This window comes from Heterodontus francisci, chromosome 5 (assembly GCF_036365525.1).
Source record: "Heterodontus francisci isolate sHetFra1 chromosome 5, sHetFra1.hap1, whole genome shotgun sequence".
NCBI lineage: Eukaryota > Metazoa > Chordata > Chondrichthyes > Heterodontiformes > Heterodontidae > Heterodontus > Heterodontus francisci.
Genome location: NC_090375.1, coordinates 114,604,366 through 114,738,385, shown reverse-complemented (window position 1 = coordinate 114,738,385; position 134,020 = coordinate 114,604,366). Strand labels below are relative to the sequence as shown.

General features: G+C 42.8%; 1 protein-coding gene across 6 annotated transcripts; it reads left to right on the top strand.

Annotated features, from left to right (window-relative positions):
* Positions 1–17,269: 17,269 nt before the first annotated feature.
* mybl1 (v-myb avian myeloblastosis viral oncogene homolog-like 1) lies at positions 17,270–130,638 on the top strand. Of its 6 annotated transcripts, XM_068031932.1 has the most exons (17): positions 17,270–17,647; positions 48,883–48,955; positions 52,347–52,408; positions 52,804–52,875; positions 54,759–54,851; positions 68,473–68,693; positions 73,590–73,776; positions 73,923–73,991; positions 75,039–75,143; positions 82,700–82,945; positions 86,055–86,429; positions 87,159–87,301; positions 107,030–107,144; positions 109,628–109,744; positions 110,698–110,805; positions 116,758–116,904; positions 127,593–130,638. In XM_068031932.1, exons 3-17 carry the CDS (start codon positions 52,352–52,354, stop codon positions 127,716–127,718), a joined length of 2,181 nt encoding a protein of 726 aa, XP_067888033.1. In that variant the 5' UTR covers positions 17,270–17,647; positions 48,883–48,955; positions 52,347–52,351; the 3' UTR covers positions 127,719–130,638. The 6 variants fall into 6 exon arrangements, with proteins under 6 accessions (XP_067888033.1, XP_067888031.1, XP_067888030.1 ...); XM_068031930.1 differs by lacking the exon at positions 48,883–48,955; XM_068031929.1 differs by lacking the exon at positions 48,883–48,955 and having other exon boundaries at positions 52,347–52,452; positions 110,701–110,805.
* The last annotated feature ends 3,382 nt before the right edge of the window (positions 130,639–134,020 follow it).

Here is a 134,020-nt window from a genome sequence, read left to right as displayed (position 1 = left end):
TCTTCTGGGAAAGGAAGAATTGTCTAACATCCAACTGGTTCTGCCCTTACGTAACTTGTAGATGTAACCCCTGGTCCCCCCATCCTATTCAACAACAACGACTTTTTTATATATATATATATATATATAGTTGAAATAATTGGTCCACGTAAACAAATTCTAGTCCCTTTATTATTTTATTAATCTTGATCATATCCCAGGAGTCCATGCTTTTTTATCGGATACAGACCCAGTACTTTGAGCTTCTCCGAGCAACTGCAGTGTTTTAAACTAGATATTAATCTTGTGAGCTTCATTTTTACTCTATCCCTTACCGTGTGAGGGTACCAAACTGAACACTCTTCTAACTAAGGCTTAACCAAGTTAAGCTGGGATACGGGGATGGTGCCAAAGAACTGGAGAATTGAAAAAGTTATACCCTTGTTCAAAAAAGGTATAAGGATAAGCCCAGCAATTACAGGTCAGTTAGTTTAACCAGTGGTGGGAAAGCTTTCAGAAACCATAATACAGGACAAAATTAAGTGGACAAGTGTAGATTAATTAAGGAAAGTCAGCATGGAGTTATTAAAAGAAAATCATGTTTAACCAACTTGATTGAGCTTTTTAATGAGGTAACAGATGTTGATGAGGGTAATGTGGGTGAACAGTTTTTCGGACTGGGAGAAAGTATGCAGTGGGGTTCTCCAGAGGTCAGTACTAGGACCACAGATTTTCATGATACTTCTTGAGACTTTGGTGTAGAGGGCACAATTTTAAAATCTGCAGATGGCACAAAACGTGGAAGTATTGTGAACTGTGAGGAGGATAGAGATAGACTTCAAGAGCACATAGACAAGCTGGTGGAATGGGCGGACATGTGGAAAATAAAATTTAATGCAGAGAAGTGTGAAGTGATGCATGTTGCTAGGAAGAATGAGGAAAGGCAATACAAATTAAAAGGGTACAATTCTAAAGGGGCTGCAGGGACAGAGACCTGGGGGTGTATATGCACAAATTGTTGAAGGTGACAGGACAGGTTGAGAAAGTGGTTAAAAAGGCATTTGGAACCTGGGCTTTATAAACAGAGGCATCAAGTACAAAAGCAAGGAAGTTATAATGAAGCTTTATAACACAGGTTTGGCCTCAACTAGAATATTGTGTTCAATTCTGGGCACTGCACTTTGGTAAGGATATGAGGGCTTTAGATTGGGTGCAGAAAAAAATTGAGTGGTTCCAGGGTTGAGGGACTTCAGTTACATGGATAGTTTGGAGAAGCTGCGTTATTCTTTTTAGGAAAGAGAAGGGAGGAGATTTGATAGAGGTGTACAAAATCATGAAGGTTCTAGACAAAGTAGGTTGTGAGAAATTGTTCCTATTGGTGGAAGGGTCGAGAACCAGAGGACACCGATTTTAAGGCGATTAGTAAAAGAACCTTTTTTACGGAAAAACTACCGGAGAGGGTGATGGAGGCAGATTCAATTGTAGCTTTCAAAGGGGAATTGGATAAGCACCAATAGGGAAAAAATTTGCAGGGCTACAAGGAAAGGACGGGGAGTGGGACTAGCATAATTGCTGTTGCAGAGAGCCAGCATGGACTCGACAGGTTGAATGGCCTCCTTCTGTGCTGTACCTATTCTATGATTCTATAAGTTCTTGTACAAGGACAAATTGATATGCTTTGTTTTGTAGTGAGTTGTCCTGTGAATACCACCTAGACTCCTATTTGCTTTAAGCTCTGTTTTAAGGCATTGATCATGAACCTATAGATAGTGATGATGCACTAAAATACCCAGATCTCTTTCACTACTGGCTTTTATTCCTTTTCTGATAGGGTGTAAGTATATTCAATATTTAATCTAGCCCTGTGCATAACTTTAAGTCAAACATAATTTTCCAAACACAGGGCCCATTCTTCCATTTTGTCAATTTGTGCTTGCTGTAGTTAAGCATCTTCTGCAATCCTAACACATACATATATCTTGGTATTGTTCACAATCCTGCAAATCATTTCCCAATACCAAGCAGATCTAATTCCACTGTCAACAACCTTATGTCTACAAACATTCAGCTAATTCTCAATCAACCTCACAACAACTTGTATTTATACAGCACCTTTAACATAGTAAAATGTCCCAAGGTGATTCACAGGAGCATTATAAATTTGGCACTGAGCAACATAAGGAGATATTCCAAACATAGAAAATAGGAGCAGGAGTAGGCCATTTGGCCCTTCGGGCCTGCTCTGCCACTCAAAAAGGATCGTGGCATTCGTCTAATTCAGTATCCTGATCCCGCTTTCTCCCCATATCCCTTGATCCCTTTGGCATTAAGAAATGTATCTATCTCCTTTTTGAATATATTTGATGATTTGGCATCCACTGCCTTCTGCGGTAGAGAATTCCACAGCTTCACCACCCTCTGAGTGAAGAAATTTCTCCTCATCTCGGTTATAAATGGCATACCCTATATCCTGAGTGTGACCACTGGTTCTGGACTCCCCAGCCATCGGGAACATCCTCCCTGCACCTAGCCTGTCTAGTCCTGTTAGAATTTTATAGGTTTCTATGAGATCCTCTCCCATTCTTCTAAACTCTAGTGAATATAGGCCTTGTCGACCCAATCTCTCCTCATACGCCAATCCTGCCATCCCAGGAATCAGTGTAGTAAATCATCCCTCCAAGGCAAGAACATCCTTCCTCAGATAAGGGGACCAAAACTGCACACAATACTCCAGATGTGGTCTCACCAAGGTCCTGTATAACTGCAGTAAGACATCCTTGCTCCTGTACTCAAATCTTCTTGTAATGAAGGCCAACATACCATCCGCCTTCTTAACTGCTTACTGCACCTGAATGCTTGCTTTCAGTGACTCGTGTATTCGGACTCCCAGGCCTTGTTGCACCTCTCCCTTTCCCAATCTATCACCATTCAGATAATCTGCCTTTCTGTTTTTACAACCAAAGTGGATAAACTCACACTTATCCACGTTATACTGCATCTGCCATGCATTTGCCCACTCACCCAACTTGTCCAAATCACATTGGAGCCTCTTTGCATCCTCCTCACATTTCACCCCCACCCCCCCAGCTTTGTGTCGTCTGCAAACTTGGAAATGTTATATTTAGTTCCCTAGTTCCCTCACCCAAGTCATTAATGTATATTGTGAATAGCTGTGGCCCAAGCATTGATCCCTGTGGTACCCCACTAGTCACTGCCTGCCACCAGGAAAGAGACCCGTTTATTCCTACTCTCTGTTTCCTGTCTGTCAACCAATTCTCAATCCATGCCAGTCTTTTAAACCCCATCCCACGTGCTTTAATTTGCACACTAACCTCTTATGTGGGACCTTATCAAAAGTCTTCTGAAAATCCCAATACACCACATCCACTGGTTCACCCTTATCTATTCTACCAGTTACATCCTCAAAAAAACTCCAGTAGGTTTGTTAAGCATAACTTCCCTTTCGTAAACCCATGCTGACTTTGTCTAATCCGGTTTATGCTTTCTAGGTGTTCTGCTATCACATCCTTTATAATAGACTCTCGCATTTTCCCCACTACTGATGTAAGGCTAACTGGTCTGTAGTTCCCTGTTTTTTTTCCTCTCTCCTTTTTTAAATTATGGGGTTACATTTGCCACCCTCCAATCTGTAGGAACTGTGCCAGAGTCTATAGAATTTTGGAAGATGACCGCCAATGCATTCACTATTTCCAGGGCCACTTCCTTTAGTACTCTGGGATGTAGATTATCAGGCCCTGGGGATTTGTCAGCCTTTAGCCCCATTAATTTCCCTAGCACTTTTTTTTTTACTAATACTGATTTCCTTCTGTTCCTCCCCCTCATTGGACCTTTGGTTTCCTAACATTTCTGGGAGGTTATTTGTGTCCCTCCTTGTGAAGATAGAACCAAAGTATGTGTTTAATTGTTCTGCCATTTCTTTGTTCCTCATTATAATTTCCCCGTTTCTGACTGTAAGGGACCTACATTTGTCTTCACTAATCTTTTTCTCTTCACATATTTATAGAAGCTTTTACAGTCAGTTTTTATATTCCCTGCAAGTTTACTCTCCTACTCTATTTTCCCCTGCTTAATCAACCTCTTTGTCCTCCTTTGCTGAATTCTAGACTGCTCCCAATCCTCAGACTTGCTGCTTTTCCTGGCAATTTTATATGCCTCCTCTATGGATCTAATACTATCCCTAATTTCTTTTGTAAGCCACGGTTGAGCCACCTTTCTGGTTTTATTTTTGCGCCAGACAGGAATGAATAATTCTTGTAATTCATGCACACGTTCTTTAAATATTATCCATTGCCTATCCACGGTCAACCCTTTTAGTAAAGTTCCCCAATCTACCATAGCCAACTCGCACCTCATACTTTTGTAGTTTCCTTTTTTTAGATTCAGGACCCTAGTTTCGGATTCAACTACTTCACTCTCCATCTTAATGTAGAATTCTATCATGTTATAGTCACTCCTCCCCAAGGGACCCCGCACAACAAGATTGTTAATTAATCCTTTCTCATTGCACAATACCCACTCTCTAGTTGGTTCTGTAGTTGGTTCCTCAACGTATTGGTCTAAAAAAACCGTCATGTACACATTCCAGAAAATCCTCCACAGTATTATTACTAATTTGGTTTGACCAATCTATATGTAGATTAAAATCACCCATGATTACAGTTGTACCCTTATTGCATGCATCTCTAATTTCCTGTTTAATGCCATCCCTTACATCTCCACTACTGTTTGGGGGCCCATAGACAACCCTCACCAATATTTTCTGTCCCTTGGTGTTTCTTAGCTCCACCCATACAGATTCCACATCATGATTTTCCGAGCCAATATCATTCCTCACTCTTGCATTGGTTTCCTCTTTTACTAACAACGCTACCCCTCCTCCGTTCCCTTTTTGCCTGTCCTTCCTGTTGAATACCCCTGGATGTTCAGTTCCCATCCTTGGTCACCTTGCAGCCATGTCTCCGTAATCGCTACTATATCTATTTGTGCTGTTAATTCATCTAGATGAGGACAGATAACCAAAAGCTTGGTCAAAGATGTAGGTTTTAAGGAGTGTCTTAAAGGAGGAAAGATAGTTAGAGAGGAGGAAGAGGTTTAGGGTAGGAAAATCATTAATTCCACAAGATTCTATCTTGTCAGAAATTTCTACCAGATTATTCTCATCCACTAACCTGATTTTTTGAAATGCATGTAAATAATAGCAAAAAAGAGAGAGGGGAGATGAGAATTTTTTTTTAAGTATTGAGATGATCTGGAATGCACTGCTTGAAAAGTGGTGGAAGAGATTCAGTAGTAATTTTCAAAAGGGAATTAGCCCTGTCCTTTTCAAGTATATATCTAACAGGAAAGCGCAGGAAGTGGCAGTATTTGGACAACTTTCTCAAAGAGCTGCATGGGCATGATTGGCTGAATGGCCTCCTGTGCTGTACGATTCTATGATTGTGGGGCAGGGCTTGAGGTACAAGAAGATTCCCTGCTCTCTTGAAAAGTGTTATGGTCCCTCTTATGTTTACCTGAACTACCGGAAACAAACAAAAGTGTTTTAATTTAACATCTCATCCGAAAGATGACATTTCCTCAATACTGCACTTGCTTAGCAATAACCTGCTCAGTGACGCTCAGTTTGGGTTCAGTCAGGGCCACTCAGCTCCTGACCTCATTACAGACTTGGTTCAAACATGGACAAAAGAGCTGAACTTCAACGGTGTGGTGAGAGTGACTGCCCTGGACGTCAAGGCAGCATTTGACCGAGTATGGCATCAAGGAGCCCTAGCAAAACTGGAGTCAATGGGAATCAGGGGGAGAACTCACCGCTGGTTGGAGTCATACCTAGCACAAAGGAAGATGGTTGTGGTTGTTGGAGGTCAAACATCTGAGCTCCAGGACATCACTGCAGGAGTTCCTCAGGGTCGTGTCCTAGGCCCAACCATCTTCAACTGCTTCATCAATGACCTTCCTTCAGTCATAAGGTCAGAAGTGGGAATGTTCGCTGATGATTGCACAATGTTCAGTACCATTCGTGACTCCTCAGATACTGAAGCCATCAATGTTGAAATGCAGCAAGACCTGGACAACATCCAGTCTTGGGCTGATAAGTGGCAAGTAACATCCGTGCCACACAAGTGCCAGGCAATGACTATCTCAAATGAGACGTAATCTAACCATTTCCCCTTGACATTCAATGGCATTACAATTGCTGAATCCCCCTCTATCAACATCCTGGGTGTTACCATTGACCAGAAACTGAACTGGGGTAACCATGTAAATACCATGGCTACAAGAGCAGGTCAGAGGCTGCGAATCCTGCAGTGAGTAACTTACCTCCTGACTCCCCAAAGCCTGTCCACCATCTTCAAGGCACAAGTCAGGAGTGTGATGGCATACTGTCCACTTGCCTGGATGGGTGCAGCTCCAACAACACTCAAGAAGCTCGACACCATCCAGCACAAAGCAGTCTGCTTGATTGGCACCCCATCCACAAACATTCACTCCCTCCACCACCGATGCATGGTGGCAGCAGTGTGTACCATCTACAAGATGCACTGCAGCAATGCACCAAGGCTCCTTAGACAGCATCTTCCAAACCCGCCACCTCTACCACCTAGAAAGACAAGGGCAGCGGATGCCTAGGAACACCACCACCTTCAAGTTCCCTTCCAAGCCACACACTATCCTGACTTGGAATTATATCGCCATTCCCTCACTGTCGCTGGGTCAAAATCTTGGAACTCCCTAACAGCAGTGTGGACTGCAGCGGTTCAAGAAGACGGCTCATCACCAGCTTCTCAAGGGCAATTAGGGATGGGCAATAAATGCTGGCCTAGCCAGCGACGCCCACATCCCATGAACGAATAAAAAAACGTAGATTATTTGCTCCAGTGCTGGATGACTTGGAGTCATGCCAACTGAGCCAAGCTTACACTTGTATGCCTGAAAAATATGTCCCTTTCTCCCACATTCACTTGTTTCTCTCTCCTCCATTTTTGTATTTCTTTTTCCTGTACTTCCATCACTAACTTTCACTGCTTTTTGTTTCTCTTTCCTATGTTACTTACATCACTTTTTCTTTCACTTCTATCTTGCTTTGTTCTCTGCTTTTTACTTGCATTCTTCTCCTTTTCTTCTCAGTCTCTTTAATCGCTTAATTTACCTTTGCTGGAACTGATAGGACCTGTTGCATGTCCCCAGACAATATGCTACAATGCCATTAGCAGCCCTCAGGTTAGTCCCAGGAGGGGTTTGGAGCAGGGTACAGGTGGGGAATGGGGGAAAAGGCTGCCCTTTTGTGATATCTGTAGAGTTGAGGGAAGAGTTTTTAAAAGTATTTAACTCAGCCGCAGGGACAATTTTGAAAAGAGATCCTTTCACAGGCATTAGCCCCTCATTTACATATTTGGAGGACAAACACCTGTTTTAATTACCATTGTTGCCGAACATGTCCATCCTCATGGCACACCACCTTCCACAATAATTGGAAACCAAATAGACACTTTGTTACCCAATTGAGTGATTCTTGCCCAAAAAGATGAAAAACAAACTCAATTTTTTGATGATTGCTCTCCCTGGTTGCTTGCAGCAATGTCCTGGAGATTAAACTTCAATTCCTGGAGACTCCAGGTCAATCTTGGAGGGTTGGCAGCCCTAGGCATAGCACATCCCAATTACTATTCATTTGTCCTCCTCTATCATATGTAATTCTCAGGTAGCCTCTCTACGACGCTTAAGACAGTTGCTATGACAAATGAAAGAGCCATCTGGAGTGACATACTCTGCTGTTTTTAAATTTTGCAGGTTGAAAGCAAAATTGGGAAACATTGGACTTGTCCCAGTATGACCATTTCACAAATTGCATACATGAACCATGATCCTGCTACTCTGACAGATTGCATAATCTGCCCACTGATGTATGAACTTCTAGATTAACATTTTATAATATTAAATCTATTGTAATTCTCAAGTGTTTCCAATGAAAATATATAATCCCCTTACAGAGCTGGAGTCTTCTTAAAATTGAGTAATTGGCCAGATCAGTAGGGCAATATGGAAATGCAAGGAGCCTTCTACTATAGAAATCATAGTTGTAGGAAAGCATATGCAATGCATGCAATCACATACAAAGTAATTACACTGTCATCTGAGAAATGGCAATGGAGTCAATCAGAAGGAATCAGAATCCTGCTTGTTCTGCTGGTGATGATGTTTTGCACTTTATGACCATTCAGAAGATAGAAGTGCATGAGTAGTGATGTCTGCAAGGTTGGTATCTGTGTATCACTGCCCCTTCCAGTTCAGAAGGCCAATGGATCGGTTAACAGGTGTACAAGTTTGACATTGCTCACTACATCTTGACAGGAAGGCACCTAGTATAGTATAAATTGAATAAGATTAGTAAGAAGAGGGTGTTACACTCCTCCAGAGAAGATGTGACATAAGCAACAGAAGTGTGATCACTGATATACTTGCCAATATTAAGTATCTGGTTCCAGGAATGTCTTTTGCTAAAAGAAAATGGATTGCTGCATTTTGACCAATCTGCAAATATGGCAGTAATTCTCCCTTTATAATTTTGTATAAAAATTGAAAAAATAGAGAACAATGGAAAGGTGCTTATGTATATCTATAATATATTATAAATGTGTCTCACAAACTGTCCAGTTCATCACATTGTTATATCTCAATTTTGTCATGTCAACTTCTCTCAAACCTGGATATCTCAGCTTTTTGTCACACTTTAAATTTTTATCAGCACTTTTGTAACTTTTATAACTTATTCTATAAGCATATAAATATTAAACAGGTAGTAAAAGGAGGGGTGTGGTCAATTAGGGACCAAAAAAGGGATTTATGCATGGAGGCAGAGAGCATGGTCGAGGTACTAAATGAGTACTGTGCATCTATCTTTACCAAGGAAGAAGATGCTGCCAAAGTCATAGTGAAAGAGAAGGTATTAGAAAGGCTGGCTGTACATAAAGTTGAAAAGACACCAGGACTAGATGAGATGCATCTGAGGCAACTGAGGGAAGTAAGGGTGGAAATTGCAGAGACACTGGCCATAATTTTCCAATCTTCCTTAGATACAGGGGTGGTGCGAGAGAATTGAAGAATTGCAAATGTTCTCTCCTTAGAGAAGCGAAGGTTGAGAGGAGATTTGATAGACGTGTTCAATATTATGAGGGGTCTAGACAGAGTACATAGATAGAAATTATTCCCATTGGTGGAAGGGTCAAGAACCAGAGGACACTGATTTAATGTGAATGGCAAAAGAACCAAAGGCGACATGAGGAAAAACGTTTTTACGCAGCAAGTGGTTAGGATCTGGAATACACTGCCCAAGAGTGTGGTGGAGGCAGATTCAATTGTGGCTTTTAAAAGGGAATTGGATAATTATCTGAAGAGAAAGGATTTGCAGGATTATGGGAAAAGGGTGGGGGAGTGGGACTAGCTGAGTTCTTGCAGAGAGGCCACACAGACATGAAGGGCCAAATGTCCTCCTTCTGTACTATAACCATTCTATGATTTTATAGCTTTTTGCCACTTCTAATTTGTCTATCTATGGTATGTGACCAAATCCCTTCTTGGGTATCATAACTCCTTGCTGACACCACTATTTTAAACACTTTAGACATTTTCTATACCATTTTTTTCTTTCAATTTAATCAAAACTTTGCTTATGTCTCATTTTTTTTACCCATTTCCAAATTCAACCTGCAAAATCTATCCATTTGACATTTCCAGCAAGCTACACCATTGCTGAATGTAAAGTCTTTTTACATAATCTTTTCATATTTTAATATAAATTTAGTGCAACTTTTTCTTACTTTTTTCAATGTTTCTTTGTAGTTACAGAGCATCCCATGCCATTGTCACTTTAATTAATTTATTTGATGCCTCTTCTCCCCAGTCTGTGTAAGGGTGCTTTGAATTCATGAAACCCACATATCTGTTTAATTAATTTTGCTAAATTTCAGCCCCATTGCCAACTTTAATTAATTTACTAGGTGCCATTTATCTTATTAAAACCTGCTTTACTTGTACAAAGCCTGCATATTAATTTAGTTAATTTGGTCATTATCATGCCCCACTTTATTTAATTAAGTTTTCCCAATTCTGTATAAGAGCAATATTTTTGAGCCATTGTCAATATATCTTCACTCATTTATTTACTGTGGTTTCATGAGCTTCACATTGTGGCTGCTTTCAATTCAATGAAGCCACCTGTTAATTAATCACATTTCAATTTTTTAAAATTAATTTCATCTGATTGTAAGATAGTACATACGAATTAGGAGGAGGAGTAGGAAGCTTGGCCCTTCGAGCCTGCTCCCCCATTCAATAAGTTCATGGCTGAACTGATTACTCCACATTTCCACCTACCCTCGATAACCTTCCACCCCCTTGCTTATCAAGAATCTGTCTACCTCTGTCTTAAAAATATTCAAAGACTCTGCTTCCACCGCCTTTTGAGGAAGAGAATTCCAAAGACTCATGACACTCTGAGAGAAGATTTTTTCCTCATCTTTGTCTTAAATGGGTGACCCCTTATTTTTAAACAGTGACCCCTAGTTTGAGATTCTCCCACAAGGGGAAACATCCTTTCCATATCCACCCTGTCAAGACCCCTCAGGATCTTATATGTTTCAATCAAGTCACCTCTTACTCTTCTAAATTCCAGCGGACACAAGCCTAACCTGTCCAATCTTTCCTTGTAAGACAGCCCGCCCATTCCAGGCATTAGTCTCGTAAACCTTCTCTGTACTGCCTCCAAAGCATTTACGTCCTTCCTTAAATAAGGAGACCAGTACTATACACAGTACTCCAGATGTGGTCTCACCAATGCCTTGTACAACTGAAGCATAACCTCCATACTATTGTGTTCAATTCCCCTCACAATAAATGATAACATTCTATTAGCTTCTATTTTATTACCTGCATGCTAACCTTTTGCGATTCATGCACTAGGACACCCAGATCCCTCTTCATCTCAGAGCTCTGCAATCTCTCACCATTTAGATAATATGCTTCTTTTTTATTCTTCTTGCCAAAGTGGACAATTTCACACTTTTTCACATTATACTCTATTTGCCAGATTTTTGCCCACTCACTTAACCTATCTATATCCCTTTGGAGCCCCCTTATGTCCTCTTCACAAGTTACTTTCCTACCAATCTTTGTGTCATCAGCAAAGTTAGCAACCATACCTTCGGTCCCTTCATTCAAGTCATTTATATAAATTGTAAAAAGTTGAGGCCCCAGCACAGATCCCTGTGGCACACCACTCGTTCCATCTTGCCAACCAGAAAATAATCCATTTATGCCTACTCCCTGTTTCCTGTTAGCTAACCAATCTTTGATCCATGCCAATATGTTACCCTCGACATGAGCTTTTATTTTCTGCAATAACCTTTGATGTGGCACCTTATCAAATGCCTTCTGGAAATCTAAGTACAATATATCCACCGGTTCCCCTTTATCCACAGCAAATGTAACTCCCTCAAATAATTCCAATAAATTGGTTAAACATGATCTCCCTTTCACAAAACCATGTTGACTCTGCCTGATTACCTTGAATTTTTCTAAATGCCCTGCTATGAGGTCTTTAATAACTTCTAACATTTTCCCTAAGACAGATGTTAAGCTAAGTGGTCTGTAGTTTCCTGCTTTCTGTCTCCCTCCCTTTTTGAATAAAGGAGTTACGTTTGCTATTTTCCAATCTAACAGAACCTTCCCCAAATCTAGGGAATTTTGGAAAATTAAAACTAACGCATCAACTATCTCACTTCTTTTAACACCCTAGGATGTAGTCCTTCAGGACCTGGGGACCTGTCGGCCCGCAGCTCCAACAATTTGTTCAGGGCCACTTCCCTGGTGAGTGTAATTTTCTTGAGTTCTCCCTCCCTTCGATTTCCTGACTTATAGCTAATACTGGGATGTTACTTGTATCCTCAATAGTGAAGACCGATGCTAACTATCTGTTCAATTCATTTGCCATCTCCTTATTATCCATTATTAATTCCCCAGACTCACTTTCTATAGGACCAATGCTCACTTTGTTAACTCTTCTTTTTAAAATATCTATAGAAACTCTTACTATCTGTCTTTATATTTCCAGCTAACTTTCTCTTGTACTCTAATTCTACCTTTCTTATCAATCTTTTAGTAATTCTTTGCTGTTTTTTATATTCTGTCCAATCTTCTGACTTGCCTCCCATCTTTGCGCAATTATAGGCTTTTTCTTTAAGTTTGATACTATCTTTAATTGTTTTAGTTAACCACGGATGGTGGGTCCCACCCTTGGAATTTTTCTTTCTCATCGGAATGTATCTATTCTGTGTATTCTGAAATATCCCCTTAAATGTCTGCCACTGCATCTCCACTGACCTATCCCATAACCTGATTTGCCAGTTCACTTTAGCTAGCTCTGCTTTCATGCCCTCATAATTGCCCTTATGTAAGTTCAAAATACTAGTGTCCCTCAAACTGAATGTAAAATTCAATCATATTATGATCATTCCTACCTAAGGGTGCCTTAACTGTGAGGTCGTTACTTAATCCTATCTCGTTGCACAATACCAGGGCTAGTATAGCCTGCTCTCTGGTTGGCTCCAGAATGTATTGTTCCAAGAAATTATCCCAAAAACATTCTATGTACTCCTCATCTAGCCTACCTCTGCCATCTGATTTTTCCAGTCTATATGTAGGTTAAAACCCCCTATAATTATCGCTGTACCTTTCTGATAAGCTGCCATTATTTCTTCCTTTATACCTCTTCCTACGGTGTGGTTAATGTTAGGTGGCCTGTACACCACTCCCACAAGTGGCCTGTTGCCTTTATGATTTATTATAGTAAAGGCACCTTTGGTCCCTGAAGGAGCATTTTTTAAGATCATTCAACATAATTAAAAATTGTATATATGATACATACTTCCAGTCTACAAATCTTCATTCCTGTGTCACAATTTTGAGTCACTCTTTTCATGTCAAAACTTATAGTGTAAAATTTCTATTTCAACATTAATAATGGTAAATCAACATGTCAACCTTTCACCATCATATGTTAATGAAATAATTGTATCATTCAAAATGAGTTTTAAAAAAATAAATCATTCACCATTTTTTCTCAGTAGCTGACATTTTTAATGCCTAAAATAAGGCATGAAACAAAATTTTACTTTTTTACATTAAAATTACAAAGTTTACCCATTAAATCTTCCTTTGTGACTTCACTGAAGTTTTTACGATGTCAAAACATTGGGTTTCAATTGGATTATTTCTACCTTACAACAATTGGAGAGAGCATTTAACCTCACCTATGCATTCTGAATTAGTGCAGTATACAGAATTGTAGCCCCCCCCCCACCCCCACCCTGTGGTGTACGTTCCTATTTCCACCAGCTTGTACACCCCAAGCTTACAACTCCTCTCCCCAGTCATGTTGCACCCGAGAACCACCTAAGCCAGAACTTAGCCCTCACTCCCAGAATCCAGGACCAATTCTCAGTGCTTGTGAAGCCTTAGACTTAATTCCAGTGCTTCCTGATCCCAGGACCACCCCATGTTCCCAGACCTGGGCCCTCCCTCACTGATATACCCAGAATCACTCGCATAGCAATCCCAAATCCTGTAACACTGGAATCCCCTTCTGCAGTGTTGATGGAACTTTGCCCCTTCCCCATGCTCCCAGAACCCAGGACCCACCTTCTTGTACTCCTATACTCTGAGATCCCACAATAGTACTGCCAGACTCTGGGCTCCCTTCTCAGTGCTCTCAGATTCAAGGACTACCCAGAATGCTGCTAATTTAGGTATCTTTTGGATGAGACATCAAACTGAGGTCCAGTCTGTCTTAGGTGGATGTAAAGGATCCCATGGCATTATTTTGAAGAGCAGTGGAGTTCTCTTCGATGTCCTGGCCAATATTTATCCCACAACCAACATAATTAGAATATTGACTACACTTCAAAAGATACTTGACTGTAAATTGCTGAGCTGTGAAAGGCATTATATAAATGCAAGTATTTCTTTCTTCTTTCAGATGAAATGTTAAGCCAAAGCCCTGCCTGCTTGTTCAGGTGGACATAAAAGATTCTAAGGCACTATTTGAAGGAGAGGAAATCTGGCCAACATTTATCATTCAATGAACATCACCAAACACAGATTAACTGGTCATTTGCTGTTTGTGGGACCCTGCTGAGCTCAAAGTCTGTTCTCCTATATAACAACAGTGACTACACATCAAACATATTTGATCGGCTGAAAACATTTTGGTACATTGTGAGAATATGAAAGGCACCATGTAAATACAAGTTCTTATATCCTGTGAACAGGAAGTGCATGCTAATTGCAAGACTTTATATATATTACTAGCAGATCTCCTGTGATTTTTCTTCCAGTCACTCAGATGTTTTTCTTTTTGAAAATGGGGGTGTTAGTCTAAGTAGTATTATAAAATATACTCATTCAAAGAAATAACTTGCATTTATATAGCATCTTTTGGAATAGGACTTAGAGTCATAGAGTTATACAGCACAGAAACAGGCCCTTCAGCCCAACGCGTCTGCGTCGACCATCAAGCACCCGTCCAATCTAATCCCATTTTCCCACACTTGGCCAGTAGCTTTGTATGCTATGGTGTTTCAAGTGCTGATCTAAATACTTCTTAAATGTTGTGAGGGTTCCTGCCTCTACCACCCCTTCAGTCAGTGTGTTCCAGATTCCAACAATCCTCTGGGTGAAAAATGTTTTCCTCAACTCCCTTCTAAACCTCCTGTCCCTTACCTTAAATCTATGCTCCCATGGGTAGGGTCTGGGAGCAGGGTTCCATTAACCCTACAGAGGAGGATTCCAGTGTTGCAGGACTTGGGATCACTAGGCAAGGAATCTTGGGTTTTTCATTTAGGCCTGAGAACATTGGGGTGAGATCAGGGAGCACTGGAATTAAGTCTAAGAGGAATGTCATGCCTCAGGTGGTCCTGGGATACAGCTAGACTGAGAAGAAGTGTTAGCTTTGGGGGTCGTATCATCTGGTGGATTTAGGACCTTATTGCATCTAGGTGGGGCGGGGGGGGTGGGATGTGGTAGTGGGGTGCATGCAATTCTGTATAGTGTAGTAGTTCAGACTGCATAGATATGGTTGAATTCTCTCTCCAATTGTTGTAAGGTAAAATAATTCAGCTGAAGCACATGGTTTTGATACAATGAAGACTTTGGTGAATTCACAAACGACAATTTAACGGTGAGTTTTATAATGTTATTGTAAAATACGTTCTTTTCAATTTTGTTTCATACCTTACTTTAGACATTAAAAATGTCAGTTACTGAGATAAAATGGTGAATGATTTTTTTCTTTGGAAAAGCATTTTGAATGATTCAGTTATTTCATTAACAACCTATGATGGTGAAAAGTTAATGTGTTGAGAATAATAGAAGATTGGGGTTTGAACCCACAGCCTTCTAATATGCAAGCAAGTGTGCTACCATCGAGCCACAGCTAGCTAATGCTGTTTAGCCTTTGGCCCTCTAATTGCCATGATATTTCTGCAGCTGTCAATTTGCTCAACCATTCCCTCTCCTCCACCTTTGATGCCCTTGTTCCCAGAAAACCTTTACTCACTCCCATCCCAGTATTGCTCCTGGTATGGCCTCAAACATAGCTCATGCAAGTCAGGAAAAAACCGTGCATTTATATAACACCTTTCACAAGCACAGAAAATCCCAATGTGCATTACAGCCAATGAAGTACTTCTGAAGTGCAGCCACTGTTATAATGTAGGAAATATGGCAGCCAATTTTCAGAAAGCAAGTTCCCACAAACAGTATTGTGATAATGACTAGATAATCTGTTTTTGTGATTTTGATTGAGGGATAAATATTGGCCAAGATAGCATGGATAACTCGCCAGATCTTCTTTAAAATAGTGCCATGGGATCTTTTATGTCCACCTGAGAGAGCAGAAAGGGCCTTGGTTTAATGTCTTATCCAAAAGATGGCACCTCCGACAGTTCAGCACTGTGCCAGAGTGTCAGCTTTGATTTTTGTGCTCAATTCCTGGATTGGGACTTAAACCCACAACATTCTCCTTCAGAAGCAAGAGTGGAAAGAACACATTTGGACTGTTTCCATTCCTTTCAAATGACCATTATCAACCGTCTCCTCAAAACACCTCCTTGCAGCTTTGCCATCAGATCTCAGGGGAAGTGGATGGAGCTGAAAAAGGGAGAAAGCAGGTGTTGAGCAGATAGTTAAAAAGCAGTAGTGATGGGGAATTTAATCTTCACATAGACTGAGACAATGAAATTGACAAGTATGGTCCAGAAGACGAGTTTGTAGAGTGTTTTGGGGACTGTTTCTTGGAGCAATACGTTGTGGAACTGGCTAGGGATAAAGCTATCTTAAATCTAGTATTGTGTGCTGAAACAGAATTAATTAGTAATGTCAAAGTAAACGTTCCACTGGGAAATAGTGACATGCTCCAATCACAAACAAGAATCTTAAACAAAGCCAATTACATAGGTATGAGGGGAGAACTGGCTAGGGTAAATTGGATAAATAGACTAAAATGTATGGTGGTAAATGAACAGATAGAAACAATTCAAGAAACAATTCAAAATGTTCAACAAAAATACATTCCATTGATAAGCAAGAAAGACCCATCCATGGCTCACTCAATGAATGATTCTATGATTCGTTCAGATAGCAGAAGCACAGCGATCATTAAGAGAGGGGCCATATATGGGTTACTGTGTGCAACGTCAGAGGAGATTGTCTAGAGCAAGCACACACTTCACTCAGTTCAAAGCTAATCATGGCACCATAAGAAATAAAAGCAAAAAGTGCTGGAAATACTCAGCCGGTCTGGCAGCATATGTGGAGAGAGCAGCAGAGTTAACGTTTCAGATAAAAGGTCACAGACCTGAAAAGTTAACTCTGCTTCTCTCTCCCCAGATGCTGCCAGACCTGCTGAGTATTTCCAGCACTTTTTGCTTTCATTTCAAATTTCCAGCATCTGCTGTATTTTGATTTAATTTATGGGACTGTAACGACCAGTTTCTAACTTCATGCATTATACAAGCAGCACACAGGATGGCGCTCTCGCTATTCATTTCAAAGCACTCAGAGCCAATGAACTACACGAACTCCAACACCCACAGTGCGCCCCGGCCCCGCCCAGCCCCGCCCCGGCTCCGCCCTCTCCCCGCGCGGCGTGACGTGCGCGCCCGCCTGCGCAGCCGCGCGTGCCTCAGCTTCGTGTCCGCCCACTCAGCGGATGCTCGGCCTATGAACGGTCAGGACGCGTGCGCACATTCAAATGTTGTCCGGGAATGTTTGAGAGGGAGGCTGGGCGCGAGATTTGGCGGGATATAGAAACGGAGCCGGAGAGCAGCTGAAGGACCGGCGGAGAGCAGCCCAGCCGAGCTGACACACGCATACACGGGGGTGGCTGCTGGGGATATGGTGACTCCACTGCTGGCACGGAGTCAGCGAACAGCGACCCTCAGCCGGCCGGATCCCCCCCGATGTATTAATTATCGGAGACTGACGATCCCGGAGCCCCCGAGCGAGTGAGTGAGAGAGGGAGAGAGAGCAAGGGAGCGAGTGTTTGTATTGGAAGATACAAACCGTCCTTGTCAGTGATGGCCAAGCGAGCTCGGAGGTGAGTGCGCAGCTGGCGGCTTCTCACTTAAAGCTGTGATGGTGATCAGAGCTGCTGGACCGCAGAATTGAACTGTCTTCTCGTTAGTTTATCACCGATCAAAGCTGCTCTTGCTGCCAGCTGTCTGCATCAGGTTACACTGGGGCTGCGAAGTCGGCAACTGTTCCCATATCTTTTTGTATAAAGTCCAGATCTTTAGACCGTCCTTTTTGAAGTAACGTGCTTAAGAATAATTACCATGTTGTGATTCGTTGTTTTGCAAAATTGAGTTTTACACATGTTCACGTCCAGCAAGCAAAGTTGCGTGGAAACTGCTAAACTTCGCAGTGAAATTTGCAGAGTGCACCGGGTTTGAAGTACGAATTAGGTTATAATGATTGTATAAACTTTGATCTGTTCGTTGTCATTCATTTGTTCTTGTGGATGTAACTTGCCACATCATAACTGGGCGTGCTGCATAACATCGTTGTAAAACTGATCAGAGAAGCGGGCCAAAAAAATAAAATTGCAATAGTGAGCCAACAGCTCCAATTACTAGGACTCAACCGAAATCGTTGCAGTTTTTAGTTGTCTGGTTTATTGCAGAGTTAGATTAGCCATGATCTGACGTTAACGATAAAAATACATTTGATCGAATAAAATTATCCAGTTTTTTTTTGCTGGATTAGAGTATGAGGGGAGAGGAACAAGATCAAGGTTTTGTGCCCTTAATCTCATGACGATTACGCTGTATGTTATATTGAACGCTTGTCAAATATGCTCCTCAGAATAGTTTAACAAATAGCAATTAAGTAGGATGTAGATTTTCTTATCTATTCTGTAAAAATAAATTACAGAAGTCAAATCTGTTTAATATACATCAGAGATGTTAGTTCTCCCTCCATTGAGTGATTTACTGTTGCCACCCAAAACTATTTACCTGACTGCTATTTTTCTGAAGTGACCAGTTAACCAAATTGATTCATAACATCATGGAATGGTTACAGTACAGAAGGAAACCATTCAACGTGTTGTGACAGTGTTGGCTCTCTGCCAGAGAAACTCTGCCCCCCCCCCCCCCCCCCCCCAAACCTCCCCTCCCCACTCTTCCCCCTCCTACCTCGCTCTTCCCCCGCCCCTCCTCACTCTTCCCCCGCCCCTCCTCGCTCTTATCCCCCGCCCCTCCTCGCTCTTATCCCCCGCCCCTCCTCGCTCTTATCCCCCGCCCCTCCTCGCTCTTATCCCCCGCCCCTCCTCGCTCTTATCCCCCGCCCCTCCTCGCTCTTATCCCCCGCCCCTCCTCGCTCTTATCCCCCGCCCCTCCTCGCTCTTATCCCCCGCCCCTCCTCGCTCTTATCCCCCGCCCCTCCTCGCTCTTATCCCCCGCCCCTCCTCGCTCTTATCCCCCGCCCCTCCTCGCTCTTATCCCCCGCCCCTCCTCGCTCTTATCCCCCGCCCCTCCTCGCTCTTATCCCCCGCCCCTCCTCGCTCTTATCCCCCGCCCCTCCTCGCTCTTATCCCCCGCCCCTCCTCGCTCTTATCCCCCGCCCCTCCTCGCTCTTATCCCCCGCCCCTCCTCGCTCTTATCCCCCGCCCCTCCTCGCTCTTATCCCCCGCCCCTCCTCGCTCTTATCCCCCGCCCCTCCTCGCTCTTATCCCCCGCCCCTCCTCGCTCTTATCCCCCGCCCCTCCTCGCTCTTATCCCCCGCCCCTCCTCGCTCTTATCCCCCGCCCCTCCTCGCTCTTATCCCCCGCCCCTCCTCGCTCTTATCCCCACCCCCCACATCTCCCCTCCCCCCACTCGTCCCCTTGTCTCCCCTCCCCTCCCTTTTACATTCACTGTAAAAGTACCCTTATAAAGCATAATTGACCTATTATGGATTTTCAATCTGTAAATGTGAGTAAATGTAATTACGCTTAGTATTCGCCAGACTTCTATGCTTTGTATTATTTAATTGAAAATAAATATAGTAGTGGACCTGAAATTCCAAGAGGCTCAATCTAACAGCAAAATTGCTGTGGGGTGGAACTTCTGCCTGGTATGTTTCAAGGCTGACTTTGTTCCAAATCGGAAGGATGGTGTGATTTATTTAAATGGCATGGATGTCCACTGCTTCACGATTCTCCCTCGATGTTTTCCCCACAGGGATTTTGGAGTGGCCTGATGCCCCTCTTTGGTGGGGGGCGGGGGTGCAGGGGATGTGGAAGAGAGAGAAGGGTAGGCTGTTCCAGCTGAAGATTTAAAAAATTTTTTATAAGCAGCATTTTCTACTTTCCTCTTCAATTGATGCCAGTTTCCTAATTTGCAATTATATGTGTCAGTGATGCCAGTGTGTCACTTTGGCACATAAGTACACCTTAATCATGCAGACCCATGGGATGCACGTGAGATGGGTCTTGTGATAGTTGATGCCTGCTCAGCCTCTTGTGATGTCAATTTGAGAGGGACCGCAATGGATAAAAGAAACGCCAACTTCTATCTGCGACTTTCCCGTCAGCCAAAAAATGAGATGGAGACTGAGTGCAACTATGTCCTGCCCCAAATTCTGCCCGCATTCTACCCAGTTTACGCAATAGGAAGTATCATCTCAGGCTCATTATGTCTGCATAATATTTGTTACTTTGACGATTTTTTTTAAACCAACCTCTTTGAACCAGCTTTTGTCACCCTTCCTATTATCTAATGGATCAACATCCAATTTTGTCTGATTAGGAATAGCAGTAGGTCATTCATCTCGTTGAGCTTTTTCCATAATTCAGTTAGATCATGGCTGATTTGCACCTTAACACCATTTACTTGCCTTGGTTCCATATTCCTTAATACCCATGTTTAACAAAAATCTATCATTCTCAATTATGAAATTTTCAATTGATCTAGCCTCAACAACTTTTTGGGGGAGAATTCCAGATTTCTTCTTTGTGCGAAGGATTACTTCCTGACTTCATCCCTGAACAGCCCAGCTTTAATTTTAAGGTTATCCAGATGCAGTCTAACCAGAGCTTTATCTAACTGTAATGTAGTTTCTTTTGTATTTCAGCCTTCTTGAGATAAAGGCTAGCATACTATTTGCATTTTTGATTACTTTTTGTACCTATTCACTAGTTTTTAGTGATTTCTTTACATGGATCCCTGAATCTCTGCTCCTCTGCAGTTCCTAGCTTCACACCATTTAGAAAATGCTCTGATCTATCTTTCCTAGGCCTAAAATGGTTAACTTCACACGTTCAGCACACTGAGCAACTTCTGCCACAGTTTTCCCCACTCACTTAATCTATCAATGTCCTTTTGCAACTTTGTGCTCCTATCTACGTTATTTACTGTGCCACCCAAATTGACGTCATTAAATTGTTCCTTCACCTAAGTTGTTGATAAATAAAGTGGAAAGCTGAGGTTGCACTACAGAACTCTAGGGCACACCACTGGTCAAATCCTGCCAATTTGAGTATATACCCATTATTCCTACTTTCTGTCTCCTACCTCCTAACCAATTCCCTACCCATGTCAATAGGTTATCTCCAATTCCACATGCTTTCATTTTTGCCTTCTGCAAGTCCATATAAATAACATCCTTATCTGCCACATTATTGGCCACAAAAATGCAGTTAGGTTAGTTAGACATAACTTGCCATTTACAAATCCATGCTGGCTTTCTGATCAGTTCATATTTATTCAAGTGCTCAGTAATGCTGTCCTTAATGGGAGATTCTACTATCTTCCCAACAACAGATGTTAGACTAATAGATCTATAACTCCCTGATCCTCTGTCTCTAAAAATGGTGTTGGTGGTGGGGGGCTGGTGTGAAATGCAAAGGAGACCAAAATCAAAAGTCTGGAGAGAATGAGTGAGCCATGGAGTGCTCCCCCAATCCCAAGGGCACTTGGGGATGGGCAAGAAATACAGGCTTTACCAGCAACACCCACATCTTGTGAATGAATTAAAAAAAAAGTAGTGTGCAGTGCGTATTGGTTTAAGGTTTAGCAAAAAACATCAGTGTAGTTTAGCCTTTTGTGTCATCTTTCCCTGATCTAGTGTCTGTTCTTTTCCTTTCTCCATTTTCTTTTTTTTCTGTTGTCCTTGTCCCATTTCTTTGTTTACCTTGAAAATAACATATAATCAGTAAATATTTCCTAAAAATCATCTTGTACAGAATTACTGTTTGAACTAATGCAATGCCTGTGTTCTTGCCCAAGTCTTTATAATCTAAAATTTCTCACAAAATTTTCTGTGTTGTGTAAACTCTAAACTTTGTGAAAACACCAGATGGTGCTGTGCTGCATAAGATAACTGCAGTGGCCATTAATATAGCAGTTTAGTGGTTTGCAGGTTGCAAGTATTGCTAAAATTTGACGTATTGACCAGATATGTTCTGTAACGTGGCTGGCTTGGTTTGTTAAACTTTCTTATTGAATAAATGTTATTTGTGCATTTATTTGTTTGGTAAAGAAAATTGCATTGTACTTCTAGCAATGACTTTGTATTTTTATTACTGGCGTTGAATGTCATTGCTTGAATCTGCAGCTAGTTATGCTGTTATGTCTCTCAATATTACTAAGAAAATGCTCATAACCACTTTTTCCTTTGTAAAGTGCATCATGAAATTCTAATTTTAACCACTTTTTATTGCAATATTTGGGATTATATTTATCTCATTAAAACATATTCTGAGAAGGCTTGACAGAGTAGATGCTGAGAGGATGTTTACTTGGCTGGAGTGTCCAGGACTAGGAGGTATAGTCTCAGGATAAGGCGCAGCCATTTAGGATTGAGATGCAGAGAAATCTCTTCAATTGGAGGGTTGCAAATCTGAGGTTGATAGATTTTGGACCCCAAGGAAATTGAGAAATATGGGAATCGGGCAGCAAAGTGAGTTGAAGTCTAAGATCAACCATGACCTCATTGAATGACCGAGTAGGGTCGAGGGCTGGATGGCCTACTGCTGCACTTTATGTTCTTGGGTTAATTGCAATTGAAAACTATAAATCTTGTGGAAACCCTATGCTTTTTTAAAAATCGCTACAATTGTGCAACTGTGATATTAATGGTAGATGTTCTGAGTGGTTCACAGTCCATTAAGTACTTTTGAAGTGTAGTCACTTTGGTTGCATTTCCCTCCATTCCAATATGTGACCTTGCCATGAGCAAAAACTGCAATGGGATACATAACCAGATAGTGTTTTGGTGGGAACAGTGAGGGATGAATGCTCTCCAGAACACCAGGAGAACTACCTGCTTCATTATTACCATGGGATATCATATGCTCACCTGAGAGGGCAAACGGAGGCTCAATTTAACATCTTATGTGAAAGATGGCACTTCTGACAGTGCAGCGCTCACTCAGGACTAACAGGAGCATAGTTTCTGTGTTTACGTCTCTGCAGCGGAACTTGATCCTACAACCTTATGACTCCAGGCGTGAGCACTACCAGTGAACCAAGGCTCCTTAATGTTTTAAAAAAAACTTTGTAAGATATTGCACAAATGGGCATAATTATAATGGGTTCAAGCCAAGAAAGTAAGAGATTAGAGGAATGACAAGTGATGTGGTTTGAGATAGTTTTTAAAAGTGGAAATAGTAATATGGATGTTTAAGAAGGCAGAGTGGAACTCTGGCAAGGGGAGATGATGCACAGAAGGTCCGTCAGAGGGTCAGGGTATTCAGGAGGGGATATAGTGCTGAGAAAGATTGCAGAAATAGGATGGGATTTGAAAATGAAGATAAGGATTTTGAATTTATTGCATTTGAGGATTCAGCACCATTGCAGAATAGAAAGAATTAGGGTGATGGCAAGCAGGACGTGGTTGTGACAGGGTAGCTTGGCAGTGTTATGAACAAATTGGAATTCATTTGGGAGTAAGTGATGGCAGTCTAAAAAGGGGAATGTTGAGAGTAGTTGTGTCAAAGTGATAAAGACATATATAAAGATTTCAACAACAGGCCAAGTTTGAGTCAAAAGTGGACAATATTTTGGAAGTTAGCAGTCTTGGTGATGGATAGGATGTGAGTTTAACACTCAGTTTTAAAGGATGCCAAAAATTTTGATTTGGTTTGTTTGAACTGATAAAGTGACTTATGAGGGGGATGGAGTCAAGGATAAGAGAGTTGATTATTTTGTTTGCTATGGGTTGAAGACCGTGGTTTGGAGTTGAAGGAGGTTGTGACTCATTTTGGGATATTTGACGAGGAAAGCAGTTCACGGTTCGAGATAGCTGATACGAGAGGTACAACTCGATATTATTAGCATACTTATAAAAGTTTGAGGTTTTGTGGTGGAAAGAAATTGACTCGTAGACAATGTGGAACATCAAGAAACTAGAGTTCAGGTTTGGAGCTAGTTGTAGGGAAGGAGTTGATCCAGGAGTTCTTCAAGGCGCAGCGTATCAGTGGATTTGCTGCAGCAGAAATAGCAGGGGAGTAGTGGACAGTCAACCACGAGCCAGCGGAAGCTGATCTGGGAGTGCAATGGAGGTGTGTTGTAGCCTCAGATGTTGGTGCCCACCATTGGATCTGGTGTATCAGCAGACTAATAAGGGGAAATGGATTGAAAGCTAAGGAAGGTGAGTAATGAAGTCCAGAGAGCTATAGCGGGATGAAGAGCAATGCCACAGGATCAGTGCAGATGAGGGTGCTCCTCTGTGGAACAGTTGTAGGGAGACAAGGACCGAACAAGATCGGGAGCAACAATAAAATAAAATATATTAGAACATTTCCATTTGAGAATTTCAAATTCTGGCATAGATTATCAAGTTTTTTTTCCTCTAACCTATTTCAAATGGTTGCATGGGATTTAGATTATGCAACACAGAATGAAACTGCGTAAGATTTAATGGTTGGTTATATATTTCCAGTAACAACTCCACATTTCTGGAAAAATTTGCTCCATTTTAGGATGTAAAAATGTCTTATTGTTTTCAGGAATTTAACAAAGCTATGAATTTTTGTTTCTGAAAAACTAAAGAGTATGTATTGGAGACGTGTGTGCGTGCGCGCGTGTGTGTGTGTGCGTGCCATAAAACATTGTTTCCAGCAGATCCCCAATATATCGTTCATATCCTGTGTCTAAACAAAAAATAATCTAAGCTTTATTTGAAGTTAGATCAATAGAATAACAGTGAGGTAGACCTAACATGACATGGCATCTTCTGAAAAGAACAAAGAAATTGGTTGTGTTCTTCATAGCTATGATTGTCAGAACTATTCTATAAAGTCTGGTCATTGGTGGTTGTAGTTGACTTCTTTCAATGTGAGTGCAAGGAATACATTGTGTGTTTGTTTATATTGACATTAAAGAATGGGTTAGGCTGAGGGGTTTACTTTGGTTGGAGGCGGGTGATGGATTGGTTGGCGTCCTTCCATCTATGAAAGATGATGGATACGCAGCAAACAATCCATTTAAGCAGGGGTGTCTTCTCTTGGTGCACCTTTGCTCACAGCTGTGAAGGCCAATCCTTGAGAGGCAGGTTCTGCCACAAGTGCTACACGTGAAGCTGCCTAGTGACACTGAGTTGTTTTTGACGTTGGCGCCTGTTGCCAAGCTGCTGTAGCAACTGGTCGTCATGGTAGTGCACACCAGTCCATAGGATGTGTCACCATTTCCCTCTTTCACCAGCTAGTGCGATAGTTGACATTTAGGGCCTTCATGTCACGCTTGCAAGCATCTTTGAAGTAGTGCTTTGGGCATCTCACTGGTTGTCTGGTCCCGACCACCTCACCATACAGAAGGTCCTCGGGTATGCGACCTGTCTTCCATCCTACAGATGTGTCCGATCCACCGAAGCCACCTGTTTGATTAGTGTCAACATACTTGGGAGCTCTGCCTTTGAGAGGACTGCCACATTTATTATTTTGTCCTGCCAGGATATAACCATAATGCGCCACAGACAGCGAAGATGGAAATTGAGCTGCTTTTCTTGGTAGCTGTAGTTGCCCATGTTTCACAGCCATACAGCAAGGTGCTGAGAACACAGGCCTTATAAACTATTACTGTATGCCAGTTTAGATCTTGCAGTCCAGTTTCACAATTGACTTGCTGTTCACTGTTCGAAAGATAGTTATGAAAAAGTAGCTTTTTTGATTGAGAAACCTAGGTTAAAGCACCCATAGTACCATGTTTGAAGGGAGTAAAGTAGTGACCTCGAAGCTAGGGTTTAGATGAATGACTTGTAGAGTGTGCGTGCGCATTCATCTGACCCCTGGGAACATTATTTGCTGTGTTTTATTAAAACTATGGTCCTGATATTAACTGCAAGCAGTGTTGGTCGTGGCTCAGATATCGATGGGAAACATGGAAGTAAGTAGTGTGTGTGGTGCGAAGATGCGCAATGTGGTCTCTACTCCAGTATTTAAAGGGCCAATCCAAAGACATAATTTGGAGAAGCAATGTCCAAATAGATTCAGGGCAGTCAAGTGCCTCACTTTAATAATTCCTCCCTTGATGCATTCCTGGGAGCAGTGAGGAGCCGGATAGAGATGCTCTTTCCCTAGCAATGGAAGGAAGAAACCTGCTGCTACAAAGAAGGTGTGGCTGGAGGTGACTCAGAACGACAGCAGCAGGGGCATTGTGCTATACTATTGCCTTCAGTGCCGGAAGCACTTTACTGACCTAATCAGTCAGAAAAGGTGAGTACAGTTGCACATTCACTGACATCATGCTCTGTAAATCGACCCCTGCTTTTCCCCCTGCACCAACTCTACCTTTTCAAGTGCATGTGAGGAGTCATCACATCCACTGACTGTGCAGCTGCACCCATCTTTCTCTGTCTGTGCCCTTCCTGATCTCCCTATCTTTTCATCCATCACCACTCACCCTCATCCTTATGCAATTTCTTGCCTCTTCCTGATAGTCCACCTTACCAAATGCACTCCATCCATCATTCATCTCTGTTCTTTTCCCCATTGCAGGATACAAAAGGTGCAAAACACAAGAGAGAAGGAGGGAATCAGAGGTGGTCCTGCACAGATTTCATAACTGACAACGAATGAGGAGGAAGTGCTGGAGATCGGTGGTGTCTTGGTGTCCTTGGCCTTTAAAGATGTGGACCTCTCAGCCACCTGGTGACTGAATCAGATATGATCTATGTACATGTCAAACCTACTTGACCTTGTCCTCACCAGTCTACCTGTCGCAAATTCATCTGTCCATGACCATATTGGTGGGAGTGACCACTGCACAGTCCTTGTTGAGATGTAATCCTGTCTTCACATTGAGGATACTCGCTATCGTGTTGTGTGGCATTGCCACTGTGCTAAATGGAATAGATTTCGAACAGATCTAGCAACTCAAAACTAGGCATCCATGAGGCACTGTGGGCCATCAGCAGCAGCAGAATTGTATTCAACCACAACCTGTAACCTCATTGCTCGGCATATCCCCCACTCTACCATTACCATCAATCCTGGGGACCAGCACTGGTTCAATAAAGAGTGCAGGAGGGCATACCAGGAGCAGCACCAGGCATACATAAAAATGAGGAGTCTGCCTGGTGAAGCCACAACACAGGACTACTTGCATGCCAAACAGTGGAAGCAGCATATGATAGAGCTAAGTGATCCCACAACCAACGGATCAGATCTAAGCTCTGCAGTCCAGTCGTGAATGGTTGGTTGTGGACAATTAAACAACTCCACAAATAGCCCCATCCTCAACGATGGGGGAGCCCATCACATCAGTGCAAAAGAAAAGGCTGAAGCATTTGCATCTATCTTCAGCCAGAAGTGCCGAGTGGATGATCCATCTTAGTCTCCTCCCGACGTCCCCAGCATCACAGATGCCAGTCTTCAGCCAATCCGATTCACTCCATGTGATATCAAGAAACGGCTGATGCACTGGATACTGCAAAGTTTATGGGCCCTGACAACATTCTGGCAACAGTACTGAAGACATGTGCTCCAGAGCTAGCCGCACCCCTAGCCAAGTTGTTCCAGTACAGCTACAACACTGGCATCTACCCTGCATTGTGGAAAATTGCCCAAGTATATTCTGTACACAAAAAGCAGGACAAATCCAACCCAGCCAATTACCGCCTGATCAATCTACTCTCGATCATCAGCAAAGTGATGGAAGGGGTCATCGACAGTGCTATCAAGCAGCACTTGCTTAGCAATAACCTGCTCACTGACACTCGGTTTGGGTTCTGCCAAGGCCTTTCAGCTCCTGACCTCATTGCAGCCTTGGTCCAAACATGGACAAAAGAGGTGAGGTGAAAGTGACTGCCTTTGACATCAAGGCAGCATTTGACTGAGTATGGCATCAAAGAGCCCTACCAAAACTGGAGTCGATAGGAATCAGGGAAAACTATATGCTGGATGGAGTCATATCTAGCACAAAGGAAGATGTTGTTGATAGTCAATCATCTCGGACCCAGGACATCACTGCATGGGTTCCTCAGGGTAGTGTCCTAGGCCCAACCATCTTCAGCTGCTTCATCAATGACCTTCCCTCCATCATAAGATCAGAAGTGGGGATGTTTGCTGATGATTGCACCATGTTCACCATTTGAGACTCCTCAGATACTGAAGCAGTCTGTGTCCACATGCATCAAGACATGGACAACATCCAGGCTTGGGCTGATAAGTGGCAAGTAACATTCGCATCACACAAGTGCCAGGCAATGACCATTTCAAACGAGAGAATCTAACCATCTTCCCTTGATGTTCAATGGTATTACCATCGCTGAGTCCCCCACTATCAACATCCTGGGGGTTACCATTGACCGGAAACTGAACTGGACCAGCCGTATAAATACTGTGGCTGCAAGAGCAGGTCAGAGGTTGGGAATTCTGTGGCATGTGACTCCCCTCCTGTCCACCATCTACAAGGCACAAGTCAGGAGTGTGATTGAATACTCTCCACTTGCTTGGATGGGTGTAGTTCCAACAACACTCTAGAAGCTTGACACCATCCAAGACAAGGCAGCCCACTTGATTGGCACCCCATCCACCACCTTCAACATTCACTCCCTTGACCACCAATGTACAGTGACAGCAGTGTGTACCATCTGCAAGATACATTGCAGCAACCTGCCAAGGCCCCTTCAACACCCCTTCCAAACCAATGACCTCTGCTACCTAGAAGAACAAGGGCAGCAGATGCATGGGAACACCACCATCTGCAAGATCCCCTCCAAGTCATACACCATCCTGACTTGGAACTATATAGCCATTCCTTCACTGTTGCTGGGTTAAAGTCCTGGAACTTCCTAACAGCACTGTTGGTGTACCTACACCCCAAGGACTGCTATGGTTCAAGAAGGCAGCTCACCACCACCTTCTCAAGGGCAATTAAGGCTGAACAATAAATGCTGGCCTAGCCAGCGACGCCCTCTCATCCCATGAATTAATTAAAAATAAAATACAACATTCAGCCATGTTGACCTGATTTCAGCAGCAGGTGAAATATGGTCATCTTCATAATTTACTTGCCAGTATAAAATTCATATTTTTTTTCTGTTCGCCAGAAACTTCATGCTTGCAACAGCAGTTGGTAGACCTCCCAGACAACAAATCCTCAGAGGAGCTGATTCCTTCTGAGGTTGCATTGTCATATGCTTACTATGCACCAGCTCAGGTACTTGCATTTTGGGTCTGGTTAGACAAATGGTTGCTGACACTCACTTCACAAATGATCAAGTGTAGACAGTGGTGGCACAGATAGAGGTGGAGAATCTGCATTGGAGGGTGAAGCTATTTCCAAGTTCTGATCAGTTGGGTTATAGATGCTGTCCCCTGGGGGTTGTTGATGAACAGGATAATCATTGAGGGGCAGCAGAAAATCTAAGGTGTATTGGCAGGCCTTCCACGAACACTGTCCATGATTGAAGAGAAAATGGAGGAGTACACCTCAAGCATGAGCAAGCTGATGTCTCAGCTCATTGCGTTGATGTCATCTTGCATGGATTGAGTGACCAACTCAGTTGAACATCAATTGCAGCAAGCTAATGAGCTCATGCACGTCTTGATCATGGCCACGCAAACTCTGGATGCCAATATGTCTGGTGCCTTAAATAGGATGGCCAATGCCTTTAGATTTGGCCATGGTTTGTCACTGATCTGCACCAAGCTGCTCTCAAACTGAGTGGTAGCTGGCCCGTGAGAGGGATGCTGGCCAAAGGGATATGGAAAGTGAGGTCGCACTCAAAGCATTCCCACTTCTCACCCATTGCCCTTCCTTCAGGCAGTACCTCACATGCTGTTTCCTGTCCCAGTGACTGAGTCTGCAGTCTTTGGCAGAGCCCTCATGGGCTTCAAACCTAGAGGTTGTCAACCAAAAGCATTTCAGCAATCAGAGCAGGGATCTGAACATCCTGCCTCTACCTCTGCTGAAGGTACAAGAGTTATACTACTTAGGAGTGGTAGGAAAAGGAAGTGTAGAACTTTGTAGTTCACCAAGGATATATAAGAAAGTGTTACATCGTGAGGTTTCTGTTTAGTCGAATCGTATTAAAATAAACTTTACATCACTTACCTGTGTTGCCCATTCTTGGTTGCAGAGTAGCAACTCGCCTTTCCAGTTGCTTGTTGATGAATGGCAGGGCATGAATTGATGGGGACCCATGGAACGATGTGCAATGGGTGCTTGGTTGTTTGGAGGACTGCTTTGTGTCAGTGGCCTTGGGCGGGGGCGGTTGTGGGTGGGGCACAGGCAGGGAGGTTTGGCTGTCGGCTGGGGTTGTTCCGTCAGTTCAGTAATGGGGATTAAGTTAACCTTGCAGTAATGAGGGAATTCCTGGCACCTGGGTAGCAATGCGAGAAGTTGATGTTGCATTAGTGCTGTCCTTTTCGTCCTCTGATTTGTCTGCAGTTGATGTATGCTCTGTGCCTTGTTCTTCCTACAGCTCCAGTCCTCAGTGCTGTGCAATGTTGTGCAGAGCACAGCATGCCACTATTCTGGTGACCCGGGCTGATGAGTACCGAAGGATGCCTCCAGATCAGTCTGGGCACCTAAAGCACGTCTTGAGAACACCAATTGCTTAGTCAATGACACATTGGGTGGTTATGGCCTTTGTTCTATTCGTGTGCTTCATTAGTTGGGTTTCTTACAGGTATCTATAGCCAAATTTGAAGGGTTATCCTTTATTTCCTAGCAAACACCCGTCAAGTTTGCTTGCAGATCCAAAGCTGTCAGGAGTTGTAAGATTTGGAAAAATTTCAGGCATATCATAAGTGGATAATTATTTGCTAAATACCTCATTTATATTTGGAAGGTTTGACAATGACAGGAACCTAGAGTTCTTTTCCATCGCAGCATAAGACCAAATTCTGCTGGGGCGGTGGGGAGAGGGGGCCCTCCAAAATAGTTTAATAATCTAATGTGCTTATTTCAAATTTTTAACTCAACATATGTTGAATGTGTAAGGTTTTTTGGGGGAATTCCCAATCCACAATAAACAACTGTATATTTGTATATTTAATGAGTATCCTGTTGGTGAATTTTAGCAATTTTTAACTTCTTCCACAAAGACCTCCTTCAGCCTTTCTCTGTCTGTGTGTGTCTCTCTCTATGGTACTATGTGTGTCACCACTGCACACAATTTGATCTTAAAGTTGGGACTTTCAGTGTACTATAACTATAACATATGAAAATTTCTCCTAAAGCACAGGATACAATTTACAAACGGCAAATGGCTGACCTGATACGTGCATGTAAATATGGGAAACAAGTATGTTACTGTATTTAAACTTACACACTCTAAAAGTACTTTGGATATGACTGCTGAGGCTTCCCTGATAATGAGTAGTTGAGCCATACAGACCAAGAGGATCTGAGGTTTGAATCCTGGCTTGTGCTGAGCTTATCACAGCTAGACTGCTAGTAGGGGCACCACAGTGAAGTTAAATAGCCTGGTGGCACACTCGATTGATATTTGCACATGTTTAATAGCCACTGTGGGGGAGTAATGGATGTCACCCATAGAAGTATATCCCTGACAGGAATCACATTTTTCATCGAACAGGATACTAATTCATTCCCACATGATGTTCTTAGACTAAAAAGAGCATGTTTAAAATTGGAGAAGGAAAGATACGAGTTGAACATCAAGTGGTGATGGTATTAGCTTGAATGCATTACTGTGTATAGTGGGAATGAGCTAATTAACATGAGGAGAGTAGAAGAACCCTGGGGTCAATACCCTGACTAGAACTTTCACCAAGGACACCAGATAAATCCTCAGCCCATTACCGTAACTTCTTGTCAAGGTACTGTTTGCCACCCACTTTATGGCGAGGAGTTAATAATGCCTAAACTTAGCTTTCTGAACAATCTTGCATTAACTAGTTCAGATTATATTAGCATTTCTGTTACCAAGCCACTAAGTAAACGAATGAATTAACCCTTGTGAATTATAAAAGAAATTCTGCAATGAAGTCATGAGCTAGCAATTGTTTATTATCTTCTAATCATAGTACAAAAACATTGTATATTTAAATATCTACTCAACAGGGTTAGTTGTCAAATAAATAAGAGGTCACAAAGGCAGTTCAGTTATGTCATAATAATGCAGTATGAACTGCTTGCTGTTTATAGAATCTTATAGCACAGAAGGAGACATTCAGCCAATCACACCTCCACCGGCTCTTTGAAGGAGCTGTCCAAGTTAGTCCCGCACCCCAGCTTTTTCCCCATAAACCTGCATAATAGTTTTGTTCAAGTCCAATTGCCTTTTAGAAGTTCCTATGCAATCCGATTCCTCCACACTTTCAGGAAGTACGTTGCAGATCTTAATCCTCTGAGGAAATTACTTCTAATTTCCCCTCTAATTTTTTTTGCCAATTATTTTAAATGTATGATCTCTGGTACTGACCCACTTGCCAGAGGAAATAGTTTCTGCCTATTTGCTCTATCAAAACTATTCATAATTTTGAATACCTCTTGGGCTTCCCCTTAACCTTTCTCCCCGAAGAAAAACATTCCCCGTTCAACAATTTCTCCACGTAACTGAACTCCTTCATTCCAGGTATCGACCTGGTAAACCACCTCTGTATCCTCTCCAGGTCCTTCCTAAAGTGTAGTACCCAAAATTGTACACAATACGCTAGCTGAGGCCCAACCAGAAATTTGTGAAAATATATTGTGCTTTTGTGTTCAATGCTCCTATTTACAAAACCAAGTATCCCGCTTCCTTTAACTGCCATATCAACTTGCCCTACCACCTTTAAAATTTGTGAATTACACTTCTAGATTCCTCTCTTTTGCCCCCCAGTATAGTACAGTTTTGATTATTCTGTCTCCATGTTTCTCCAAAGTGCATTATCTCACACTTGCATGCATTAAATTGAATCTGCCAGGTGTCTGCCCATTTCACCAGTCTGTTTATGCCCTCCCTGAAGTCTGCTTCTTTCATGCTCGTTATTTACAACATTGTTCAGTTTTTTTATTGTTCACAAACTTAGAAACTGTACCCCTGTACCAATGTGCAGGTCGTTATATACAAGAAAAGCAATGGTCTAAATAACGATCCACGGGGGATCCCATTGCGTACATCTCCAATCAGAAAAACATTCATTCACCACTACTGTCTCCTAAACCTTAGCTAATTTTTACCCAGGTTACCACCGTTACTTCACAAAAATAAGTGGGAGACAGTGGCGTAGTGGTACTGTCACTAGACTAGTAATCCAGAGGCCCAGGCTAATGCTCTGGGGACACTGGTTCAAATCCCACCACAGCAGCTGGTGGAATTTAAATTCAATTAGTTAATAAAAATCTGGAAGCTACTTTCAGTAATGGTGCCACGCAACTATCATCGATTGTCATAACAAAAAACATTTGGTTCACTTTAGGGAAGGAAATCTGTCCTTACCTGGTCTGGCCTACATGTGACTCCAGACCCACAGCAATGTGGTTGATTCTTAACTGCCTCTGAAATGGCATAGCTAGCCACCCAGTTGTCAAGGGCAATTGGGGATGGGCAACAAATGCTGACTGTACTAGTGATGCCCACATCCCATGAAAGAATACAAAAAAGTCCATTAGATTTTATCAAATGCCTTTTGAAGGTACATATACACAACATCTGCAGTACCATCTTCAACCATCTGTTAGTTGTTAATTATGGGGGTTTTTAACCTACATATAGACTCGAAAAATCAGATGGGCAGAGGTAGCCTAGATGAGGAGTATACAGAACGTTTTCGGGATAATTTCTTGGAACAATACGTTCTGGAGCTAACCAGAGAGCAAGCTATACTATACCTGGTATTGTGCACCGAGATAGGATTAATTAATGACCTCATAGTTAAGGTGCCCCTAGGTAGCAGCGATCATAATATAATTGAATTTTACATTCAGTTTGGGGGAGAGAACAGTGGGCCCAAGACCAGTATTTTAAACTTAAAAAGGGCAATTATGAGGGCATGAAAGCAGAGCTAGCTAAAGTGAACTGGCAAATTAGGTTAAGGGATAAAATAGAGATGCAGTGGCAGACATTTAAGGAGATATTTCAGAATACACAGAATAGATACATTCCAATGAGAAAGAAAAATTCCAAGGGTGGGACCCGCCATCTGTGGTTAACTAAAACAGTTAAAGATAGTATCAAACTTAAAGAAAAAGTCTAAAATTGCGCAAAGATGGGAAGCAGGTCAGTAGATTGGACAGAATATAAAAAACAGCAAAGAATTACTAAAAGATTGATAAGGAAGGTAGAATTAGAGTACAAGAGAAAGCTAGCTAGAAATAAAAAGACAGATAGTAAGAGCTTCCATAGATATTTAAAAAAGAGCTAACAAAGTGAACGTTGGTCCTATAGAAAGTGAGTCTGGGGAATCAATAATGGATAATAAGGAGATGGAAAATAAATTGAACAGATATTTTGCATCGGTCTTCAATATTGAGGATACAAGAAACATCCCAGTATTAGCTGTAAATCAGGAAATGGAAGGAAGGGAGGAGCTCAAGAAAATTACAATTACCCGTGAAGTGTTTAGTTTAGTTTAGTTTAGAGATACAGCACTGAAACAGGCCCTTCGGCCCACCGAGTCTGTGCCGACCATCAACCACCCATTTATACTAATCCTACACTAATTCCATATTCCTACCACATCCCCACCTGTCCCTATATTTCCCTACCACCTAACTATACTAGGGGCAATTTATAATGGCCAATTAACTTATCAACCTACAAGTCTTTGGCATGTGGGAGGAAACCCACACAGACACAGGGAGAACTTGCAAACTCCACACAGGCAGTACCCAGAATTGAACCCGGGTCGCTGGAACTGTGAGGCTGCAGTGCTAACCACTGCGCCACTGTGCCGCCCTGTGGTCTTGAACAAATTGTTGGAGCTGCGGGCCGACAAGTCCCCGGGTCCTGATGGACTTCATCCGAGGGTGTTAAAAGAAGTGGCTAGTGAGATAGTTGATGCGTTAGTTTTAATTTTCCAAAATTCCCTAGACTCGGGGAAGGTTCCATTAGATTGGAAAATAGTGAATGTAACTCCTTTATTCAAAAAGGGAGGGAGACAGAAAGCAGGAAGCTACAGTCTACTTAGCTGAACATCTGTCTTAGGTAAAATGTTAGAAGCTATTATTAAAGATGTTATAGCAGGGCATTTCGAAAAATTCAAGGTAATCGGGCAGAGTCAATGTGGTTTTGTGAAAGGGAGATCATGTTTAACCAATTTATTGGAGTTCTTTGAGGGAGTTACATGTGCTGTGGCTGAAGGGGAACCGGTGGATGTATTGTACTTAGATTTCCAGAATGCATTTGATAAGGTGATACCTCAAAGGTTATTGCAGAAAATAAAAGCTCATGGTGTAGGGGTAACATATTGGCATGAATAGAAGATTGGCTAGCTAACAGGAAACAGAGTAGGCATAAATGGATCATTTTCTGGTTGGCAAGATGTAACGAGTGGTGTGCCACAGGGATCAGTGCTGGGGCCTCCACTTTTTACAATTTATATAAATGACTTGGATGAAGGGATTGAAGGTATGGTTGCTAACTTTGCTGATGCCATAAAGATAGGTAGGAATGTAATTTGTGAAGAGGACACAAGGGGGCTACAAAGGGATATAGATAGGTTAAGTGAAGACCTGGCAAATGGAGTATAATGTGGGAAAGTGGGAAATTGTCCACTTTGGCAGGAAGAATAAAAAAGAAGCATAATATCTAAATGGTGAGAGATTGCAGAGCTCTGAGATGCAGAGGGACCTGGGTGTTCTGGTGCATGACTCCTAAAAGGTTAGTATGCAGGTACAGCATGTAATTAGGAAAGCTAATAGAATGTTATCGTTTATCGCGAGGGGAATTGAATACAAAAGTAGGGAGGATATGCTTCAGTTATACAGGGAATTGGTGAGACCACATCTGCAATACTGTGTACAGTACTGGTCTCTTTATTTAAGGAAGGATGTAAATGCATTGGAGGTAGTACAGAGAAGGTTTACTAGACTAACGCCTGGAATGGGTGGCCTGTCTAGGACAGGCTAGGTTTATATCCGCTGGAATTTAGAGTAAGAGGCGACTTGATTGAAACGTATAATATCCTGAGGGGCCTTGACAGGGTGGATGTGGAAAGGATGTTTCCCCTTGTGGGAGAATCTAGAATTAGGGGTCACTGTTTAAAAATAAGGGATCGCCCATTTAAGACCAATGAGGAGAAATGTTTTCTCTGAGGGTTGTGAGTCTTTGGAATTCTCTTCCTCAAAAGGCGGTAGAAGCAGAGTCTTTGAATATTTTTAAGGCAGAGGTAGATAGATTCTTGATAAGCAAGGGGGTGGAAGGTTATCGGGGGTAGGTGGAAATGTGGAGTAATCAGTTCAGCCATGAACTTATTGAATGGTGGAGCAGGTTTGGAAGGCCAAGTGGGCTACTCTAGCTCCTAATTCGTATGTTCGCGTTCGGTACCTGATATTTGTTGTATACATTTTTGTTTAAATTTAGCCTCTATTTCCTTTGTCATCCAAGGACCTCTAGCTTTGAACGCCCCATCTTTCTTCCTTATGAGAATATGCTTGGTTTATACCCAAACTATCTTTACCATGAAGGCCTGCCATTGCTCTTTACTGTTTTCCTGGCCAATCTTTGTTTACGGTCCACCTGTGCTGAATCCCTTTTCAAATCACTGAAATTGACTGTCATCTGGTAGGGTATTTTTACTGTTGATTCTTCTTTGTCCCATTCAATAGCTCCTTTAAAACCTAATTTTATTATTATTGTCATGCTAGGTCCCCAGCTGCCACGAATGAGGCACATTAATTTTGTCATGAACATTGATTTTAAACTGTTACTGGAGTGAAGAATGGACTTGTTAAACAGATCAGCTGTGGCTGGAAAAGACATTTGCATATTAACAGACGGTGTTTGGAAGGACAAAGGATCATTCTCTGACACATTCAACCCACTATGAACCTTGATCACCAGGTATTGTGTGCAAGAGGAGCATTCCAGAGACTGCTACGATGATATAATCCAAGATGTGGTCAGACCAGCTAGTCATATGACTAACCTGCTTAGCAGCCTGGGCTTTTCTGAATTATACAAACAGTTTGAACTCAGACAGTGTCTATTTGCTCCTGGACTGAGAAGAGCTCGCCTGTCTGCTCCCATCTCTTTCTCATAAGCCTCTGAATCCACTGAAGACACATGAACCCCAAGAGAGAAAAGTCTCCTACAGCAAACAAGGTTTAAGAAGAATACTGGGCCCCAACAAAAAGCAAGATCTACCTACAATCAAGGACTCTATATAGTGAGCTCGAAGAACTGTTACGAAAACTCTTCGGATATTGCCTCAAACTTTTCCACTTGATTTTTCTTCTCTTTTCTGTCTCTGTTTGCATGTGTTTATCGCCTATGCATGCTAACGTGGGCATGTCGTGTATCTGTAGGCGTTAACTGAATTAGAGTTTAAATTTAATACATTTCAACTTTTCTTCTTTAAACCTAAGAAAACCTGTTTGTGCTTGTTTCTTTGCCTTATAATTGGAAAGTGGTGAACAAGGATTCACCAAGGGGAAGCTAAAAACACAGTGTGTTTAAAAAATAAAACCTTGTTACAGTAAGACCAGGTGAAAGCTGAAAGGGAACCCTAGACCTTTTTCTGACCTGGTCGTAACAGAAATTAGGGTGCTAGCATTTGGAATTAACCCACAGACAAATGAGAGAAATTGGAAGTGGGAAGCCAAATTGTTACCAATCAAAAAAGAGCAAGATTTCAATACAGGTTTTCTTTTGGTTGTGTGTACTTGAATACTAACATGTCTGCAACTGAAGCTAGTAGCACTCCAAGCCAGGATGATGTAACTTGGGATAAGTTAAAAACACTGTCTATGGAGGAGTTGAGGAAAATGGCTAAGCAGTGTGGGATCACTGTATGTGGCAAGGCTAGGAAGTCTGAACTCCTAAGGCTAGTTAGTGGCCAACCATTTTTCCCTTGAATCTGAAGAAGCAGAAACAGGGTGAAAAGCAGATCCCGACAGGGTATTGCTATTAAAGCTACAATTGGAACAAAGAAAACCTGAATTAGAGGAGAGGGAAAAAGAGAGAGCCTTCCAGAAGGAATGTGAAGAGAAAGAAAGAGAGGAGAGAGAGAGAGAGAGAGAGAGAAAGACAGGAGAAGGAACGAGAGAGAGAAAGAAAGAATATTCCAGAAGGAAGGCGAAGAAAGAGAGCAGAAGTGGCTTGAGTTAACTAGGGGGTGACAGAGTAACCACAGTGAAAGCATGGCCAATATGAAGGAGCATAATTCAGGGCTGGCTACAGAATTGTTAAAACTAGCTCAACTAATTCCAAAGTTTATTGAGGAAGATGTAGAAGAATTTTTTATGTCCTTTAAGAAACTGACAAGGCAACTAAAATGGCCAGCTGAGACCTGGCCTCTTTTACTACAAAGCAAGCTAACCGGAAAAGCCCATGAGGTTTATTCCCTGTTGCCAGATGAGAGTTCATCAAATTATGAACTGACCAAAAGTGCTATCTTTGGGGCATATAAATTAGTACCTGCAGCCTATCGCCAAATGTTTAGAACCCTCAAGAAACAAGCTAATCAAATTTATCTGCAGTTTGAAAGAAGTAAGCAGCTGGCTTTTGACCAGTGGCTGAGGGCTCTTCAAGTACAGCTCGGCTATGAGAATCTCAGAGAAGTAATTCTGAGAGAGGAATTTAAACATTCTCTCCCACTGTCCATAAAGACAAATGTAGAGGAGCAGCGGGTTCAGAGAGTCCGGCAAGCAGCCATTCTAGCTGATGAGTTTACTTGGATTTATAAGTCGGTTTGTCAGGGGAGAACCTTTCCTAATCACCCCCACAAATCCGAAAAGGATAAAGGGTGGGAAGGTGATAAGAGCCCAAGCAGTCCTGGGAGAGAAGGGAAAGCAGCCAAAAAGGAAGGTGCTGTGAGCAAAAGTGAGACTCGAAGGCACGTGTGCTTACATTGTAATAAAGCAGGGCATTTGAGAGCTGACTGCTGGAAATTAAAGGGACAACCCGTAGGGTTAATCGGGGCATACCCGCTCAGTGAAGAAGAGACCCTGATGGAAAGCACAGCAGAACAAGATATGGCTTTTACTGCAGTAAGAGTGAGGCCCAGGAATCTTACGGCTGCAAGTGCAGGAAAATTTAATAGGATTCTGAGGGCTATCAGGATTTTGTGTCTGAAGGGAAAGTAACCCCATACCCCTCGAGTGCAGCAAGCAAGCCCATAGTAATTCTCAGTGACACAGGGGCCACCAGATCCCTTTTACTGGGAAAAGACCTGACCTTTCACCCAGAGTGTGCAGTGAACACCTGAATTGTATTGGAGGGCAGTGTATGCCTGTACCTGTACACCGGGTGCACCTGGAGTGTGACCTAGTTTCGGGACCAGTGACCGTTGGGATTGACCCTAGTTTGCTTGTGGACAGGGTTGACCTGCTCCTAGGTAATGATCTGGCGGGGTGAAGGTGGTAGCCCCCCCTCAGTAGTGAAAGAAAGACTGCAGGAGGTCAGAGAGACAGGGCCGTGGCAGGAGACAGATCCCTGCAGTTTCCCTGAATGAGTAGCGGATCAGGCCATCATCAAACCAGCTCCCCCAGAGAATTAGCACTGCAAGCAGATGAGCAGGTCTGTCTCTCTGAGACTTTTTGGAAAGTTCAGAAACCCAGGGAATGAATTAAATGGATTTTCCCTAGGTGTGGCTCAGCGAGCCAGCCCAGTATTGCGAGAGTTAGTACAGGCTGCCCAGTCTGAAAGTGAAGCAGAAGGAGCCCCTGATTGATACTATTTAAAGAGCGAGGTACTGATGAGGAAATAGAGTTCTCCTCCCAGTCCTGAGAGCAAGGAGTGGACAGTAGTTCACCAATTAGTGGTGCTGCAGAGGTAACAGGGAGAAATATTAAGGGCCCATGAGACTACAGTGGCTGTACATGACGATATACGAAAGACCAAAGCCCACATAAGACAACAGTTTGACTGGCCAAAACTGCACAAAGGAGTTGCCACATGTGCCAGCTTGAAGGGAAACCCCAAACTACAGTGAAACCTGCACCCCTAAGTCCTGTACTGGTGTTAGGAGGACCCTCCAGCAGAGGGCTGGTGAACAGTAAGGGACCTGCACCGATGACAAAAGGGGACAGGCAGACACAAGGCTGGCAAAAAGTTAGACAGGGAAGGGAAGAAAGTGACCAAGAGGGCAGGTTAAAGGAAGTCCGGGAGGAATTCTGGATGAAAACCCCCTACTGTCCGGTCAGCCAACCCCGAGAAATTTGAAAAGTTAGACTAGACGTCCTCCTACATCAATGCCGACACTAGAAGCACCCCACCAGAGTTGCTAACAGCCTTTACAATCTGCAGAGACCAAGAAAGACCTCTAGGGGGGCAGAGAAACCGTGAGGGTGATGCCTCACCTAGTCAAAGTGCCACAGGGGAGTGCAGTAGAGTCTGCACAAATACCTGCAGGCAGGAGTGTCCCAGAGGACACAGGGGAGAATAGCAAAGAATCCTTCCCTGCACAGAAAAAAGAAGACCACCCATCCCCCTAAAGTCATAAGCCTTTGCATGACTCAACAAAGCACTAACGGAGAGTTCAGGATAGACCCACCCACTACTGACTCTCCTGGGAAAAGAATTAACTCAGCAGGAACCAAGACCCTAGGCAGCCATGGAAATGGCAAATGGAAGAGAAACTTCCCCAAAAAGAACCACATGTTTATTGGGTTGCCAAAAAGGAGTGGTTGTAACACGTTTTAGGATTTGTGAATGAGTGAGAGATATGCATGGTTTTTTTTCTGTATCTTATATTTTCTCTCAACTCTTAGAATGAAGTGCAATTTGAGAGAGGTGCATTTCATTAAGCTGGGTATGCAGATGTCATGCTAGGCCCCTACCTGCCAAGAATGAGACACATTAATTTTGTCATGAACATTGATTTTAAACTGTTACTGGAGTGAAGAAAGGACTTGTTAAACAGATCAGCCGTGGCTGGAAAAGACTGAGGGCACATGAACCCCAAGAGAGAAAAGTCTGCTACAATGAGCAAGGTTTGAGAATAATACGTGGCCCCAATGAAAAGCAAGATCTACTTACAATCAAGGACTCTACAGTGAACTCGAAGAACCGTAACAAAAACTCTTCAGATATTGCCTCAAACTTTGCCACTTTATTTTTCATCTCTTTTCTGTCTCTATTTGCATGAAGATCTCTCCTGTCTGCTCCCATCTCGTTCTCACCAGCTTTGGAATCCATTGAAGACACAGGAACCCTAAGAGAGAAAAGTCTCCTACAGTGAACAAGGTTTATGAAGAATACGGGCCCCAACGAAAAGCAAGAATTAACTCCAAGCAAAAACTACCTACAAAAGGACTGCAGTGAGCTCGAGGCACTGTAACAAGAAACTCTTCAGATATTGTCTCAAACCTCTCCACTTTATTTTTTTCTTCTCTTTTCTGTCCCTATCTGCATGTGTGTATCGCATATGCATGCTGCTGTGGGCGCGTTGTGTATCAGTAGGCGTCAACTGAATTAGAGTTTATTTTCAAATTTAATAAATTTCAACTTTTCTTCTTTAAACCTAAGAAAGCCTGTTTGTGCTGGTTTCTTTGCCTTATAATTGGAAGGCGCCAAGGGGGAGCTGAAAACGGTGTGTTGAAAAAATAAAACCCTGTTTCGGCAAGACAAGGTGAAGGCTGAAAGGAACCCTACACCTCTTCCTCACCTGGTCCTAACATTATCCAGATGTTCTCCCACTACAACACACTCCACTTGCCCTATTTTATTCTCCTAAACTAGATCCAGCACTGCTTCATTCCTCATTGGGCTAGAAAAATATTAGTTAGTAAAGTTTTCCTGAAGATGTTTCAGGAATTCTTCACTCTTTTTTCCTTTTCCTTTCTCTTTTTTTCTTTAGCCTGTATTAGGGTAATTGAAGTCCCCTGTTATTACTGCTCTATTATTTTTACATTTCTCTGAAATTTGCCTATGCCATTTGTTCCTTAATCTCAAGTTATGATCAGTGTCTGAGATTGGTATCAACTGAGATCAGTTTATGATTAGACTCCATGGGTAGCTGACAATGAAGCAGCATTAGGTAATGACATTGAACAGAATAAACCCTACATGTTTGTAGTTAAAAATGTTGTTAGACCTTGTCCTACATGCTGATGTGAATGGACTGGTTGCCTAGACTTCCCGTAGGAGAATGGTGTTAGCCTTCTGTAATGTCAGAGTGAAGAATCTCTGTTCCTAAAGGTGTTTTCTGTCCTCTGCTGTTTTGTAAGTTCACCTTCTGTGCTAGCTGGCTTAGATCTCATCTCTCTTGATCTCAGGGAAACGTACATCTAATTACTACACTTGCATCTGCCAGTATCTAACTGGTAGGTTACACAAGATTGTATGGCTCTTTCTCTCTGTTGGGCAAGAACTTTCTGATTTTTACAGACACCTTTCTATATCTGCTGGATAAAGTACTGCTACAACTTCTAACACAAAGACTTCCGAGGACTGAATACTGAGTTATATTGTCAAAATTGTTTTCTCAGAAAATCTTTAATGGAAATTTCAATTCTATTGACCAATCGGAGAGGCACTTTTTCTGTTTAGAAGTGTTCAGCCCTTGTGGTGGTAATCACCTCAAATAGCCCTATTAGAACACTTGATTAATTCCATTAATGTTTTTGTGTCATTTCATTTGTTAAACTTGCTTAATTTGAATAACTTCAAGTTAACAGGAATAGATTTTCACTTAATTGGGAGTCTCTGGAGTATTGAGGCATTTGATCGCTGTCACTAACAATTAAGAGATCAAATTGCACCTGTGGGTCAGTTGTAAATCCTTGACAAGGAGGGAATTTTCACTCTTTCCTGTCCAGTGGAAACCAGGCAGGAGGCATTTAAAATAGTGTGGGTGAATTACTCTCTGTCCCCTGATCCACTGTGATTTAAAAATGCCTGATTATTTTTCCCTCATTGCTGTATGAGGCACCTCCCCTGAGTCATGCATGAGCCTCATACACTGCAAATTGGGATCCTATTACAGCTGTAGGTCCCTGACTGCATCTTGACCAGGAAAGCAGCAGTGCACCTACCATGATTGCCCGATGCAAAAACCTAGACAGACCACTGAAGAAAGAAGTTTATAACTTTTCCTTTGTGGGGCCAAGAAGAGCAGGAGTGCTTCTATGGGCTCAGCAAGGTAAGTGTAAACCTCCCCTACCTGGACTACTCCCACCTCCACACTGTCACCTTGGGACCCAGTGGGAAACCTGTGGGCCACCCGACTTTCCTCTGTTGCTTGCAGACTTACTGGCTGATTTTAGTCAGAAAGTCAACCAGTGGTATTTTAATGAGCCTTACCATTCGAAATTGGTTAGGCCTGCTACTCCATGATGGGCTGGCTACTTGCTATGCTGCTTGGGAGTTTGCTACTGCTAGTGGGAATAAGAGTGTTGATACTACAAATATAGATTGAAACCTATAAACATAGTTTACAATGTATTGTATTAAGTAGAATGGCTGGCAATCATTCTTGCAAAATTTTCAGTTTTGAGAAAAATATTTTGAAACATTAGCTAATGTGGATTGATCATTGAGAGCAAGTAGGTAATAGGTGAAAAATAGTACAAAATGTATTTCCTTCCCCCTTTTTAGGAAGCAAAAGTGCCAATGCCATGCTGTTCACTTTACTGTTGCCAGGGCTATGGCAGACAGCGCACATCCTGTTTAGTTGAAGTATGAGGTGAACCGGCTATGTTTAGAGAATGTATTTTGTAACTCAGATAGTTATGTGATGACATTCTGGAAGATAGCCACATAAGATGGGTGAAGAAATGTGTTCTTACAACTAGCCTACATTTTAATAGAAGCAATCATTTTGAACTTTAGATACTTTTAAACAGTATTAAAAAACTTAGATCATATCCTACAATGAGGATTATAGAAAAATACATTAGGTGTAAAAGTAATATATGCAGTACCCTGTTCCTCAGGGTAGTGTCATAGGCCCGACCATCTTCAGCTACTTCACCAATGACCTTCCTTCAATTATAAGGTCAGAAGTGGGGATGTTCACTGATGATTGCACAATATTCAGCACGATTCAGATACTAAAGCAGCCCATATCCAGATGCAGCAAGACCTGGACAACATCCAGGCTTGGGCTGATAAGTGGCAAGTTACATTCGCGCCGTACAAGAGCCAGACAATGACCCTCTCAAACAAGAGAGAATCTAACCATCTCCCCTTGACATTCAGTGGCATTACCATCGCTGAATCCCCCACTATCAAAATCCTCGGGGTTGCCATTGACCAGAAACTGAACTGGAGTAGCCACATAAATCCTGTGGCTACAAGAGCAGGTCAGTGGCGGGGAATTCTGCGGTGAGTAACTCACCTCCTGTCTCACCAATGCCTGTCCACCATCTACAAGGCACAAATCAGGAGTGTGATGGAATACTGTCCACTTGCCTGGATGGGTGCAACTCCAACAACATGCAGGAAGCTTGACACCATCAAGGACAAAGCAGCCCGCTTGATTGGCACCCCATCCACAAACATTCACTCCCTCCACCACCGACGCACAGTGGCAGAAATGTGTACCCATCTACAAGATGCACTGCAGCAATGCACCAAGGCTCCTTAGACAGGACTTTCCAAACCCGCGACTTCTACCACCTAGAAGGACAAGGGCAGCAGATGCATGGGAACACCACCAACCTGTACATTCCCCTCCAAGCTTCACACCATCCCAACTTGGAACTATATCGCTGGTCCTTCACTGTCGCTGAGTCAAAACCCTGAAAATGAATTTTAAAAAAAAAATCTGCTTGGAGTGTTGCAGTCTCCTGCAGCACTGGGTCTTGGTCATCTGCAGGCAACACCGTCTTCACAGGTAGATTCTGTGTTAAGCGTATGGCCTCCATTGCCTTCCTGCCCTCTTTCCTTTCCTGTGCCCTCCTGATGCCCAGAGTTCCACCTTTCCTGTGGAGGGTGTTGCCCCTCATCACCGTTGGGGCCCAAAATCTGACAGTCATGCCACCAGTGCCAGCTGCAGCCTTTTATTTTGGAGAGGTGGCTATTTTATTGTGATTTCATCCTGCTCTTTGGTGCCAGCAGGATGACAACCCTGTTCGATGCCCGAGTGCTGAGTGCCCACTCTCCCTGCCACCAGTGCAGTGCCAAGGGCATCTCCTTACCCAGTGCCAAGTCTCCCTTTGCCCCGCTGACCCTGTTATGCGGACGAGTGCCTTATGCCCTGGCAGCTATGACTAGCTCCCCACTCAGTAACCACCTCCCTTCAGCTGATCTGTGACAGAAGGCCTCAATATGGAGGAAAGTGGGATCCCATTCCCGCCCTGGACCACACCGATACACCGGGGGCGGCCAACAATTCAGGTGTGCGCACGCCCTCCGTATCTGGTTAACTGAATTCTTAGCAACTTGGTTTGGAAGCGTAAACAGGATTTAGATTTCTGCATCTGCAAGACACTATACTGATTTGAAAATACTATACCCAAAATGCTAGCCCATATTTTTTCTTTACAGATGCTGATTGACCTGTTGTGTATTGTTTTTATTCATTCAGGGGATGCGGGCATTGCTGGCTGTGCCAGCATTTATTGCCCCGTCCCTAATTACCGTTGAGAAGGTGGGGTGAGCTGCCTCCTTGAACCGCTGCAGTCCTTGGGGTGTAGGTACACCAACAGTGCTATTAGGAAGGGAGTTCCAGGATTTTGACCCAGCTACAGTGAAGAAACTGCAGATCTCTACAGTACAGAGAATCTGGGTGTCCTGGTACATGAATCACAAAAAGTTAGTATGCAGGTACAGCAAGTGATTAGGAAGGCGAATGGAATTTTGGCGTTTATTACAAGGATAATAGAGTATAAAGGTAGATAAGTGTTGCGACAACTGTACAGGGCCTTAGTTAGCCTGCATAGAACATAGAACAGTACAGCACAGTACAGGCCCTTCGGCCCACGATGTTGTGCCAAACCTTTAACCTACTCTAAGATCAAAATCTGCATCTGGAATACTGTGTACAGTTTTGGTCTGCTTACTTAAAAAGGATATAATTGCATTGGAAGCAGTTCAGAGAAGGTTCATTAGGCTGATTCCTGGGATGAAGGGGTGTCTTATGAGGAAAGGTTGAGCAGGTTGGGCCTATGTTCATTGGAGTTTAGAAGAATGAGGGGTGATCTTATTAAAACATGTATGATTCTGAGGGGACTTGAGAGGGTGGATGCTGAGAAGATGTTTTCCCCTTGAGGGAGAGTGTAGAACTTGGGGATACAGTTTAAAAATTAGGGGTCTCCCATTTAAGACTGAGATGAGGAGAAATTTTTTCTCTGAGCAGCGTTAGTCTGGAATTCTCTTCTCCAGAGAGCAGTGGGGGCTGGGTCATTGAAAATATTGATCAACAAAGGAGTCAAGGGTTGTGAGGGGCAGACAGGAAAGTGGATTTAGGGCCAAAATCAGATCAGCCATGATCTTATCGAATGGTGGACTAGGCCAGATGGGCCGAATGGCCTGCTCCTAATTCTTGTGGGTGGGGTCATGGAGATCTGTGCACTCATTGCCGAAGACTTTGCACTGCGCAGCAGTGGTCACCATGCCCTGCCAGTAGCCATCCAAGTCACTGTGGTCTTGAACTACTTCGCTTCAAGCTCCTTCCAAGGATCAGCTGTCAACCTGAGTGATGTCTCACAAACAGCTGCATATTCCTGCATCTCACTGGTCACTCATGCCCTCTTTGCCAGAGCTGGACAGCAGATTCATTTCATGACAGATGCAGCCTCGCAGGGACAGAGGGCATTGGGTTTTGCTGCCATTGCTGGAATTCCTAGGTGTAGGGCATCATCAGTTGTGCCCATGTGGCCAACAAGGCATCGAATGACCAGCCAGGGAGATCCAGCAACAGGAAAGACTTCCAGTTCCTCAAGGTCCAACTGGTCTGCGACCATAACAAGAGGCTCCTCCGTGTGTGCGCTTGCTTTCCTGGCAGCTGCCATGACTCCTTCATCCTCTGCCAGTCCATGCCAGCTCAGATCTTCAACCCCAATGTTTATGGATGGATGCTAGGGGACAAGGAAGATCCCTTGAAAACATGGCTACTTTTCTCTCTACAGGAGTCCCAGACAGAGGCACAGAGGCAATACAGCCAATGCCACCTGCTCAGTGGGACAACTATTGAGCATGTCATTGGGCCTCTGAAGATACGATTCTGCTGCCTGGACCAGTCGGGTGGCGTCCTCCATTACCCTCCTGCAAGGGTCTCGGTCATTGTGGTGGTCTGTTGCACACTCCGTAACATCACCCTCCAGAGAATTGTGGACCTTGAGGACGGTGAGGCCCTGGAAGGAGACAATCAGGAGAGGAGCAGGAGGGGGGAGGCAGATGGAGCTGAACAGAGAGGTGCCCCTGCTGCACAATGAGGTAGCCCCCTCCTGCCAACCTCCAGGAAGAGGATCTCCCTCGTGGCTTCCAACATTAGATCCAGGTTGGCGTTGATGAAGCGAGAGACAGCCCTGCCCCGGGTGCCATGCCTCCGGCTCTTCTGTGACATCTTGCTTCCCTATGGTGCTGTGGAAGGCTTTGACACAATCAGCAGATGTCTCCTTTCAGACAACCAGCAACCTCAGTGATGTCTGCTGTGGGGAGTCTAAATCAGTCCCACACTTCACCTGACCTGTCTCAGTCCACGCCCCCACTAAGTGGACAGGAAACCAATTAAGGGCTCATCCCCGTGAAGATCTTAACTTTAATCAGTTTCCCACTGGAGGCGGGTTTCTGAACCTTAAACAAACCCGACTCCTGTTTCCTGCCTCCATGATGAAAATTCACCTCAATGTCTCCATCAGGACAAACCTTACTTAACTAAATCCAGAGAGAAAGCTGGAAGAGCTGAGGCTCAGGGACTTCCGGTTGTGTATGGGGTGCAGCTGGATATATCACAGGCTAAAACCACACAGTTTGCCAAACAGTGGTTTTGGCTGGACAAATAGTGGGAAGTGAATCACAGCTTGTCCAGCCATGACTAACCTTACGTTGGGTCTTTGGTTGGTAGACTTATCTGGAGTGGGGTGGCAAGTTTTATTTTGCTGTTGTGTGGGTCTTGGATAAAAATCCACTTTTTCTTTTGGATCATTTCTCCACTACCTTTGGATCTTATAGTGACTTCCACTGTCGTCACCACTTTCTACAGAGACTAATTTTGCTGCTGAGCTATCTCAGTTCTAGGATCTGGTCTTCTGCTGCGTCTTCAGTTTTCTGCTCCTTTTAGGAATTTTTCATTCTATGCTGAACTAGCTCTGACAATGTTCCTCTCCTGCTCTGGATTCTGCTCCAATGCTGCAAATGACCTTTTGCTCTGCTGTATTTCTGCCTGCTTCCCATTGTTGCTGATTTCATTCATCTCTCCACTGCTATACTTGGTCTGTTGGTGTGCACTCGTTATCGCTGGATGCAGAGGAAATTCATCTTGCGTAGGCATGGCAATGATTAGGATAGAATAGAAAGGGACTTTTTTATTTAATACAAAAGGAAATAGACTAATGTAGCAGGTTACTTAGCTATTGAAGCAAACAAAATGTGGGTTCAAGATTTGTTTCCTGGAGGGAAGGCATTGAGAGATATGGTAAGAAGACTTGTCGATAGAATTGAAATCAAGTCAAAAACAGACTGGCTACGTGGGCTTATGGTTTTTTTTCCCTTTTTCTATTTTTTGAAAACTAGTCAAGGGAAAATAATAAATGGGCCCTTTGTAAGGGAAAAGTGACAGAAATATTGGGGAATCAGGACCTTTCTGAGGTGTTAAATTGGGAGTGTTCAAACTTTTTGTTTTTACAGGCTGCTTGGATGCTTGCTATGGAGCCTTACTGGATAAATATATCTCAAACTGTGGATACTAACAGATCTTGATGTAAGTTAGGATTTATCCACAAATGAGATAACAGCACTGATAATGGGCGTGCCATGTCCCTCAGGCCACAAAATTGGAACAGAACAAACTAGCGAATAAATATATGTACAAACAAAACTTGAGTTGCCTGGATTTTGTCAGTTACATTCATAGGCTTTGCAAACTACATATAAAAGGAAATTACTTGGCATTTATATTGCAGCTTTCACACAATGTCCCAAAGTTTTACAATCCATTGCATCCTTTTTTTTTAAGTAGTCACTTTTGTAAGATGGGAAAACACAAGATAGGATACATGGCCAGATTACTATTTTTCAAGTGCCGTTGATTGAATGATAAACGTTGACCAAGAGGCTAGGAGAGCTTCCTAGCTGTGCTTTGATTAGTCATAACGAATCTTTTCCACCAACCTGCAGGGAGTCCACACAGGATCTTGGTTGAACATCTTGTCGGAAAGACAATGTCTCCCAACAGCAATGCTGGCCTGAAATAAGTGCTCAAATCTCTGAAATGGGGCTTGAACCCATGACCTTCTGTTTCAGAGGTGAGAGTGCAATCACTGAGCCAATGGGCTGTACTTTGTTTTCATACTAAAGGTTAAGGACAAAATACCAGCAGCACAAGGGAACCTAAAAATAATTAATGGGGAGGAGCTTAGTGGATTTAATCTAAGTAAGAAAATGGTAATGGAGGAACTAATGGGATTTAAGATAGATAAATCTCCTGCACCTGATGGTTTCCACCCTGGGATATTAAAAGAAACAGGTGGGGAAGTTATAATGGTTAACCATAATTTTTGAATGTTCTCTCGATTTGGGAATTCTGCCTTTTGGATTGGAAAATTGCAAATGTCACATTCGTTAGGTCTGTAGTTTCTACTTTCTCCCTCCTTTCCTATCAGTTTAGCATCAGCTGTGGAATTTCTAGAATCCATCAGAGACAGAGGACTGATTTTAACTCTGTGATTAGGTTTTCAGTGAGTTAAAATTAGGCCCAGAGTGACTAAGCACTTGAACAAGTCTGAGCTGATCAATTTTTTTTAAAGAGCTCGCTAAACTGGTAGATAGGGGAGTATCTGCAGATATTGTCCATATGGATCAGGTTCTACACAGAAGAATATTAACAAAAATAAAGGTGCACAGAAAATTGGAGTTAATGTTATAACATGGGTTGGTAATTGGTTGAGTTAGGAGGTAGGGAGTAAGGCTAAAGGAAATATTTCAGGTTGGCAGGATGTAGCCAGTGGTATTCCCCAGGGATCTGCACTAGAGCCTTAGTTTTTCACCAATGACTTGGAAGAAGGAATATAGAGTTGTATGTCCAATTTTGCAGATGACACTAAACTGGGAGGCACAATAAGTTGTGTAGATGGGAGCAGGAAATTGCAAAGGCTCGTATACAAATTCAAAAGTTAAAATTATGGCAGATGTGGGGAAGTATGAGGCCATCCACTTGGGATCCAAGAAACAGAAATCCGCAATATGATCTTAATGTGAAGAGTATAGGAACTATGGAGGAGCAAAGGATTTTGGTTGTCCAGATATACACATCCGTAAAAGCTAATGATGAATACGAAAAGTGCTCATAGAATGTTGGTCTTCGTCTCAAGGGGGCTGGAATACAAAAGAGAGGAAGTTATGCTTCAGTTGTACAGTCTTGTTCAGGCCCTATCTAGAGTAGAGCTTTCAGTTTTGGGTATAGAACCTCCGGAAAAATGTATATTAAGGGGGACAGTGTAGATTCATCGGATACCAGATTTAAATTATAAGGACAGGTTGTGTTCCTGTGAGTGATTTAATTGAGGTTAAAATGATAGGCTTAGATAGGGTAGATGCAGAAGAACTATTTCCTCTAGTGTCAACCATAGCTCAGTTGGTAGCACTCTTGCCTTTGAGTTAGAAGGTTTTGGGTTCAAGTCCTACTCCAGGACTTAAGCACAAAATTATGGCCGATGATCCAGTGCAATGATGAGGGAATGCTACACTTTTGGAAGTGCTCTCTTTTGGATGAGACGTTAAACCAAGGCACCCTCTGCCCTCTCAGGTGGATGTAAAAGATCCCAAAGCACTATTTCAAAGAAGAGCAGGAGAGTTATCTCTGGTATCCAGGCCAATATTTATCCCTCAATCAACATCACAAACAGATCATCTGGCCATTATCGCATTGCAGTTTGTGGGACCTTGCTGTGCACAACTTGGCCGCCGTGTATCCAACATTACAACAGTTGACCACGCTTCAAAAGTACTTCTTTAGCTTAAAATGCTTTAGGATGTACGATGTTTGTGAAAGACACTATATAAATAGAAGCTTTTCTTTTATCTGTGGGGGAAGGTGGTTGGAATCTGGAAGTAGGGATCGTTATCTTTAAAATCAGAGGTGGGTAAATGGAGCTGTACAGTTTGACCGTGATCTGATTGAGTGGCAAAGCAGGCTTGAGGGGCTGAATGATCTGCTCCTGTTCCTATGATCCTTCCTACTTTTTGTCTAGGCTTATGAGTGAAGAGTGGGCATTTGGGTCAGGTACCCATGGAGCCATGTCCCAGGAAAGTCAACACCTTTGGGGAGCTACGTCTGGACTTAACACCTGCCTATCTGCCCCATAAAAATTAAGGAGCTATGTCTTTACAATCTGCAACTGATAATTCAGTCACTTTTTGCCATAAAAGAAAAAGTGAATTATCCCATAATCTGAATTAAGCAATGTAATTAACTTTAAGGTAAGAATTTAGCGCTTAATGTAATTGGTAGATAACCAATTGGCAGAAACCCTCAGTTCTTTTAAAAGGTACCTGGACATGCACCCGAAGTGGTGTAACTTGCAAGGCTATGGGACTAGGCGCTGGAAGGTGGGATTAGATTGGGCGGCTAGTTTTTTCGGCCGACACAGACACAACGGGCTGAATGGCCTCCTCCTGTGCCGTAATTTTTCTATGGTTCTATAATTTGAATTAAGTGTAGGTTATATGCATTTCTTATTTTCCAGTTTGTCCTGTTTGAATTTTGTGCACATGAAGGTTTGGAAAGACCTGGCCTTGGCATTGTTGGTGGATAAACTCTAAATTAAAGCACCTAGTATCAGTTACTTGAGATATATGCAAATGAATAGAAACATGTGGATATAAACATTTATTCTTGGCTTCACTTATGTGGCTTAGACAAAAGTCTTGAACAACTTTGTTCGAAACCTGTTTCATATAATATAGAAACTTTTCTGTTCACTTTTTTGTTCCTTATGAATTTTTAGTATCATTGTTTTGGGGAGAGAGGGTGTAACCTAGTGCATTTAATTTTATTTTCATTATTACCAATACAGACTTAAATTGTCTTGAAGGTTCTAATGACGAATTTCAATGTGTAAAATAATGTATGAATGTCTATCTTTTGGAAACAGTGAAGATGATGATGATGAACATCTGTTCCAAGATCGTGACTATGACATGCCTCAACAGAAAGGTACAAAGAAGCTCTGTAACAAAGTTAAATGGATACCTGATGAGGTAAATCTGAATGGTCCTAGTAGAAAATGTGCGTGTTTTTTTTTGTTGATTTTTATAATCTTCCATTTAGCTATTTCCAGTACTAAATATGAAGATCATGTGATTTAATTATGGAACCAAACTTTCACAAGAAACCATTTTATAGTTCAAATTTAATTTGGCTACAATGATAAATTACTGAAGTACTAAAGACCTTAACTTGGTTTCTGTTTGAATTCTCATGGTTGAACCAATTAACAGATGCTTTCAGCCAAATAAGTTAAAATTCTTGGTTGTTAGTTTCTGTTGTAACCTCTGAAGTTCTAGTCTACTAATGAATATCCTGTATTCACTCTTATTTGGAATAAACAGGATGAGAAGTTAAAAAAGTTGGTAGAAGAACATGGTACAGAAGATTGGAATTTCATTGCTAGTCATTTTCTTGTAAGTGAAAGAATTCTTAATATTTTATGATTTCTGCTTTGAAAACCATGATATATATGTGATTCGCAAAGCCATCTGTTAAAGAGGAAGGTAACCCTTCCACTTCTATGGTAATTGGAGAAACTTCTAGCAGCAAATATCAGTACTAACGTTAGAGCATATTAGTTTCTTATTTTGTAGAGCCCACATCCACAAAATTTTAAAAATGTCTGTCACTTTGCTCTGTTGTAATTTTACTGCCAGTTCATACTTTCTTAAATATAATAGAAGTCATTTCCTGGTGTGTTTTCCTTCAATTTTCAGAAAAGGAGAGAAGTTTAAGCAACTGCTAACTTTAAATTTTAAACAAGAATTAACCTCCCGAATTTACCTTGGGATGTGCCTATTTACATCAATTAGAGATTGTTACCTTTAAAGTGAAAAATCTCCACTTAGTAAGAGAATATATACATTGATTAGAAGTATATTGACCCAGAATTTCCTGGACCGGCGCTTAACCAATGAGATTTAAGGATTGAGCAAAAAACAGAGGAATGACTAAGAAGGAAATAGCGTGAATTAGTCAAATCAGCTACAGAAAAAGAGGAAAAGAAAGATCAGATTGAGAGAGAAAAAAATGCAGAAAGGAAAAGTAAGATTTTTTTTTTAATTTTAAAAGGAACAATTTACTACCTGCATGAATGAGACTCCACAGTTTCAGTTGTTCCCTTTCTGGGCTGAAGAGGTTGAGTGGCATTGCAGGCACATAAACCTTCATTAGGAGGGCCCTTATGCTGTTAAGTACCAGCCCCAAGCTTTTTGTGGCGAGTTTAATTGGTAATTATTGTACAAATATAATTTCTTGAAACTCACAAGGAGGTTGACGGTGAGCTGCTGTTTTCACAAGGCTAACGGCGGAGCGGTGCAATTCATCCAGCAATTAGTGGCCATTCATGACTCACTGGGTATCTCTTCCTCACCAGAAATTGCTGGGCAATTTACACACCAATAACGGTGCATTCAACTCACTGTTATTTTGACAGGAAATTATGACCCACTGTATAATGCTTCTTTCCTTATAAAACAGTATGGGGGTTAAATTCAAGAGCACCCCTTTGCACAGCATTCTTCTCATCGCAAATGGTGAGGTCCGAGGCGCCCCAGATATTTGGCCTTGGACCTCATCTTGAAGCCGGTGCAGTGGTAGCAGGCAGCATTAGATAACTCCTTCACGTTTGTGCTGTTAGTGCAATGGCTCATTGATGAGTACATCGCAGACCTCAGGACTGCTGTCATGGAGAGATATTGCGGACTTTGGGAATTGACACGGGGTCGAGGATCAAGACTGGGTGGGTCGTGCAGAAAGACATTGTGGACCAGAGGGAGGGATCGAGTCAAGTGGCCTCAAGATCAGGAGAGAATTCTGGGCGGTTGGGACCGGGAATGGCTGTGATTGTGTAAGTACTTTTTTACATGCTCACAGTTTAGAGTTGGTTTTCTCCAAGGCAGCTGGTACTGGCTGCCTCAGGGCAAACCAATGTTGCAGCATGGACCTGAACTAGACATTGGGCTCCTTATTTGCATGTGCCTATTTCAGGCTTGGGAAGAGAATGCCTCTCGTTGGTCCTTTCCCAATTTGGTGGGCAGTGCATGTCTGGTCGGAGTACACACCCATCCTGCTCACCATTTTGTGGCTTTATCATTTTAACCCCCAGGATCTTCCAATTTAGTGAGCAACTGCACAAGAATTCCACTCGTATGCTATTAAATTCCTTGATGCTTTAGTGAACTGGATTTTCAGTTGCAGAACGAATAAAAATGCTGTCTCTGGTTCATGAAACTGGCTTTAAATTTGGAACATTTCTGCTGATGCATTGCTAATCAAGGACTTTGAAATGTTGTAGAATCGAACAGATGTTCAATGTCAGCATAGGTGGCAAAAAGTTTTGAATCCTGAGCTAATAAAAGGACCGTGGACTAAAGAGGAAGATCAAAAGGTAAGATAATTTACAAGTCTGAAACTTCTTGAGAAGTATGCTGTTGTTAGTAGTAATTAATCTCAGATTAAAATTTTCTGAATGTTAAACCCTGATTTCTTTTTTTGTAATATATAAAGAAGTGTTTTTTTTTGTTCATTCCATTGAATTGAATGGAAACAAAGTGCGCACAAAATTTGAAATGACCGTTTTTTTTCTACCATGCCACCACTCAGTAACCTTGCCAATACAACTTTAGTGCACTGCTGTACACTGTTCTGTACTTCATTCTTTACAATTTTATTGCAAGGTTAATTCGCAGATATGTCAGTGTGTCAGACCTGAGGATCTCTCCTGTTTAAGATCATGAGAATCTTTCATATTAACGTTCTTTACAGGAATTTGTTGCTGTTGTTACGACTGAGGTGAGAGGAGTGCACTGTTAATTCAGTACTTCTTTCCACAGGTCACAACACATATTTAAACTTTCCCGCTTACCAAAACCGTCAATCAGATACTGTATTTTTATCTCAGAATAAAGCACACCAACCAGGTTTCTTTAATCAACAGCAAAATTATCAGTTCATTATACCCCAAGTCTTAACCAATAATGAAGTGAACATAACAAAAACAAGAAATGCTGGATTCACTCAGCAGGTCTGGCAGCATCTGTGGAAAGAGAAGCAGAGTTAACGTTTCGGGTCAGTGACCCTTCTTCGGAACTGACAAATATTAGAAAAGTCACAGATTATAAACAAGTGAGGTGGGGGTTGGGCAAGAGATAACAAAGGAGAAGGTGCAGATTGGACCAGGCCACATAGCTGACCAAAAGGTCACGGAGCAAAGGCAAACAATATGTTAATGGTGTGTTGAAAGACAAAGCATTAGTACAGATTAGGTGTGAATATACTGAATATTGAACATCAGCAAGTGCAAACCTGAAGAAAAACAACCTGAAAAAAACAGTGGGTAAGCAAACTGAACAAACTAAGATGAAATGAAATAAATAAATGCAAAAAAAGATTGTAAAAAATGTAAAAAGGAATGCAAAAAAAAAAAAGGAAGAAAAAATAACTAAAAATGAAAGCAAAGTGGGGGGCTGTCATGCTCTGAAATTATTGAACTCAATGTTCAGTCCGGCAGGCTGTAGTGTGCCTAATCGGTAGATGAGATGCTGTTCCTCGAGCTTGCGTTGATGTTCACTGGAACACTGCAGCAATCCCAGGGCAGAGATGAGAGCAGGGGGGAGTGTTGAAATGGCAAGCAACCGGAAGCTCAGGGTCCTGCTTGCGGACTGAGCGGAGATGTTCCGCAAAGCGGTCACCCAGTCTGCGCTTGGTCTCCCCAATGTAGAGGAGACCACATTGTGAGCAGCGAATACAGTATACTACATTGAAAGAAGTACAAGTAAATCGCTGCTTCACCTGAAAGGAGTGTTTGGGGCCTGGGATAGTGAGGAGAGAGGAGGTAAATGGGCAGGTATTACACCTCCTGCGATTGCAAGGGAAGGTGCCCTGGGACGGGGACGAGGTGGTGGGGGTAATGGAGGAGTGGACCAGGGTGTCGCGGAGGGAACGATCCCTTCGGAATGCTGACAGGGGAAGGGAGGGGAAGATGCGACTGGTAGTGGCATCACGCTGGAGGTGACCTTTTGGTCAGCTATGTGGCCTGGTCCAATCTGCACCTTCTCCTTTGTTATCTCTTGCCCAACCCCCACCTCACTTGTTTATAATCTGTGACTTTTCTAATATTTGTCAGTTCCGAAGAAGGGTCACTGACCCGAAACGTTAACTCTGCTTCTCTTTCCACAGATGCTGCCAGACCTGCTGAGTGAATCCAGCATTTCTTGTTTTTGTTTCAGATTTCCAGCATCCACAGTATTTTGCTTTTAATGAAGTGAACATACCTGTGAATTGAAATATTAAAGTCCCTTAATTTTATCCTAGCTCTCTCTCACTCACATGCACAACTGGTTTAGTGGGGGGGGGGAGAAAAAGGATTTTTGTTTACTGCTGTTACAAAGAAATAGAAGGAACAAAAAATAACTTAGACTGCAGAGAAGATATGGAAGTCCTTTGTTTGACGAGGTGTCCCAAAGACGAATAGATGGCTGCCACTAGGAATCTTTCCAGACAATTTGATGAACAGTCTGGATAGGCTTTCAAGAAATGCAGTTATAAGAGGCTTCACATAGAGTCATAGAGTTATACAGCACAGAAACAGGCCCTTCGGCCCATCGTGTCTGTGCCGGCCATCAAGCACCTAACTATTCTAATCCCATTTTCCAGCACTTGGCCCGTAGCCTTGTATGCTGTGACGTTTCAAGTGCTCATCTGAATACTTCTTAAATGTTGTGAGGGTTCCTGCCTCTACCACCCCTTCAGGCAGTGCGTTCCAGATTCCAACCACACTCTGGGTGAAATTTTTTTTTCCTCAAATCCCCTCTAAACCTCCTTCCCCTTACCTTAAATCTATGCCCCCTGGTTATTGACCCTTCCGCTAAGGTAAAATGTCTCTTCCGATCTAATGTATCAATGCCCCTCATAATTTTGTATACCTCAATCATATTCCACCTCAGCTTTCTCTGCTCTAAGGAAAGCAACCCTAGCCTTTTCAGTCTCTCTTCATAGCTGAAATGCTCCATCCCAGGCAACATCCTGGTGAATCTCCTCTGCACCCTCTCCAGTGCAATCACATCCTTCCTATAGTGTGGTGCCCAAAACTGTACACAGTATTCCAGCTGTGGCCTAACTAGTGTTTTATACAGCTCCATCATAGCCTCCTTGCTCTTATATTCTATGCCTTGACTAATAAAGGCAAGTATCCCATATGCCTTCCTGACTACCTTATCTACCTGTGCTGCTGCCTTCAGTGATCTATGGCCAAGTACACCAAGGTCCCTCTGACCTTCTGTACTTCCTAGGGTCCTACCATCCATTGTATATTCCCTTGCCTTGTTATTCCTCCCAAAATGCATCACCTCACACTTCACAGGATTAAATTCCATTTTCCACTGCTCCGCCCATCTTACCAGCCCATCTATATCGTCCTGTAATCTAAGGCTTTCCTCCTCACTATTTACGACACCACTGTTTTTCGTGTCATCTGTGAACTTATCATACTTCCTATATTCATGTCTAAATCATTAATGTACACAACAAACAGCAAGGGTCCCAGCACCGATCCCTGCGGTACACCACTGGTCACAAGCTTCCACTCGCAAAAACAACCCTCGACCATTACCCTCTGTTTCCTGCCACTAAGCCAATTTTGGATCCAATTTGCCAAATTGCCCTGGATCCCATGGGCTCTTATCTTCTTAACCAATCTCCCATGCGGGCCCTTATCAAAAGCTTTACTGAAGTCCATGTAGACTACATCAACTGCTTTACCCTCATCTGCACATCTAGTCACCTCCTCGAAAAATTCAATCAAGTTAGTTAGACACGATCTCCCCCTAACAAAGCCGTGCTGACTATTCTTGATTAATTCCTGCCTCTCCAAGTGGAGATTAATCCTGTCCCTCAGAATTTTTTCCAATAGTTTCCCAACCACTGATGTTAGACTCATCGGCCTGTAATTACCTGGTTTATCCCTGCTACCCTTCTTGAATAATGGTACCACATTCGCTGTTCTCCAGTCCTCTGGCACCTCTCCCGTGGCCAGAGAGGATTTGAAAATTTGTGTCAGAGCCCCTTCTATCTCCTCCCTTGCCTTGCTTAACAGCCTGGGATACATCTCATCTGGGCCTGGGGATTTATCCACTTTTAAGCCCACTAAACCATCTGATACTTCCTCCCTTTCAGTGCTAAAATGTTCAAGTATATCGCAGTCCCCCTCCCTGATCGCTACACCTACATCGTCCTTCTCCAGGTGACTGCAACAACTACCGTGGAATCTCCCTGCTCAGCATAGTGGGGAAAGTCTTTGCTCGAGTCGCTCTGAACAGGCTCCAGAAGCTGGCCGAGCGCGTCTACCCTGAGGCACAGTGTGGCTTTCGTGCAGAGAGATCGACTATTGACATGCTGTTCTCCCTTCGTCAGATACAGGAGAAATGCCGTGAACAACAGATGCCCCTCTACATTGCTTTCATTGATCTCACCAAAGCCTTTGACCTCGTCAGCAGACGTGGTCTCTTCAGACTACTAGAAAAGATTGGATGTCCACCAAAGCTACTAAGTATCATCACCTCATTCCATGACAATATGAAAGGCACAATTCAACATGGTGGCTCCTCATCAGAGCCCTTTCCTATCCTGAGTGGTGTGAAACAGGGCTGTGTTCTCGCACCCACACTTTTTGGGATTTTCTTCTCCCTGCTGCTTTCACATGCGTTCAAATCCTCTGAAGAAGGAATTTTCCTCCACACAAGATCAGGGGGCAGGTTGTTCAACCTTGCCCGTCTAAGAGCGAAGTCCAAAGTACGGAAAGTCCTCATCAGAGAACTCCTCTTTGCTGACGATGCTGCTTTAACATCTCACACTGAAGAATGCCTGCAGAGTCTCATCGACAGGTTTGCGTCTGCCTGCAATGAATTTGGCCTAACCATCAGCCTCAAGAAAACGAACATCATGGGGCAGGATGTCAGAAATGCTCCATCCATCAATATTGGCGACCACGCTCTGGAAGTGGTTCAAGAGTTCACCTACCTAGGCTCAACTATCACCAGTAACCTGTCTCTAGATGCAGAAATCAACAAGCGCATGGATAAGGCTTCCACTGCTATGTCCAGACTGGCCAAGAGAGTGTGGGAAAATGGCGCACTGACACGGAACACAAAAGTCCGAGTGTATCAGGCCTGTGTCCTCAGTACCTTGCTCTACGGCAGCGAGACCTGGACAACGTATGCCAGCCAAGAGCGACGTCTCAATTCATTCCATCTTCGCTGCCTTCGGAGAATACTTGGCATCAGGTGGCAGGACTATATCTCCAACACAGAAGTCCTTGAAGCGGCCAACACCCCCAGCTTATACACACTACTGAGTCAGCGGCGCTTGAGATGGCTTGGCCATGTGAGCCGCATGGAAGATGGCAGGATCCCCAAAGACACATTGTACAGCGAGCTCGCCACTGGTATCAGACCCACCGGCCGTCCATGTCTCCGTTATAAAGACGTCTGCAAACGCGACATGAAATCGTGTGACATTGATCACAAGTCGTGGGAGTCAGTTGCCAGCATTCGCCAGAGCTGGCGGGCAGCCATAAAGACAGGGCTAAATTGTGGCGAGTCGAAGAGACTTAGTAGTTGGCAGGAAAAAAGACAGAGGCGCAAGGGGAGAGCCAACTGTGCAACAGCCCCAAAAAACAAATTTCTCTGCAGCACCTGTGGAAGAGCCTGTCACTCCAGAATTGGCCTTTATAGCCACTCCAGGCGCTGCTTCACAAACCACTGACCACCTCCAGGCGCGTATCCATTGTCTCTCGAGATAAGGAGGCCCAAAAGAAGAATAGTGAACACAGATGAAAAGACATAGGTTCTAAGATCAGGTGTGCAGCAACAAAGTTTTCAGTTCACACACATTCGATGCAAAGTTCTTTTAGAGATCCAAGGTTTCTGCCAACATTTAGGATTTCTTCAAAATACAGGAGGCAACAGTACAACTTGATACAGAATTGGCCTTTCAAGAGCAGGGATTCTTCAAAGAGACAGAGATCAGCTGGCTGGATCATCTTTCCTCCTGTCAGGTCAATCAGCAAACTCCAACTGCCTGTGTTTAGCCAAACCAACTGGCTTTTTTTAAACAGTTCAAAATGAAGCTAACTGTTCAGCAGCAATCCTGTGACAGCCATAAATTGTGGTCTGTCATTTCCTTGTAAACATCTGCCCCTTCAGGTTAGAACACAACCCCCTGCTGGGTTCTTTGTAAACATGCGCCTTCCAGTTAAAACATGTTTACTGGTCAACCATCTGTTGTCCTTCCTTTAAAGAAAAGCACCCAAAGCTTGGCTTCAAGATTCCAGTATCCATGAAATCCTTTTCAGTTTTTCAAAAATATTGATCCTTGAGTTTAACAAAAAATGGAAACCCACATAACACTATGTGAAGCATTCTAACAATTTTAAAAAATGGTCTGTGACTTTATGGGAGAGATTCTATTGTCTTTGAGAGGCGAGAATATACTGTCTGGGTTTGACATTGAATTGGAGAGGCATTTTTCTATAAACAATATCCTATCAAATTCCTGTTGGTTGGCCAGACATTCAGGTTTACAGTCATAAAGTCTTAATAGCGCAGAAGTCCATGCCGGCTCTCTGTAGAGCAATCTATTTAGTCCTATTCCCCATTCTATCACAGTAGCCCTGCAAGTTCATTTCAAGTGCCCATCCAATTTCCTTTTTGAAATCATTGTCTTCCACCACCCTGATAGGCAACGAGTTCTAGATCATTATCACTTGCTGCGTAAAAAAAAAAGTTCTTCCTCACAATCCCCTGTATCTCTTGCCCAAAACCTTAAATCTTTGTCATCTAGTCCTCGTATCATCAGCTAATGAGAACAGCTTTTCTTTTTCTACCTTGTCTAAACCTGTCGTAATTTTGTACACCTATCAAATCTTTCCTCAATCTCCAGCTTCTCCAACTTAACCTTGTAGCTAAAATCCCTCATCCCTGGAACCATTCTGGTAAATCTCCTCTACACCCTCTCAGGGACCCTCACATCCTTCCTAAAGTGTGGTGACCAAAACTGGACGCAATTAGTTGTGGCCTAACCCAATATATGTAAAGTTGCCACTGAGAGCAAATGCTCTTACCTTTAATGGCTGAACTATCAAAGTAAGCTGTTTTTTAAAAAGAAGCTATTCAGGTGCACATTATGACATCACAACTGGCATCACATTTAAAGTAGACAATGATTATTACTACCAATCAACTGTACATAAGCCATCTATAAACCTATAAAATTCTAACAGGACTTGACTGGGTAGATGCAGGAAGGATGTTCCCGATGGTGGGGGAGTCCAGAACCAGGGGTCATAGTCTAAGGATACAGGGTAAACCTTTCAAGATTGAGATGAGGAGAAATTTCTTCACCCAGAGAGTGGTGAGCCTGTGGAATTCACTACCACAGAAAGCAGTTGAGGCCAAAACATTGTATGTTTTCAAGAAGGAGTTAGATATAGCTCTTGGGTCTAAAGGGATCAAAGGGTATGGGGTGAAAGCGGGAACAGACTACTGAGTTGGATGATCAGCCATGATCATAATGAATGGCAGAGCAGGCTTGAAGGGCTGAATGGCCTACTCCTGCTCCTATTTTCTATGTTTCTATCTCCCACATTGGGTTTTTATTCTGTCATAAAAATGTGCTATGCTGAATGGTGATTTTTAATTCATCGGTTAGAGACCTAAATTAACATTTTAAAAAAGGAAAGTTGTAATTCTACGTTCAACTTTGGGGAAAAAAACTGGCAGCTAAAATGGCCACCACAATTTGCATTTGAAATACCTCACATTCCAAGGTATCGAAGCGGAGACGCATGTCTAAATAGCTCAATCCAGAACAATGGCTTGAACAGTTGAGTAAATTATCTGGTATCTCCCTCGTTAGCAAGCCATTCAAAGCCATCATGGAGCATTCACACCAGTGGAGACGAACCTCCAAGGCTAAACATTGAAACAATAGAGTTGAGGGAGATTTGGGATTTTTGGACTGGGATCTCATTAAAGTGAAAAATATGCACTGAAAGAATCATATGACAGTCTGCCCAGTCTATGTGAAAACTTGGAGTTTCTGTTAAACACAGCAGACAAGCTTGGAGAGCTAATCAGTACAGGACCCCAGTGGGGTCTCTCTCTGTCTCTCTCTCTTTGTCTCTGTCTCTCTCTGTCTATCTGTCTGTAATACTGCAAGTTACGAACCCTGTCTGTGACTGCAGAACATCCAAGTCTATCATTGCTACAGACTGAGACCCTAGGGAGAAAGTCATCCATATCACTATCTCCAAGCAAACTCTGAACCAAGGGGGCCACATCAACAACCGGAACCTTCAGGATCACCGCTTCAGCTGGAAAACAACTGAATACCACACCCCACTGACTCTATTATTTTTATTTGTTCTGGACTCTAATCCAACCAAACTATTCTTCATCACTCTGTAACCTATTTGTGTGTGTGTGAAAGTTGGAGCATAGTTTATTATTTTTACTCAGATCGTGCTTTGATTTTAAGTACAATAAACTAACCTCTTCCTTAAACTCAAGAAAACCTGTCTGATTGGTTCTTTTATGATCATAACACATGAAGGGTTAAATACTCACTGAATTAGTAAACACATCCACTGTTTAAAAAGGAATAAACCCTGTTGCGGTCAAACAAGGAGAGGGACAAGAGGGGAGCTTTTCGACCCCTCATCTGATCATAACAAATCTGATTGACACTTGTGTAGCCAAGAACTGTCATGCCTGAATATAGTAATATTCCCCTGGTTTATTTCATGTAGTTTCAGTGCATTTAATGGTTGTAGTAGTGAGGCAAGACTCCTTGGGTTGAATTTAGTGAGCCTGCTGCAGGTCCCGGAGGCAGACCTGGAAATGGGCGCCATTCCCATTTGTCACGTGAGTGGCTGCCCCACTGCAATCATGTGGCGGATGGCCACTTTGCCTAATGGAGGCGTGGGGCCTGCCAAATCACGTGGTGGGGCAGGATGTGAGACAGCGAATACGGCATCAGATGACTCTGGATCAGGTGCTGGTGCCATATTTATAGCCCTTGTGCTCATTAGCTGCTAGATGCTCAAAATTGAGTTTTGCAGTGACTGTGGACCCCCCAACCCCCCGAGTTGGACCCTGCAAGATGGCAGAGGCAAGACACAGGGTAGCCCTACAGTTTATGATGCCTCCCCCCAGATTCTCCTCCAGGCTGCAAGGGAAAGGCAAGAAGAGGTCCTCCTGACTAACCAAGCAAGTCTGGATGGAGATAGCTGAGGAGATCAGCAGCCATGGGGAGGTGGGGGGGGTCACCACACGCAACTGGGTACAGTGCCGCAAGAGGGCCAACGACCTCCTTCGTCTGCCAAGGTGAGTGCCCCTCACCTCTCTCCTTTATAGGGATTGCAAGTGGCTATGCAGGAGGAAGCGGAACATGAGGAGGGAGGGACTACAATGGTGATAGCAGAGGGGGTTAGGCATCACCTCACCCTGACTGATGCATGGCTGCATCTTGGCCACAGGCCATCTTTTTTCATAGCTTCCCCCCCCCCATCTAAATGCCCCTGAGAGTGGACGGCAGCGTGTGCTATATGTTAAAGCTCAGTAGGGGACGAGGGGCTGACACTAGCAGAACTGGTCGCCACTAGCAGAACTGTCCTGTTGATCTCTCTGAAGTATGACTATCTCCATCTTTCCACTTGCAGGGCAAGAGGGCCCGCAACAGGAGGGAGACCGCCCAAAATGGCGGAGGCATACCGGATCTTTGGCCTTTCACCATAGCCAAGGAAGAGGTGTCAGAATTGACAGGGACATAGGGTGGCTGTGCCATATGAGATGGAGAGACTGGCATCTGAGTAAAGAGAGTGAGGATTGGTTTCCATTGACATACAGTTCACTTCTAGAGACCCATATCACGCATGGTTGGCATGAAGAGATCTGGACAGCCTAACCCACACATGTTTGTGTTCTGTCATGCAGGTCAGCGTCTGCAGGAGACTCAACCAGAAGGGGGCCAGACGTCCACCTCTGAGGAGGACGAGCACTCGGGAGGATGCACCATCCCATAACTCTCCTGCACCTTCCACCAGCGCAGATACTTTCTCCTCCAGTGTGATGCCACTCAGCTTTAGAATCAGGGTCACAAGCTGGTGAGAGCACTGCACATGTGCCCGAGCAGCTGGTTGAGTCGGAGACAGCCGAGGCCAATGACAGTCGAAGGTCTGTGGGTGGCCAGGCCCATGCTCACCCCCAGGCTGGTGACGAGCCTCTGGTGTCAACAGCACAGGGAATGCTGGAGTTGTGGAGAGGGGGTAAGGCAACATCTGGCAGAGATGCCAGAGGCAATGCGCAGCCATAAGCAGACGATGGATGAGTCTATCCATTCCATGACTGCTGCCATATCTCAGACATGTGAGCGCATGGCTTCCTCCATCGAGTGGTTGGCAACCCTCATGGAGAGTCAGATCCCACAGTTGTGCACAGACCTGCACACCATCGCCTTGTCCATGAGCTCAATGCAGCAGTGGCAAGGTGAGAGAGGACGAGGCCCTTGGAGTCTTCTATAGCTCCTCGTTCTTCTCTGGCCAGCAGGGAAGTTCAAGTGTGTCCCTTGAAAGGGAGGAGGAGAGGCTGACCTCCACAGTTGGGGGCTCCCCTCAGGGCACTCTTAGTTTAGTGATACAGCACTGAAACAGGTCCTTCGGCCCACCGAGTCCGTGCCGACCATCAACCACCCATTTATACTAATCCCACATTCCTACCACATCCCCACCTGACCCATATATTTCCCTACCACCTACCTATACTAGGGACAATTTATAATGGCCAATTTACCTACCAACCTGCAAGTCTTTTGGCTTGTGGGAGGAAACCGGAGCACCCGGAGAAAACCCACGCAGACACAGGGCGAACTTGCAAACTCCACACAGGCAGCACCCAGAATTGAACCCGGGTCGCTGGAGCTGTGAGGCTGCGGTGCTAGCCACTGTGCCGCTCAGCCCTTCTGCTAGTGAGTCCAGCTCCAGTGTTCTTGACGCATGAGAAGAGTCCTGCACTTGTGCAGGAAACTCTTAGGCAGCCAGGGCCTTGCAGGCCTCAACAACTGGAGGATGGCCACGGATGTCATCACAGGCCAAGGGACAGTCTGACCACCAGCTCCAACCTCCAACCCAGCTGCTAGTACTGGGGTCACACCCTCGTGGAAGCAGTGGCAAATGTATAAAGGAAAGCACCTAGACACACTTGGCGGTTCACGGGTTTTTGATATCTGACGTGATGCTTCACAAAGTTCTTTTGTTCGAGCCATTAATGTTCATTGTGTTAAAATGATTATTCTATCATGCCTTAATTGTAAGCTGCTGACCTCCCCCTTTCCACTTAGTGGTAATTGAGTTTGTCGCTTGCTTCCTTGGCCTGTCACTCAATCTGCCTCTGGTGCAAGGGCTTCAACATCCATTGCTGCTTCCTCATCTCCCACCACTGTGTCCTCCTCTTTGGTGGAGGAGTATCGCTGAGGCATCTCATTGTCATGCAAGGCCTCCCCCCTCTACAGTGCTAGATTGTGCAATGCTCAGCAGACCAAAATGATATGCAAAACACTCGCAGAGGCATACTCCAGATCTACCGGATCAATCTAGACAGCGGAATCTTATCCTCAACAGCGCAATGGCCTGCTTGATGGTCGCTCGGGTGGAGCTGTGGCAAATGTTGTACCTCTCCTCTGCTGCATTGGGAGGGTTCCTCACAGATGTGAGGAGCCAATTCGTCAATGAGTAGCCCTTGTCCCTGAGAATCCATCCCTGAAGGCAAGTGGGGGGCCTGAAAAGTTGTGACATCAGGGACTGTAAGTATGGGTGTACTGGCTGCTTCCAGGAAGTGGGCAAACACCTGCAGGAAATGCTTTCGGTAGTTGTAGACGATTTGAACGTTGATTGAATGGAAGCCCTTCCTGTTAATGAAGGTGGCTGGCTGGTCCTTTGGAACCTTGATGGACACATGCATGTAGTTTATCACACTTTGCACCCGGGGAAATCCAGCAATAGCCCCAAATCCGATGGCTCTCTCTGCCTGACTGGCAGGGTTGGTTCGATAGCACACGTAGTCCCCAGCCCTCATGGATAGGGCATTGGTCACCTCCTTAATGGAGCAGTGGGCTGTTGCCTGGGAGACCCCACACATGTCCTCGGTGGATCCTTGGAATGATCCTGATGAGTAAAAGTTTAGTGCTACTGTGATCTTCAGGGCCACTGGCATAGGGTGACCCCCAAATCCCATAGATCACAACTCATTGTGCAGGGTTCATGAGTCACTGACTGCCTCCCTGGAGAGGCGTAGTCCTCACTGACAATACCGCTTAGACATTTGGAGGTAACTGATTAGAGTCTGGTATGCTCTCTGACACAGGTGGGCCGTTCTTGGCATGGTGCTGCTTTTGCTCTCGTCATGAAGATTCATGGGCAGGCACAGCTGCCTCTTGGCCTTCCCTCTGTTGGAGGTGCCGCATCATGCCACGGGGGTCTAAAAGGGTGTATGAGACCCATGCCCAGTGACCAGTGGGCCTTCAGAGCACAGTCAATGCAGGGACAATCCTGCCCTGGCACCTAAGCTTTTCCTACTTCTCCCAGCAGACTCCCTGATGGCCATCAGCACCCACCGTTGCTGATGGCCAACCCCCTCATCCAGCAGTATGAGCAGCCCTGCATTTCACCCAAATGTTTGTTCACCCAATATAGCCATCCAAGCCCCCCTACCCTCACCTTGAAGAGCGCACAGCACACAGTCCAAAAATAGCCTCCGCAGCCCCCTCTTCCCCTTTGCAGTGCTGTTCATGGCTGCCTACCCATCTTGGCACTGAAGCCTAGCCTCTGTGCCACCAGCTTTTAATGGTCGTGAAAACATGACTGCTGCTTGCCATCCACTTAATCATAAGCCCTCCATTGAATCGTGATTAATTAGATGCAAATGTACCTCAGCAATTTAAAATACATTCCCGTCCTGTCAGGGCGTCGATTCCACCTTGGTGCTTTTCCACACTGACTAAAACCGGAACTGATTTCACAACGCTGGATTTCCGGGCAGACGTTTCCAACGCAATTCTCTGTCCACCCCCCCCCACCCCCATGCCACCATTCCCACTTCAAATGGCCGCACAAAATTCTGACCCTTGAGTACAATAGTCTGCACTTACAAAGAAGCCCCTCAAAGGCTTTATTGTTTTGGTTTGAGAAAAAAACAAGTCGTCATAAATTTGTGTGTGTTATACTCTCATCTTGTATGGGTATCACCATCTCGTGACACACAGTCACACATGAAGCAGCACAATATGGGTAGTCTGTTATTTCAGGTTCATATCAACAGTAGAGATGCTTGCTTATTAGGTAGCTCTGTGGTAATGCTAACCTGGATATTTTGTGCTTTAAGGTCAAGTTTCAACTCTTAGGAAAAGTAGATTTGCCAAGATGACTATTTTCAGAGAGTTTGAATAAAATTGTGAAAAGCCCAGATTTTAACATTTCATGATTTGCGGGCTGGAGAGGAAACAACAAAGAAATAGTGGTTGTGTCTCATTCAATTCAGCAGCTCGTCTGATAGCTCATCTGCTAAGACAGTGAGCAGCTGAACTATTCCGACCAGAAAGACAACAGATTCAATTGCTGGTCTGTGCAAGTTATCTGATCTTCACTGGATTAGTAGGAACTGGAAGTGAGGACAGGGTTCTGATGCTGTGGTTAACACTTACTGATACTTGCTCTCTAAACTTAACCTGTGTGAGGTAATTGAGGATACTGGAACTTGTACTCAGCAAGACATCAAGGTATGAAGGAAGGGTAAATAAATGAGAAGATTATCAGAAAAAGTGGAAGGGGGGGGGTGGCAAAGAAATTCAGTTTACCAAATATAATTTTATCACAAAAGCTAAATGAAATATGAAGTATGGAATCAGATACTTGTGATGTGTTCAAACTTTTGACTTTACTTTTCCCCACCTTCTTACCATAGGTAATTGAGTTAGTTCAAAAATATGGTCCAAAACGATGGTCACTGATTGCCAAATACCTAAAAGGCAGGATTGGAAAACAGTGTCGGGAAAGGTGGCACAATCATTTAAATCCTGAAGTAAAAAAATCATCTTGGACAGAAGAAGAAGACAAGATCATTTATGAAGCACATAAGCGTCTGGGAAATCGCTGGGCTGAGATTGCAAAGTTGCTTCCTGGAAGGTATGGTTAATCTTTTGTTACAATTTTTAAATTTTCTGTTTTGATCGGGAATGTTAAAGGAAATTTTTGTGGATGCTGTAAATGATGCAGAAGAATGGATTTTTTTCTACTTGAATTCAGGTAGGGTCATGTACTCACAGAAATGGAATATTTTTGGTGTCGGTAAAAATTCTCTGCAGTGGTCCAGCAATGTACCTTTTGTAGTACTTACGCAGGCACACCCACTACACTAACAGCTCTGTTTCCTATAGCACCTACCTTGTGATTTATGAGTTTTTTTTCCCAAATAGTGCTGCATCAAGTGAATGCTGAATTGTGGACTATTTACTGCTTTTAAAAAAAAAGCTTATGAGAGAGTGGCAAATATCCTATTTGGACTGAAATCTTAATGGCATAGGAATTCAAAAAACTTAGTTGGCTGGTGTGACTCTTGGAATTTCATAGCGTTTTATCCCGGTCCTCTGATGTCCACACTGTTCAGCTATGAAGAATATTTTCCACCAATAATTTCTTTTTAACCTAATGAGACTTTTTTTTATTCATTCATGAGATGTGGGCAGGGCTAGCGAGGCCAGCATTTATTGCCAGTCCCTAATTGTCCTTGAGAAGGTGGTGGTGAACTTTCTTGAACCACTGTGGTTTGTGTGATAAAGGATCTCTCATTGTGCTGTTAGGTAGGGAGTTCTAGGATTTTAAGCTAATGACAATGAAGGAATCGCGAGATGTTTTCAAGTCAAAATGGTGTGTGACTTGGAGGGGAACTTGGAGATTTTACCCATAACTAATGGTTATGTCAAACGGGCTTCAAAAAAGCAGTTAACATTGAGAAAAGAGATGATAAATATATTTGCTTCCATAAAGATTTCAAAAATGTAATAGAACTTTTATGGAAAATTGTCCAATTCGGTAGTTAAAAAGAATGGAGTGGCTGTGTTTTGTTTTCAGAAGGCGCTTGATAAGGTGTCTTACCAGTGGCTTTTTTTTTTGATAAAAAGTATCAGGCAAATGGTAATGGATAAAAGTTGTTCCACAGACAGGAAGCCAAGGGCTCAGGTAAAAGGAAGTTTCTTTGCCTAATCTTGCGAGATGTATTATCTCACATTTTTCTACTCTGAATTGGATCTGTCACCTATCTGCCCATCCTGCTAGCCTTTGTTTTCTTCATGCTTTCACAATTTGCCATACCCCAGTTTGGTGTCATCAGTACATTTCAGTACGCTCCCTTAATTTCTAATGCAGATATATATATTTTATATCCCTGTGGAACACGACACAGTACATCTTTTCATTACAAGTTACTTCCCTTTTATCTGTAGCTTTTATTTTCCACCCTCCAGCCATATGTTTAACCATGTCCATCCACATTCCCATTAGTTCTATTTTAGTTTAGTTTTAGTTTAGAGATACAGCACTGAAACAGGCCCTTCGGCCCACCGAGTCTGTGCCGACCATCAACCACCCATTTATACTAATCCTACACTAATTCCATATTCCTACCACATCCCCACCTGTCCCTATATTTCCCTACCACCTACCTATACTAGGGGCAATTGCTAATGGCCAATTTACCTATCAACCTGCAAGTCTTTGGCATGTGGGAGGAAACCAAAGCACCCAGAGGAAACCCATGCAGACACAGGGAGAACTTGCAAACTCCACACAGGCAGTGAATCTTTGCCATAAGTTTCTTATGTAGCACCTGTTCAAATGCTTTTTGATAACCAGTATAAATTTCATCCACTACATCTCTTTTAACCAGTCTTTATTTCTTTCAAGAATTGTATAAGGTTGGGCAAGTGTGACCTGCTTTTGAGAAGACTTTGCTGTCTCGGCTTGATTAGCATTTGTTTCTCCAGGTACTTAGTAAATTCGTTGTACATTATAGACTCCAGTAGTTTATCAACAACTGTAAACTAATTACTCAGTAATTTATTACTTATACCTGTCTCTCTCTCTTTTTGAAGATGGGATCGCTGGCACAACTTTCCTTTTCCATGGGTTTTTGGGAAATTAAAATCAGTGTGGACTATTTCTTTACGAGCTTCCCTCGGAATGTTCTGATTTAAACACTCAGATTCCAATAATCTGTCTCCCTTAGGTTTAAGTGGCTACTTCAGTACAATTCCTCTTTTGAATAATGCGGTCAATGACACTTCTTTTTAATATAAAGTTGCTTTTAGATTACTTGCTGTATCACTAGGCTTATTCTTTGAATTACAGTTTATCTTCATATTCTAAGTTTTCTTCTAGCCTATATCTCCCTTCATTTTGACAATATTGAAAATGCTGGTCCCTTTAATTAAACAGGACTCATTTCAGTATAAATAGAGAGCAGGTGATGCTTATCCTTTCTTTCTTTGGCCTCCTTATCTCGAGAGACAATGGGTAAGCGCCTGGAGATGGTCAGTGATGTGTGGAGCAGCGCCTGTTTTGTATTTAAGGGCTGGATTTTTGCCCAGTTGGGGAGTTGCCTCTGGACAGAGTTAGTCCAGAAGGAAAGAGTGGGAACTGATGTTTGGATTGAACTATGAATTGCCAATAAAACAGTTGCGGATCAGAGACTGTCATTTGCTTCCTCATTTTGGTGACTGGATATCTGCCTGTTTAACACATTTTCTGGTGACCTTGGAGTTCTTTGAATTTAATGTGTGTATAATTACTAGTGTTGTACACTAGCAGTTTGATGCTGTCGCTTTCCAATCAAGAAGTTTAGATGTGACCAAGTGAGGCCATTATTTTAAAAAAAACTGATTTGTGGAGGATCTGTGATTGACAAGCAATTTTTACCTGTGAAGGCGAATAATTAATGATTGGCATCAAGGCAACATTTGACATAGAATGTGGCAAAAAGGAATCCTAGTAAAGTTGAAGTCCATGGGAATCGGCGGGAACTCTTCACTGGCTGAAATCATACCCAGCACAAAGGAAGATGGTTGTGGTTGCTGGGAGCCAATTATCTCTGCCCCAAGACATTGCTGCAGGAGTTCCTCAGGGCTGTGCTCTAGGCCCAACCGTTTTCAGCTGCATCAATGACCTTCCCTCCAACATAAGGTCAGAAGTGGGGATGTTCACTGATTTATTGCAGAGTGTTCAGTTCCATTCACAACTGCTGATAGTTCATGCCTGCATGCAGTAAGACCTAGGCAGGGCTGGTAAGTAGCAAGTAACATCCTTGTCACATAAGTGTTAGGCAATGACCATTTCTAATGAGAGAATCTAACCACTTCCATTTGACATTCAGCAACATTACCATCTCTGAATCCCCCACCATTAACATCCTTGGGGTCACCATTGACCAGAAACTGAACTGCAGCAGCCACATAATACTGTGGCCACAAGAGTAGGTCAGAAGCTGCGAATTCTGAGGCGAGTAACCCACCTGACTCCCCAAGCCTGTCGACCATCTACAAGGCACAAGTCAGGAGTGTAATGGAATACTCCCCACTTGTCTGGAAGAGTGCAACTCCACCACTAAATAAGTTTGACACTGTCCAGGATAAGCAGTCTGATTGGCGCCCCATCCACCACTTTAAACATTCACTCCCTCCACAGCTGGTGCACAGCAGCAGCAAGATATCTACAAGATGCACTGCAGCAACTCGTCAAGGTTCCTTCGTGGCACCTTCCATACCCGTGACCTCTACCACCTAGAAAAACAAGGGCAGCAGGTGCATGGGAACATCACCACCTCCAAGTCACACACCATCCTGATTTGGAGATATATCACAGTTCTTTCACTGCCGCTGGGTCAAAATCCTGGAACTCCTTAACAGCATTGTGGGTATACCTACAACACATGGACTGCAGCGGTTCAAGAAGGCAGCTCACCACCACTTTCTTAAGGGCAATTAGGATGGGCGATAAATGCTGGCCCTCACAGTAATGCCCACATCCCATGAATGAATCAAACAAATTTGATCAGTTCAATGTGCACATAAAGATCATGCCTATGGTAGGCGATCTAACAATTGTCTCAAAATTAACACGTAATGAAATGGGTTTTGGTAAACCTCGTGACTCTGATTTTAACTGCCCCCACCTGGTGGAAAGTGGGGCGGGTGGGGTGCAGTTAAACTAATAACAGGTCCTGCCTCCCTCCTGTCCTACCCCAATATTAACCTGCCCTTTTTAGCCGGACACCCGCAGGGAGGACACCGGGTCCTTTTTTAAATATACACATTGGGTCTGTTGATATCTGCAATATTAACCTGAGGCCTGAACAATGCCAGATCTCTTATCGATAAAACCTGTTGGGAGCCAGATCATGGGCCAGATGTAAGTTCAGATATTATTGTTCAGGTTTTATTGTGGGCCAGGGTGCTCTTCCCATCTTCACAAGGAAGCATTGGGCCTCCCTTGCTACTCTTTTTAGCCTCCTGATGTGGTCCTGATCTCTGAGCCTCCCTTCCCACCGAACCCCCCTCAGCACCCAACTAACTGCCAATCCTCCTATCGCTTGCTTGCAGTCCCACAAGCCAGCCAAGTTGTGCAAGAGACTAAAGCATGTTTAAATGAGGCACTGCTGTTAGTAGAATCTCCACCTCGCCGGCTTTGCTGGGTTTTCCAAATGCTACCTTGCTTTCCTGCACTCTCCTGCCTCCCGACGTCTATTGCTGCCCACAAGTATGAGGAGCGTTTTTAAAAAATGATTGATATTTAACGGTTTTGCAGAATTCCTGGATTTAAAGTGATTTACACCTTAAATACTGTCAATTTAAAACTATTTGACGTGAATGCTAAAAACTCTTCCACCTAAAGCTCAGTATATTTTTGCATGTTGTTCCCACATCAAAGTATTTTATTTACTGCCATAAGTTGATCTTTATGGTTTCAGTACCAATAATGTACAGAAATTTGTCTAGTTTTTATGCAAATATATGTATTAAACCCATACAGGACAGATAATTCAATCAAGAACCACTGGAATTCCACAATGAGAAGGAAGGTTGAGCAGGAAGGATATCTGCAGGAGGCACCCAAATGTGACTTGCTTCCAAGCATTCAGCAACAGAAAGTACCACCTAGGACTCCTCTGAACCCAGTGCAGTTCCAGAACCAGTTTTTCATTCCTGTGTCTACACAAGTAAATGACTTACACTTTTTTAAAGGAGTAATTCATGAATTCAATTGAAATAGCATTATTTGATGCTGGTTTTGATTTGATATTGAATCTTGAATAACTGTTTTACCAGTCGTGACAGAAAATTGAGATATATTGTCTTTATTAAGGCCCTAAGACATCAGTACTTGGGTACAGAAGAACCTTGCACAGAAAATACTACAACAGGTTTTACTCAAGTAAGAAACTGATTTTTTCTTTGATTTGATTTTAATGAGGTTTTAATAGGTTTAAGAATTCATACTATTTGCAACGCTTTTGTTTTTAGTGTCTACATATATCAATATCCAGACATTGTTAAAACATACTGGAAGATTTAAGCTTAGACATTTTTGAAAAATATATTTCTGTTCTGTTTGTCACATAACAATGCATTATGCTCTTATCTATTTATTTAAATTGTATCCTGTTCTGTCTTGGTTATCCATGCTGCGTCATACGATGTCTGAATTCAGAAATGTGTTTTATTTATTTATTTAGAGATACAGCACTGAAACAGGCCCTTCGGCCCAACGAGTCTGTGCCGACCAACAGCCACCCATTTATACTAATCCTACATTAACCCCATATTCCCTACCACATCCCCACCATTCTCCTACCACCTACCTACACTAGGGACAATTTACAATGGCCAATTTACCTATCAACCTGCAAGTCTTTGGCTGTGGGAGGAAACCGGAGCACCCAGCGGAAACCCACGCGGTCACAGGGAGAACTTGCAAACTCCGCACAGGCAGTACCCAGAACTGAACGCCGGTTGCTGGAGCTGTGAGGCTGCGGTGCTAACCACTGCGCCACTGTGTTTTCAAAACTTATTTCTGCATTTTCTCATTTATTCTGCTTTAATTTATGTTTCAATCAATATGGAACAAGTATAGCCCATTTTAAGTCTGCTGGCTTCCTTTAATAGGGATCAAAATAATTTGCAATCTGCTTCAAAGCTGTTACTACTGCAACCCTGGTATCTGAGGCACTGAGGCTATTCTATAAATGAAGCAAATGTCCACACTAAAAAATAGTTTGCTGCTATTTTCAATTGATTGGTTAATCCTGTTAAAAGATCATATTTACCCATTGTACCAGAATTTATAAACTGCATTATCATTGATAACCTATAATAGTTCATGCACTTGAATGAAAGAGTAAAGCTCATATCTTTCTCTTCCTGCCACTCTCCATTTTGTTCCTTTCCTCTTTTTTTTTCTCTTGTTACATGTTCATTTCAGCAACCATATGTTGATGACGATCCTGATAAAGAGCAAAGAATAAAGGAACTTGAACTCCTCCTAATGTCAGCAGAGAATGAAGTCAGAAGAAAACGAGCAGGAGCTGTAAGAATTCTGTGCACTCACAACTTTTAGATTGCTCAGTCTTTTTCATCTTGGACTTACTATTTCATCTGTGCTTTCTTATTTTAGCCTTACATTGTGATGCTATGGTTCCACTAACATTTAGAGCTGTATTTTAAAAATGAGCATACAGTGAAAGATAGCATCTTTATGCTTTGATGCAGTTGAAAGCTTTTTGTTTTGATTAAAGTTTGTCTTTGGGATTCATGGTCTGTGATTCAATATAGATTGTTTTTGATGGGTTTTTTCCCCTAAGTATCTTAAATTTTTAAAGTATTTTCTGAATTGAATTCGTGTTTATATTGACTTATTTTCTGAAGCTATTGTATATCTTGATTACATAGAACTTGTATGCATTGCTGCAATTAAATTTCTTGGCACGGCTATGCCTTTGCTGGGAACAATGCAGGTTTAGAAGTTAAGCTAATTTGTTCTTAGAGCCAAGTTATCTTCAAGAGTCTGAAAATGTAGGGCGAGTGCTATAATGATACCTTTAACATAATAAAACATCCATGTGGGTATATGGTAGCATGGCTATAACTGAGAGCTGGCACAAAAAATGGCAGGACTGGGTAATAAATATTCTTGGTTACAAAGTGTTCAGGAAAAATAGGGAAGGAAAGAAAGGAGGAGGGATGGCAGTATTGAGTAAGGAGAATATTAGTGCTGGAGAGGGAGAGTGCTCTGGACGGGTCGGCCAGAATCTATTTGGTTGGAGTTAAACAATAGAGGTACCATTACACAACTGGGTATGTTGTATAGGCCACCAACTAGTGGGAAACCAAAGAGGAGCAAATTTGCAGGGAAATTAGAGAGGTGCAAAAACGATAGAGTAGTGATAGTGAGGGACTTTATCCTAATAGAGACTGAAATAGTAATAGTGTAAAGGGCAAAGAAGGGGAAGAGTTTCTGAAATGTGTTTAGGAGAATTTTCTTAATCAGTATGTTTCTAGCCCAACGAAGAAGGAGGCATTCTGGATCTGGGGAATCAAGTGGATCAAGCATCAGTAGGGGGAACATTTAGGGAACGGTGATCAAAGTAACATGAAGCTGAGGTTAGCTATGGAAAAGGACAAGGAGCAAGCTAGAGTAAAAGTACTTAATTAAAGGAGGGCCAATTTCAGTGTGCTGAGAACAGATCGGTTTTAGGTCAATTGGAATCAGATTGGCAGGGAGGACTGTAACGGAACACTGGGCTGCCTTTAAAGAGGAGATGGTTTGGGTACAGTCGAGGTACATTCGCACGAGGGGATAAGGTAGCGCAAGCAAAGCCAGAACCCCTTGAATGTTGAAAGAGAAAGAGAGTAAGATAAAGCGTGCATGTGACAGATGTTAGGTAGATAATACAACTGAGAATCAGAGTGAATATGGGAAGTGAAAAAGGAAATAAAAGAGTCAAAGGGAGAGTTTGGGAAGAGACTGGCAGCTAACATAAAAGTGAATCCAAAATCTTCTATGAGCATGTAAGTATTAAGAGGAAGGGTGGTGTCATTTAGGGACCAAAGAATGGATCTACCCATGGAGGCAGAGGGTACGGCTGAGATAATAAATTCATATTTTGCATCTGTCTTTACCAAAGAAGAAGATGCTACCAGAGACACTATGAAAAAGGAGGTCGTTGAGATACTGGATGAGCTAAACACTGATAGAAGAGATATTAGAAAGGCTGGCTGTACTTAAAGTTGATAAGTCACCAGGACTGGGGGATGCATCAGAGGATGCTGAAGTAAGTAAGGGAGGAAATTGCAGAGGCACTGGCCATAATCTTCCAATCCATAGATATGGGGGTTGTACCAGAGGACTGGAGAATGGGCGGAGCAGTGGTTAGCACTGCAGCCTCACAGCTGCAGGGACCCGGGTTCGATTCTGGGTACTGCCTGTGTGGAGTTTGCAAGTTCTCCCTGTGTCTGCGTGGGTTTTCTCCGGGTGCTCCAGTTTCCTCCCACAAGCCAAAAGACTTGCTGGTTGGTAGGTAAATTGGCCATTATAAATTGTCACTAGTATAGGTAGGTGGTAGGGAAATATATAGGGACAGGTGGGGATGTTTGGTAGGAATATGGGATTAGTGTAGGATTAGTATAAATGCGTGGTTGATGGTCGGCACAGACTCGGTGGGCCGAAGGGCCTGTTTCAGTGCTGTATCTCTAATCATAATCAATTACAAATGGTTCACCTTTGTTCAAAAATGTGTACAAGGCAATTACAGGCCAGTCAGTTTAACCTCAGTGGTGGGAAAACTTTTAGAAATGATAATCCGGACAAAATTAACAGTCACTTGGACAAGTGTGGTTTAGTTAAGGAAAGCTGGCACGGATTTTTTTAAAGGCAAATTGTGTTTTAACTAACGATTGAGTTTTCTGATAAGGTAACAGAGAGGGTTGATGTGATATGATGGACTTTCAAAAAGCAATTGATAAAGTGCCTTATAATAGGTCATCAGCGAAGTTGAAGCCCATGGAATAAAAGGGACAGTGGCAGCATGGATATGAAGTTGGCTGAGTGACAGGAAAAAGTAGTGATGAATGGTTGTTTTTGGACTCTAGGAAGGTATACAGTGAGGTTCTCTCGGGGTTGGTACCAGGACCACTGTTTTTTGTGATAGCTATCAATTACGTAGACTTTGGTGTACAGAGTCTAATTTCAAAATTTGCAGATGACATAAAACGTGGAAGCATTGTGAACTGTGAGAAGGATGGTGATTGACTTCAAGAGGACTTAAACAGGCTGGTAGAATGGGCAAACATGTGGGGGATGAAATTTAATGCAGAGAAGTATGAAATGATGTATTTTTGGTAGGAAGAATGAGTGGAAACAATATCATCTAAAGGGTACAATTCTAAAGTGGGTGCAGGAACCAAGAGACATATATAGAGTCATAGAGTGATACAGCACTGAAACAGGCCCTTCGGCCCACCGAGTCTGTGCTGACCAACAGCCACCCATTTAAACTAAACTAAACATATTCCCTACCACATCCCCACCATTCTCCTACCACCTACCTACACTAGGGGAAATTTACAATGGCCAATTTACCTATCAACCTGCAAGTCTTTGGCTGTGGGAGGAAACCGGAGCACCCGGCGGAAACCCACGCGGTCACAGGGAGAACTTGCAAACTCCACACAGGCAGTACCCAGAACCGAACCCGGGTCGATGGAGCTGTGAGGCTGTGGTGCTAACCACTGCACCACTGTGCAGCCCTTGTGGCGAATTGTGGCAAAAGGTGGCAGGGCAGATTGAGAAAGCGCTTAAAAGGGCATACTGGATTCTGAGCTTTATAAATAGAGGGATAGAGTACAAAAGCAAGCAATTTATGATAAACCTTTATAAAACCCTGGTTTGGCCTCAACTAGAGTATTGTGTCCAATTTTGGGCACCACTCTTTGGTAAGGATGTGAAGGCTTTAGAGAGGATGCAGAAAAGGTTTACGAGATTGGTTCCAGGGATGAGGGACTTCAGTTAAGTGGACAGATTGGAGAAGCTGTGATCTCCTTGGAGAAGAGAATATTGAGAGGAGATTTGATACAGTGTTCAAATGATGAGGGGCCTAGGAAGAATAGATAGAGAGAAACTCTTCGAGTTGAGAACCAGAGGACACCGATTTAAGATGATTGGCAAAAGAACCAAAGGCAACAAAGGAAAACTTTTCTAATGCAGTGAGTGGTTATGATCTGGAATGTACTGCCTGAGAGGGTGGTGGAGGCAGATTCGATCATGGCTTTCAAAAGAGAATTGGATAACCACCTGAAGAGAAAAAATTGCAGGGCTACGGGTATGGGTGGAGGAATGGGACTAGCTAAATTGCTCTTGCAGATAGCCGGCACGGACACGACGGGCTGATGGCCTCTTTCTGTGCTGTAACCAAAGAACAAAGAATAGTACAAGAACAGGCCATTCGGCCCTCCAAGCCTGCGCCGATCTTGATGCCAGCCTAAACTAAAACCTTCTGCACTTCCGGGGACCGTATCCCTCTATTCCCATCCTATTCATGTATTTGTCAAGATGCCTCTTAAAAGTCGCTATCGTACCTGCTTCCACCACCTCCCCCGGCAGCAAGTTCCAGGCACTGACCACCCTCTGTGTAAAGAACTTGCCTCGCACATCCCCTCTAAACTTTGCCTCTCTCACCTTAAACCTATGTCCCCTAGTAACTGACTCTTCCAGCCTGGGAAAAAGCTTCTGACTATCCACTCTGTCCATGCCGCTCATAACTTTGTAAACCTCTATCATGTCACCCCTCCACCTCCGTCGTTCCAGTGAAAACAATCCAAGTTTATCCAACCTCTCCTCATAGCTAATGCCCTCCAGACCAGGCAACATCCTGGTAAACCTCTTCTGTACCCTCTCCAAAGCCTCCACGTCCTTCTGGTAGTGTGGCGACCAGAATTGCACGCAATATTCTAAGTGTGGTCTTACTAAAGTTCTGTACAGCTGCAGCATGACTTGCCAATTTTTATACTCTATGCCCCGACCGATGAAGGCAAGCATGCCGTATGCCTTCTTGACTACCTTATGCACCTGCGTTGCCACTTTCAGTGACCTGTGGACCTGTACGCCCAGATCTCTCTGCCTGTCAATACTCCTAAGGGTTCTGCCATTTACTGTATACTTCCCACCTGCATTAGACCTTCCAAAATGCATTACCTCACATTTGTCCGGATTAAACTCCATCTGCCATTTCTCCGCCCAAGTCTCCAACCAATCTATATCCTCTGACAATCCTCATCACTATCCGCAACTCCACCAACCTTTGTGTCGTCCGCAAACTTACTAATCAGACCAGCTACATTTTCCTCTAAATCATTTATATATACTACAAAGAGCAAAGGTCCCAGCACTGATCCCTGCGGAACACCACTAGTCACATCCCTCCATTCAGAAAAGCACCCTTCCACTGCTATCCTCTGTCCTCTATGACTGAGCCAGTTCTGTATCCATCTTGCCAGCTCACCTCTGATCCCATGTGACTTCACCTTTTGCACCAGTCTGCCATGAGGGACCTTGTCAAAGGCTTTACTGAAGTCCATATAGATAACATCCACTGCCCTTCCTTCATCAATCATCTTTGTCATTTCCTCAAAAAACTCAATCAAATTAGTGAGACAAATCATTCTATGACAATGTCCTAAGGCACTTCACAGTTGCATTATAAAAAGGCAATATTAGCGTAGATAGCCAAAAGCTTGGTCAGAGGTTTTTTTGAAAGTACATCTTAAAGGAGGAAAGAGAAAGATTTAGGGACAGAATTCCAGAGATTAGTGCCTTCAGCTGCCAAGGCCCTGCCACCAATGGCAGAGCAATTAAAATTGGGAATGCTGAAGAAACCAGAATTAGAGGGACACAGATATGTTGGTGGGTTATGGGACTGGAGGAGATTACATAGATAGGGAGGGGCCAAGTCATGGAGGGATTTGAAAACGAGGATGAGAATTTTAAAATCAAGGCGTTGCTTGACTGGGAGCCAATGTCGGTCAGCAAGCACTGGAGTGATAAGGGAACAGGACTTGGTGTAAGTAAGGTCATGGGCAGCAGAGTTTTGAATGACCCCTCAGTTTGTGAAGTGTGGAATGTGGGAGGCTGGCCAGGAGTGCGTTGGAATAGTCAAATCTGGATTTCAGCAGCAGATGAGCAGAGGCAGGGGTGTAGTCAGGCGGTGTTAGTGATGGTGTGCATATGTGGTTGGAAGCTCATCTCAGGGTCAAATATAACACCAAGGTTACGAACAGCCTCAGACTGTTGCCAAATAGAGGAATGAAGTCGGTGGCTAGGGAATGGAGTTTGTAGCGGGGTCCGAAGACGATGGTTTCAGTCTTCCCATATTTAATTGGAGAAAATTTCTGCTAATGCAGTACTGGATGTCAGATAAGCAGTCAGTTAATTTAGCCGTAGCGGAGGAGTCGAGAGAAGTGGTGGTGAGGTAGAGCTGGGTGTCGTCAGCATGCATGTGAAAACTTAACGCTGAGTTTTCAGATGATGTTACTGAGGGGCAGCATGTCGATGGGAAATAGGAGGGGGCCAAGGATAGATCCTTGGGGGACACCAGAGGTAACGGTGTGAGAGTGGGAAGAGAAGCTATAGCAGGTGATACTCTGACTACAATTAGTTTGACAAGAATGGAGTCAGGTAAGTGCAGTCCCATCCAGCTGGGTGATGATGGTGAGACATTGGAGGAGGATGGTGTTGTCAGCCACTTTAAAGGCTACTGACAGGCAGAAAAGGACGAGGAGGGATAGTTTACTTTTGTCATTAGTCACATAGTAACATGCTCTTTATGAGCAGCGGTAAAGATTGCTGAAACAAAATATATGATCCAAATTTTGAAATAAGTAGTTCAAAGGGGAAAAAATGACCAATTTACATTTTGTACATAAAAACAAAAGCAGTATATTTACATATATAATTGGGTAAACAAATCTTTGGATAAGATTGAACTTAACTGCAATTACAGATGTTGTTTCCTTTCAGTAACTGCCTTTTAGTAACCAAATAAGTAACCACTTAAAGCACCTTCCTTCAGAAGCTATAATTTGAATGATAAACTGAACTGCAGTACTTGTCAAGTGTTGCATTTTTCATACATTATGGGAATAAGGATGACTCGAGAAAAACTCTTGTTAGCAACTACACCCTTGGCAAGGCAGCTTGAGGCTGTGGAAGTCGCGAGTAATGCTGTTGAAACTTAAGGGATCTAACACAGTATTCTTGTACTACATGACAAAATATTGCACAACTTTTACAAGCATTTATGATGATTTTGCCTAGTATGTTTGATGGTTGCATTTGGAGATTTGTCATGAAACATGTATTGCTTAAAAGCTGATGTTGGATCGCTCAGAAATGAATGTGTAGAGTTTTACACATGATTTCCTCAAACTAATTTGGAAACTAGTATACTTGGAGATAAGAATTGTAGCCATAAACCATATTACTAACCTAAATCAGGATAGTTCTAACAGCAGTATGTATTTCAGAATGACCACAAGAATAGTTAGAACTTCAGTTAGAAATGTTGAGTCTTAATTTTAATTACATTATTGAGTTACACAGGCACTCTTGTGGTCTTAAAATTATTTCAGTGTATGTTAAATATTTCTGCAGGTATGTCTAAAGTTATGGTCTGTAAAACATTAGAAAGAACATATTTTAAATGCCATGGAGGCAGCTGTTCAGAAGCTAAAACATGTTTGTGTTCTCTTGTGTAGCAGTCAAATTATATTTATAGAAATTCTACTCAGTGTTTCAATGATTATAACTAAATATTTGTAACAAAAAGCACATTTAAAAAAAAAAGTAAGGTTGTATAGGATTTGCATTGTTAACAATAACATCAACAGTGCATTATTAAGATATTAATCTACTTAAATTATGATGCCTCTGTCTAAATTTCGGCAGTTTGGAGTAGTTTGACTTGATGGGAAATCGAATAATTGTTTCTACAAAGTCTAAAAACAATTCGGTTTTATAAGTAGAATTCTGAACTTTATTGCAAACATATTTACTTTAAAGTAAGCTGCTTTTTGTTTAATTGTTTTGTTTAGTCACAAGAGACAACTGACTTTGCCAGCTGGTCAAGAAGTTTTTTTGGTGATGAAAGTTTGTCCAGTACCTTGAGTAGCCTGGAGGATAAACCAAGTGAAATTTGTACCAAGGAGCAGCTCCAGGGGACAAGCACGCCTGTACAGCAGGCATCCCTCAACCGTTTTCTTGCACAGGAGGAGAGTTCAGTCCTCAATACACTACATTCAATTCCTGATTTTGCTAAGACATTTGAGCTCATTGAAGCAGTAAGTTTGTCACCTCCTGTCATTAAATGTAGTAATATGAAATCCATTTGGCAACCGCATAATTGATAATAGCACTATGCAATGGTTTTCACACTTGTTTTAATTTACCATTTCCATGTCATGCAAAAATCATTTCGCTTGCGTAGAATTTTTTTTCTGTGTTTCCATGTACAAGTTTGTATTTTATCTGCAGTAAATATGGCAGTCTACTTCAAAAACTTCATTTAAAATGTCTGTATTTTCAGACCTTTTTATTGTGCTTTTTATTTTCTTTGCTTTCAATATTGCTTTTCTTGTGGTTGAATTCTTTCAATTGATCTGTAATGTCTTGAATTATCTTCTATAATTGGACTTGGAATTTATTGGAGATTTTGAAGAAGTAACATGCTGTGGATAAAGGGGAACCGATGGATGTACTGTACTTAGATTTCCAGAAGGCATTTGATAAGGTGCCACATCAAAGGTTATTATGGAAAATAAAAGCTCTTGGTGTAGGGAGTAACATATTGGCATGGCTAGCTAGCAGTAAACAGAGAGTAGGCATAAATGGGTCATTTTCTGGTTGGCAAGATGTAATGAGTGGTGTGCCACAGGGATCGGTGCTGGGGCCTCAACTTTTTACAATTTATATAAATGACTTCGATGAAGGGACCGAAGGCATGGTTGCTAAATTTGCTGATGACATAAAGATAGGTAGGAAAGTAAGTTGTGACCAGGACATGAGACTACAAAGGGATATAGATATGTTAAGTGAGTGGGCAAAGACCTGGCAAATGGAGTATAATGTGGGAAAGTGGGAAATTGTCCTTTTTGGCAGGAAGAATAAAAAAGAAGCATATTATCTCAATTGTGAGAGATTGCAGAGCTCTGAGATGCAGAGAGATCTGGATATCCTAGTGCATGAATCGCAAAAGGTTAGTATGCAGGCTCAGCAAGTAATTAGGAAAGCTAATAGAATGTTATTGTTCATTGCGAGGAGAATTGAATACAAAAGTAGGGAGATTATGCTTCAGTTGTACAGGGCATTGGTGAGACCACATCTGGAGTACTGTGTGCAGTATTGGTCTCCTTATTTGAGGAAGGATGTAAATGTGTTGAAAGCAGTTCAGAGAAAGTTTACTAGACTAATACCTGGAATGGGCGGGTTGTCTTATGAGGATAGGTTGGACAAGCTAGGCTTGTATCTGCTGGAGTTTGACAGTTAGAGGCGACTTGATTGAAACATGTAAGATCCTGAGGGGTCTTGACGGGGTGGATGTGGAAAGGATGTTTCCCCTTGTGGGAGAATCTAGCCCTAGGGGTCACTATTTAAAAATAAGGGGTCGCTCATTTAAGACAGAGATGAGGAGAAACCTTTTTTGAGGGTCGTGAGTCGTTGGAATGCTCTTCCTCAAAAGGCAGTGGAAGCAGAGTCTTTAAATATTTTTAAGGCAGTTAGATAGATTCTTGATAAGCAAGGGGGTGAAAGGTTATCGGGGTTAGGCGGGAATGTGGAGCTGAGGTTACAATCAGATCAGCCATGATCTTATTGAATGGCGAAACAGGGCCGAGTGGCCTAATCCTGCTGCTAATTAGTATGTTGGTATAATATTAATCATACAGCACTGATCTAGTTGAATTCGATGTAATGCTCAGGGAAGACTCAATATCATATCATTGCCAATGTTGACTGCTGTGTGCCTTTCTATTATGTCAATGGCAGTCTCTTCAGTAGGAGAGGGTTTTGTAAAGTGTCAAGACTTCTTGTGCTGATTGCTGTGTGCAAGCTTCACGAGCAAGAAGAGTGGACATGGGTTATATGCACTAGACAACGGGTTTGGCAGCAGCAGTTGCGGCCAAGGAGAAGTAGTAGTGAGGGCAGTAGCAGCAGCTTTTTGAGTGAAGAAGGAAAGCGGTACAGTGAAGTCTTCCTAGCTAATGGAGAAATAGAGATGGGGAGGGTTGATTGCGTGGAGGCAAAGGTGGGGGTTTGCAGGGTGGTGCAGAAAGAATGAAATGTGAAGGGGGAATTTTGACTCTGTGGGATTGTTACATTTCCTGCTGCACAGCTACCAAGTCCTGGAGAAAATTCTCCTCACATTCACATGTTGTGCCACCTCTTGCCATTATCTGTTCACACCCACTGACCATGTGAGGGGAAGAGGACCGTCCTTCCCTCACAAACTTCCTTCATCAGCATCTCTAGAATTCTTCTTGATTCCAGGCATCTTCCTGCATCTCTACAGTGTTACTTCCCTGGCTTAGCACAAAAAGCTATCTGCTCTTTAAATTGTTCGAAAATCTTAAGAACCTGCAGCAGAGCCTGATTTCCCACCTCCTAATTGTTGAGCAGCTTTTAGGAGGCAGTTTTATTGCTGCCAGCTCACCTGCCGCATGCAATTGAGGACCAACCTGAGAAATTAAATGCCTCTCTCATGACTCATCCAGGTAGCTGTTTATCTTGCTCCCCATCTCCTGCCAATTTTACACTGGAAGACTAAAATTAACCCTAATGTGAGAAAAGTATGAGACAAGCTGAAATATAGATTGAGCCAATGATAGAAAGAGAGGAGCACTCTTTTTCACTTTAAAAAAAAAAGTAGGTGAACTGGCCATTATGGAAATAGTTTCATATAAAGGTGTAATCTTGTTACCTTTCTTATAATTTAAGTTACGGTTAAGTATTTGACACCTTTGCTAAATAAAAAGCTAAATACTTAGTTAAGCTTCTGTTTTCCTTCAAAGGCTTTATTCTGTGTAATCAATTGTGTATGAACCTGAAGACACTGAATTTGGATATTCTGGCTTTAACTTTACCATATTATATCACCAACAGTCCTGAATCTTCAATAATATGTAGAACTAAACAACTACTGTAACCATAACAATAGAATATGATGACATCAATCTACATTCAAACTGCAACAACCTTCCTTCTCTTCATTTCTCATCTATCAATGGAAGGACTTGTGTGATCTAGAAAGTTTTAAGAACATTAAATAGAAAAGACTGTGTATCCTGCACCTTTAGTTGATGACAATACTGCTGGGTTTACATGTGAATTAAAATTATATCCTTGACTATAGATTTTGTAGTTTGAGTTAACTAGTTTTTTTTTCCTTTTTCCCAGGATTCTGTAGTGTGGAATGAGCTAACTAACTTTGACTTCTCTGAAGTTAATGAAAAAACACCTGCTAAACAGACTCCAGCTAAATTTGAACATTTGCAGCACAGAGGTGGAATAGGTTATCGCTTTGATGGCCATGCCATTTCAGATCTGAGCAGAAGTACTTGCAGTAACAGCAGTGGGCAGGGTGAACTCATTCCTATAACATCCCCTATCATTGCCAAGTTCACCACACCACCAACCATTTTGAGGAGGAAAAGGAGACTTCGGCTTGGCCCATCTCCAACCAGTGACTGTAACAGTATATCCTTCATGGACAACAGCACTACAAGTCCAAAAAGTACTCCAGTCAAAGCATTGCCTTTTTCTCCATCTCAGGTAGAACTCTCAGAACTATTTTAATAAACAGACATCACTGTTTACATTTAGAAATGTTGCAACTTTAATTTTTAGCATTGTTCAAATTTTCTGTTAAATAGTTTAGTGTAGAAAAAATGTAAATGCAGCATATTTAAACAGGTTTAACTGACTTTTTCAAACAACTAAGGATTGTACAAGACAGCTTTTAAGATTTGGAAACCACGTGCCAAATAAGTAGGAAAAAATTTCATGCATGCAGTTAATTTATGAATAGGCTGCTGTTTCGTGTAGTGGATCTTTAGAATCATTCAAAAGAAACTGGATGAATATTGTAAGGGTGGGGGCTTAAGATGGAGATGGGTTTGTGGCTTTCGGCTACCACATGAATTCAAGAAGCTGATAGGCTACATAGCCTTTCTCATTCGAAAGATGATTTTATTGCAATTAAAAAGCAAAATTTCTCGAAATTCCATAGCAGGTGAGTCAGCATGTGTATAGAGTACAGATCAGTTGACATTTCAGGTGTAGACCCTGCATCAGAAACAGTTGTAATGAAATTTTTAGCCTAGATGATTAACCTGTCTTTTATCTTCGTAGATGTTGACACATTTGCTGAGTACTTCCAGCATTCTGTTTTTTATTTCTGATTTTTATCTGTCACTTTTCATAATTGCAGTCATTTGTAAAATCACAAAACTTCAGTATTACACCTTTTTAAAATTTTGTTTCCTCCCCGTGAAATTCCAGTTTTTTAATATCTGCTCTGGCAATGATCATCTGAACCTTGATAACCCAGCACTTACTTCAACTCCAGTCTGTGGACAAAAAGTTCTGGTCACAACTCCGCTACGGAAAGACCAAACACCTAGAGTTCAAAAAGAAAATGCAGGGTGAGTAGTTATGGTTCGTCTCTCCTCCAGACAGACAAGTAATATTTGGGGGAAAAAATACTTCTGAAAGATTTTGTTTTTCCCCATCTCTACATCAAACAGCCTTTTAAAAACGCTCTCATGTTCACAATATGCAGTCTTCAGATTACTAACTATATAGCATTTAGAAAGCATGAGTAATATTTGAAGAATCTGTTGCTATGTTATGGTGCTGTAAAAGCATTTATTTTAATCAGATATGAGCTCTGGATGGGATTGACTTGATGGTTGATTGACCTAATATCATTCTGGATTTTCCTGTGTTTTTAATTTGCTGGCAAGTGGGTCCCAATTCAGATCACCAAAAGTTTAGCTGTAAATATAAAAATTATCTATTTTCTTCTCCTTGCCTCATTCCCACAGAAGGTACAGGCCTGGGTTCTCTTCTGAATCAGTTCCTGTTTTGATGTGGATTTGGGATGGTCAACAGAGTTAAATGTATTCCTCAACCCTGCTGCCTCAAATCTGCCACAAAAAAAGAACCTGTATTCCCTGCCACAAAAAAACGCTGACTCCACCATAGTTAAACAGAGGCATGGGTAAGCCTTGTGCCCCATTTCTGCTATAAATAATCATCACTGCTATATCAGTTGTGGTAAGAGCTGCTGCATGCTATCCCTGAGGTTGATACCACACTGAAGAGGCCATTTTGTGTGCTATTATTAAAGGGTGCGTAGTGATCTCTTTCAGTACTTTGGGGTTGAGTCAGGAATTTCACTACTACTTCTACACCACTCTGCTCGAAGAACTGCTTTGCACTGTAGTCATGGATTTCTCAATAGGAATACCTTTATTTTGAAATGAAAAGGAGGATGAAAATTAGGCTGGATTGGAGGCTCTTAGAGTCCAGTACCACGAAAGATATCTAACTGCATGTAGACATTAGCTCACCAGGGATTACAGACCAAGAATGTCTTATTTGTGCAGAATGTTCCAACACCCAAAAGTTGCAAGTTCGTTTCTGAGCATACTTTCAAGTCTATATGGTAAGCTGTCTTTAAACAAAATTCAGGAGAAAATAGCAACAAAATCTATTCTCCCTTTTTATAACTACTACTTGAAACCAGAATTACCCTTTGTCAACTAACTAACTTACTTTTGTTTCTAATCTACACCTATAAAGTGCTCCCTGAGTGAAGTGAGGTTGAACGGTGGTAGCTGGATGTCACCCATGGAGGCTTGGAGAACTACGGTGTATTTCTTCTTTGCGGTAGCTGCTGAACCACTGGGGCCAGCTTTTGGCAAGCTGATGCTTGCAGTAGCAAGGGTTCATGTCTGAAGCTCCTTCACATGACAGAAGAAGTAGGTTCTATTGTTAGGTACCAGTATTATCCTTCTATAACAACCTTTCTGGAGTTTATCTTCACTCAGTTTCACATTTATTGTACAGAGTAAAAAAAGGATTATGGACATGTAGCTCCTCACTCAAACCCTTCACTAGTCTCAGTAAATGTCTTCTTATAAGTGCTCAAGTAAAACCCAATTAACACCCTCCACCTGCATATGATCAAACAATTGATATACAATTAACAGATTAACATCTATTGTCACTTTCTGGAGCAATAGCAACATTATCTCCCACTCCTTGCAGTCCACGGGAGTTGGGCCCAATTGTGGAGGTACTACTAGCTGGTGTCATTACAGACTATATAGCTCCTTTGAGAGTTTGGTGGCCTGTTCAAGTATGGCATTCAGGTTGACCCTCAAAGCATCTGTTGAAGCAATGGTGGCTGCCAGTATCCTTAGTGGCACTTCTTGATGCCTTGATGCTTCAGAAATTTTCTGACTGCCAGAGTCTCCAGAGTCATCAGAATTTTAATGAAGCGAACTTTGCCTTGGCTGTTTAACTCAGCCATGGCATTAGTATCCTGGTTCCAGGTTTCCCAAGCAATCAGAGGGCGGGTGTGGTGACAACCCACACCTGTCAATGGAAGGATTTCTAGTTGAAGGGACCCTGGCAGGAGTCAGAATGGTTGCATTCTACATCGATTCTTCAGGTTTCAGAAAGCACCAGAATGAAAGAGACATGGAAAGGCTGCCCTTCAGTTCTCTGACTCTTCCCTGGAGGTCCTGCTGTGGGCTGAAGTAAAGATTTTTTCCCTATGGATGGTAAAAAGAAGCCAGCCTCTTAGAACAAGCCTTGATTTTAAAATTCTCATCCAGCTTTTCAAATCCCTCCATGGAGCAGAATCATAGAATGGCCTGGCCCATCCCTACCTCTGTAATCTCCTCCAGCCCTACAACCCTCCGAGATATCTGAACTCCTCTAATTCCCCTTGAGCATCCCCAATTTTATTCATTCGACCATTGATGGCCATGCCTTCAGCTGCCTGGGCCCTAAGCCTCTCCTCCTCCCAATCTTGTTTTCCTCCTTTAAGACACTCCTTAAAATCTATTTCTTCCTCTGCCCTAATATTTCCTCACATTGCTCGGTCTCATTTTGTTTTGTAATGTCTCTGTAGAGTGCCTTGGAATGTTTTCTTGCATTTAAAGGCACTATATAAATACAAGTTGTTGTTACTGCTGCTAAAGTAGCAGCAGCAGCAGGAGTGTGGGCCCTAGAATCTGAATTCAGTATCGCAGGAGGTTCAATACCCTTATGAGGGCAGGAAAGATGAGTGGAGTCCCATTTTCAGGTGATCTCACCAACATTCGCTTCCCCAGCATTCTCCTGCACAGCACTCCTTAAACCAACACATTGTGCAGCACCACTCATTCCTCTCTCTCAAGGCACCTCCTCACATCTCCATCTGGACAGCCCACACTCTCACTGGCCCTTTATTTTATTGCCATCTCACACCCATCCCTCACAGTCACTCTCCACAAATGCTGTCATTCCCTGCTCTCCACACATTCCATTTCACACACTCATAACTCTACTTTCTCTCCTTGCAGGAGGGGAGTGCACAACTCCAGCAAGAGGCAGATAACTGGTGGTGGCCCTGCAGTCATAGCCAACCTGCAGAGGAGAAGGCCTTGGAGGTCAGCAGGGTGACCAAGTCCATAGTCATTGGCGATAGAGAGATGAGTCACAGATATTTGGTGAGAGAATTAGATATCATGCTGCCATTTGGCACGTAATAATCACTCATGTTTAATTGTCTCCATGAACTGAACATGTGAACATCTGCAGAACACTGACTTTGAAGTCTTTCTCCATGTCAGTTCTAATTCATGTCTTTCATCTCCCACAGGTCCTTCAAGAATGACACATGAGCTGGAGTGGGAGGAGGCCAAGGAGTCCTCTGAGGATGCACAGTCACATTGCTCATGGATCCTCCACCAATGCAGATGCACACAGGGACTGCAATAGAGATAGTTAGGTTCTCATGATGAGATACACATCACAAATGAGAAAAATCAGGGGTTGGAGATAGGGACAGCAGTGGAGAGTCCCTGTCTCAGCATGCAGGACACTCAGCTGGACACAGATGCTGAAGAGGGCTATTCTGCAACATCAACAGAAAGCATGTGTGGTTCTGTCAGAATTTCCAGTGGCAGTACACACTCTTGCAGAGAGTGTGGAGAAGCCCATCTCTACCATAAGTGTTATGATGTTTCAGGCATTGGCACTGATGTCCACCTCCATGAAGGAAGTGGCCACCTGCATGGAGAATCAGACTTAGCAAGCAACAGAGTGCATGCTTATCCTGACCAATGGCCTGAACCTTCAGTCTGCCACTTTAAATAGGATGGTGAAAGTTTTGCCTTGGCCATTCTGCACCTCACTGAAGTGCAGCAAAGTGCTCTCCAGCTCTTGGCTAGCAGGGAAGTGTGGGCGGGCCATAAGAGGAAAGATGAAGAAATGGCACATGGAAGTGGGAAGTTTGCACAAGGTGCTCCCACTTCTCATGCCTTCCCCGCCCCAGGCAGAGCCACACATACTGTCTCTTGCCCCAATGACAGAGCCACCCCTGACAGATGCAGGTGGGGCAGTCTTTGGCAGAGCCCTCTCGTGCTCCAAAACACAGAGGACATCCACCACAAGCATCTCAGCTGTCAGCAGGAGATCAAGGAGCCTGCCTCCAGCTCTGCTGAAGCCATGGGATGTAGCACCACCTAGGAATAATAGAAAGTGGAAGAGGAAGACTTCTTAGCTACACAAGGGGATTCACTTGGATGTTTGTAGCAATGTCAGTCTTGTATATGACATTTTCAATGAATCAATTTATTTGAAGTCTCCATTGTTTGGCCATCTCCATTGTTGCTTACTGCATTCCAAATGGATATTAGCTATTCAGGAGAATGGTATGACCAGAATGGAAGTCGAACAAAGGGTGTGAATGAACTGGAGGGATTTTTGACTGTGGGAATGATTTCTGTTGGGGGAATGCAGAGGTGCATTCAGCATTGGAGTGCCATATAGTTTCACTACTTAGGTTATTTGAAACTTGCATGTATGAATCCACTGTAGGCTTCTCTGTCAGCAAAGGGAGTGGCTGCAGGCACCTTAGTCATACCAGGCTCCTCCTCTGAGGAGACAGAGCAGTCATCACCTTCTTCCTCCTGCAGTTTCAGTCCTTTCTGCAGTGCAGTGTTGTCCAAGGCACAGTAGACCACTACCATTCTGGACACCCTTGCTGGTGCATATTGAAGGGCACCCCTAGATCTGTCCAGGTAACTGAATCACATCTTCAGCAATCCAGTGGCTTGCTCAGTGAGTGCTTTTGTGCTCATGTGGCTCTGGTTGTACCTTTCCTCTGCATCAGTGGTAGGGTTCCTCACCGGTGTCATCAACCACGTCCTCAGAGAACTGTCCTTGTCTCCAAGGACTCTGTTTGGAGGTGTGAAGATTTGTGGGAGATGTGACTGGTGCAGAATGAAGGCATCATGGCAGCTTCCGGATATCTTGCACAGACATGCATGAAACCATTCCAGTGGTAATGAACGAGCTTAACATTGATGGAGTGGAATCCCTTTTGATTGGCAAATACTCCTGGATAATGTGAAGGTGCCTTGAAATCCACATGTGTGCAGTCCGATTCCCTGTACCTGTGGGAATCCAGCCAATGCAGGAAATGTGAGTGCCTTTGGGATCTGACTGACCTCATCAGTATCAAAGTGGATGCAAGTGGTGACCTTGGAAAACATGGCATCAGTAACCTGGAAGATGCACTTGTGGGCTGCAGATTGTGAAATCCTGCAGATGTCATCAGCAGATCCCTGGATGGAGGCAAAGAAATTGAGGTCTGCAGTGGGTGACCTCATGGGCCACTGGCAATGTGTGCCCACCTGGCCCTCTTGGAAGGATGTCTTGTTCCAGGAGGCTGCAGAGGTCAGCGGCAACCTGCCATGAAAGTCTGAGTCTCCTGAGGCACTGTTGCTCAGTCATGTCGAGGAAGCTGATCCTCTGCCTGTATACCCTGTGCTGGGGGTATTGCCTCCTTTGAGCTGGATCTCTGTGTCCATCCCCTCTTCCCTGTTGTTACGACCAGGTGAGAAAGATATTTAGGGGTCCCTCTCAGCCTTGTCCTGGTCTACCGTAACAGGGTTTAATTTTAAACACCCAGTGTTATCAGCTCCCCCTTGGTGAATCCTTTTTCACCGCTTTCCAATTATAAGGCAAAGAAACCAGCACAACGAGTTTTCTGAGGCTTAAAGAAGAAAAGTGAAATTTTATTAAACTTAAACAAACTCTAATTTGGTTAATGCCTATGGATACACGACGTGTCCACGCTAGCATGCACACGCGATACACGCATGCAGATAGAGACAGAAAGAAAACAAAAAAAATAAAATGGAAAAGTTTGAGGCAATATCTGAGGAGGTTTTTTGTGTTACGGTTCTTTGAACTCACTGCAGTGTCCTTTATTGTAGGTAGATTTTGCTTTTCGTTGGGGTCCAGTATTCTTCTTAAACCTTGCGCTGTTGGAGACTTTTCTCTCTTGGGGTTCATGTGTGTTCAGTGGATTCAGAGGCTTATGAGAAAGAGATGGGAGCAGGCAGACAGGAGAGGCTGTGACGAGCCAGCCAGGAGAGATCTTCTCAGTCCAGGAGCATTCTGCTTTCTGCCCAAACTGTTTATAGAAATTCAAGAAACTCAGGTTGCCCAGCAGGTTAGTCGTGTGACTAGCTGATTTGACCATGTCTGTTTGTGTATTCGGCCATCTTAGCCATCAGCCTGAAATGCGAGCTCCCGACCTTCAACGTCTGGTGATCAAAAGTCCATTGTGGGTTGAATATGTCAGGGAATGACTGCTTTGTCTTTTCCAAGCACTGTCTGTTAATGTGCAAATGTCTTTCCAGCCAAGGGTCCATTGTGGGTTGAATGGGTCAGGGAATGGCTGCTTTGTCCTTCAAAACACAGTCTGTTAATATGCAAGTGTCTTTCCAGCCAAGATCTAGCAATTTTTTTAAAGCAAGTCCTTTCTTCACTTCAGCAACAGTTTGAAATTTAATGTCCATGTGGCGAAATTAATATGCCTCATGCTTGGCAGGTGGGGGGCTGCATGACACTCTAGAGTGGCATGCTGCTGATCAGAAGGCTGTTGCTCGTGCTGTTGATGTTACTGCTCCTCGTGTTCCTCATCAGCTGTCTAAGGTAGAGCTGCATAAGCTGCTGCCATGCTGCAGTTGCAGATCAAAGTAGACAAAGTCCAAGATAGGTGGAAATTACCTTTAAAGCACTGAAAGCATAATCAGAACAAGTCCTGTGAGCACAAGCCTTCTACTTGGGAAAGGAAGTAGCTATACAGTTTCATTCAATAAAGACTTTCCAGCCTGTCAATTTCACAGAACAATCAATCCCCACTGTGCTCTTGCCTGATTGACTCTGGCATGTTTCACACAGCTCAAGAAACCCATGCACTAACTGTAAAACCAAAATGCTGGGCTAAAGGCAGAATTAATTAGCTTTTTACGTTTTTAAAGAGACTCACTATCTCCACGGAGGTTTGCCGTGCGTCTTTGAACGCTTCCCGGTAAAAGCCCGAAGTGAGTAGGACATGTCGGCTTTCCTGCACGCCGGCATTTTGGGGGGAATTTAACCTGGCACCCTCACCCAAACCCAGCCCCCTTTTGCCAGTTAGGATTCTGCCTGGTGATTGTGTAGTTGAAATGCCAAGACGGAGCTGGTGATGATGTGGCAACAGATGTGGATCTGAAAGTGCCTGGTTTGTCAGGGGTGATTGGCCTCTTCCACCAAGACATTCCATATGATTTGTAAGATAGAAGAGTTTGCTTAGCTATGCACATGGTGACTTTTTTTAAGGAACAGTGTAAGAGCATTGCAATAATTTGCAAAAGCACATTAAGCTGAAACTATACATGATGAACTCTGCCCAGCCTTTATTAACATTCTCTTACCAGCTTGCCTCCATACTCTCCCTCTTCTACAGATGCTCTTGTACATCTACGTATTGTGTCTAGTGCTTCCTCTAGTGGATTTGTTTTTTTTTTTAAATAGTGAATCTTCCCCAACTGTCATTATTTTTTGTATGGCATTTTGCCCTGTGAGGAAGAGAAGAAAAAGTTACAGGCTGTGAATGACTTGGAAACTTCCCATACAGGTCATACATGCCATGATGAGAGTTGAAGACATATTAAATTTTTGAAGAAAATTGCAGATATCCTTGTGGACAAAGTGTGTTGAGAGACTTGTTTTGAGTAATGACAATGCTTGAGATTTTGGAGAGGTTGCTGTTTGTAAAAGTGAATTTTGCTGACAGCTGGATAGTCAGAGAAAGAGTATGATTGGTAGAGAGGTGAATGAAACTTTGAATGGCAGAATATAGGGTGTTGGCACCAGAGCCCCCCTCTGCATAATGTGGAAGTTATACTGGCTGATTTTGTGACCACCTTTAGCCAGTCTATGCCATTCTCTTGTGGGTCTTCCTGCACTCAGGCGTTCATCAGATGGTCCCTCCTGGACTCTCACTTCTGCCAACAACACCAGCACAGAATATTGGAGTATCTGGGGCTCCTTCCAGCTGCTGACATCTGAGGTTGCTGCTGCTTGTACCATTTTACTGAAAAGTGATGTTGCCCTTTGCAGTTTTTTCAAGGCTGGTGGTAAGCCAATGAAGGCCAGTCGACTGATCACTGAACCACCTGCATTATTATTAAAGATTCTGGAAAGAAATTGTGATGGGTTAGCAGCTGTTTCATATTGGGCATTAGGACTACTCTGCTGCAAACCTACCAGTGGGAGGAGAACTTAGGCCATCTAGAAGTACTGGGCATGCTCCAAGGGCATGGAGTGCTGCTTGAGTGCAGAGTGTGTGAAGGTGGAGTTTGGTGAGTGAGGGTGTTTAGTGAAGAGGGGAACTATAAATTAACTAAGAGATTAATTTAATTAACACAATAAAGAAGGATAAAAAGTGGGCCTATGAGGGAGCTAACCGGTCTGGGTTCTGAGCTGACTGACAGCGTTCTAAGGAAAATTAAGTGTGATGTCAGTGGGAATCAGGTAAGTGGTTGTTTTTTTTAATTTTTTTTGCTTTTATTCTCAACTCATGATATTCTGTAGTAGCAGGGTTTACTTGTAGTAGCAGGGTTTATAATTTAATCGATAGAGGAGTGCACATCCTGTGCTATGTGGGAACTCCAGGCTGCAGTGTCATCCGTTGCAGCAGCTTGAGCTTCGGATTTCAAAACTTGAGCAGCAGCTGGCGTCACTGCAGTGCATCCGTGAGGCTGAGAGCTATGTGGATAACACATCTATAGATGTGGTCACCCCGCAGCTTAAGAGTATGCAGGGAGAGAGGGAATGGGTGACCACCAGACAGTCAAATAGAATCAGGCAGGTAGTGCAGGAGACCCCTGAGTGCATCTCACTCTCTTACAGGTATTCAGTTCTGAATACTGACGAAAGTGATGCTTCACCTGGGGAGTGCAGCCAGAGCCAAGTCCGTGGCACCACAGGTGGCTCAGCTGCACAGTGGAGTACAAGGAAGACTGGAAGAGCCATAGTGATAGGTGACTCGATAGGGGAGCAGATAAGTGTTTCTGCAGCCGCAAACGTGATTCCAGGATGGTGTGTTGCCTCCCTGGTGCCAGGGTCAGGGATGTCACTGAGTAGCTGCAGAGCATTCTGAAGGCGGGGGGTGAACAGCCAGCAGTCGCGGTCCAGATCGGAACCAACAACATGGGTAGAAAGAGGGATGTGGTCCTGCAGTCAGAATTTATGGAGCAAGGTAGAAAATTAGCAACCTCAAAAGTAGTAATCTCTAGATTACTCCCAGTGCCACGTGCAAGTGAATACAGGAATAGGAGGATAAGACAGATGAATGTGTGGCTGGAAGGTTGGTGCAGGAGGGAGGGCTTTAGATTCTTGGGACATTGGGACCGGCTCTGGAGGAGATGGGACCGGTACAGGCTGGATGGGTTGCACCTGAACAGAGCCGGGATTGTGTTCCTTGCGGGAGGGTTTAAACTAGTTTGGCAGGGGGTTGGGGACCTGAGGGTAGATTCAGTTAGGACAAAATCAGAAATGAAACTGGAAGGCAGAAAACTAGTGGTTGAGTCTGGAAGGCAGAAGAAAAAAAAAGTTTGGTGGTGCTCAAGGGTATCTACTTCAATGCAAGGACTATAGCAAATAAAACAGATGAGCTGAGGGCACACATAAATACACGGTAGTATGATATCATAGCTGTTACAGAAACATGGCTTATGGAGGGACAGGAATGGCAGCTCAACATTCCTGGTTACAGGGTTTTCAGATGCGATAGGGGATAAAAAAAAAAGGAGGGGTGGCAATTTTGGTCAAAGAAACAATTGCAGCTGTGAGGAGGATGATATGTTAGAAGGATCATCAAATGAGGCCATATTGATTGAGCTAAGGAACAAAAAAGGGGCAATCACACTGCTGGGAGTGTACTATAGACTCCCAAACAGTCAGAGGGAGATGGAAAAGCAAATATGTAGGCAAATGTCTGAGAAGTGCAAAAACAATAGAGCAGTAATGGTAAGGAATAGTAACTATCCCAATATTAACTGGGATAGTTTTAGTGTGAAAGGAATTGTGGAAGCAGAATTCATGAGGTGCATTTAGGAGAACCTTTTTGCCCAGTATGTAGCAAGTCCAACAAGAGAGGGCGCTGTTTTGGACTTCGTTTTAGGAAATGAAGCTGGGCAGGTGGAAGGAGTGACAGTGGGAGAGCATTTTGGTGGTAGTGATCATAATTCAGTTAGCTTTAACATAATTACGGAAAAGGACAGACATAGAACAGGAGTTAGAGTTCTCAACTGGGGCAAGGCCAATTTTTACTAAGCTGAGGAGTGATTTAGCAAAAGTGGACTGGAAACAGCTACTTGATGGTAAATCAGTGTCAGAGCAACGGGAGGCATTCAAAGGGGAGATTCAGAGTGTTCAGAGTAAACACGTTCCCACAAAGAGAAAGAGTGGGATGGCCAAATCTAGAGCCTCCTGGATGTCAAGGAGCTTGCAGGGTAAGAGAAGGCAGAAAAGGAAAGCTTATGTCGGACACCGAGAACACAATACTGAAAGCCGAGAGGTGTATAGAAAGTAGAGGGGTGAAATCAAAAAGGAAATTAGGAAAGCAAAGAGAGGGCATGAAAGAATATTGGCAAGCAAAATCAAGGTGAACCCAAAGATGTTTTGTCAATACATTTGGAGTAAGAGGATAACTAAGGAGAGAGTAGGGTCCATAAAAGACCAAAAAGGTAACCTATGTGTAGGGGTGTAAGATGTTGGTATTGTTCTTAATGAATACTTTGCGTCCCTCTTCACAAAAGAGGGGACCGATGCAGATATTGTAATTAAGGAGGAGGAGTGTGAAGTATAGGATGTGATAAACATAAGGAGAAAGGAAATATTAATGGGATTAGCATTCTTGAAAGTGCATAAATCATCAGGGCCAGATGAAATGTATCCCATGCTGTTAAAAGAAACCAGGGAGGAAATAGCAGATGCTCTGACCATCATTTTCCAGTCTTCACTGGATACAGGTATGGTGCCGGAGGATTGGAGGACGACTAACGTTGTACCTTTGTTTAAAAAAGGAACGAGGGATAGACCGAATAATTACAGGCCAGTCAGTCTAACCTCAGTAGTGGGCAAATTATTGGAATCCATTCTGAGAGATAGGATAAACTGTCACTTAGAAGGGCACAGATTAATTAAGGATAGTCAGCATGGATTTAAGGGAAGATCGTGTCTGACTAGCTCGATTTGAATTTTTTGAAGAAGTAACAAGGAGGTTGATGAGGGAAGTGCAGTTGATGTGGTCGACATGGATTTTAGCAAGGCTGTTGACAAGGTCCCACATGGCAGACTGGTTGTTTAAAAAAAAAAAGCCCATTGAATCCAGGGAAATGTAGCAAGCTGGATACAAAATTGGCTCAGTGACAGGAAACAAAGGGTAATTGTTGACTGGTGTTTTTGTGACTTGCAGGCTGTTTCCAGTGGTGTTCTGCATGGCTCAGTACTCTGCCCCCTGCTTTTTGTGGTATATAGGAACAATTTGGATGTAAATGTAGGGGGCATATCAAGAAGTTTGCAGACAACACAAAAATTGGCCGTGCAGTTGATAGTGAGGTGGATAGCTGTAGGCTGCCGGATGATATCAATGGACTGGTCAGGTGGGCAGAAAAGTGGCAAATGGAATTCAACTTCGAGAAGTATAAGGTGATGAATTTGGGGAGGTCAAACAAGGCAAAGGGATATGCAATTAATGGGAGAATACTGAGAGGTGTGGAGGAAGTGAGGGACCTTGGAGTGAATGTCCACAGATCCCTGAAGGTAGGAGGACAGATTGATAAGATAGTTAAGAAGGCATATGGAGTCCTTTCCATCATTAGCCGAGGTATAAAATATAAGAGCCGGGAGGTTATGCTAGAACTGTATAAATCACAACCACAACTTGAGTACTGTGTGCAGTTCTGGTCACCTCATTACAGAAAGGGTGTAATTGCACTAGAGAGAGTAGATGGAGATTTATGAGTATTTTGCCAGACTGGAAAAATGCAGCTATGAGGAAAGATTGGGAGATTGGGTAGGCTGAGATTGTTCTCATTGGAACAGAGGAGGCTGAGGGGAGATTTGATTGTGATGTAGAGGCCTGCTCAGGTCGGGAAAAAAGAACCCGACCGAACCACCGCAGACCCGAATCCCTCCGATTTTGCCCTGAGCCCGCCCTGACCCGAGCCCAACCTGATCATCCGTTTACTCACCTTCAGACTCGGAATCTCCACGAAGCTGCAGTGCATGCGCGATAACATCATCGTGACATCACTCGCTCACTGCGCAGACTCAGTTTCGTCCCGGACTCCCAGCTCAGGTAAGTTTTTTGTTTTTTAAATTTCAATACTTACCAGCAGAGCACTTACCGTGTGTGTCCGGCTCGACCTGACCTGAGCCCGAATGTCGTACCCTGAAGATGGACCCGACCCGAACCCGACACATGGCGTCTGGTTCGGATCGGGGAGCAGGCCTCTATTGTGATGTACAAAATTGTGAGGGGCCTGGATAGAGTGGATGTGAAGGGTCTATTTACCTTAGCAGAGAGGTCAATGACAAATGGGCATAGATTTAAAGTAATTGGTAGAAAGATTAGAGGGGAGATGAGGAAAAGTTTTTTCACCCAGAGGGCGGTGGGAGTCTGGAACTCACTGCCTGAAAGGGTAGTAGAGGCAGAAACCCTCCACTCATTTTAAAGATGTCTGGATATGCACATCAAATGTCGTAACCTGCAGGGCTAGAGACCAAATGCTGGAAAGCGAGATTAAGTTGGGTGACTCGTTTTTCGGCCGGCACAGACAAGATGGGCCAAGCAGCCTCTTTCTGTGCTGTTAGCTTTCTAATTCATAGATTAGAATCATAATTATGTGTGGGCCCTGGATAGAATCATAGGCTTTCTTCTGTACTGTATCATTCTTTCAGCCCATCCTGTCTGTGCTGGTTCTTTGAAAAAGCTACCCAGTTAACCCAACTCCCCTGCTCTTTCCCAATTGCCCTACAATTCTTTGCTTCTTCAAGTACTTGCTGAATTCCCTTTTTGAAAGTTATTATTGAAACTACTCCCACGACCCACCACCCTTTTAGGCACTGTTACAGATCATCATAACTCACTGTGTTTTTGAAAAGAAATTCTGATCACACTTCTGGTACTTTTTGTCAATTACCTTTAAATTTGTGTCTTCTAGTTGCTGACCTACTGGAAACCATTCCTCTGTACTTTATCTATTTAAAAACCCTTCATGATTTAGAACACCTATTAAATCTTCTCTTAACCTTCTCTACTCCAATGGTTTTCTGAAAAGTGAAAGCTGCTGACAACTAACCTTGTTCTATGATTGCATAACTTGTACTCCTGATTCCTGTCCCTCCCTAACTATATAATTCGAGTAGCATATCTGCATGAACCAAATTTAATCCTTTCATTATTTTAAAGAGCTTAATCAAATCTCCTCAAAGTCAGCACTTTTTCAGAGTAAAAAACTTAGGCCTCAGCCTGTGATGGTCATTAAGGGCTTTTAAACTAGATATCAATGTAGTGGCCCTCCTCTGAACCTTTACCAGGGCCTCTATATTCACCAATCAAGGACACCAAAACTGGATGCAGTATTCTAGATGGGGCCAAACCAAGGACTTGTACAGTGAAAGTGGAGGGTTTTTTTATTTTGTAGTTGGTCATTTGTAGAGTCATAGAGAGATACAGCACTGAAACAGGGCCTTCGGCCCACCGAGTCTGTGCCGACCACCAGCCACCCATTTATACTAATCCTACATTAATCCCATATTCCTTACCACATCCCCACAATTCTCCTACCACCTACCTACACTAGGGGCAATTTACAATGGCCAATTTACCTATCAACCTGCAAGTCTTTGGCTGTGGGAAGAAACCGGAGCACCCAGCAGAAACCCACGCGGTCACAGGGAGAACTTGCAAACTCCGCACAGGCAGTACCCAGAACCAAACCCGGATCGCTGGAGCTGTGAGGTGGCGGTGCTAACCACTGTGCCGCCCCCATATTTAAAGTAATATGTTCCGCAGAGATGGAAAAAATTGCTAACAATGTATAAAAGGCTTTCTTGTGTCATAGAACCATAGAAAAATTACGGCACAGAAGGAGGCCATTCAGCCCGTTATGTCCATGCTGGCCGTTAAATTTAATTATGCTTTCAAAGGAAATAATTAACTAAAGTGGAATCTTGCATTATCTGCAATTATGGAGGCATTGGCTCAGTACTGCATTGGAGTGTCAACCTAGATTTTTGTCCTCAAGTCCTGGAGTGGGACTTGAACCCCCACAACCTTCTCACTCAGGCAAGTGTGCTATCAACTGAGCCACAATTGACACAATATTCTGTAACACAGTTGCTCTGTTGTCCAGCTCTTGCAGTTGCCTTTGCTTGGTTCCACTTTTACATATCTGAAAGCCAGAGACTTCTCAAGTGTTTTCTCAATACTTTTATTCTCCTGTAAATGGATTAATGACAGTTTAGATAAGCAGGCAGTCTCATAAGAACTGATACCTACATCTTTATTCATTGGCATACAAAGTCAGCGCAGCCCATGTCCAACAATTGATCCTTATAATAGTAAATTACTTGCTGGAGAAATAGAGAGGATTCCCATTGTTTCCTGACAAAATAAATCACACCATTACAGCACTTAGTATAGGCTAGTATGCCACTGACCAATGGGAAGCTTTATACATTAGTGGCATCTTGTTTTTGTGGGAACTCTTAAGTCTTTGGTTTTGAATGCTGTGATAGGTCTGTGAGGAAAATGTGACTGAAAACTTTAACCTGTAATTGGTCCTCGTAACTACTTATTCATTGTGATGTAATTTCTTATAATGGTTAATTTGCATCTCGATGGTTAAGTTCCTTCCATGTCACAGCACTAAAACAGCCTGAATCAACATCACGGGCTGAATTTTATGAGTGCGCCGCAGTTTGCGGCAGCGCACTCTTAAAAACGGCACGCATCCCGTGCAGATGCGCCGTCCCTGAGCCTAAAGGCCTGCTACCCGACGGGACCCGACAACACGTGTCGGGTTTGGGTCAGGTCGCTCTTCCGGGTTCGGCTTTCGGGTCGGTGTCGGACACAGCGTATTAATTGGACTTGAAAGGTTGTTTAAAAATGTGAAGATTGGAGCCATGAAGTCGGTGATTGTTTGGTCACATGTTAAACAGAAACCCATGGAGTTGTGCCCAGACAGGTTGTGCCACACTGTACCAGTATCTGTATTGCTTAAAATAAACACAGCAATTGCCCAAAGGCTGAGAAAATATTATTATACATTACCTAGACTCCTGCTTTACAGATTGAAATACTTGCTGCAAAAAATCCAGTGAGCAGCTGAGATGCAGAGACCAGGCAGGTCCTGAGTGATTAATTATTATAAAATATACAGTATTTATATAAAATGATCACCGTCAGGACTCTAGTCTACACACGTACAGTACTGTATGTGTGTAGACTAGAATCCTGACAGTGATCATTTTATATTTTTTATATAAATACTGTATTTTATAATACTTAATCACTCAGGACCTTCCTGGTCTCTGCATCTCAGCTGCTCACTGGATAAACTTGCAGCAAGTATTTCAACCTGTAAAGCAGGAGTCTAGGTAATGTATAATATCTTCTGAGCCTTCGGGCAATTGCTGTGTTTATTTTAAGCAATACAGATACTGGTACAGTGTGGCACAACTCCATAGGTTTCTGTTTAACTCGTGACCAAACAATCACTGACTTCATGGCTCCAATCTGCATCTTTTTAAGCAACCTTTCAAGTCCAATTACAGTTTTTATTGCTTATCTGCACAAAGTGAAAAACGGATTTGGAATTAGAAGGTAGGTAAAGTGAACATTCTGGTGGTCAGGTCAGGTTGGGCATGGGAAAAAATGGAAGGACTTGGGCCGGGTCAGGCTCGGGTCCGATGTGGTTCTGTTGGGTTTGGGTCAGGTTTTTTTTCCTGACCTGAGCAGGCCTTTACCTGAGCCCCCATGATATTAAGCGAGGGGGCTTATTTAAATAGAGGAGATGCAGCCGCCGCTTCTGATGGCGTAGAGGGGGCGGCCGCCATGTCCCCGGCAATGGTGTACGGTGCCATTGCACAGGCACGGCGCCATATTTAAAGGGCTTTACTTCCTTAGCAAAAATTTAAATTTTTGCTAAGGAGCATTAGTGCAGATATTTATTAAATAAATGCTTATGTTATGGAGGCCCTTGCCCAGCCACCCCAATGGTCATTTAACTGGCTGTCATTGACAAAAAATACCTCCCCCCACCACAATCCTCAACCATTTGCCCTTCAGCCCCTTCCCACCATTCACAGAACCAATAATATTTGATTTCCCTGCTCCTCCATCCCTCCCGCCCTGAAAATTTTATTCCCCCCCACCAGGTTCTCGCCTTGGAACTTAGTAGGGAGTTCCGAAGGCGCGCAAGCTGCGTTTGGAGTCGGTAAAATCGGCGTGAGATGTCTGCCGCCTGAAGATAAGTATTAGCATGTCATTTAGGTTCATTTGAATATTTTGTTTAAAGGCCTGCCGCTAGGCAGCAGAGGGGCTGCACCAAGGTCCCCCTGCCACTGGTAATATGCAGCGGGCCCTTCTTGACGTCGCAGGTCGAGGCGGGCCTCTCCCCGCAGCATTTTAACGGCCCCCGCACCACGACCCACGGCGTCGAGGGGCCAGTAAAGTTCAGCCACGTATGTGTGGTTGGGACTGTGCATTATCCAATCCTATCATTAACTGTTGACATCTCAAAAAGAAAAAGAAAGACTTGCATTTATATCGTGCCTTTCATGACCACAGGATGTCCCAAAGCCCTTTACAAGCAATAAACTATTTTTAATGAGTAGTCACTGTTGTAATGTGGGAAATGTGCCAGCCAATTTGTGTGGCGCAAGTTCCCACTAAAACAAGTGTGATGATGACCAGATAATCTGTTTTTGTGATGTTGATTGAGGGATGAATATTGGCCAGGACACCTGGGTTAACTCCGTTGTACCTCTTCAAAATAGTGGGATCTTTTACATCCACCTGAGAGGGCAGACAGGACTTTGGTTTAATGTATCATCCAAAAGACGGCACCTCTGACAGTGCAGCACACTCTCAGTCCTGCACTGGAGTGTAAGCCTTGATTTTTTGTGCTGAAGTTCTGTAGTGGGACTTGAACCCACAACTTCTTATTCAGACATGAGAGTGCTCCCATCTGAGCACAGCTGACACATAATGTCCTGTAATGCCTTTCTTCTGTTGTCCAAGTCTTAGAATTGTCCTTGCTTGGTTCCACCTTTGCATATCTGAAAGCCAGAGAAACTTCAGTAATGACTTCTCTTTCCACCCCATACTTTTACCTCTGGAGTCTCCCCATGGATTTGTCCTTGTCTTCGTTCCTCTTCCTGATCCAAATTCTACCCCTTGACATCATCATTTGCAAACATGGGGTCAACTTCAACATGTATTCTAATGACACCCAGCTCTACCTCTCCACCACTTGAACCTCCTCTATGTTTTCAGACTGTTTGTCCAATATTAGTTTTGGATGAGCTGCAATTTCGTTGTTAAACATTAGGAAGGCCATCGTCTTTGGCCCCCAGCATGAATTCTGTACCCTTGCCACTGATTCCGGCTTCCTCCCTGGCCATTGTTTCAAGCTGAGCCAGGCTGTTTGCAGTCTTGACATCCTTTTTGGTCTCGACCTCAAGCTGATCTTCTGACCTCAAGTACTCTTCATCGTAAAGATACCTATTTCCACCACCATAACATTCATCTTCCTCCACCAATGCCTCAAAACACCCACACCTCTGTCACCTCCAGACTCGACATTCTAATGCTCCCCTGTCCAACTTCCCATTACTCACCCTCATCAGCTCATCGAAAATTCTGTTTCCTGAATCATTTCCCACTCGACAACAGCCACTTGCATTTATTTAGCATAGTAAACCTCCCAAGGCTCTTCACATCATTACTCTTGTCCTTGCTGAGCTACATTGGCTTCCAGTTGCCCCCGGTGCCTCAAATTAAAAATTCTAATCCTCTTGTTTTAAATCTCATGGCCTTGCTCCTCCCTATCTCTGTAACCAACTCCATCCCTACGACACCCTCTCTTTTCCCACTGCTTCCCCTCTGAATACTCCATTCCTCTGACTTTGGCCTTTTGTGCACTTCTGTCGCTTTGCATCACCACTGGTGACGGTCTCATCAGCCATCTAGACCCTACTCTTTGGAATTCCCTCTCTAAACGCTCTACCTCTCCTTTAAAACTCTCCTTAAAACCCTTTGACCAAGCTCTTGGCAGCAGCCATTCATTGCACTTACACTAGCTCTCTCAGACTTTTTCTTTGGCTTTTGCACTGAAATTTACAGTGATTAGAAGTCCATTCAGCACAGAACTCTACAGTGGAACTATGTGAAAAGGGCAAGCAATTGTGTATCTCCTTAACCAATCATATTGAAGAATTCTTAATTAGGCATGCAGCGTCTGAACCGCAAAGTATAAATTAGAGTAGTTTATTCAATACCAAATCATGTACAGAAAGCCAAATAGAGAAAGGAAAAGAAAGATGGGAGTAAGAGAGATAAGTGGCAGAAAATGTTTTTAAAATATTTTTTAAATTTCAACAATAATTAAAATTGCTTTCATACTTGTAAAAATTAATTCAGTGCCAGAGGGATTGTCTGGCAGTAATTAAGAGTTATCATGCCATTAACAAATTACTTATACTGGAATGAAACAAGTCCTAAGTTTTTCTGGCATGCTTTGTGGTTATCTATCATGTTAGTGCTGCAACTTCATGCTGTTCCATGAGTTTCAGTGCCATCTCTCTGGGCAAGATACCGATGTAGCAAAGCTTCTGCAGGAGAAGAGCAACTCGAACCGCAGCTTCCTGATTTCCGCATTTAACTGCACATGTGTGGACACCAGAAGTTGTCGTCTGATTTTGCTCTATTAATGCTTACGTTGTTATTTCTTCTGTGCAATTATTTCCTTGTCTGTGTCCATTTTTGTCTGGTTATGCCTCTGAAGTGCCTTGGAGCATTTTTCTATTTTAAAGGGATAACATAAATACAAGTTATTGTTACAACACTGAGCAGTTTTAATTGATTTTTCTTGGGCTGCAAAAATCTCTTCAAAACTGTGCTACCTTGGCCATAAATAGAATATAAATTGTGAGGATAGGTTCAATAACTCCTTCCAATATATTTATTGATTATAAAATAATGAAACTATTTAACACGTGGTGATCAATGCAATAGTACAAATATATAGAACAATGCATGGATAGTAAATAGAATCTAGTAGCTATTTTATTTTTGAAAAAGCTGTTCATGAGCAACTCCTTGGAGATCAGCTAGTATCTGAATAAATATATTTATGGCATTCTTGATCTTGACTGAATTAACAATCATTTATTATGCATAGAAAACACGTTCATGTCTATGCAGCTCTTACATTTGTCAACGTGAGTTTATTAGCTTGGTATCAGGAGATTCACAGGGATTACACTCAGCTATTTCAGAAAAAGTGATGTATAAACCTAATCGGCCAAGCTGAATTTTCTTTACTCTTGAGTGGTTACATGGAAATACACTTAAGTACATAATTTGTTTTCACCATTCTTTCAGTTAAAAAGCAAATTTGTTTTACAGTTTTATTTAACTTGGTCTCGTGTATTACAATTAAACTAATTAAAAAGTTCTTTACATTCATATTTTGGCTTTTCAAATATTCATACTTAATACTGGAATCTGTCTCTTATAGTTTCAGGACTCCCACAATAAGACGAACGGTTTTAGATAGTACACCAAGGACACCTACCCCTTTCAAGAATGCACTTGCTGCCCAAGAAAAGAAATATGGGCCACTTAGAATGGTGGTAAGTGCAGTATTGTAGATCAACACTTGTTAGTTTGGTTTTGTTCAGCGTATTTCTGCCTGTCTTGAGGTCATTCACTTCTTTTGTTGTTCTATCCTGCTATCAATTGTTATCTCACTTTATGAAGCATCCTTATGTAAACAGCTGGGTATTAATATCCATCGGACTGTCCAATGATACTATCCTCCAATGGAAGACAGCACAAACCCTATCAACCAGCACCCATGTCAAGATATAGTAGTGTTAAAATACTTAAAGGCCAGAATGTTACATTGGGCGGTGGCCCCGCCCACCATCTCAAAAGTCAGTGGCAAGCCTGTGTGTGTCGGTCTTGGGGAGCCAGGCCGGGATTTTTCACTCTCCATAGCCTTAATTGGTCTCGGGCAGGGCTTTCACCTCCTTGAGGCAGGATGTCCTGCCTAATGGAGCTGCCAGCCAATCCGCGGGTAAAACCAGGCGGCCTTCTTGCAGGCTGGGTGGGGCCTTCCTGATCAAACACCCACCACCCAGCCACCACAGCAAGAGGAAGGATGGCCCCGGAATTAAGTAAATTTTTGGAGCCTCGCTGGGGACAATCGGCCGGGCCCCATCGAGGTAAGGGGGTTGGGGCTTCGCGGGTGTCTGATCAGGAAGGCTCCACCCAGCCCGCAAGAAGGCTGCCTGGTTTTACCAGGTGGGGTTCTTCAGGCATTTGCTGTCCCACCGCCGAGGGTAAAATTCCTGTGGCAGCAGAAATTGATTGGCCTGGGGTGGGTGGGCCATTTCTGGCTGCTGCTGTCCCTAAAATTGCAGTGGGGGCGGGAGGGAGTCTGAAATGCCCCCACCCCCAGCCTCCCACCCAATATTGCGCCCCCCGTGGCCACCAGCCCGCTCGTTTGTGGGCTGTAAAATTCTGGCCAAAATTTCTGAATTTATTTTTTAAAGAAGAATGACATATTGTATAGTATAAATTAATATATGAAAAGGTGGTTCGCAGAAAATAGCCATTTCATGAATTGGTCAGTATAATTTTTTTTTCATCTGTTTATTGGTACTTTTGATTCTCTTAAATGCTTTTGCATACATTATCTACAACAACAACAACTATTTATATAGTGCTTTTAATGTAATAAAACATCCCAAGGTGCTTCACAGGAGCATTTAAAGCCAAATTAGTCACCAGTCTACATAAGGGGCAATATTCAGGTAGATGGCTAAAAGCTTAGTCAAAGAGGTAGGTTTTAAGGAGTGTCAAAGGAGAAAAGAGATGTTGAGAGGCAGAGAAGTTTAGGGAGGGAATTCCAGAGCTTAAGTCCTAGGCAGCTGAAGGCACAGCCATCACTGGTGGAGCAATGAAAATCGAGGATTTTGAAGAGGTCAAGACTAGATGAACATGGATATCTTGGAGGGTTGTGGGACTGGAGGAGATTAGGGAGTGGCAAGGCCATTGAGGAATTTGCAAAGGTAGGAAATGATGGGGGTGGTTTCCCTTTTCACCTCTCAACTTACCACAGACTGTTTTTTATTAGAATCATGTTTTAACCCCTTGAGCATTTTAACGGTCAATAAACACAAATGACAGGTTTTTCATAGGTTTGAAGGAAGATGTTTATTAAACAAAAAAAAGCAAAAATTCACAACTTCGCCTACACATGCCACGCAAACACATACATACAAAAAAGACATTAAAAGATAGCATGCGTTTAAGGTCTGGTGTTTTTTTTAAGAGTTTGTTATGAAACCTTGTTCATTTTCCCAGGAGGAAAATTTAAATGATGCAGGCCTGTTCTTCCTTTTCTCCTGGTTTACTAAAGTAAAGCTTTGGAGCGTTTTAGTTTGATGGATGCTTGTTGCAGAATTCTTTGGTTAAATCTCAGTCACAGTCCGTTGACTAAGATCCTGTTTCAGTCTCTCAGATGGGGTGTTTTCAACAGTCACCTTTTCATCTCTACATCAAGTTAATTTTTTTAAAGATGGTATTCAGCAGCTACTGCTTCTTGGCTGGAATAGATCTTTCTCAACCTCCTGGCTGCTGTTTTTCCTGTCTCTGCTCTGCTCAGAAAGTATCTTTTTTTTTTAAAAACCACCTTATCAGGCTTGATTCCTGTCAGGTGACCCAAGTTGCTCTCCCGATTTGGTGTCATCTATTATCCAGAGTTTGGGCCTGGAGACGCTATGTTTGCAAAGGTCATTGTTAGTGGAACTGGTTGAAAAGGTAGTCATTAACATGGAATGGGGTCATTAGCATTTCTAATGCTTTCTTCAAGGCTGGTCCAGACATCATGATGGTTTCAGTCTCCAGCAGTCACTATGTATATTTGCAGTACAGGAGAGGCCACCTGACCTCTTACTGCATTTTGTCTGGTAGCAAAAATGTGTCCATTTTTTTGGAAGGTTAATTCACCAATTCATTTTTTTTATAGTTTATAATTGAGCGTGAAAACAGTTTAAACATTCGCCATCTTTTAAATGAAGAAAATGTAATTACTCCTTTGTCTACCCAGCCTCAGTCACTTGCACACTTAGAAGAGGATATTCGAGAGGTCTTGAAGAAGGAAACTGGTACCGACATATTACTTGGAGAAGGAATGGACCCCATCTTCAAAATCTGTGAGCAAGAGGTGCGAATATAGTTTGGCTTTTTTCTTGTAGCCTGAATTAGTTTTTCCAAAATATTCCTTATTAACATTTGAAATGTTATGTAATGTACTTTTACAAATTTGACTAGCATAAATTGCAAATACAGATCAGTACATGAGGTACCTCACTACTTGTCATACAGGTTAGATTTACAATGAACATTTCCATTTCGTGTCAAACATTCTCTGATCCATATATCCGTAGGGGTTTTACACGGTTTCTATCCCCTTGGTATACTATGGGGGGAGGACCTTGGACAGTGGCCTTTCCCCATTGAGCTTTTGTGGTGGCTGCCCCAAGCTTTAGTGCATCCCTCAGCACGTAGTCTTGGACCTTGGAATGTGCTAGTCTGCAACACTCTGTTGTCGACAGCTCTTCGCACTGGAAGACTAGCAAGTTTCAGGCAGATCAAAGAACATTTTTCACTGAGTTGATGGCCCTCCAGCAGCAGTTGATGTTTATCTCTGTGTGCGTCCCTGGGAACAGCCCATGGAGCACTGAGTGATGTGGTACAGAGCTGCTCAGGATGAACCTCGACAAAAACCACTGCATCTCTTTCCAGACTTGCTTTGCAAAAGCACATTCCATCAGAAGGTGGGTGACGGTCTCTTCCACACCACAGTCGCCTCGAGGGCAGTTTGCGGTGGCGCTGAGACGGTGAGGACCTTTCTCGCCATCAGCCAAGCTACTTGGAGCTTGTTTGAAAGTTCTGGCGATGACGGTCTGCTCATGGTACCATCTGACAAGGTTCACCATCTCCTTTTCCCGCAGGGCCTCAAGGATATTATGTTTGGACCACTGCCTGATGGACTTGTGGTCAAAGGAGTTTTCTGCACAAATGAATAGTTTGTAATCTAGGGTATTCTGACTGACTTGTAATTTCCTGGCATTCATCTTTACTCCTGTTCTTCTCCCCACCGCTAACAAATCACAGCAGACTGCTCCTTTCAAGAAAGTACGAAAATCTCTTGTTTTAGACACATGGATCAAGGATGACCTTGGTACTCAAAAATTCACACAGACTTCTGTTTCAGATGTACAGGTGAGTTCGCTAATGCTTATTGGAAACTTTGCAATGTAGAAATTTTTAGAAGCAAATTAATTATGCATCTGAGTGTCTTGAGAATTGGTATGAAAACTAGTTACAATTCGCTACAAAGTTTAATTTTTTATTCATTGCCATTGCTTCACATGTTAAGGCTCTGTGTATCCATGTACTTAGATCTTAAAGGAACCATTTTAGCAACTATGTGCACTCCTTCCCTAAATGTATAAATAATGTTATTTACATCCACCGTTCATATTATGCATTATCGCAGGGAAGATCTGTGACCTAATAGAATTGTATATCTACAATTTTCCTGAGATTCTTTCCATCACTGGAAAATGTAATCTTTTAAAATTTCCTCTTTCTTATCACCCCTTTCCGGGTTCTATTAAGTTTTCCCCATAATTTCTTCTTCTTTGATTAAGTAGACAATTTGATCTTGGATACTTGCTATTTTTATTCTTGATCTGAGCTTCTAAATGGTAAACAAAACAGGATTAAGGCAACTTGTCCATTCACTATTATATCCCTTACTTCTCCATCCCTCCAAATCTTCGTGTAGGAACCAACCACTCTTCACTCTGCAGACTGTGCTACCAGTGTAGTCTGAAAAGCAAAAAAAATCTAAATGCCAAAAACAAACTGTCCATGTAACCGCTACACCTTATACAATGAAAATGCATGCTTCACTAACAGACTGCACCATTAATTGTGTGTTCGTGTTAGTAACCCCACGAGTTGAGTTTTAAACCTCGGCAGTGCCGTATAGCAGATACTGAAAATGGACATGTTGCCTCATTTATAGTGTCAACTTGGCTTGATAATATCATCTTTCACCAGTCAGAAAGTTGTGGATTCAAGTCCCACTCCATGAACAAAGCTGACGCTGCAATGGAGTTTTTTTTTATTCACATCGCTGGCAAGGCCAGGATTTATTGCCCGTCCCTAATTGCCCTTTAGCAGGAGGTGGTGAGCCATCTATCCTGAGCAGCTTATTAGGCTATTTCAGAGGGCAGTTAAGAGTTATGTTGAGTCTGGAGTCACTTGTAGGCCAGACTGAGTAAGGAAGGCAGATTTCCTCCCCTGAATGATATTGGTGAAGGATGGGTTTTTACAACAATCTTGTCGTTTCAGATTCATAGTAAAGAGACCAGCATTTTATTCCTGATTTAATAATTCATTGAATTTTAAATTCCTGCAGCTGCCATGGTGGGATTTGAACTCATGTAGCCTGGGTCTCTGGTGCTGTGGTTCAAATTAGATGTTAAACGGAAGATCCTTCTGCCTGCTCTGTAGACATAAAAGGCTCTATCACATTATTTGAAAAAAGCAGTGAGTTCTCCCAGTGCCTTGGCTAATATTTCTTCTTTAACTAATGCCATCAAAAATAGATTAGCTTGTCATTTGTCTTATCGTTGTGGGACCTTGCTGTGTGGAAAAAATGGATGAGGGTGTTGGATGTAGTGCAGAAAAGTCAGCTGAGGTTTTGTATTTACATTTTAAGAAAATTTGAAGGTGTTCTCCATGGAATTGAAAAAACAATTTTTTAGCAGTTTTTCCTTTTGCACCTGACTTGTAGTTTGTATTAGCATCGATTTCAGTATATGTTTGAGTTAACCGAGTTATCTGAATGAAATATTTGTGATCAAGGTCTCAGCCTATGGAGGATTATGGGAAAAACTCTAACTATCTGTTGAAAGAATTGATGACACTATAACATTTTTTTAAAACTTGGAGCTGTCCTTTTAAAATAAGCTGTAATATTCTTTTTGGGGCCATTTATTTCATTCGAGTATTGTTGTAACATTTAACTCAATTCCAATAGTAGATTGTTTTTTTTTTATTTAGAGGTCCATTGTTCATTCAACCCCCGCCCACATAAAAACGGAATTTTCAATAACTCTGCTTTCTGTTCTGAACTATGCCTTGGAACTGACGGTACAAAACAAGAAGAATTGGCTTTTTTTAATTAATACCAGCAAGTTTTATCTTCATAGTTACAGGGCACCGAACAATTGGTTAAGTCTACAATATAGAAGTAATTATCTAGCTCATTTTTCAAAAATGTATTAAACTGGTTTATCAGTGAAAGGAAGGTCTTCGGCTGTAAGGGAAGGCAAGAGAAGAAGGGGGCGGAGGGAACCTGAATTGGTTCTCAGCGTTGTGGGATAACAAATTAGGTTCTCAAGGAGAAGGTAAAGTTGCTTGCCAGTTTGGAGGGTACTCAATTGTTTCTTTTGGAGTTGGGCGGTTGGTGGGACACAATGGAGGAGTTCTGAATTGCTTCTCAGTTTGAGGGTTGGAATTACTTAATATTGGAGTGAAAAGTCTTAAACTTCTCTAGGATGGTGGGGTGGGGTTATTGGGCAGGGATGGAGATATGGAATTGCTTGTCCATGTGGGATGAGGTGGGAAGATTCCAAGTTGCTTCTTGGTAACTGAGAGGTAAACATCTTGGTAACAAGGATAATTGAGATGATTGGTGCATTTCTTACCTGTTTGCCAGCTCTACAGGGCATTCCTTGAGCGTCACCCATTGATTTTTGCCAAAAATCTAACATGGGTTTCATTTTTTAAAGACATTTGCGGTGCTTCAGTTTTATTAGCCACTTCCAGTTTCTTCCACTAAGAGGAATCATCACATGATTGCACATGAATCTTTAATTTTTGTATAATGATGGACTTACCGTATCCTTATTGAAGTTCAATGAGTTGGATGGCTGTTCTCTTGCCAGATAGGACTCATCAAGAAAGGTCAGAGATCATTCTACTGCTCGTGGCCCAATATGTGAACAGTTCATTTCAAAGCTCTCTGAAACAGTTTATAAGCTTTCTTAGAGAATTATTTTCTTAATGTGTCAGCTCAGGATAAGTCTTTTGGCATGCTTCTTGCCTACAGTTTATACACTACTGGGGCATACTTCCATTTGTGGCAGTTGAATGAATGAAGAAAGGCAGATTGTCCACCATAGTTATGATTTTCATTCTTTGAAAAGATGTGCTTTGGTATACTCCTGCTTACAATGTGTGTTAGGTTGCAGAAAATGCAGTTTCTTTAGGAAAACTGATGAAATTTACACCCTAATGTGTGCTGTGAACGGAAGTAGTCCAATATGTCGGGGCGAGTCGAAGAGACTTAGTAGTTGGCAGGAAAAAAGACAGAGGCGCAAGGGGAGAGCCAACTGTGTAACAGCCCCGACAAACAAATTTCTCTGCAGCACCTGTGGAAGAGCCTGTCACTCTAGAATTGGCCTTTATAGCCACTCCAGGCGCTGCTTCACAAACCACAGACCACCTCCAGGCGCTTATCCATTGTCTCTCGAGATAAGGATGCCAAAGAAGAAGAAGAAGAACGGAAGTAGTATGCAACACGATTACAGTGACTCTTCTTCACCGAGTTATGTTGCATTGGAGGTTGCACAAATGTTCTGTCGTTCATTTCCTTTCTTCACGAAAGGCAAAGAAACCTATTGGAATAAATCATTCAAGCTACAACAAAAACAATAACTTGCATTGATTTGGTGTCTTTAACATAGGAAAAAAATCCCATTGTTATAGAAGATTTCTCAAGCAAAAATGGACAGCAATTAAAAGGAGATGTTAGGAAGAGGTGACCAAATGCTTGGCCAAAGAATTGAGGTTTAAGTGGGGGGTCTTTACTGGATGAAATTGCAGCTCATCCAAGTGTGGATGTCAAATGAGCAGTCTGACAACACAGAGGCAGTGGAAGGGCCATGAAAGATGGTGGAGATGTAGCGCTGAGTATGATCCATGTGTGTGTGGTAGGAGGGGGCCAAGGATAGATCCTGGGGAACTCGAGAAGTAATACTGCGTGTTCTGGGAGGTGCTGTAGATGTTCTAGGTCCAATCAAATAGATAAGAATTGACCTGTGAGGGCAGTTCCACTGAGCGGGATGAGAGAGGAGGCATTGGAAGAGGATGGTGTGTTTGATCATTTTGAAGACCGAGAGAAGATGATGAGGATGAAGAGGATGTGACTTTGAGTAGGGCAGTTTCAGTTCTGTGGCAAGAGTGAAAACCTGATTGGAGAAATTCAAACATGGAATTACAGGAAAGATGGATTTGGCTAAAATTAATATTAAATAAATTTGACAAGATTTTTACTACAGAAGCAAAAAAAAGCACGGCAACAATGGTATGCTTAAATTAGATAGCATTATAGTTTGTGCAACATAGGTTTGGCTTTATTCTTCTTTGAAAGAAGTTCAGCATCTATCTACAGAGCACCATGTAGCCTAGATAGAACAGGTGGACATGACATTGAATGATGAGAAGAGTAACGAGATAAGTGCATTTAAAATACAAAAAGGGGATGTATTAAACTAATCAAACTCAAAGAAGATAAAGCCCCTGGATGGATGGATTGCATCCACACATATTAAAAGAATCTAGGGAAGAGTTAGCATAGACATTATGACACATATTTAATATCTCGTTAGAAAAAGGTGTAGTGCCAGAGGACTGGCAGATAGCTAACTTAATTCTTATATTTAAAATGAGGGACAAAACATGCCCAGGGAATTGTAGACCAGTCAGCTTAACATTGGTGTTAGGAAAAATAATGGAATCCCTACAAAAGGAGAGAATAGAAGAATATCTAGAGAATAAAAAATAATAATGAATAGTCAGCATGGATAATGGGAAAATCTTGATTGACCAACCTTATTGAATTTTTTGAGGAGGTAACAGAAAGTACACAATGGTAATGTAGTAGATGTAAGTTATCTGGATTTTCAAAAGGCCTTCAATAAGGTGGCCCATAATAGACTAATGAATGTGGGGTGGAGCAACAAAGGGATCTCTGAATGCAAATACACCAGTCATTATGAGTTGCACCACAGATTAGCAAGGCCATTAAAAAAAATGCAAATCAAGCACAAGGCTTTATTTCTACAGGGATAGAATTGAAAAGTAGAGAAGTTAAGATAAACCTGTTTCGAACCTTGGATTAGACTACACTTAGAGTACTGTATGCAGTTCTGGTCACCATATTATAAAAAGGATATAGAGGCTCTGGAGAGGGTGTAGGGAAGATTTACAAGGATGATGCCAGAAATGTGCAGGTATACATATCAGAAAGGATGAACAGGCTGGGTCTCTTTTCTCTTGGGGGAAGAAAAGGTTGAAGGGTGACCTAATAGAGGTCTTTAAGATTATGAAAGGTTTTGGTAGACAGTACAGAGAATAGTTCCACTTGTGGGGAAGAGCATAACTAGAGGCCAGCAATATACAATAGTCACCAAGAAATCCAATAAGGAATTCAGAAGAACCTTCTTTGCCCAAAGAGTGGTGAGTATGTGGAGCTCCCTACCAGAGGGAATGGTTGATGCAATTAAGGGGAAGCTAGGCAAGCATATGAAGGAGAAGGGAATAGAGAGTTACGATGATGGATTTAGATGAGGAAAGATGGGAGGTGGCTCAAATGGAGATTTAACGGCGGCATGGACTGGTTGGACAGAATGGCCTGTTTCTGTGCTGTATATCCTATGTAATCCTAGCTTGTTCCTTCTGGTGCAAATCAGATAAGGTTGCTTTTCCTGATTGCTATCGATGACTCTTGCTGGATTTTGTGTATCTGTGTCTATCTGGTCTTTTGGCACCTGTGGAATTATACTTAAAAAGAGTCAGCACCTTCAGGAGAGAATAGGAAGAAGTGGCAAGGCATAAAATTATTAAATTAAACATTGCTCCAGTCAAAAGATGTATTTTTAAAATCTTTCTATTTTGAGGCTACTTGCTTTCTGCAGGGAGGGGAAAATTACAGGTGAGTTGGCCTAGGTTAGTCTTGCATGACTGCTGGCAGTTGTCTTGAGTCATTGGGTGAACTTAGAAGTTGTTTGCTTACATGCCCTTTCCATTAGGAAATAATGTGGGAATCAAAGGGAAAAAAATAAATGGGGGAAATAAGATGCCTCTGTGTTACAGTCTGAAAGCCTGTTGACCAGCTCATTGCTGAGGACACTTTTACCTGAAAAATCAGACATCACGAGTACTTGGAGCAGAAATGTTATCTTGTCCGAGATAAAGCAGCAAAATACTTCAAAAACTGTACGATTTGAAACTCCAATACAGGTAAGCTGTGGCATTGGTTTTTTAAAGGTCTGCATGCATTGCCGAAAAATTATTTCTTCTTTTAACCCTCGTCCATGTTTCACAGAAGTAATCAGATTCTTCCAGTTTTTTTAAATATTATTCTTGATTTAGAAACTTTCAACTTCAGGCAAGACACTGCTTCAGCCATGTCACTTACATGTTGATAATTTGGTTCACGAGTGCTTCTTGTGGTTTAATATATCCTTGGTTGCTTGCTCACTTAAAAGAGGTACAAAAATTGGAAATAGTATTTTTGGTTGTAACCCTTTCTGGAGAAACTACAATTTGATCCTATGCCTCCCATATATCCTACATACCTTCAATCCTGGCTACTTGGAGCCACTGGCAAAGTAGGTTAAGGGATAGGTCAATAGAGATGCAGTGACAGACATTTAAGGGAATATATCAATACACAGATAGATACTTTCCAATGAGAAAGAAAAATTGCAAGGGGACGACCACCATTTATGGTTAACTAAAAAAGTTAAAAATAGTATCCAAATTTAAAGAAAAAACATAATTGAGAAAACATGGGTGGCAGGTCAGAAGATTGGACAGAATATAAAAAGCAGCAAAGAATGACAAAGATTGATAAGGAGGGAAAAATTAGAGTATGAGAGAAAGTTGGCGAGAAATTTTAAGACAGATAGCAAGAGATTTTATAGATATTTTAAAAAGAAAAGGGTAACAAAGTGATCCTTGGTCCTATAGAAAGTGAGTTTGGGGAATTAAGAAGGGAAAATAAGGAGATAGCAGATGAATTAAACAGCTATTTTGCATCGGTCTTCACAATAGCGGATACAAGTAACATCCCAGAAATAGCTGTAAATCAGGAAATGGGAGGGAGGAACTCAAGAAAATTACAATCACCGGAGAAATGGTACTGAGCAAATTGTTGGAGCTGCGGGCTGATAAGTTCCCAGGTCCTGATGGACTTCATGCTAGGGTCTTAAATGAAGTGGCTAGTGAGATAGTTGATGCTTTGGTTTTGATTTTCCAAAATTCCCTAGATTCAAGGAAGGTTCCATTAGATTGGAAAATAGCCAATGTAACTCCTTTATTCAAAAAGTGAGGGAGACAGAAAGCAGGATACTACAGGCCCATTAGCTCAACATCTGTCATAGGAAAAATGTTAAAAGCTATTATTAGCAGGGCACTTAGAAAAATTCAAGGAAATCAGGCAGAGTAATCATAGTTTTGTGAAATGGAAATCATGTTTAAGCAATTTATTGGAGTTCTTTGAAGAAGTAACATGTGCTGTGGATAAAGGTGGATATACTGTACTTCGATTTCCAGTAGGCATTTGATAAGGTGCCACATCAAAGGTTGTTACAGAAAATAAAAGTTCATGGTGTAGGGGGTAACATTTTAGCCTGGATAGAAGATTGGCTAACGCACAGTGGCGCAGTGGTTAGCACCGCAGCCTCACAGCTCCAGGGACCCGGGTTCAATTCTGGTTACTGTCTGTGTGGAGTTTGCAAGTTCTTCCTGTGACTGCGTGGGTTTTCGCCCGGTGCTCCGGTTTCCTCCCACAGCCAAAGACTTGTAGGTTGATAGGTAAATTGGTCATTGTAAATTGCCCCTAGTGTAGGTAGGTGGTAGGGATTATGGGATTACTGTAGGGTTAGTATAAATGGGTGGTTCTTGGTCGGCACAGTCTCAGTGGGCTGAAGGGCCTGTTTCAGTGCTGTATCTCTAAATAAAAAATTAAAAAATAAAAGAAAGTAGGCATAAATGGGTCATTTTCTGGTTGGCAAGATGTAATGAGTGGTGTGCCACAGGGATCAGTGCTGGGGCCTCAACTTTATAATAAATGACTTGGATGAAGGAACCGAAGGTATGGTTGCTAAATTTACTGATGACACAATGATGGGTAGGATATAGATAGGCTAAGTGAGTGAGCAAAGATCTGGCAAATGGAGTATAATGTGGGAAAATGTGAAATTGTCCATTTTGGCAGGAAGAATAAAAAAGAAGCATATTATCTAAATGGTGAGAGATTACAGAGGGATCTGGGTGTACTAGTGCATGAATTGCAAATGGTTAGTATGCAGGTACAGCAAGTAACTAGGAAAGCGAATAGAATGTTATTGTTTATTGAGAGGGGAATTGAATGCAAAAGTAGGGAGGTTATGCTTCAGCTGTACAAGGCATTGGTGAGACCACATCTGGAGTACTGTGTACAGTATTGGTCTCCTTATTTAAGGAAGGACGTAAATGCATTGGAAGCGGTTCAGAGAAGGTTTACTAGACTAATACCTGGAATGGCCGGGTTGTCTTGTGAGGAAAGGTTGGACAGGCTAGGCTTGTATCGCTGGAGTTTAGAAGAGTAAGAGACAACTTGATTGAAACATGTAAGATCCTGAGGGCTCTTGACGGGGTGGATGTGGAAATGATGTTTCCTCTTGTGGGAGAATCTAGAACTCAGCGTCACTGTCTAAAAATAAGGGATTGCCTGTTTAAGACAGATGAGGAGAAGTTTTTTTCTGTCAGAGGGTTGTGAGTCTTTGGAACTCTCTTCCTCAAAAGGTGGTGGAAGCAGTGTCTTTGAATATTTTTAAGGTAGAGGTAGATAGATTCTTGATAAGCAAGGGGGTGAAAGGCAATTGGGGGTAAGCGGGAATGTGGAGTTGAGGTTACAATGAGATCAGCCATGATCTTATTGAATGGCGGAGCAGGCTCGAGGGGCCAAGTGGCCTACTTCTGCTCCTAATTTGCATGTTCATATGTAATTTGCTCATAACATGACTGTAAAGCAGCACCAGTCAGTATTGTCTCAAATGCTTCCAATTCATCAGTAGGGACATCTTGAGAGGAACTGAAGTATGTGGTGGTCTGATGAAGGGTCACTGACCTGAAATGTTAACTCTGCTTCTCTCTCCACAGATGCTGCCAGGCCTGTTGAAATATTTTCAGCATTTCTTGTTTTTATTTCAGTTTTCCAGCAACTGCAGTATTTTTCTTTTATATTATTGGAGTTTCTGGTTTCTCAAAAGTAACTTTTGGCAACTTATCCAATGCTCAGTAAAGCTTTTTCTTGCAGTGAATTCAATCCTATATAATGGTTTCCCAACTCTGGAGCTTGGCATGATGCCAAATAACAAGTTAACTTTTTATATATTCGTTATATTATGCTAGAAACCATCTCAGCTACTGACTTTTAAACTTTTTGTCTTCCAAAAAGCAGCAACTTGCATTTATATCATATTTTTAATATAAAACAAGGCAGGAGACACTTCACAGAGGTGTAATGGGGAAAAATGTATGCTAAGCCTAAGGAGATTTTAGGAGGATTAACCAAAACCTTGGTCAAAGACTGGATGTTGAATAAGGACAACACAGGCAGTGGAAGAATCAAAAGAGGTCGTGCAGAGGTAGAGCTGCATGTCATCAATGTACATGTGGAAGCCGACTTCATGTTTCTGTACGATGTTGCCAGGGGCCAGCTTGTAGATGAGGAGGGGCCCAAGGATTGACCCTTGTGGGTGTCTGGAGGTAATTGTGCAAAGGTAGGAAGAGAAGCTGTTGCTGGAGATGCTTTGGCTGTGATTAGATAGGCCAGAGTAGAACTAAGCAAGGGAAGTCAAGACTGAGCTGAATAACAGAGGAGAGGTGTTGAAGGAGGAATGCTGTGGTATATTCAAGACAGAGATTGATAGATTTCTAGATATTTAAGCTATCAAGGGATATGGGGATAGTGTGGGGAAAATGGCGTTGAGGTAGAAGATCAGCAATTATCTGGTTGAATGGTGGAGCAGGCTTGAAGGGCTGAATGGCCTACTCCTCCTATTTCCTATCTTCCGATGACTGTCTTAAAGCCTGCAGAGCAGTTGAGGAGGGATATTACATTATGGTCATTTTTCACAGAGAATGTCACTTGTGACTTTGAATTTCTCCAATCAGGTTTTCGTCCCTGCTGCAGCAACAACAGGACCTTAACCTAAATAGGCACAAATTTGGGAGCCAGCACAATGTTTAAGGACTTGAGAGAGGAAAGGAAGATTGGAAATGGGCTGAGTTTGCACCTGTAGATCTGGCGTACCAGCTGAGGAGCTGTGCAATTAAAACCCAGGGACCAACAGCAGTGAAGTCAGGGAAGTGTGAAGGGTAAATCCACAAGATCAGCTCAGCTTGATCAGCAGAAGCTTGAGAGAGCTAATCTTTGGAACATCTGTACAGAGGATAGGAGTGCAAAAGATCAGGAGCAGCAGCAGAAGCTTGAGCCAATCCAGCAAAGGGTGATGCCGTTCTGAAGAACAAGTGGAGCAGATCAGAGTCAGCAGCCATGGGAGGAAGCAAGTGAATATCTACAAAGGGATCATTCAGCACAGGAGTAGAATATGGAGAAGCATAGAAACCAGCAGCAATGACCAGAGCTAGCTCAGTCTACAGAAGCAAGCCTGGTACTGACATACAGGCAGTCCAGCAGAGGATAGGATCTTGGTAGAAAACTCTGGCAATTGCTGGAGGTAACAGCAAAGCTTAGAAGCCAGCAGAGAAATGGAATACACCTCAGGAGACCGTGGATTTCTGCCCAGGACCCAACACTCATTGGCTGCAGGGCGTGGAAGTATTCTGGATCTCTGCTGCAAATGTTGATCTTAAAAATTTACAAAACTATAATTGATGAGCAGGGTCCAAACAAAGGTAAGCTTTCCACCACATGTACTGGGAAGCACCTTCTTACCAAAGGATATTGTTACAACCAGGTGAGAAAGAGGTCTAGGGGTTCCCTTTCAGCCTTTACCTGATCTTATCATAACAGGGTTTAATTTTAAAAACGTCGTGTTTTTTAGTTCCCCCTTGGTGAATCCTTGTTCACCACTTTCCAATTATAAGGCAAAGAAATCAGCACAAACAGGCTTTCTTGGGTTTAAAAAAGAAAAGTTGAAATTTATTAAACTTAAACTCTAATTCGATGAACGCCTACGGATACACGACGCACCCACGCTAGTATGCATACACGCTGCACACATGCAAATAGAGACAGAAAAGAGCAGAGGAAAAATAAAGTGGAAAAGTTTTGAGGCAATATCTGAAGAGTTGTTGTTACGGTTCTTCAAGCTCACTATAGAGTCCTTGATTGTAGATAGACCTTGCTTTTCGTTGGGGCCCAGTATTCTTCTTAAACCTTGTTTGCTGTAGGAGACTTTTCTCTCATGGGGTTCAGGTGTCTTCAGTGGATTCAGAGGCTTGTGAGAAAAAGATGGGAGCAGGCAGACAGGAGAGGCTGTGGTGAGCCAGCCAGGAGAGATCTTCTCAGTCCAGGAGCATTCTGCTTTCTGCCCCAACTGTCTGTACAAATTCAAAAAAATACAGGTTGCCCAGCAGGTTAGTCATAGCTGGTTTGCCCATGTCCGTTTGTGTATTTGGCCATCTTAGCAGTCAACCTGAAATGCGAGCTCCCCCACCTTCAACATCTGGTGATCAAAAGTCCATTGTGGGCTGAATGTTTTTTTTTAATTCATTCATAGGATGTGGGCGTCACTGGCCAGGCCAGCATTTATTGCCCATCCATGTCCATGTGAGGTAGGTACACCAACAGTGCTGTTAGGAAGGGAATTCCAGGATTTTGACCCAGTGACAGTGAAGGAACGGCGATATAGTTCCAAGTCAGGATGGTGTGTGACTTGGATGGGAACTTGCAGGTGGTGGTGATCCCATGCATCTGCTGCTCTTGTCCTTTGAGGTGGTAGAGGTCACTGGTTTGGAAGGTGCTGTCTAAGGAGCCTTGGTGCGTTGCTGCAGTGCATCTTGTAGATGGTACACACTGCTGCCACTATGCGCCGGTGATGGAGGGAGCGAATGTTTGTGCATGGTGTGCCAATCAAGTGGGCTGTTTTGTTCTGGATGGTGTCGAGCTTCTTGAGTGTTGTTGGAGCTGCACCCATCCAGGCAAGTGGAGAGTATTCCATCACACTCCTGACTTGTGCCTTGTAGATCGTGGACAGGCTTTGGGGAGTCAGGAGGTGAGTTACTCGCTGCAGAATTCCTAGCCTCTGACCTGCTCTTGTAGCCATGGTATTTATATGGCTACTCCAGTTCAGTTTTTGGTCAATGGTAACTCCCAGGATGTTGATAAAGGGGGATTCAGCGATGGTAATGCCATTGAATGTCAAGGGGAGATGGTTAGATTCTCTCTTGTTGGAGATGGTCATTGCACGGCACTTGTGTGGGGCAAATGTTACTTGCCACTTATCAGCCCAAGCCTGGATATTCTCCAGGTCTTGCTGCATTTCTACACGGACTGCTTCAGATTTGAGGAGTCACGAATGGTGCTGAACATTGTGCAATCATTAGCGAACATCCCCACTTCTGACCTTATGATAGAAGGAAGGTCATTGATGAAGCAGCTGAAGATGGTTGGGCCTAGGTCACTACCCTGAGGAACTCCTGCAGTGATGTCCTGGAGCTCAGATGTTTGACCTCCAACAACCACAGCCATCTTCCTTTGCGCTAGGTATGACTCCAACCAGCGGAGAGTTTTCCCTCGATTCCCATTGACTCCAGTTTTGCTAGGGCTCCTTGATGCCATACTCGGTCAAATGCTGCCTTGATGTCAAGGGCAGTCACTCTCACTTCACCTCTTGAGTTCAGCTCTTTTGTCCATGTTTGAACCAAGGCTGTAATGAGGTCAGGAGCTGAGTGGCCCTGGCGGAACCCAAACTGAGCATCACTGAGCAGGTTATTGCTAAGCAAGTGCTGCTTGATGGCACTGTTGATGACACCTTACATCACTTTACTGATGATTGAGAGTAGACTGATGGGGCGGTAATTGGCCGGGTTGGACTTGTCCTGCTTTTTGTGTACAGGACATACCTGGGCAATATTCCACATTGCCAGGTAGATGCCAGTGTTGTAGCTAGACTGGAACAGCTTGGCGAGGGGTGCGGCAAGTTCTGGAGCACTGGTCTTCAGTACTGTTGGAATATTGTCAGGACCTATAGCCTTTGCTGTATCCGGTGCCTTCAGTCGTTTCTTGATATCACACGGAGTGAATCGAATTGGCTGAAGTCTGGCATCTGTAATGCTGGGGACTTCAGGAGAGGACCGAGATGGATCATCAACTCGGCACTTCTGGCCTAAGATTGTTGCAAATGCTTCAGCCTCATCTTTCGCACTGATGTGCTGGGCTCCCCCATCATTGAAGATGGAGATATTTGTGGATCCACCTCCTCCAGTTAGTTGTTTAATTATCCACCACCATTCACGACTGGATGTGGCAGGACTGCAGAGCTTAGATCTGATCCGTTGGTTATGTGATCGCTTAGCTCTATCTATTGCATGCTGCTTATGCAGTTTGGCATGCAAGTAGTCCTCGGTAGTAGCTTCACCAGGTTGACGCCTCATTTTGAGGTATGCCGGGCCATGAGGTTACAGATTGTGGTTGAGTACAATTCTGCTGCTGCTGATGGCCCAAAGCGCCTCATGGATGCCCAGTTTTGCATTGCTAAATCTGTTTGAAATCTATCCCAGTTAGCACGGTGATAATGCCACACAACACGATGGACGGTATCCTCAATGTGAAGGCGGGACTTCATCTCCACAAGGACAGTGCGGTGGTCACTCCTACCAATACTGTCGTGGACAGAAGCATCTGCGGCAGGCAGATTGGTGAGGACGACGTCAAGTATGTTTTTTCCTCGTGTTGGTTCCCCCACCACCTGCCGCAGACCCAGTCTGGCAGCTATGTCATCTAGGACTTGGCCAGCTCGGTCAGTAGTGGTGCTACCGAGCCACTCTTGGTGATGGGCATTGAAGTCCCCCATCCAGAGTACATTTTGTGCCCTTGCCACCCTCCGTGCTTCCTCCAAGTGGTGTTCAACATGGTGGAGTACTGACTCATCAGCTGAGGGAGGGCGGTAGGTGGTAATCAGTAGGACCTGATGCCATGAGACTTCATGGGGTCCGGAGTCGATGTTGAGGACTCCCAGGGCAACTCCCTCCCTACTGTATACCACTGTGCCACCACCTCTGGTGGGTCTGTCCTGCCGGTGGGACAGGACATACCTGGGGATGGTGATGGCAGTGTCTGGGACATTGTCTGTCAGGTATGATTCTGTGAGTATGACTATGTCAGGCTGTTGCTTGACTAGTCTGTGGGGCAGCTCTCCCAACTTTGACACAAGCCCCCAGATGTTAGTAAGGAGGACTTTGCAGGGTTGACAGGGCTGGGTTTGCCGTTGTCGTTTCCGGTGCCTAGTTCGATGCCGGGTGGTCCGTCCGGTTTCATTCCTTTTTATTGACTTCGTAGCGGTTAGGTACAACTGAGTGGCTTGCTAGGCCATTTCAGAGGGCATGTAAGAGTTAACCACATTGCTGTGGGCCTGGAGTAACATGTAGGCCAGACCAGGTAAGGACACGTTTCTTATGTGGTATTTTATCAGATGCCTTTTGAAAGTCCGTATGCAAAACATTAACACACCACCGTCATCAACCCTCTCCATTACTTCATCAAATTCCAGATGGGCTGTTTGAACCTGCCTGCTTTAAACAATGAAAAGTACTTTGAACATTTCAATGAGTATTCACTACTATTCTCGCTTAGATGTCTAGGTTCACCAGTTCAGCAGAGATGGTTGTCAGGGTAGTCTGGTAAGATTCCACTTCCCACTGTTAGGAAAAGAAAAACCCATATTCGGTGTTAATTGGGCCCAAACAAAGCTATGAAAAAGCGAATGTTGCACTGAACTGGAAATTAAAATTTAGCAGATAGAAGTTGATCCAGAACAAAATAAAACCAAAGAAGGGAATACTCTATTCACTATTCAGGATAGCATTTGTTTTGTTTTTGTTATTACAGGAGTGCATTGGATATAGTTTTTTTTTGAAGAAGTCTGAATTGCTGCTTTTGTTCAGTTGCTTGATTTGTTGTTCCAAAGAAGGGTCACTGACCCGAAACGTTAACTCTACTTCTCTTTCCACAGATGCTGCCAGACCTGCTGAGTGGTTCCAGCATTTCTTGTTTTTATTTCAGATTTCCAGCATCCACAGTATTTTGCTTTGATTTGTTGTTAACCTTGTTCTTACAAGATTGTTAATCAATCTTTCAATAGACCAAGCTGGTGAAGTGCATTTAGGGGCAACTGTGAGATTACAGTATCCAGTTTGTGGGTCAAAGCAAATGCTTTGCTGCATCCTCTGGTTATGCTTTTTTAATATTCATTCTCTGGATGTGGGTGTCACTGGCAAAGCCAGCGTTTATTACCCATGCCTAGTTGACCACCTTCTTGAAGTGCTGCAGTCCATGTAGTATTGTTTGCATCAGTTTGATACAACTGAGTGTCCTGCTCAGCCACTTCAGGGCAGTTAAGAGTCAACCACTTTGGTTGGGACTGGAATTGCAGTTAGACCAGACCAGGGAAGGATGGCAGATTTCCTTCCTTAATGAACATTAGCAAACGAGTTAGGTTTCTGTGACAATCTGACAGCATGCCTACTTTACTCCCCACAATTTTTTTTAAAAACTGAATTCAAATTTTCAAACACTCATGATAGAGTTTAAATTTATAGTCTCTGAATTATTAGTCCATCCTTGGGATTAAAATCTCATTAACATAATCAGTACTGTACTGTAACCATATAAATAGATATTGGACTGTGAGAGTCAGTTCTGAAATGCAAGGCACGTAGGATCCGTGTATGAGGGCAATAGGTTCCCCTCAACCTGAGAAGATAGCAACGGTAAATTGGAAATTTGTAACTAGATAACATATCTCTATAACTTAAGGATGTATTCTGTGACATTGGCTAGTGCTGTGAGGGTGGAAGGGGAACCATGGACAATGTCAGCTTGTGTGGAGACCAAGCAAGCAACTTGAATTATCCGGGATTGAGTGGGGTGGGGATCAAGGCAACAGATATTGTGCCTCATGGAGTTGAGTGTGAAGAGAGCATGATGGAAGATGGCAGAGAAATTGCAGAGTGATGGGGATTCAAGACTAGAATTGGTGGGTGTCAGTGGGAAATGCACTGCCAGTTTGGTTCAGTTGACAATACTCTTGCCTCTGAGTTAGAAGGATGTAGGTTCAAGCCTCACTCCAGTACATGAGCTCATAATCTAGGCTGACACTTCAGTGCAGTACTAAAAGTGTAGGGTGTTGTTGGAGTACTGTCTTTTGGAGGACTCCTAACCCACCTAGGTGTGATTTTCTATGAAGAGGTCATGTTCAAGTTGATGTAAAAGAGCAGGAGGTGGTAATACTTAAATATGAGTTAAGCCAAATCTGGCAATAAACAACTAGGTCAGATGCATGCTCAAATTTGTAGTCTTGGGGAGATGCACCATCGATAACAAATGTCACTTTACTAAATTATTTATACAAAAATGCTTGATGGTTCTGGTCATGAATAAAGATGACTTTTCAAAAGTCAGGTAATCTAACTTGCAGTATTTCATTGGCCAAACAACATTAAGACATCCGTGTATTTAAACATTGGAAGATTACTTACAAATGCAGCACAAATGTGAATTTCTGTTAGGAAATGATGCAAAAATATATCTTGACCCAAAGTTGTTTTATTAAGTATTAATCAAAAACTTCAATTATTAGAATAATGAATTCATTAAGCAAATTAATGGATAACTACTCTGGTTTTTAAGTTTATAGAAATTTTGAGGATACTTTTTCCTGTTTATGATGCATTTTATTTTGTATGAATCACAGATGAGCAGTGAATGGGAAGCAGTAGCTTGTGGGAAGACGGAAGATCAGCTAATAATGACTGAGCAGGCTCGGAGGTACCTGAATGCGTATAATGGCAGCAACACAAGCAGGAGTCTGATCCTGTAACTGGCCACTGACGAAGGAGCCTCATCAATCTACACTAAAACTGATGCAGATCATTTAGAACTGGTGTCTTTAATCATAAACGTAACTCCTAACCCACCCAGGTGTGATTTCTATGAAGAGGTTTGAGTCTGTTTAAAATTCTGACGTAAAAAACCTAACCAAAACTAAAATGAAGCTGCTTTTGCTAAATGTAATATGTGCTTATATTTAAAGCCAAATGAAACACAATGGATGGAAAGGTGGAGAAAAGTACTGTCTTGAGTTGCACTCTTTTGTCTGGAATATGCTGTAAAAAGAACAGACTAAATGCTATTGATGGATATAAGGCCATATAATGGGTAATTGTCATGTGGTTATATTTTTGCAACTGATCCAAATTCTTAACCAAACATAACCAATTAGGATTTGTTGCTTGTAATCAAGCATTAAAAATTAAACCAACTAAGATGAGATATTCGGCAATTGACAAAACAAGATAATTTCCTATTGTATGGTGTGCTTTATTTTGAACATATGTTAATATATGATCAAATAAATGTAAGTGAAGCATAAAACCAAGTGTTTTTATAATGTAAGTAGACAGGATGAAGAATTTTTTATTTCACAATGGTGAAATACCAGTATTTAACACAGGTATCTGAAACGTGAGATAGCGTTTTGAATGTATTGTATGTAGAAGCAGGGAAAAGTTGTTAATTGGGAGGAAAGGGTACATTTTCTTTAAATTATTTTCAGCTTAATAGTATTTATGTGTATGGATCGAGCACCTAGAAGCCACTGTTGATTCCTGTTTATAAGAAATGTTGATCACACATTCCAAAATATGCACATCTGAACATATGAATTTTCTTCATATTTAGATACTTAACAGAAATCTTGAGATATGACCATTAAATTGGACTGGTTGATTGGGGGCAGGGGTTTGTGTTCACTTTCAGTTGTCTCCATGTTCCATAGATTACTTGGACCTAAGGCATGAGCAGACAGGAGAAAACTTTCCTAAACTCCCTTTACATAAATTAACTGCTGATTGATGCTCCTGCTTGAAACTGCTGTTGTGCTGCTTCCCTCCTTCTCACCATACCTTCTAGGAGAGAAGGTGGGCGAAGAACCAGAATGAGAACTGTGCACTAACTTGTATCCTAAGCATTTTACAGTAGCATATCCTGTCTCTGTAAATATAAATGAGTTAATACCATTCCACTTCCAAATCTAGTCACAATCGCAATATCATTATACTCTGCACTTAAATGTTTAACCAATAATGGATGTGCTGCCTTGTTAAATTGAGAATTGACTATACAAGCAAAGAACATGAAATGCTGCCGTTGATCTGGTCTGCCATTTATTTTATTTTTTAGCAAGATATTATTACATGCAAGTCCATTATTAGCCAGTTGCACCTTAAGATTACAATTCATAATTATCTAGTTTTTCATAAAATATATACTTCCACAAATGTACTGTAAACAAAGATGTTCAATTTAATACAAGAAGCATTAACTCCACCAATTGCAATCTACTTTTATGAAAAATGTTGCAGTTCTGGGAAGGGAGTATAAGCCCAGAAGGTGTTCATCTTTTTTGTTTTCATGACGTCACACCCGATCAATATCATTTTAATGGCATAATTATATCATTCTCATTACATTATTTATAAATAGTGGGGAGAGGGAACTTTTGCAACAACTTAGAGTGGTAATTATATATATTGCGCTACAACTTCAGCTGACAATCTTTTAACTCAATATCAAATTAATTTGATTTTTGTTCCTTCCGCATACTTTGGTTATGCAAACCTAATTAAATTACCTTTTTTATCTGTTGGATTAAATTGTTAGTGCATATGTTCATATTGCCTTGCCTTATTGTGGTTCATGCAACTATAATGACATGTCAACTTAAGAGGTTTCCTCAACTCAATTATGGTATCACCATATTGCAGCAAATTGGAGGGGAAAAGCATACTCCTTGAGCTCAGTATTTTTTAATTCAATTTTTTCCCCTATTTTTAAGATATATGCTTAAAACCAAGCAATTTAATCTTAAAATTATTTCAGAAGAGAGGAACAAATTATATTGATCTCATTGAATGTTAAAAAATGATTTCTCAAATTTAAAATGAACCTTTTGGTTCTATGCCTAGGTAAAACATTGGCTTCAAGTTGCCTGAACTTAGATATTTGCACTTTTATTTTAAAGAAATGTGTGTATGCTTTTGTTTTTTTTAAGAAAGGTTTCAGTTTTGTGGATCTGCAGAGTACAATTGTGTGCATGGAGATGTAGCACTGACATGTAATAAAAACCAAAATAGTACATAGTTATTAAATAGCTATAAAATATTTAGACACTCTTTCCTCTCCTGAGTTGTACTGCTATGCACAATAGCAGGATATGCTTGCTGCTACTGAGAGATGGAAAAGGGAGCATCTGATGCACTGTGTATAGAATGTACATAGTTTGTATGATGGAAACAGTGATTCTGTAACATTTAACAGCTATTTTATGTGTGAAGGTTCTATCTTGCATGCTGTGTTGGCTAAGCACATTTTAATTGGACACTTTTGAAGGTTGTGTTTTTTATTTTTGGTGTGTTTTTAGGTGGTTTTGTTTCTGCAGGGTTGAAGTTTTGAATGTCATACATGTAGCAGTTATATAAATCCCGCAGTTGCTCTGATTGCGTAGTCTCTGGATTTATGTAACACCATTTTTGACTATCAGTCTTGCATTATTCATGGATGCTGTATAAACACTGAAAGGTTGTTAATTAATGCCATTATACTGCCATATGGGTTAAGCTTTTGCAGTGATCTGTCACACATGTGTTTTAGTATACTGGTGCATGTCCTTTCTTTGCCATTATCAAAAAAATGGTGCACCAACTGTCTATGTAGAGTGTATGTATGTTGTCAAAATAAATTGCTGTGTGCTAAAAATGTAGTTGTGTACCTTTTTAAAAAGTTTTTTAAAATCCTGTTTATCTGTGGAAAAATAAAACAATGAAAAAATAGCTGAAATCCAAACAAAAGAGATTAATTAAAATTTAGTGGGTGTGTGAGCCCACTGACCTAGCGTGGTAGTACACTGATTCACTACTTACAGGATACAGGCTTCCCCTTCTGCTAGTTGCACATCATGAGTTCCATATCTGCCATGATTATTCAACAGCCTTTTACCATAAAAGGGAAATTTCATCACACTGGATTTAAGTACTTACTCATAACCAAGTTAAGTAGCAGCCTAGCAATGGGCAGTGTGATATCCCTGTAAATAGTCTAATGGGGTGTGATCAACCAAAAAGATGTAGGAAATAGATTGCAAAACTGGCGCTAACTGAATAGCTGGATTTGGGGAGGGAGTTTTTTTTCCTATAAAAGAATTTGAAAACCTGCATCATGCACCACTTTTTATGTATGAAATTAACTACAGACCAGAAAGTTCCAAGTTCATTTCCTGGTCTGTGCTGAATTTCTTGACTTCGACACGTATAGTGAGGGCAAAACTTGGGGTGGGGTGGAGGGGGTAGGGAGGAGGAGGCGGCGTAAAATAGCAGAAAATGCCATTGGCCAGTAGCCCGACGTCTTCCTTCTTCAGTTTTTTCCAAGGGCAGCTTGGGGGTGAAGTCGGAAAAGTCTGTTCCTGAGGGTGGACAGCCAATTGAGACAATTTGAAACCTAATCAAGAGCCATTTTATGCTTGCAATGCCTCTTTCCCAACAGCATGCGGGTCACGCACTCTGTCAGCAACTCGGCAGGTTAGAGAGGCTGAGTGCACAGCAGGAAGTCATTGAGGGCTAAAACCAACATAAAATTGCCAGTATAAATGGGGGAAAACAGCAAGCTATAAGCCAACCATAGTTAAAGGCTGACGCTGACAGGAGCAGCTCCTTGAGGCAAATAAATGAGATTGGGTTCAGGAAAAGCAACTTGGTGCCATTTGATTAAGGAGACTTGGACACCTATACAGGGCTATTGACCTTTTCACCTGTGAGCTTAGAGAGGAAAAAGTGTCCACATATTCCAAAGTCAGGTGGACCACTGAGGAGGAGCTGCAGTATCCTTCAGCTTAGCTGATGCAGCATATAACAATCTTAGGCATCTGGACACAACAGAGGGGATGGCCACAAGGTCTATAGGCCAAGGGTCAGCTTCCTGGACCTCTGAGTGCTCCTGAATGCTGCAGCTCTCACGTCAGATGGTCAGAGAGCTCTGCGCTCTCTTGGAGGAAGACCTAAGGCCAGTAGGCGAAGGTGGCCACCCATTGTCTGTGGCAGTCAAGGTAACCGTAGCTCATTTTTTTTGTTGAGCTCATTTCGCTGCTGAGCCTGACATCGGCAAGATTTCACAACTGCATTGGCCAGATGACGGATGCCTTATTTGGGAGAGCATCACAGTACACTTAAGTTCAAGATAGATGTGTAGATGTGGCCAGTCAAGCCCAGATGGCTGTTGACTTTGCTTTGATATAATTTCCTCAGGTCTAGTTCCTAATAGACTGCACCCATATGGTGATCAAGGCTCCATCAGAAGAGCCAGGTATATTTGTGAATCGTGAGAGGTTCCACTCATTCAATTTGCGGCTGTTATGTGACCACCGCAAGAGGATCCTGCAGATATGTGTAAAGTTTCCAGAAAGCTGCCATGATGACTTTATCCTTTGGCAGTCTCGGGTGCCTCAGCTCTTCCCAGCACCAGACATGGTGAATGGCTCCTGGGTGACAATTGGTAACTGCTGAAGACTTGGCTGCTGACATCAGTGCACAACCCCACCACAGAGGCACAGAAGAGGTCCAATTGGAGCCTTCAACGACCAGAGCCACTGGCTTGCTCAAAATGCTGTTCGGGTGCCTTGACCAATCTGGAGGGCTCCCTTCAACACAGGCCAGTAAGGGGCTCCCAGATTGTAGTTGGTGTGCTGTGCCCTGTGCAACTTGGCACTTCAAAGAGGATTGGAACTGGTGTCAGAGGAAGGTGGGAAGAGCCCGGCTTCCACACAGGAGGCGGGCCCGGTGGAACATAACCATCCAAAAGTGCCACTGATCCCTGCTGCCACAGACCTGCGTGCCAGAGAAGCCTGCGACGCCCTCATCCAGGCATGCTGCAGCTGAATATAGTGCATTCAACATTGTACTTGTACCATCCGGAGCCCTGTGGCAGGCATTGTAGCCACACCCACCACGAGATGGTGGTGTGGTGTAATGTCAATGCCCTGGGGTCATGGGTTTAAATCCCACCTTGGCAGCTGGTGGAATTTAAATTCAATTAATCAATAAAAATCTGGAATTGGATGCTAGTCTCAGAAATGGTGCCGTGAAACTATCATTGATTGTCGCAAAAACCCATCTGATTCCCTAATGTCCTTTAGGGAAGGAAATCTGCTCCCCTTACCTGGTCTGGCTTACATGTGACTCCATACACACAGCAATGTGGTTGACTCTTAACTGCCCTCTGAAATAGCCTAGCAAGCCACTCAGTTGTCAAGGGCAATTAGGGATGGGCAACAAATGCTAGCCTTGCCAGCGACGCCCACATCCCATGAAAGATGAAAAGAACCCTTCCAACAAACAAATCTAACCACTGCAAAGAGCTGTCTTTCCATTACATTTTCAGCCTTACATTGCCATTCAAGAGCCTCATGCCACTACTTTCACATAACTGGAACATAAACAATGCCATGACACTTACCAGGGGACAACAACAACATGTCTCTGAAATAAATATTTTCCATGTGAGACTGACATTGGAATATGCACCCAAATGATTCCCTTTGTGCTACAAAAAAATTTCTGCATCCTCTTTCACTTCTACATGGTGCTGCTCCTGTGGCTTCAGCAGAACTAGAGGCAGCCAGCTTGATCCCCTACTCTGTCACATTAGGTGCCTGTGGCTGACAACCTCTGGGTTTTGGAGCCCATAAGGGCCCCACAAAAGACTGCCCCACCTGCATCTCTGTAGGGCCAGCCTCAATCATGGGGGCAGGAAGCAGTGTTTGTGGCTATGCCAGAGGGTCCAATGACATGGCATTGACCTGGGGGCACCTTGAGAAGAGTCGCCAGTGCATCATCCCTGTCTCCTTCTTCTCTCTCAGGGCCTACCTCCACCTCCCTGCATTTTCATGCAGTATCCAGCCAGCAAGGCAACTGTTTGCTCAATGCTTCTCAAGGTCACTGCCATCGTACACAGGCCATTGTTGTGTGTCTGCATCCACTCGTTGGCCTGCTACATCTGATTCTCTATGAGGGTGGTCACTCTTTCAATGTAGGTAGTCATGTGCTCAGATGCCTGGGACATCATGGCATATAA

What these genes read in the sequence shown, in the direction of transcription:
- mybl1 (XM_068031928.1), top strand. Translation starts at nt 17,628, where the DNA reads ATGGCCAAGCGAGCTCGGAG. An exon ending in CATTTGAGCTCATTGAAGCA is followed by an intron (nt 82,946 to 86,054) that starts GTAAGTTTGTCA and finishes CCTTTTTCCCAG; the next exon opens with GATTCTGTAGTGTGGAATGA. An exon ending in TGCCTTTTTCTCCATCTCAG is followed by an intron (nt 86,430 to 87,158) that starts GTAGAACTCTCA and finishes GTGAAATTCCAG; the next exon opens with TTTTTTAATATCTGCTCTGG.